Here is a 141,542-nt window from a genome sequence, read left to right on the forward strand (position 1 = left end):
GGCACTTGACCTTGGCAGTGGGGGGCACCTTCCTGGAGTACAGCACACCTGAACTGAGAGCTGTTCTTTTGCAACTTTTACAGATGTTTTTCTTATTATTGCTCCTATTCTGCATGGGGAATTTAGAAACACACAGATCTGACTGCAGTTTGAAGGACTGGTGGAAAGTCTTTCTGCCTGGTCTGTGACCATTCATTCTGGGACAGTTTCTTTTCCTCCCCAGACCTCAGTTCCTCTTGCATTCTTTGGAAACCCATGGCTCCCCCCCCCCCCATCCCAATGTTATCTCTCAGCGAAAGCCTTTTGACAATTCTGGTTGCAAAAGCGTCCTGCAAGTTCATCAGTGTCTGTGGTCTTCATTAGCTGCCATTTACAGATTCAAACTGTGAAGATGACACTTCTTGGACAAGACTGAATGAAACCGAGAAGGCCAAGGGTAACTGGCAGAGCACTCTTGCTGATACCAGGACTGCTCCAAGGGAGCTGGGAGACAGGTTTGGCTCCAATCCCCGAAGAGCATGTCGCCTTGGAGGCTGTCACGGCTCTTTCACGCCCCAGTTAAAGACCAGGGCTGGGATGAGAGTCGCTGGAGAAACGGGGTGTGAGGGCACCGGTTGCAGGAGGGAGCCATTATTATAAGGAACCCTCACCGGGGACTTGGGTAAATTTGCTTTCTGGTGCAAACAAGCCAACCCTGCGGGCTGCACTTCGGAACTGAGGACGGGAGTACATCACACATCCAGATCTTCCCAAGATTTGCCTTTTGCCCCTTACTGATAAGCCACTCTCGTGGAGTAGTGTGACAGGCAAGACGAGGCAAGAAGGAAGTCCCCAGGGAGAGACGAGAGAGTAGGAAGACAATTCCCTTCGAGGAGCTGGGGTGCGCGGGCAGAGCCATGATGGGGCTGTCGCTTTCGGCTCCGCCTCCGCAGCGAGGGCGCTGGGCCATATCCCGAGTCCTGCAGGGGACAGAAGGGCACTTGGGGCGCATCCCCCGCCGGGCCTCTCCTGCGAGTTTCCACCTTCATCCCGCATCCCACACGCGCGCATGCGGGGAAGCAGAGAGATGAGCCCATTCCTGGGCGCGGGAGCCCCGCTTGGGGGGAGGGGCAATTGGCGGGGTCCCCGGGAGAGCACGCTTGGGGAGGTCTGGGGGGGAGGTCTGGGAGCCCCCCCGGAACTCGGCTTCCCCTTGGCCCCAGGCCCCAGTCCCCAGTCCCGTCGTTGCCAGGCGCGCGTTGCCAGGTGACCCTGAGTTGTTTACTGTCGGGCGGGGAGCCCTGGGGCGCCGGGCTCGCAGCGCGCTCGCCGCACCCACCATGGCTTCCCGCAGCGCGGGCACGCTCCTGACCGAGTTCAATGCCGCCTACGTACCCCCCGGCCTCATGCCCGGGTAAGGCCGCCGTGCACCCAGGCCCCGCCTGACCTCCGGGGGTCGGAGTCCTCGTCTTCCCCCACCCCAACCCTCCTCTGGCTCTGGGGTTTGAAGGAACAGAGAGCGCCAGTCGTTCACCTGCTGGGTGGCCTACCCCGGGGCTGGTGCGCTCAGGGTGGCTCTCCGTGTCCCCCTTTGTAGAAAGTGGGTCCCTATCGAGTGGCCCGGGGAAGGGGGAGGAGCGTGAGGTTGGTGTTTGGAGACACCTGGGGGGAGCAAGAGCGTGGGGAGCCCAAGAAGGGAGCAGGCTTTTGGGGCCCCAGCCCGCGGTGGTGCACCAGGATTTGCGCAAGAGCCGGATTTGTCAGATGAAGGACTGCGGCAGACCGGGTGGGAGCCTGGGTGGGTTTCAGAGAATATGGCACGGCCGGCCGGTCGGGCCGTGCTAGTTGTCGCTGAGGGATGTGCACTGGCCTCCGGCTTTGTGGTCGGTTCTCCCACTGATCTCACTTAATCTTCCCAGGACTTCCCAGTCCCCAGATCGGCCTTGCCATTAGCATTTTCAGATGCAGGGTCAAACCTACCTTTCGTTTCTCTGGCTGCAGTCAAGCTCCAAACGTCTAAGATGCAAGTCTGACGGTCTCTTCCATTCTGTGGCCCCGTGTCCCACGGGTGTCTGAGATTTCCACTCCCAACCTTTTCTCCCAGAGTGTAAGAGTGTCTTCTCTCTCCCACCAGTTGCCCTGGGGCATGGAGGGCAGGGACAAGACCCTCCCGATGTCAAGCCAAGGGTGTTAGAAAAGGTGGCTTATGATTTTCCTACGATCTTTTCCTTCATTTAGGCATTCTTTGGACAAAGACCTGCCAAGCACTTGGGCTGTCCCAGGTGTTGCGGTAAGACAGACAAGCAGGGGGCCGCCCTCGATGGGTCCCGTTATAGTGTAATCCCATAAGGCTTAGTTCAAAGCCATCTTGACAGCCCTTGATAGTGGAGTTAATACCACATTCTTGGTGTTTACCACAGGATTTCATTCTATACATTAACATATTTTTTTTCCTTCAGCTCCCTGCCGCCCCCAAGTGGGATCTAACCCTCCCCAAGTGTCCCCCACTCTGTCGGAGGCCAGGGGAGGCTGCGTATTTCAGAAGCGATTCTGGGTTGGTCCATGCCACTGGTCTGCGGTTCCCTCAAGCACCCTGTTCTGTTATTGATCTAGAAATTGTGGTAACGGGTGAATCATAAAGAAGGCTAGCTCAGTCTGTACCTGAGGCTTTTGCCACGGATCTTTCTGGGAGGAATATGCTGTCCCTCAGATCCTCATCGGTGAGGAATGAATGAAGTTGGCTTTTGTTTCTAACTGCTCCCTCATTTTGTTAACTTAATGAAAGAATCCAAGGTTCCCCCACCACACTTGGATAATTATTATTTTTGTGCGTCTTTTCAAATATTAATCACAGGATTGTAAGCACAGCATCTCTTCTGATACTCAAATCAGCCCCCTTACCGGTTTTATTCTTAGAGGCAGAGAATATCCACAGGGGTAAGGACCTTGGAGATCATGTAGCCCAGCCCTGTGCTGCTCCAGATGTGGTCACTGAGGTCTGCCAGGGAGAGCAAGGGGACTTGCCTGAGTTGCAAGCTGGTGACTGAAGAGCCGGCATTGTGAGCCCCCAGGCGCGAGCACCTACTATGTGCCAGGCACTGTGCGGGGCTCCTTAAAAACTTTGTCTAAAAAACCTTTGCCGCAACCCAGATGAGAGACGAACCGCTTATCTAGGGTCAAGTTACCCTGCCTTGTCCATGTGACTTCAGCACCCAGGCTCTCCTCAATCCCTCCAGTTGTTATCGGCTACTATTAGTTAGATCCCTGCCGTGCTCAAGGCCTGATTCTGGGTACCAAGGGAGACAGGATGCTGCTGGGCTTCAGGCTCGTTGCCAGGGAGCTTCACCTGGTCCCTTGCTACTCTGGGCAGCACAGCCCGCCCTCCCGGCAGTAGCAAGGAATTCTTGGGTCTGAGTCCCGGGACTGTAAGGCTTCTCAAGGGATGACACTGACCTCAGTAGGGCTTTGTGCCTCCTGCTTGCACATCAGATCTAAGTGGTACCCAGCCCCTTGCTCTCAGCCTCCCGCCATGCCTCACCAGGCTCTTCGTCCAAACCCTTGACCCGCCACTGTGCCTTCATTCCTGGCTGGACTACTGCTGCCCCTGATGCCCCCAGCTCTGCCCAGGGGCTCTCACCAGGAGCAAGGGAGGGGACTTCAGTTCCCTCCCTCCCTTCCCTCTGTCTTCCTGGAGGGGCAGTTTGGTCTCACTCTGCCACTGAGCTGGGCCTGAGCCTTAGGGGCTGCAAAACCCTAAAGTCAATGTACTCCGCTCTCAAGAGGACATTCTCAGGACAGTAGTTGCACAAAGGTGTCTGTGTTCCCTTGCCCGGAATCCCTAGACAACCAGCTCTCTGGAGGGAAAAAGCCTTGATCTGTAGCGTTCATCCCCTCTCTGTAGCATAAACACTCCCACCACGGCTGATTTCAGGCTATCGTCACGGTGTCCGGGTGCAGAGCTGGGGAGAGACGCAGAGCAGCTCACGCACCCGATAAATCCACCCTACACACACAGGAGGCACGACTAAAGCTCCAGAACACGGACGGCGGCAAAACAGTGACATCATTAGGTAGTGATCAGTTTCGAGTGTTTATTACCTTTGTTTTCAATATAATTTCTTTAATTGTGACTTCATATACATAATTTTTTATAATTTAATTTTTTAAAGATTTATTTATTTATTTATTTGACAGACAGAAATCACAAGTAGGCAGAGAGGCAGGCAGAGAGAGAGGAGGAAGCAGGCTACCTGCTGAGCAGAGAGCCTGATGCGGGGCTCGATCCCAGGACCCTGAGATCATGACCCGAGCCGAAGGCAGAGGCTTAACCCACTGAGCCACCCAGGCGCCCCATATAATTTAATTTTTAATACTGGCTTGTTTAGCAGCAGCTTGGAAAAACCCTGGAACTTTAGTAATCAGCTTCCTTCAGCCGTAGGAGCCTGGACCAGCCTCCTCTCTCACACCCCTGCCTCCTGCCAGCTGCTGCAGACCTCTGGGCTGAGACAGGTGTGGGCCAGGCCAGGATAGGGGAGCCCCTTCCATTTCTGCCCAGGCCCTGGCCATGGAAGTGCAGCCCCAAAGACAGGCCACTGCGTCCTAGGCTACAAAACAAAGGACACATGCCAAAGGGATGTAGGAGAGTCCAAGTGCCCAGATAGGCAGCTGATGCCTCTCACGTAGCCCAGCAGAACTGGGGAGCCTTCCTAAGAAGGGGACCAGGGGCTCCTGGAGACCTAGGCTTTGTCTTTCTAGAAGAATCATCAGCCTTTTAAAAATGTGCCTCCACATGTCAGTTCATTTCAACAAATATGTACAGAGCCTCTCTGGAGGGCCAGGAGTGACAGGATGCAGACAGGAGGAGAACATCTCCTTCTCTCCCCACAGACTTTATACTTCAGAAAGAGACTAGACTAAAGGCGTAGGTAATTACAATACAGCCAGAATGTGACCTGAGACATAACAGAGTCACAAACGGAGACGCCTGGCTGGCTTAGTTGGAAGAGCCTAGCGACTCTTGATTTTGGGGTCAATGAGTTCAAGCCCCACATTGGGTGTAGAAATGACTTAAATACATAAAAACTTAAATTAAAAAAAAGAATCACAAAGGGCACAGACAGTTCAATGGAGAGGACAAGCATGGTCTGTGGGTGGCTCCATGGAAAAGTCTTGGAAATGGACCTTGAGGGATGGCTAAGATCCCAAGGCAGGGAGAGGAGGAGAGGAGTGTCTTTGGGAGAGGAGATGGCTCGAAGAAAGCTGGAGGTGCTGGCCAGATAGACTTCCAAAGCAGCAAAAGCCTTTTAGCTGGAGTAGAAAAGCTGTGACATGGAAGTGGCTGGGAAAGTTGAAAAGACGCTCCCAGAGGCCCACGTCAAGCTGGGCCTAGAGCGTCTGGCCCCTTTGTACTTAATTTCCTAGACAATGGGGAGCCCTTGAAAGTTTTTGCCCGGGGGAAGGATCTGATGGCCCTGTACTCAGCAGGAAGTGTCTTAAAGAAGGAGGCGGTAGAATGAGGACGTGCTGAACAGTCACAAGTTAATTAGTTAATAAGGCTGCTCATGGGATCTCTGAAGGCATGGTAATTAATTTTAATGTCAGGTATGGGGCCAACCAGGGCCGTCAAGAAGCAGGGAGGGACTGTTCTCTGTGCACACAGGGATGCACATAGGATCGTTGCCTGGGGACCTGGCTCGGCACCGTCTCCCAGCTCCTGTGCAGGGGGCCAAGGAGCCCAGAGGCAGAGAAGGGCATCCAGGAGGAGGTGTGGCTGCACCATAGGGCCTGTTGGATCCCCCGTTATGCAACCTGTCTGCCTTTCCGGCCGTTCCCTTCTGTTCTTTCCACCACGACAGGCCATGCAACCCGTAACGACAGGCCTTTGGAAAGCTCTGCTGTAGAACCACACGGGGTCCCGCTCAAGGCACAGAACTGCGAGTGCGTCCAGGGGACACAGACCTGGCTTGCCGAGGCGTGCCCTCTGAGTGCTACCGGAATGTGGACGTGTGCACCAACGTGTGCGCCCCTGCGCCCCTCCCGGAGCAGCAAGCCCTGAGCAGGATCCGGAATCCAACCCCTGGAGGACTTCGGATTGCAGATTGCAGAGGAGAGGGCTTCTGTTCTATTGGGATGCAAATATCTTGGCATTCAGGGAAGGTGGAAGATCGGGGAGCAGAGGAGGACTATGGCAGAGAGCCTGGGGGTGGTGAAGACAAGAATCACGGGAACACGTCACATTTCTATAGCTCCTTTCTTCCCAGGAACGCTAAGGCCCCCGTGGGTGGGACGCCCTGTGCCCACGTGCGCTCTGCAGATCAGAGCCAAGCTCCTTGCAGCAGTGTTCTGGGACGTGGTGCCCCCTGGGTTTCGGGACTTCGGTCTCCTCCAGCGGACGTTTATTGAGCACTAGTCCTACGCTAGGTGCTGCGTAGGTGCTGAGGCTGGAGGAGAACAGATTAGCAGAGGAGGTGGACGGATGTGACACACTCACACTCAGCAGAGGGGAGTGGTTAGGGAAGGCGACAGAGAGCCCTTGTTCTGTGAGTGAGTGGGGAACCCCCCGGGGGCGAGAGGGGACATGGCGTCCTGGGGCGAGTGGATGTGTGCGAAGGCTCAGAGGTGTGGACAGCCTGTGAGGTCCCAGAGACGTGACGCTTCCGGGGCCTTGGCCACCCGCGGGGAAGCGAGAAGGGAGAGGTGAGCCTTGGTGCTGTGATGCACGTTTGAGAAAGGTCGTTCTGGCTGAAGTGTGGACGGCAGGCCGGAGGGTGAGACTCTGTCTGGGAGACTCAAGATGGTCCCAGTGAGCGAAGAGCCAGGCTGGCAGCTGTAGGAGAGTCACAGGGCTTAGGGACAAAAGAGGGGGGATGGAGAAGGGTGGATGGCCTGAATCCCAGTTTCTGGCTGGTGAGGGGTGAATATGGGTATCATTAAGCCAGGCAGAGCTATCCAGGAGGAGGAAGAGCAGGCTGGTATCCATCCTTCTGCATCTGGCACTCGGGGGCAAGCCCTGTGTGGACAGCTAGGTGTGTGGATCCGTAGCTGGGAGAAGAAACACAGAGACACGGCTCTGGGCATCCTTGGTGAATGGGCAGTATTGGAAGTCTAGCATAAATGAGCTCTCCCAGAGGGAGTAGGTCTCTGAAAAGAGACGAGGACCCTGGGGCATCTGGAAGCATCTAGAAGATAAGCCGAGGAAGAGAACGAGCTTCCAGGCCATCCCCCTCCACACCGAGGTCCTCGTCAAAGTCTGACCCCAGTGGAAGGTCCTTCATGGGCCTCCACCAGTACCACCCCCTCACCCTGGGGAATGGGCCTCCCTCCCCGAATTTAAAGGCATTAGATCTCCTGCATGGACACCGTGTAACACTGTCAATTCAGAATGAGGGGGTAGGGGGGAGGAGAAAGGGCTGAGCTTTGCGGACTTCTGGATCCCCAACACCTGGTACACAGTAGGTTCACACTAAAGTAATTCTTAACACTATCTCACTGTCTTAAAAAAAAAAAAATACACGTACAAAGCAGGAAAAAAAAAAAAACACCCTAAATCCAAACACCTAGAGTTGACCCCTTTTAGTTCTTGGTGAATTTCCTTCTACTGTCCTCGTTGTGTGTCTGTTCAGCAAAAAAGACGACGGCTGGCTGGCTGGGTGGACAGAAAGATAGACAAAGCAATTCTACAAAAATACGATCTTGCTACATTTGCTATTTTAGAATGAAAATCACGAAATGTAAACTTACTAGGACTCCACCGAAGAGAAAGATGTTGGCATAAAATGGAAGAATACCCAGACTTTAGATAAATGCTAATTCAGTTCAAGAAATATTAATTCCTAAAAGATCTCTCTAAAGGAGAGGGAGGGAGGGAGGATAAAAACCATCCAGGGGTGAGAGTCACTCTGTCGTGTATTTTTCAACGACACGTTTTAAATTTAGTTGCCATGGGTTGACTCTGCTTAAAAATTCTTCGTGGGTGCGCGCCCATCGCCCCTCCGCCCACCTCCCCAATTTTTGTTGCCGAAATTATTTTTCCCTTTGACAGGTTTTATAACATTTCCACTCCGTGCTGCCACCAGCCTTCACCTAGCTGCTATTTCTAGTTCCAGGACTGAAATAGATTTGAAACTAACCACCCTACATTCCTGGGTATTTCTTTTGAATCATCTCTTCGCTGGCAGATTTCCGTCACTGAGTGCTACTTGCAAGGAGAGCCTATGGGTGGCTTTGGTTCCTGAGCTCTTTCTTGCTGGGAAAGGACTAGTGGCTGCCTTTTTAACAGGATGGTCGGCTGGCCAGTCTGATGTTCTTGGGTCACGCTCTTGTCCCTACAGAATGCTGCGGACAACCTTTCTTTCATTTTCATGCTATCGCCTTATCTTTTTGTTGGGGTTTGACAGCATCTGATGACCAGCATCTCTTTCATGCCTGCCTTCTGAGCCACTGGAGAAATACGATAAAAGAGTAAAAGCTCTTATGGGACAATAGGGCTGATACCGAACCCCAGAAGGAGGTGGCAGGGTTGACTCGGGACAGGCTCTCCTCCTGAAGGGCAGTGTGTCCACGCCAAACAGCACAGAGGAGCCCTGTGGGCTGGCATGCTTCCAAGGAAAAGAGTGAGGGGTGGGTGGGCTTCAACGAGCTTCAGTCCACCAGCCCGATGTTCTTCCACCTGAAGGTAGAAGAACAAGTGGGGGGCGGAGGCACATCAAGGGGGCCCTCCCCCCACGTGAAAGGAAGCTTATCCCTACTGCTGCTCTCTGACTACTTGACTGTCGAGCTTATATTTTTATTAGGTTTCATCTATAGCACAAAGAACCCTCAGGAACTCTGCTTCTACCACTCAGGTTATGTTTCTTGCAGATGAGTTTCTTCATCAGCTTGAGTGTTGCAGAGAGAGGCTGAACCGAGGATGTTGGATTTGGCAATTGGATGATCTTACATTACCTTAATGAAAAAATATAGGCTCGCATTTAAGCTGGGGTGGGGGTGGGGAGAAGTCGGACTGAGGGAGATCAAGGAAAGAATGGGAGAGGAAGAAGCAAAGGCAGAAGGTACAGAACATTCCGTGGAGAAATTCAGGAATACAGGGAGAGAAAGGGTGGGATGCGAGGCCCACGGAGCGGATTCTGCAGCCTGGGAAAAATGCACACAAATGTGCGTGTTTGTAGGCAGAGGGGAAGAAGCTAAGAGCGGGAGAGAGTATCGATGGCAAGGCGGGAGGACAGAGGCTGAGAGAAATAGAGACTGATGGGGGCAGGGGAAGGGCAGGAGGGGAGGCTCTGGATCCAGGAGGGGGGCGACCCACGGGAAAGAGGAGGACTCGGGCCCAGAAGTGGCCATGGTGACCTCACAAGCATCACCAGCCCTGCCCTCTTTCCGGGAGAGAAGGAGACTGAGCCATCGGCCAGGAGCTTGGGAGGAGCCAACAGATAGGCAAAGCAGGGGGGTGCAGGTTAGGATCCCGAGGGTCATGGTCTCAACGGCAGAGAGAAGTCACAGGCAGGAGAGGTAAGGCTGGATCAATGCCTGAGTGCAGTGGAAGTTGTCTCCCCTCACTCCCTGCTTGGGCCCAGGCAACCTCACGTGCTGTAAGATTCTAGAAAGGCACAGCTGCTGAGGGGAGGTTGAGGCAGGAAGCAGGGAGGGGCTCCTGTTCTGTTTTGCCTGCAGTGGAAGGCCTAGTAGTAATCTCCCGGCTTGGCTTTCCTGACTCCCACCTGAAGATGGGAGGAAGGAAGCCCCGCAATGCTCTCTCATTTTATCGGTGGTGCGGGGGGTCGAGGCCCAGAGCAGCTGCCGCAGGTAACCCTGGAGCTCGGACCTCAGACCGCAGTGCCTACGGCCTGGGGAGTCGGGGAAGCCCGCGATATCCCAGGGAGGCTTCCCGCACTCCCTGGCCTGGTAAGAGAACTCAGCTGAGCGTGGAGGAGGTGTCCAGCTTCCCAGCAGGGGAGGCCCTAGGGGAGGTGCTGGGGGTCCCTGCAGCACGGCGGTCCGTCGGGCATTTGTAGGAGTGGGTCTGACTGGAAACATCACTGATACTGTAGGCACGCAGCGACTCATTTTCTTTGTTCCCTAAACGTTTCCGTCCCAGACCACATGCCAGACCTGGTATGGCAAACTGGAGACCCAGAAGGAAGACGTGAGCCAGCTGTGCTCGAGACGCTCCCCGCCTCGTGGCAGAGACAGAGACAGAGACAAGAGCATTTGGAGGAGGTTTGGCTAGTGGTGGAAGGGGGGCAGAGAGCAGGACCCACCTAGACCTGGAAGAGGTGGCAAGGAAAGGATCATCAGAGAAGTGATAGGGCGGGTCTGTTTAAAAAAAAAAAAAAGATTTATTTATTTATTTGAGAGAGAAAGAGAGCATGAGCAGGGGGAGGAGCAGAGGGAGAGGGAAAGAGAATCCCAAACAGACTCTGTGCTGAGCATGGGGCCTGGCATGGGGCTTGATCTCACAATCCTGAGATCATGACCTCAGCTGAAATCAAGAGCCACCCAGGAGCCCCACAGAGCAGGCCTTAAAGGATCCTTTCGTACCGGGGGCAAGCCTCAGGAGCCAGGGGAGAGGGCAGGCATTCCTGATGGCTGGGGGCACAAGGCAAACCCCAAGGGAGAGACAAGCGGGGAGAGGGAGAAAGAGAAGTTACATGGTGAGGCTGGAGAGGGAGGGGAGGTCAGCTCCCAGACAGCCTTGAACGCCATGCTAAGGGCTTGACTTTAGAAAGGTCAGTCTGGCTGGAGTATGGGAATGGGGGGGAGGTAAGAACGTGGTTGGGAGGATAGGAGGCTGCTGTGGCCACAGTCCAGATAAGAGGCAGTGTGGCCCAAGCTTGGGATGGTGTGGAGCCCCGGGGCTTGGGGACTGATGGCATGAGATAGATGAGGCTGTGGAGGTGGATGCCAGGTTTCTGACTTGGCCATCTGGCGAGTGCTTTTCACTGAGATGGTAGCTGTTGGAGAGGTGCTGGTGAGAGAGAGTGCTTGGGCCAACTGAGGGAGAAGTCTCGTGTGCCACGGTGTACAGGAGTCTGAGGGAACTTCCAGGCAGGAGATGAAGACCAAGGGCCAGCCACCCAAGGGTGAAGGTTAAGGGCTCGGCATGAATACCATCTTCCCAGGGACTGTGTGGGCTCAGGACAGACCCCAGAGGAAAAGAGCAGAAAAGATGTATCACGAGCGGGGGGACCAAGAAGGAACAGTCAGAAAGTCAGGTGAAGACCAGCAGACAAGGAGGGAACAGTCTCCTAAAATCCAGGAGCGGCGTTTCAAGAAGGCAGAGGTCACCAGCCCTCAGTGCCGCAGACAACCCAGGATGGCCTTGTCAAGGGCCATTTCAAGGGCACTATGGGGTCCGGGCCAGGTTTTAGGGGGTGAGAAGCACTGACTGGGAAGCCACTGGTCTCTGTCTCTTGCACAAAGTCTGATGCTCCTGCTTCTTGGGGGTCGCCCGATCGCCCCTCACTTGGCCACAGCAAGCCTAGCTCTCTGTAAATCTCACCAGATTGGGGCTCCCTAGTGCATGGGTTGTCTGGCTCTCTGAGGGGCTCTGCTCGCCAGCCCCTGTCCCTCTCGCTGGTCTCCAGCCTCCAGGTTTGAAGAAGGTGACAGAGCTCCTGACAGCCCATGTGGGGGGCTCATCGCAAGGTCGCTAAGCTCGAGCCAGGCTGCAGCACGTGAACCCAGGCCTCGGCTGCAAGTGACAGCATGGTCCCACTGCTATGTTCCCACTGACTTCTGACATCCTCTACCCTTAATGAGCCAGTGGCAGGAGGCCTCCCCATCTTCTGAATGGAGAGTGACTTGCCTGCAGGCTTGCTCGGGGCTCAGGATGGGACCCCTAGGCTCTCACTCCTGCCTCAGCCTCTGGTCTGCAAGGATGACCATCCTCTAGGGGGAGGGAGAGGCCCAGAGTCTCTCTCCCTCATCCTTTCCCGGAGCCCCAAACCCGGGCAGCACCTCTGAGGGAAGCTTCTCAAGGCCCGGAAGTGACCCACAGGGCCCACTGGCCCCATCCCTGGGTTTTCGGGGCCTCTCTTGGAACTGGCCCTGGAACCTTGCACTGATCTCCCCTCCCATGTCGCTACCCCTCATTACAGGTACCAAGGCCATGTTCCCAGTGTGGCCTTCGCCTTTGGCTCCCCCTATGGCACCGCCACCCTCAAGTACTTCCAGGACCAACGCAACGCAGCCCTGGAGAAGAGCCACACTCCCTTCAGCACAGGCGGCCACTTTCCGACCTTCTTCTCCTCCAACCCCGACCTGGTGCTAAGCAAGCGCTCCCACACCCGGGACCGCTGGCTGCACACCCCCGTCTACACCCGCTTCAACCTGGACAGTGACCGCTCTACCCAGCTCTCGGGGTTCTACCAGGTGGGATGCCCTGGGCTGGGCGGCTGCCTCCTTTCCTTGGGGGAAGAGGGTTAGAGCGATGGTGGGGCCAGAGGAGACCTCTCACCCTCAAAGAGTGACTTTGTTTCCTTTTTCTGAGCCCCTGAGCTGGCAAGGACCCTTGCCCTTGCTCACCCCCACTGCTGGGAGAGCTGGAGCCTTTGGGGATGTGCCCGCCCTCCCCTCTGCCCCATAGCCCAGTGGACTGTTGCTTACTTCCTACTAGAGTAAAAGGCCAGAGATTCACCTTCAGGTTGAGCCCACCCAATACAGACAAACGGCCGACTAAGCCCCCTGCCCGGACTGTACTTGCCCACCTGGGTCCTAGTGCCCACCCAATGCCTCTCTGTCTCCCAGATTTCTGAGGATGTACCCCGGAGTCAACCCCAGCCCCAAACACTAGCTGCCTGGCCCCTGGTGTTCTGGTCCTGGCCCTGTGGCTCTTAAAGCCTCCTCTGAGTCTGGTTCAGACACATCCTTGTGGACACAGGCACTGACCACTGATGTGCTCGCCCAGCTCACAGGGGCCAGGGCTCATTCTCTGCTGTGTTCCTAGAAATCCCCCCCCACCCAGTCTCTTGCAAACAACCCTCCAGCCCGAGTTCAAGGACACGGGTACCTCCTGGTCCTCAGGACAGAGAACTGTGTGAGAAGGCACCCTCTCCAGGGAGAGGATTGGGTCAATGCTGTGAGACATCTGGGGGCTGGGGGACCATGTCAATGGACACGGAAAGACCTTTGGTCTCCATCATGGGGGGCGGGGGGAGGCAGAAACAAACTGTGTCACCTGCTCAGACAGGATTTACATACCTTCCTTCTGCTGGTCGCTTGTCTCGTTTACTCTCCCTAGCAAAGCTGGTGTGGTATGGGCCATTATCTCCATTAGACAGATGGGGAGCTGGTCTCAGAGAGGACACCTAGCTGGGAACTCCAACAGGGGCATTAGGGGAGGCAGCCCCCGCCCCTTGCCCAGGTATAGGCAGGCAGGAATGGCAGGAGGCCCCAGGTTGCTCCTCCAACACTAATAGCCTCTCGTCTCTTCCTTGGGTCGAGCTGTAGGTGGCACAACAGCATCGGAAGTTCTATCTAGACAAGATGGGCATGGTGCCCCGGGTCCCCTACTTCGTGCTGCCTGTGAAGGAGTGGGAACGGTACCCCCTCCCCACCGACCTGTGAGTGCCTGCCTTCCCTTCATTCACGCGTTCTACAAACACATGTCCGTAGGCACCTGCTTTCAGCCAGGCATGCAGCCACTCAGAGTGAGAAATGAGTTAAGAACTGGCCCTAAGGAGCCTATGGTGCAGAGGATGATAGTCACACAGCAAGGGGTCCAGGTATGGGCAGCCTTGCAGCTACACTAGTCCAAACGTGGGCACAGCTGCTCTGAGCAACAAGGAACTGCTGCCCTCTGGCGGACACAGAGGGCACTACACAGAGCCTGGAATTGGTACCACACCCTCCCCCCACCCCCCACCAACCCGGACCAGGCTCAGAAAATGTTCTCCTCTGGACTACAAAATAGCTTTCAAAGTCCAGCTGTCCATCTAAAGAAATCTGAAAGTTCCCCACTGCCTGAATCTCACTGCTTTTATCCGGGAGAGTTGCTCTTCCCAGGGAAGGCCCTCTCTGCTCTGTGAGATAATCCAGACACATGTTTGCCTTGCGCTCCCTCCTGACACCAAGGCATGGAAATCAAAAGTCTATGCTGCCAAGGTGTCATGTGGGAAGGAAGCATCAGGTGGTCATCTGGAAGATCTTGGGTTTCCAATTACATGCTGACCCTTTGCTTGCATCAAGAGCCCCAAGCCTCGTCACCATCATCATGGATAAGGCAGGAACACTTTCCATTGAGATTAATGGGTTTTAAAGATACAAATTTACCTATCTCTGTATGTTATCTCTGTAACATAGATGGGCCCATTTTATAGATAGGGAAACAGGCTTAGTGATGGCCTCAGAAACTTTGCCGCGTAGAAAGTCTGGTTGGAGGTAGAACCTGGAGAAACTGAGATCTCCTGACACCCACTCTAGGACTCTGAGTTGATCATCTTCACCCCTTGGGTGGCTCTGAGTCAGACCAAACTTGGAGGCAGGGTGGGGCCTCTCCTGGGCCATATTTTCTTTTGAGATCACTCTGGGCAGGACCTGCACCTCCTAAAGCTGTGGGGAGCCTAGGGTGTCCCAGCCCCCACTTCTCCAAATTATCTGGTGGCATATGCAGCTGATGGCTTCGCACAACACACAGGGCCAACCAGGTCAATGGGAGTAGGAGGGTCAGTGTCTGCGCTCAGACCTTTTCCTGATCACCACTGTGGCTTGGGGAAAATCCCTGCCCTTTACTGAGTTTCAACACCATCATCACCATCACGCCACCATCACCATTACCACCATCACCATTACCACCATCACCATCACCACCATTCCCACCATCCCCACCATTACCATCACCATCACCGTCATCACCATTACCACCATCACCATCACCACCATTCCCACCATCCCCACCATTACCATCACCATCACCGTCATCACCATTACCACCATCACCATCACCATTTCCACCATCACCACCATCATCACCATCATCACCATTTCTTATAATGTTTGTTGAGTGTTTCCTCCTTGTCCAGGGTTACTGAAGTGCTTTATAAGCATTATCTCATTTACTCCTCAAAACAAAGCTGAGACAGATGTACTCACATTAGTCCATTTTATATGGGTCCACTTCCAGCAGGAGCTAAGCCAGAATCTGACACCCATGTTCTGTCTGACGCCCACGTTCTCTCTCTGAACCACTATACCATCATGCAAATACCAATTATTCTGATCTCACCTGCAGGGTGGCTTATCAGATGTTGGGCTGATGAGCAGTCAGCATGGTCAGGATGGGCTAGAACACTGGGCACACAGGGCCGCGGTTGGGCATCCTTCCCCTTGCAGGCTCACTGCCTAATGCTGGCTCCATCCTTGCCCCCAGTCCTCCTCTGACCCCAGAGAAGAAGTGGCACCTTCTAAGAGCATCCCCTGAAAACATGAAGACCTACCAGACGTTCCCCTCGGGGAAGAGGGTCTCCCCACAGGAACGGCAGAAGAGAGATCTCTACTTTGAGTTTAGAGCTTGATGCCCGGGAGCCTGGCTCGGACGAGATTGGCTTTTTGGAATAAAATCTTTAGCCACGACCAAACCCGTGGTCTTCTCCTCTGAGCCCCAGGGACATTTGGCTACAGCAAGAACACGCCTGAGGGTCACACAGCACTGAGTCTTAAGGACTGTGGAAAGCTCAGCTCAGGGGTTCACGCCAGTGGAAAGCAGTGTCCCGTGACCTACTGGCCCCCACTACCCCTCCCCCGAGGTGGGGGCTGGTAGGACCAAGAACTGTAGGGCTCGCAAGCCTTGGTGGCAGGTCACTCCAGGACAGAGATACGTCCCATCTGCTTCCACCAGTGTAATTGAGGAAGCCCCAAGATTGCATGTCCGAGAATGAAGGTAAAATGACTGCAGAGCAATTGCACTGGGATCAGATACAAAGGAATTCCAGTTTGAGCCCTGACTTGGCATCATTCAGTCCACACACTCGCTTGTGAGGGAGGTGGCGTTATCCCCACTTTATTGATCAGGATGCAGAGTCTCGGAGGTTGAGAATATCGCCCAAGCTCCCACAGCTTAGAAGAGACCCAGTGTTTAGACCCAAGCCCTCGTTTGCCCACTACATAACCTGCCCCTGGTCCATGTGGAGACATGGGAAGTGGGGATGACGCAGCCTAGAAGCCCCCGTGGTGCCTGAGAGAAAAAGCTGCGTCCGGCAACCTCTCTCTGCATTCTTCCCAGACAGGCACGGACAGGCTGCTGGGGTGTCTCTCCTGGGGACTATTTCTAGAATAGGATGGGAGGGGGTGGCCCAGGACTGAGCCATTCTTCAAGGAAATGGGGAGAACAGGTTCCCCAGTCACATGCCTGCAGTGGGGAGTCTGGAGTGTCTGCTCTCACCAGGCTGCTCTTCCCACTTCTCCGTGGCAGGGGACAGGATGTGGGGGACAGCCCCTCCATACACAGGATGTGGGATGGGGACCTCAGGCCAGGTGTGTATCCACATGACAGGTTTTCTCTAACATTCCAGCATCTCTTAGATTTGATCAAGGGACTCCATCCATCAATGGGAAATTTATTACATCTTGAATGGGTGAGTCAGGACCTGAAGGCAAAGAGACCACTGCAGGTTCAAGTACATGTCGCAGCGAAACAGCCCCTCCCCTGGGATCCAGTGTTTAGACACCTTCCCGGAGGACGATGTAAACCAGAAAAACTGTGTGCCCATCAGAGGGGCATCTGTCAGCTCTCAGGGACCCTATAAGGGGCTTCTCCTGTGACCCAGACTCCTTGACTACCTGGGTCCCCAAGGGTCCCTGTGGTGGCCAAATTCATTCCAGGATTTGGCTGAAGAGCAAAGCAAATAACCCCCAATTGCTGGTCCACATGTTGCATTCTGGGGGCTGGGGGTACGAAGTGGATCCTCGATGTCTTCTCCCATGACAAGGACCGGGAAGCCAGGCACCAGCTGGAATGACCACTGCCCAACACGACTCTGTGCAGTCGGCAGGAGAGACGCTGGGAGGTAGCTCCAGGGGAAGAATAGAATGTTGTGGGTTTTCTGCGTAAACTTCATCCCATTTGGCCTTTTCCCTGCTGTGAGGCGGTTGGGATTTGGACCCTGTCCTCAAAAAGTCTGCTCATCCCAGCTAGCTTGGTGTCATTGGCAAACTTAAGCCCCGGAATGAGCAGTGCTTAATAAAAATTACCTCTATGTGATCCTGTATTCAAAAAATGAACTGGTGGGGCAAGGGAAAGGTTTTGTTTTGCTTTATTGAATAAACAATGGTCTATAAGTGAGGGAAGGATGGGGACCACGTCATACTTCTGACCAGAGTCTCCCAATGCCCGGAGGGGGTTAAATTCCAAGTTCCAGTGTCTCCTTGAAGCCGCCAGATCAGGTATGGCCACATCAAAATCCCCAGAAGTGAATCCGAAAGGAGCTGAGAGAAAGCATCCCATGAAGCCACCCTGAGCTACAGATCTAAAGTGCCCTCCAATTTCCAGGTTCATAGTGGTCCTGGTGGCACCCTCTCGTCCCTCTCTCTGTCATGGCCAGTTTGCAGCTATTGCAAACCCTCCCAAAGCCTTCTGCTCCTTTTAGCATCACCAGAAAGCAAAGGGTGTCAGAACCTCGTGGTGCCAAAAACCAATGGAAAGAAATTGGAGAGATGCAAAGAAAAAGACAAGGAGGACAGGATTCTGGTCTCTGTTATGTGCTGGGCTGTTCTGGAAGAAGAGGAATTACCCTTAGTTGGGGTGGTTCTAAGTGTGGACTGTCTGTCAGAGGGTATGCCCACACATGGGTCCCACAGCGGCCAGGACGGCCTGGAGAGCCCTCTCCTCCCGCCACACAATTAGAAGAGGGGTGAACACCTGACCCAATCTGGAGTCAGAGCTGAGAGATACTACTAGGAGTGACTGACATCTGCCGGGAGGCCATAACTGGCCTCCTGTCTGACAAGGGAGAGATTTCCTGTCTGCAGGCTGAGCTGAGTACAGAGGAGATGAGTAGAGAGGCAGAGGCTCTGGGTACGGAGAAGAGAGAGAATGAACCATCTTCCGTTCCTGACCAGGTACTCTCTGAGGTCTAGCGCTTTGTTCTTTTTCTGATTGGTTGGTTAAACCATCATGGCGGCCATGCTTTGTTATCAAATTCACCGAGACTATGAGACCAAGGGCAGAAGAGGGCCCAGGAGCAGCAGACACCGGCAAACAGAGGTCCACTGCACCCAAGAAGGGCCTTCTAACAGGGCTGTTGGATCATGAATGGGCTTCCTCTTGGGGTGGGGTGGGGTGGGGTGCTTTCCCCATAACTGGAAGGATCCAAACAAGACCATTAAACATGGCTGGGGCAATATGGAGATGGCCAGTCATCTCTAGGGTGTCTGTACGAAGATAGAAGACAATTTAATGCCCCTTCTGCATGAAACAATGTTTGGAAATACTCTGTAACCAGCATTTTCACACACCCATGCAAATCCCCAACTCCCGGGGACCTCTGGAGTTGTGGGTGCAGGGGAGCAAAGGCCACTCGCCGGTCAGTCCTGGAGCCCCCTGGGCCTAGGGGAAGACCCCTGTGTGCTACCTCTAGATAGCCAGCATCTGAAGTTTGGGCCACCCACGTCATTTGCAGAGCCTGGAATGTCATCTTGCCTTTGCTGGTTAAGCCCCACTCCCTCTTTCTAAAGGTTAGAAATATCGGTTACCTAATTTCTCCAAAGCTCCAGGTTTGCTGATTCTGAAAGCATCAGCAAAGTACCCTGGAGACTCATGACCTCCTTAGGAAGACTGGGGGGCTTTATTGGCTCTTCCTGCCCCTGCCCCCAACTGTGGTGGGCACTTGCTGTCCCCCCACCCCCAATCCAGAACACCTTACTTCATGAAGTCTGGAGACTTGGCCATCGCATGTTCAAACTCCGAGAAAGATAGCATGTTGTCGTTGTCCAGATCTGACTCACTCAGGACCTGGCCAGGGGTGCAGAAAAAGCCAGAGAGCAGAGAGGAGCCCGGTATGAGAAAATGACACGGGGTCGCAGGCAGAGGGGAGAACTTCTCATGCCGAGTGTTACTATAGGCCAGGCTCTTGCTAGGTGCTTCACTAGCATGTGAGTCCCCCAACCTCCTGAGTTGGGGGGGGAGTAAGGCAGATGTTCTCCCTACCCCCCTTGCTACTCCCCACCCCAGACAAAGACATGGAGATGCAGAGATAAGGTCATGTGCACTGAGGTCTGGAGCCTCGTGGGCTGGTCTCATCATGGGAAGAGTGTCCTTCATGCCTCCAGCACAAACTAGGCAGTGAAAATGGGTGCGGAGGTGAAAGGGGTGACACCCCCCACCCACACCTGTATCCAATCACAAGCAGGGGCTCATACTGCAGGGAGCCCGGTCAGTTCAAGGAGGCAGTGATGACCTCCCACAGTTTTATCTTTGCTTCTAGTGTCAATCCAGACCTCAAGCACTTGAAGTTTCCCATGGATAACATGGGTTAGGGGACATGGGATGTGTCCCTCTGAGGCTAAGCTGCTGTCAGGCCACCTGCCCTCAGTGACCGCCATGTGGGTGGGAGGGGCCCTTGGAGCAGATGGCTTGGACACCTGCTCTTGGGGACCCTGGAAGGATGGACCTTGGAGGAAAGACAGAAACTTGGAAGATAGTTGCCTCCAGCCATGTGCCCATCCGTCAGGGCACCCCACCCTGCCTGCCACCCGGGGGCTTTGTGGGATGGCCCGGCCCGACCCAGCCCGTGTGGCTCTGGGCACACACGTGGCTCGTGAGGTCAGCCAGCAGGTCCTCGGACACGTCGTCGCTGTTGAGCAGTCGGAGTACAATCCTCTGCAGGTCCTCCTCATCGATGAAGCCATTCTCGTTAAAGTCTGTGAAGAGGAGGCCGAGTGTGAGAGGAAGGGGGGCTTCCTCAGCCTCTGTCAGGCCAGGGAGCCATGCCCCACAGAACCCACCCCCCACCCCTGTCCCAGGCGGGCCTGGAGCCCACCTGGTTTCAGTCACTGAATCTTCACAACTGACCTTTTATGAGTCTCACTTTGCCAAAAGGACACTGAGGCCTGGAGGTGTGAGATGTTGGCCCACACTGCTGGTAAGCGGAAGGTGGGATTCGGACCCAGCTAGGCTGGTTCCCAAACCCGCATCACCCACTGCGCTAGGGAAATCTCCACCTCAGATCACATAAGCCACTAGGTGGGTTGGTGGCCTGGAGCGGGGGCACGGAGGAGCAGACGGACACCTGGACCTGAGCACAGATCCCTGCTCTTGGCCCTGCGCAGGGTGACCTGAGCACCTCCCCCACTTGCACTGAGGACAGTGCCCTGGTGTCCACTCCAGCGAGCGCCCTGACCCTTGTCAGACCTTGAAGGGTCCTCCTTTTTGAGTTAAAAAGTATGGTCATTCCTATGAAACTACTAGAACACTGTATGTCAACAACAACAAAATATGGGCATTACACAAGCCCCCTCCACACTGGACCCCCCTCCCCACCACCAGGTGTGTTTAACCCAGTTCCCTACAGAGGAGCCTTGGAAGGGGTGTCCTTGGGCCTGTCAGTGCCTGGGGCAAGTCTTTTCTACTGGCCTTGAGTGCCTTTGCAGAAGGCAGCCCCCTGCCCGGAGTGCCCTCCTCCTTTTCCTCCAAGCCCTGGGATGCTCTGACTTCACCCTGTGCTCACTCTCCCGTGCCTCCCTGTGAAGTCTCCCTGACACCCTCAGGCGCAGGATGGTTCCTTCCTCGCGCTCCAGCAGCTTCTAACACGGGACCTGTCCTCCTGGCATGAGCCTTGCTCTCCTCGGCACCAGGGGCCTAGGGCTGCCTTGTTTCCCTGTAACTGCATCTGCTTCTCGCCACCGCCTCACCATTCGCTCTCAGCAGACACGTGGGTGCCTGCTGGGTGCCCTTCCCTGAGCCAGACCTCAGGGCACAGATGGACCAGACTGGTACCAGTCTGCATGGAGCTCCCAGTCTGGAGGTGCCGGGGGACACTGCTGGGCACCTGAGTAGCTTGGCTCCAGGGAGAAAGGAACAGGCCTCCCAAGGGTTCCAAGGGTTTCCAGATGGGCAAGTTCATGTCTGATTGGAATTGGGGGTGTGAATGAGGAAGAGAAGGATTAAAGGGTTTGGGCCTCCAGAGATGGAAACCGGAGGAGGTGCCAGGGTCACTAGGGATAGTGGTGGAGAAGGAACAGCACGAGAGTGATCAGTATGGGGTGTGGGGAACAGTGGCTTGGAGGTCTGGGAGAGTGAGACCGAGGTTAAGTGTGGAAGGCGGGCTGAACTACATAGAGCCATGGATGCCGAGGGAGGCTCTCTGGGAGAACGCCCCTGCTGCCTCTGGGAACCTCAGCATGGCCCCTACCTCTTCTAGAACCCCCAGTGCAGTCCCTGCCTCTTCTAGAACCCCCAGTGCAACCCCTGCCTCTTCTAGAACCCCCAGCATGGCCCCTGCCTCTTCTAGAACCCCCAGCATGGTCCCTGCCTCTTCTAGAACCCCCAGTGCAGCCTCTGCCTCTTCTAGAACCCCCAGCATGGCCCTGCCTCTTCTAGAACCCCCAGTGCGGCCCCTGTCTCTTCTAGAACCCCCGGCACAGCCCCCACACTGCTCATCAGCCATGCAGTAAGTAAGGGCAGTAAGCTTAGGCAGGTACAACGCCCCCACGACAAACAGATGTGCCCAGCAATGATCTAAGTGCTTTCTCTTCTACTGCATTTAGTCCTCATAACACAGACGAAGACAGTGAGGCGCACCGAGATTGAATAACCGTCCCCACTTTCTCAGTCTCAGTTCAGCCTCTTGCCTTTAAATATCTGTGTCCAACCTGGGCTTCTCCTGAACTCCAGGAGCATATCCATCCACAGGCCTTCTTGTCCTCTCCACTTGGAGGTCTGATAGGTCCCTCGAGTTCAAGAGGTCGAAACCCAAACTCTTGCCGTACCCCGCTCCTCCCTGGCCCCAAACCTGTTGCACTCAGCTGTCCCCTTCTTGGCAAATGGGTAATGGCCAATAAGCTTGGAATCATCCTTGACCATGTCCTTGCCTTGCTCCCCATGGCTAAGATGTCAGCAGACCCTCCCTGCTCCCCTTGGAGAGACAGTGGACCCAGCCTGATGACCTCTGCATGATCCTGCCTCAGGGCCTTTGCACTGTGCTTCCCCTTCCTGGAACACCCACCCATTTAAATGCCAGCTTCTTACCAGAACATGCCTAAAATTGCACTTTCTATCCCATTCCCTGCTTTATTTTTCTCCTAGCGCCCCATACTACCTGACACACTGTATGTTTTACCCATTAGCAACTTTATTTCTCTCCACTAAAATGTAAATTCCTCAAGGGCAGAAAGTTTAGAGTTTTGGGTCACTATTGCATCCCCGGCTCCTAGAACAGTGCCTGGAACAGAGTAAGCGCTCACTGAATATTTGTTGAGTCAGTGAACGCGTGATCTATCCAAAGTCACATGTTGATAAATGATGGAGACAGTGGTAAACCCAGGTAGTCCAGCTCTGTGGGCAGTCTGTGCTCTGAATCACTCATAACTGCTCATATTATAATGAAGCAGCCAATTTTCAGCTGGGTTCATGACCATCTAAAATGAACACTACACTACATTTCCCAGCCTCCCTTGCTGCTCGATGTGACCCCATATTTGAGATCTCGCCAGTGAGATATAAGAGAAAGAGGCACCAGCAAACTTCCGGGAATGTCTTTAAAGAGAAGGCTATACCTTCTTCGTGACCTTGAGGCCACCTTGGGAATGGAAGATAAGGTGACATCAAGGAGGAACCTACATCCCGGCCACTGCAGAACCACTGAGGACAACTGCCTCTGGGATTCTACATGTTAGAGAAATAACACGTCACTGCTGGAGATCTTGGAAGCCATCTTGTGTAAACCCCTGGGGGTCCCCTGCCATTTGCCACCAAATTTAACCCAAACTAATACATGATCTGAGCCTCTGTTTCCTCATCCATAAAATAGATAATAGCACCTCCAGAGTGTTGCTGTGAAAATTAAATAAGGAAATGCATGGAAGTCGTCTGGCATGGGGCTTGGAACATAGAAGATGCTCGCTACAGAAGACGTTCATTAGGTAGAGTAGAAGCTCAATTCTGTGTCACTAGAGGATATTAAATACTGAAAATGCCAACCTTGGAAACTGTGTAATCTCTCGCTTTGAAGAATGGAATCCAGAGCTATGTTGGCCCTGGAATGGAGGAGCAGGTGTACTGAGGTCACTGAATCCTACAGGGGTAGAGCCCAGAACTTTGCCTCTGTTCCCCCAGATAGGATATGGAGGCAGAAAGTCTAACTCAGCACCCCAGTCCTTAAGCAGGTGGCTCTCCCCTGACCAACTGTTTATCAGCCCCAGGACCTGGAGGCTAAGGCCTGAGACGTTCCTCCAAGACTCTCCCTGCACAGCTTTGCTATCTCACATTGTGGGTGAGGGCTGGGAGCAGGTGGAGGGGCGGAGGGACCAGCACCGGGACTAGAGGGAGGGGCAGCCACAGTGACATTGCACTGCTGGTAAGAAGCTCCGCAGCCTCTCCCCGAGACCCCGCAGTGTCCCCAGGCATCCTGCTGGCCCAGCTCCCGTATGCGGAGACTGCAGCAAAGTGACATGGCTTTGGTCCCAGGCCATCTGAAGACAGAATAATTTGCTGGAGTAGAATGTAGTCCTGGACAGTTCCCCTCCTTTGGGGGTGCAAGGGCACAGCCGACTGGGAAAGGAGTGGGGGCTGGGAGCTCTGGGCGGCTGGCCAGCCCCTGCAGCCTCAGCAGTCTCAGACCTGCAGTCTTGGGGCCGTTCTGAGAGTGGGGGAGGGCCTACCTCTTGCTGTTTCCCCGACAACAGGAAGGTTAGAGAAAGCTTGGAGAATCGGGGCTCCAGAACACTCTTGCCATCATCATCCCAACCTCCCTGTCATGTGACTCCTTGCAATTTACGAAGTCATTTTACAGAAATCAGCCCATGTTGGCTGAGTGACGAAAGGCACGCTTCTCACCATCATTTCTAGGAGAACGGAGCCTGCCTCCCGTGCCTCTCCCAGCCCTCAGTCCCGGGTCGGGTCTTGGGGCGGTGTGGCAAGTTCTCCCCGGGGGCGCTCTGGCCCCTGCCTGAAGGTCATTCACATCTGGTGGCAGTTGGCTGATTGGAGCAGGAAGGCAGGGCCTGGGGTATCGGTCGGTCTCTGACAGGTGCAAGTCCCTCCAGAGAGGGGTGGGGATGAATCCGTTGGAGGCCGGGAACGTCCCTCAAAGCAGAAACTGGAACCTAGCAGGTACATCCCCAGTGCTGGATTCTTGACAGATAACCATCCCCTCCCCCCTCGCCTTCCTACTAACAGCAGTGCAATTCCTGTCCAGGGTGACACCCTATTCAACTTAAAACACCCAGCTTTCCAGTCTCCCTTGCAGCTATCGTGGCCACGTGACATAGTTCTGGACAAAGCAGTCCAAAGCTGCTGGGTAGGGCATCCAAGAAAGCTTGTTAACAAGATGAAGTTGAAGAGTCACCTTCATCGGTGCCTTCAAACGTTCATTTGGCTCCTATCCCTCCTCCCATCCTTTTTTCCTCCTGCCTGGAATGAAGATGAGAAGCCTATAGGCACAGAAACCGTCTTGTGATGATAAGAACCACAGTCCCATACTACAGGTGGCAGATCAGGGGGCTTGAAGGGGGCAGATCGTCGCCTACTTCTCCCTGGCTCTGCAGAGCCTAATTCCAGGCTTTTTTTCTCTCTTTTTTTAAACATGGGCACTTCCATACGACTGAATGGAAGCCGAACCGGCACAGTAGCTCCGAAACTCCGCTGCACTTGAGAATTCCCCGGGGAGCTTAGAAAAAGCCCACCAGCCGGGGCCCACCCAGCACCCCTACATCAGACCTGCACAGCGGGGGCCCAAGCATCCGTGGGTCTTGGGTCCCCAGATGACTGCAGTGTGCAGTCCCGTTTGAGGACCAGTGAGTTAGAGCAATGTCTCCCAAATGTTAGGATGTGGAGGACCCAGCTGGGGGTCTTGTTAACGTGAGGACCCTGAAGCGGCCTGTTGGGGGCGCTGGAGATTCCGCATTCCTGACCGGCTTCCTGGCAATGTCGCTGCTGGTGCATGGACCACGCGCGGAGGACCAAGGCATTCGAGCATCGAGTTAAGTCTCTGGACTTTGCCGAAGAAGGATCACCAGGGCCATCACCATTTTCTTTTCCTTTCTCTTCCTCCTCTTCTGCCCTCACGTCTACCGTTACCACCTCAATGTACTGAGCAGCTCCCACGCGCCAAGCGCCGCACTCAGAGAGTCACGCATCCCGTCCCTAATCCTGCTGACAGCTCTGTGAGGCAACAAATCTTCTGAACCCAAAGAGAATTCAGATTTGTCTGGGTGTATCTGAGGAAGCCTTGGAGTTTATGAGTCCCCGGGTGTCTATTTGCACAGCTGATTTGCATGAAGGCTTTGTGCTTTATGTTTGGGGGCTGGAGCTCAAGGAGGAAGGAAATCCGTCAAGGGGGCCTCAGAGAGGGGCTCGAGGAGGACACAAGGACAGCGTGGGGGGACAGGGGGTGTCTGGTCCCTTACCGGACCTCAGGCGCTCAGTCTGACCTCTTGGGAGTGAGGACATTCTTCCCACGTCTCAGCCGAACACAGTTTGGCTCCTGTGCCTTGAAGCCTGAAGAGAACCTGCTGTTCTTGTAGCTTCCCTGAAGGTTGGGGTGTTTTTGTTTGTTTAGCTCGGGAAACCATGGAAAGACAGCTGAGGCAGACATCTTTGGGAACATCTGCTCAGCCCACACTTTACCATCTCTGAGAAGTGTCCCCACCCCCAGCAGTGGGCCTCTGGAGCTGTGTCTGTTCCGTGACTCTGCATCTTTTGGGCTGTGGGTGGTTGGACAAGGCTGTTGACCCAGCCAGGGAGTAGTAAGATCATGGGTTTGGCTGAGCCATCAGCCTCTCCTGAGAAAATAGGGGACCAGGGTGTTCCTCTTTGGCTCATGGGCACAGAAACAGGAAAGTCTGCAGGAAGAGCAAATGCAGAGAGAGAAGCAGAGAGGATAGATCTGGCAGCCATAGAGAGAAAAGCAGACAGCAGTTGCCTCACTTCCTGACCACTTGTCCCCTGCATCCTTGCGAAGCTGCTTCGGTTTCCCCATGGTTCCATGCTGCTTGCGACGGACAAACTTTAGAGCCCTCCTCCCCCCCAGATCTGCCCCTCTTGGTGCTTATGCGTATATAATCTCCATGTCCCTTTTGTGTGGAAGGGAACTGTGACTTACATCTCACCAGCAGAATTTGACAACAGTGATGGGATGTTACTTCTGTGATTACAGTGTTATGAGACTCTATCTTACCAGCATACACACCCAAGAGACTCTCTCTCTGGCTGTCTTTGAAGAAGCAAGTGGCTGTGTCAGGGGAGGCCCATGTGGCAAGGAGCATATGTCAGCCTCTGGAAACCGAAGGCAGCCTCCAGCAGATAGCCAGCAGGAAGCCAGGGCTCTAAGCTCCACAGACACAAAGAAATGTACTTGTCAACAACCAGAGTGAGCTTGTAAGTGGATTTCTCCCCAGTTACAGGCAGCCCAGACAGAGCCTTGACTGCAGCCCTGTGGTATCCTGGGAGAGGAACATATAAGCTATGCCAGACTCCTAGACCACAGAGACTGTGAGATTATAAACATGTTGTCTACATCCACTAGATTTGTGGTAATTTATTACACAGCAATGGAAAATGAATACATTGCTGTTTTTCATCTGTTGCCTTTTACACAGGTAAGTCCCTGTTACTGGCCAACTGAAGACTCTTGGCTAAGATGAGATCCCTGAGCCTGGGCCAGCACTCTGCTTTAGGAAGAGCTGCCCATCCAGAAGGGCACTGACAGGAGACAGAAGTGGCTGGGGGCAAAATAGCAAGTGCTCTTCGGCACAAGTCCTAGACCTCCCTGGGGATCCCCAGAAGTACTTGGGGTAAGGAAGGAGGACGACTAATGAACAGGTGAGGACCACGAAGCCAATTAAATTTGGGTATGTGATTTCATTTATACTTAACTCTGCTTGAAGTTCATTATAAATGTGTGTCTTGTATCAAACGTAGGATGTGTGGGGCCATTCCTTCTTCAAATATCTTTTCTTCCCCATTAATTCTTTTCCTTCCATTCTTCAGATTAGATTATTTATACTGAACTATCTTCAGGTTTCTGACTCTTTTCTCTGTCATCTCAATTCTCCTGTTAAGCCCATCCAATGAATTTTTATTTTAGATATTTTATTTTTCACTTTCATATTTTCCATTTGATTCTTTCTTATAGTTTCTGTTTCTCTGTGGAGAATTCCTACTGTTCCCTTCATTATGAATTTCTTTTACTTCACTGGCCAAGGGTTAGTAGCTGTTTTAAGAGACTTGTCAGCTAATTCCAACATCTGGGTCATGTCAGAGTCAGGCTCCATTCTTGAGACCATATCAGTTTTATTTTTTAACTGTCTATTGAATAGTTTCAGACTGTAGATCAGACATTTCTGGTTTTCCAAAATTTTTGTATATTGAAATAATTTTGGATTGTACCTTAGATGTTATAAATGATTTATTGTAAAAACTCTGGATTCTGTTATGTTCCTCCAAAGAGTGCTGATTTTTTTTTTTAATTTTAATTCTATCAGGCAATTGACAGGACTTAAAGTGCAAACCCTGTCACAGAGGGAACTTGTTAAAATGCAGTGGCCACTCAAATCTCAGTTCTATTATCTACCTCAGCTGCTTTGAGTCTGCCCTTGTATATATGGTTTAGAGATCTGGGCATAGTTCATACAGAGATGTTGGGCTCCCTCCTCTGGCTTTCTTTCACGGTCTCTCCCTTATTTTCACTTTTCAGGAGGAAATTGTCCCAAACTCTCTGATTCTTTAAGTCAGAAAGAGTTCAAGGTTTCTATCAGTCCTGTGTGATGTCCCTCACTGAAAGCCACCTTTAGGCTAAAAAAGTTTGTAAAAAGGAGGAGGGGACCTTTCAGTACCATTTCTTTCTTCTAAGTTCAAAACTCTCTGCTTCTGGTACCATTAGTGCCATCAGGCTGCTGATAAATAAATATCATGTATATAAACCACATATGGTATATGTGATTTTATTTATTTATTGGAGAGAGAGAGAATGAACCAAGGAGGGGCAGAGGAAGAGGGAGAAGCAGACTCCCCACTGAGCAGGGAACCCAACTCAGGCCTCAATCCCAGGACCCTGGGATCATGATCAAAGCCAAAGGAAGAAACTTAACTGACAGAGCCACCCAGGGGCCCAAATATACATATATATTTGAGTTTGTAGTTGCTCTCTGTGGAAATGACAGTATGATAGACGCTTACTCAGCTATTACTGGATACTAAGCTTGAGGACATAGGGCTTACAAAAATATACCATTAAGTCCTTTTTACAGATGAGAAAACTGAGCCCTCACAGGTCCATCAGGCTTAAAACTCCCCCACTCCATTTTATCCCAGTCCATTTGGGCAAGGCAAGAATAAGATGGTGTCCACTGTGTAGGGACAGGGAGGACCTGGCTGGAAGGGAGAGCATATGAAATGCCAAACTATGCAAGCCTGAATGTACAAGTCCTTTGGGGCCAAAGAGTTGTCACAATGAGCTTAAAGCCTTGTACATGGTCTGTTTGAAGGCTTCCCAAGATTTCTTTGTTTCTTTCCTTATAATTTCTTTTGAGAACTCCAGGCATCTCAGCTAAGGGGACATGAACCCCCTGAAGAGCAGAACTTTTGCAGTATCTTATGGCTACCCCAGGCAAAACTAGAGACCAAAAACTGTCATAAGACCTCAGAGATGATCTCTCTCAAACACCTCATTTTAAAGATGATGAAACTGAGGCCCAGAAAGATGAAATGATTTGTCCAAGATTTCTCAGCCATTTTGTGGCTGAGCTAGTTCTGGTGTTCAAATTTCACAATTTCTGCAAAACAAGCATGGCTCCTTCATACCCATATGTAGTCTTCCATCTCTCTCTCTCTCTCTCACCTGTCTACACTGTTACCACAAAATACAACACCCGTGGCTCCATTTGCCTCTGATGGCATGGAGGGGAAGCCATCTATCCACTGAAGTAGTAGTTCACCACCATTTTTTTTTTTAATCTACAGAACTCAAGAAACATGCTAATACCCATAAACACCCAAGTGAATCCCAATGGACATCATCCCACCGGTGAATTGATGTTAATGGATTCCAGATTGGTATTTACTCTATGGCACTGACCCCCACCCACCACCACCACTTAGTCACCCACCATAGATGCGAAAGGCATACTCGATCTTCAGGCTGGGGCAGGCCTGCTCACTGAACACAGATGCCATGCCCAGCACATCCTCAAAGGAGAACATATCGTTGTGGGAGAACACTTTGCAGATTCGGTCTCTGAAAGGGTTGACCTGTGAAAGAGGAGGAGGAGGGGGTGGGGAGGCCTTTCAATGTCAGGTTCATTCCTCTCTGGCCCTCACCTGTCTATCAGACACACAGCAAATTCCTCTCTAGGACCCTCCTCTGCTTTCAGTATGCTAATTCATTCCCACCTACCAGGACTTCTTTCTCCCAGTTGCTCAGAGGCCTAGCCCTGCCTGTTTTAAACTTTTCCTTGCCTGTTGGCAGGCCTTATCAGGTCCCAACTTTGCTGCAGTATCCTAGAATGACCCCCATGCCTCCCCTCAAGCAACCTAAATTCTTTTTCTTAGATGCACCTCAGCTAAGAAAACTATTTGATCCCGTGAGTTCACAGAGCAGATCTGAATGACCAATCTGCCCAATTTTTAATTAGTTGAAACAAACTCTGGTTGATTTTTCTGGTTCCCCTTTCTCTGACTTTCACTGACAAGGTAACTTTCCAAGTCTCCAAGCTTCATGCAAAATGATTAGTTCCTCCGTTTCAAGCACCCGATGGGCCTATTACCTCCCTCAAGGGCATTTGAGCCCCAGCAGCCCCTCCCACCCCCCACTGCCTCTAGGGGCCTATATCCCTGTCTAACACTCCTTAGGGTTTTCCCAGCAACAGCCAATGCTTAGCCCTCTGGTTTTGATCTCTCCTTTTTGGCACATGAAAATTTCTTCATTTCTTTTGAACTAAGCTACATATTAACATCTATGGTTTAGTTTTATTTGGTGCTCCTATTGTATTTGAGGTGGGAGAGAGAACATTCTGTGTCACCTCAGGTGGCCATGTAGCTCTCAAGCTTTAGTGAGCAAACAAGGTACTTAAGGTCCTTATCAAAAACATGAAGTGCGAGCCACCCCCCCCCCCCCATAGATCCTATTTTAGAAGGTCTGCGGTGTAGCCCAGCTTCATGGCTGAATCTTGTCTTCCCCCAGATTTGTATGTTGAAGTCTTAACCCCTAGTACCTCAGAATGCCACCTCGTTTGAAACAGGGTCTTGTAGATACAATTGGTTAAGATGAGGGCTTATGAGGTAGGGTGGGCCCCTAATCCAGTATGACTTCTGTCCTTATTGAAAGGGGGAATTTGGGACACAGAGACACGCAGTGCAGGAGAACACTCTGTGCAGACGGAGGCAGACATTGGTGTGAGGCACCTACGAGCCGAGCAAGGACTGCTGGCATGCCACCGGAAGTTAGGAGAGAGGCATGGAGCAGATCCTTCCTCACAGCCCTCTGAGGAAACCAACCCCGCAGACACCTTGATCTCAGCTTGCAAGGCTCTAGAACTTGCAAGGGTCTAGAACTGTTCAAGGCTCTAGAACAGAACAATAAGCTTCTGTTGTTTAAGCCCCATAACTGTGGTACTTTGTCCCATCAGCCTTAGTGAACTAATACCCCTAAGAATTGACATCATAAATAAGGTCCCTAGGTGACAGGGTTAGTGTCCCAGGAGTGGCCAGGGGCTGGGAGAATCCGGGCCACCTTGCTAGAACCTCCAAACAAGCTCCTGCAGTGTCTGCCCCTCCACCCTCTCACCCCCGCCCCCCCCCCCCCCCCCCCCCCCCGGAAAGCTTACTGTGATGGCCTCAAACGAGTGCTGATAAGGGCCATCTACCCCACCATGTGTCCCAGGTCACGTAGCTAAGTGGCTTCACAAATTACTTGACCAAATTTTAACTCAATTAACTCTCACAAATGGCGGCTTAACAAGATTCCTGCAAAGAAACTACAATTGAAGATAATGCTTATAATGCAAGTGCCGGGGGTCGACCGGGAAACGTCAGGGCCAGAACTTCGGCTGCTTAAAATACAAGTTCTTCTCTCTTTGGTAGTAGAAACGGTGAGAATCTCGTCAGACATAACTGAAATCCAGGCTTCAGTTCTCATTTCCTGTGGTGAGACAGGCGACCAGCAAGCAGTGAGCCTAAGCGTATATCCAACCAGGGAATGGGATAGCAATCTTCCCTCCTCTGGGGGCCCAGCTCCACGCTTGGCTTTGCTGGGAGTAGTTGGGAGAAGGGATGGTTGCTAGGAAGCCAGTGCACTCTCTCTTAGGCCCATGTCACGTGACTCTGTTATCTATACACACACACACACACACACACACACAAACAGGGCCCTTGTCTTCCAGAGGCTGGGAAGAAGGCAGTTGGTGTGGAAGCCAGTGGTAGCAAGAACAGTGCACAGGACACAACGTAGTGACCACAGATCCTGTCGGAAAATGTGGGGGAAATATTGCTGAAGGTGTGGAGAAATAAGAGTTGAAAAATTCCACACCGTGGAAAGGTGGCTACATAGTTGAAGGAAAGTACCGACGTTTCTCACATGGTTTTCCTAGATTCCGTTTCGATCATAAAATACATGAAGGACCACATTTCTGTGAGAGACTAATGGAAAGCGGCCATATTGACTGAACAGTACATTACTTCTTCTTTTTTTTCTTTTTTTTTTTTTAGTACATTACTTCTTTAATGAAAACACCAGTTATGGGAGAAACTGGGTGTGATCGCTGAGGGAGTGGCTGCTCCATGATGAAAAGGATTCTGGGTAAGGGTGCAGGGATGGCCACACCTGTGAAACCGATGCCCCACAAAACTTCCCATAGGCCACCGGTCGAAAGGTTTAAGTCCAGAAGTACACAGAGTAGTACAGTACAGGATGCACTGGTGTGGGTAGTTAATAAAAAAAAAAAAGAATTTAAAGCACAGTAAAACATAGACAATGATTTGTAATCAGAAGGGAAGTGACTTTGAAAATCTTTTGAACACATAGAGGTTTGTGGGGTATCTCTTGACAGAGCTCTTAAAAGAGCCATCAAACTTTAAGAGGAATTATATGTGTTTCTTGCACCAAAAGGCAAACGTTCTAAATTTGCTGAGCATTTTATGATGACAAGTGACTGTTGGCAGATATCCACTGAAAAATGAACTGGGATTCTTCTGACTCTTCGAGGTAGAGGTGAATGATTTCAGCAATGAGAGAGAAAAGCGCTTGCTTTTCCAAAGAACTGCTTTGGAGAGAATATTTTCAACATCAGATTGTTGTTGCTGAAAACGTGCGGAGTCACCTACAATCATGCTTTCTATCTGCGTACTTGAAAATATTAGAAACAGATTTTTCTAATCTGTTTGAAAATCATCCAAATGGAGAGTGTCAGTGGATGCTGAGTCCATTTGTTAAAAATACAAAAATGCAGTGTTTTTCCAATTAGCTTGTAAGAGCCACTGACTGACATAAGGGAAGATGGACATCTTCGAGCTTCATTTCAATAAAAAGCCTTTAATTGGTGGATGGGATTGAAAACGAGGGCCATAATTTAATACGTGCAGCCAAAGATACATTTCTTCTCTTTGGACCAGCTAGGACAACCACTAAAAATAGACTCAACTAGAACCAGACCCCTGAATGTTCGGCTCAATCTCAAAGTGTTAAAGGAAGATTTTAAAAAATAATGAAGTACATCCAGCCAGACTGCTTTCCCTTACTCTAATCTTATTAGTCACAAACCAACAATACAATGGTGAGACGAGAAAATTTTGTTCTATAAATGAAAGGAAATCTATTTTTAAAGTATTTATGTATTTATGTATTTAAAGTATTTATGATATTTAGCTTTAAAATGTTTTATTTTGCATGTTCATATCATAACATACTGGTATTGTAGTAAAAGGACAGCTTGAATATACACATATTATGGGTACATGCTCCCCATTTTTTTTTTATTGCTGGGGAGGCATGATCAAAGATGGTTGATGATCTCTGGTCTAGACTAACCCCTTCATAAATCAGGGATGTGGAAAAGGGGCCTTGGAGTGGGGAGTGAGGGGAGTGACTTGCCCAAGGTCACTCAGCCTAGGACCCAGGTCTCCTGAGTCTGTCTGGCACCGTTTCTGCTATGGTCCCTTGTGGCAGATAAACATAAAAGAAAAGGAAGAACATGTGGCCATTAAAATGTAGAAACCTTAGAACTGGAACCTCTTAAAAGTCTCACTTCAACTGAAAAAAAAAAATTTTTTTTTTTTTACAAAAAGTGCCAAAATGGAGGCTAGCTTGAAGTCAAAACTGTGGCCCCTGCCTGTGGGAACTCCACGTCCAGCCTTCTTGTGGGTAGTGGCCGTCCTGACTGGGAGCAGCCCTGGAGGTGACAAGGCGAGCAAACACTGAGGGAGGGAGGAGCCCCGAGGAGAAAGTGGAGGCAGCAGGAAGGCTTGCAAATGGTGGAGGGGCTGGAGTGAGGAGTGGGGGACGCTGTTTCTGAGAAGATGGCAGGGCAGGGCCCGGGGTCACCAGAGCTGTTTCTGGGCCTTGGAGGCCAAGAGGCGGTTGGTATGGTTCTCTGTGAGGCCTAGTGGGCACCTGCCAGGAGGGTGTCCCTGTCCTGTCTCCATTCCAACAATGGCAGCCTCTCCCTCTCCCAGATTCGCTGCTTCATCCCTTCCTGGAGGGAGATCCCAGGGCACAGACTTCCCCTGTGACGATGTGTCCTTAGCACACACAGCAGCTCTGTGCAAAGGGACGCTGCCAGGGCCTGCAAGGATAGTTTCGAAGGATCCAGAAGAGGCTGCCTCTGTTCCTCTCCCTGCTCTCCACCCTGAGCTAAGTGGCAGCTTCGCCAGTGTCCCTGGGTCCCTGGGTCCAGCCACCTGCACACAGAACAGCTGGGGAGAGGCAGGAGAGGGAGCGAGGCTCGTGAGTGATCCCAGTTCCAGTCCAAACCACTAAATTTTGGGTCCCATCCAGACAGTGATAGCCTGCATTAAATTTCACACTCATTTAGAAGCCCTTCAGTCCTCCACAGGAGGAAGAAGATGACAACTGACGTAGCAAGGCTTCCATTTCAAGAATCACACGCACCCCAGTGTGAAAGCATTCCGAACAAGGGAGTATAAACATGTCAGTATAGAAATTTATACAGGTAACTCAGTAGTGCAATTTCCATCTATGTCTGACAAAACTAAAGAAGATGAAAATAAACCCCAAATGCTGAGGATTTTTTTTTTTTTTGAAACAGAAACTACAGTCTGTTGACAATAAAAAGATCATAGTCCCTGCCAAAAAACTAACATTTTTTTTAAAGATCCTCTCAAAGTTATTGAACAAGAGATTTGATTTGAAGATGAAAGTCAGAGGGAAAATATTTGGACTTAGCTTAAAAATATCTCCTCACCATTTCTCCAACTAGCACATAGTCCAAAGGAGCTTTTTACGGTTGCTGGAAAAAATTCACACAAAAATACACTAGTGACTCCACAGTGACGTCACCGAAGGAGTTTGATTTTTAAGATCTTGTTTATTAAAAAGGATCAAACAGCATTATTGCACTTAAAAGTTCTCATTGCTGATTAAACTGTCATAATTTTTAGTGTTTGTTGTTTTTGAATTATGCTTCATTTGTCCATTTTGTCTGCTACCAACTCTCGCCAAAAGGATATGATTAATGTTTGTATTTTTAAAATTTTAAACAGATGTAAAGCATTCGCCAAGGAAAGGAGTAGATGGAGGTGTTGGCTGGGAGGGGTACATAAGAAGCCAGTCCTTTCTGGGTCTTGAGTGAGAGCCTGAGGTTACCGCCGCAGACTCTCACTATGAAAAGTGCTACCCGAAAGACTTCTCATAGTCTGGCAAGGTTGGGTGAGCAGATCCTGGGAGAAGACTGTAACAAATCGTTTGTGTTTTAGTGCCTTTATAAACTTCCCCCAGATATACCATATTTATGGATTGGAAGGCTCAGTGTAATGAAGATGTTGTTTCTTTCCAAATTGAACTCCAGAGTTAATACAATTCTAGTTAAAGTCTTCCAGCTAGATGTTTTTGCTGAAATTAACAAGATGATTCTAAACTTCATATGGAAATTGGAAATACAAAGGGCCAAGAACAGTCGAAAGCAATTCTAAAGAAGAGGAACAAGGCAGAAGAACTTATACTACTGGTATCAAGATCTTGCTATAGTTTTAGTAATGGATACCAGTGCAAGGAGAGATAGTTCAATGGCCATAATAAAAATTTTGGAACTAGACCCACACATGTATGACTACTTGACTTATAATAAATAGCACACTGCAACAGAGTGAGGGAAAGGGAGGTCTTTCAATAAGTGGTGTTAGGTTGATCCCTACCTCATGCCATGCATAAAAATCAATTCCAGATTGATCATAGATGGACCGTGGAAAACCCATAGAAAAACTTGCCAACGAAAACATAGGAGAACATCTTCATGATCTTGAGGCCAAAATTCTTTAACAGTATACAAAAAGCACTGATCATTAAGGGGAAAGAATCTGTAAACTGGAGTATGTTAAAATTAAGAATTCATGTTGTTCAAAAGACATCATTAAGAAAGTGAAAAGGCAAACCACGGCAGTCAACATGTACTTCAACAGGTGAGGGGATAAACAAAGTCCGGAGTATATCCATAAACTGGAATACCTCTCAGCAATGAACAGGAACAAGGTATTGATTCATGCAACAGTGTAATTTTTAGATGTGTTTTGCTAAGTAAAAGAAGTCAGATCCGAAAGACTCCATATTATAGGAGCCTATTTGTATGACATTCCAGAAAATGCAAAACTGCAGGGATGGAGAACAGGTGGTTGTCAGTGGTTGGGGGAGGGGAAGAAAAGAAAAGAACTACAAAGGAGACTCACAAATAAATTTTTAGGGCGATGGAACTGTTCTGTATGGTGGTTCTGTGGTGGTGAGGCCACACTTTTGCGCATTTGTTTAAACCCATAGAACCATACCCCACAGAGAGTGAAGTTTACAGAATGCAAATAAAAAATTTAAGAAGTTTTTTTTAAAGATTTTATTTATTTATTTGACAGACAGAGATTACAAGTAGGCAGAGAGGCAGACAGAGAGAGATGGATAGAAGCAGGCTCCCCACTGAGCAGAGAGCCTGATGTACGGCTCAATCCCAGGACCCTGAGACCATGACCTGAGCCAGCAGAGGCTATAACACACCAAGCCACCCAGGCACCCCAAAAATTTTAAAAGTTTTAAAGGCCAAGGATGCTAGTAAACCTGAGATGAAATGGGGACCATGACAAATAAAAGTAACTGTATTTCAAATATATGACAAAACCTCACTGGAAGGAATTAGGAAAGAGGAGATGAGCAAATAACTTGGGGAAATGGTGGTTTGACTAAAGACAAAAAGAGCCATAAACCAACACTGTGCCCTACCTAGCAAAATTGTTTCTTACAGGCATGTGTGTGGGTTAGCAATTCTGAAACTACATGGATACTGGAGTTGAACGAATAGATCAATAATAAACAAAAAAACAGAATATAGGAATCAAGTTTCTCATGGTCACAAGAAGTTACAAGTAAGCAAGAAGGGAAGTCTAGATGTGATATATACAAAAATAAATACTGTGTGTAGTATATATGAGTCAATATACATTCATATATTTTCTAGCTCTATCTACTAAGTAGCTTTACAGTGGAGAAGTCCAGAAACACCACCTTAATTAAGTGATCAAGGTTAACATCACTAGTTATAGGTCATGTCAGTATCGTGTATTCCCTGATACGATACAATGAGAAGGGCACTTCACCCCTGTGGAATTTGTTGCACAAATCCATAACCCAAGTCTAATCAAGAGAACACATCTGATAGACCCAAATTGAGGGAGGTTCTACAAAAATACCTGGCCAGCAGTTTCCAAAAAATCATGAAGGACAAGACTGAGAAACTGTCACGATTAGAGGGGACTAAAGGTAACATGGGAGCCTGGAGTGGCTACTGGAACATATAAAGGACAAATGAGAAAACTGGTGAAATCCAAATGGTTTCTCATTTCATTTATAGTGTCCCAGCAACTTTAATTTATTACCAGTTTTGATAGGTGTACCATGGTTATGTAATAAAGATTTACAGTACTTGTCTTGAAAAATCTTAAAAGCAAACCTTGAAAGGATTGAACTCATTGCAATTAACAGCATTGCATCCAAGAACAAAACTCAGTAACATTTAAATGAATACAACAAAAATAAGCAACCTAACAATATAAAATTTACAATATTCAGCATCCAATTAAACGGTAGAAGTCCTGCAAAAAAGTAGGAAAATAAGACCCACAACCTGTAGAAAAAACAACTAATAAAAACAGATCCAGAAATGATACTGATAGAATAAGCAGGCACAAACATTAAGGTGATAATAAATATGCTAATACATTCTAGAAGGTAGAGGAAGTCATGATGAGGAAAACTGTATACCCATTAAAGCTCAACAAAGCTCAACAAAACCCAAGCAAAAGAAACTTGAAGAAAACCACGCCATGGCACAGCATAATCAGATCGATAAAAACCAGTAATAAAGGGGAAAATATTTTTTGGTGTGGGTGGGGTGGAACACATACATATAGAGGAACAGAGATAAAAATGGAACTAAGCAAGACAAAAGATATGGAGCAACATCTTTAACTCTGAGAGAAAGAAAAAAAAAAAAGCTCTCATCCTCTTATTCTATACCCAGCAAAAATATCCTTCAAACCCAAAGGCAAAAGACTTACTTTTTCAGACAAACAAAAGCTAAGAGAATTCATCTGCAGACCAAAGCTACAAAAAGATTAAAGGAAGTCCTTCAGGAAGAAGGAAAATACCAGAAGGAAACTTGGATCTACACAAAGGAATGAAGAATGCCAGAAATGATAAATATGTGAGTAAATATAAAAGAAATTTTTCTCATTTTAAATCATTTTCAATGAGACAAATCCATATAGATAGCTAGAAATTTCAATACCCTTCGGTCAACAATTGATAGAACAATAGACCAAAAAATCATTAAGGAAATAGAAGACTATCAACAACTTGACTTACTTGATATTTTAGAGAGCTCACCACCATACACAGTAGTATACATGTTTTTCTCAGGTGCACTTGGCACATTTACCAAGATAGATTGTATTTTAAGTTGTAAAGGAAGTCCAATACATTTTAAAAGATTTAAATCATACAAAATATATTCTCTGACCACAACAAAATTAAATTAGAAATCTGTAACAGGAAGGTATCTTGAAGACCCTCAAAGTCAAAAAAGTCACAAAAGAAATGAGAAAATAATTTGATTCAAATGGAAATAAAAACACAAGATATCAAAATTGGTGATATTCAGTGCAAACATTGTGTACAAGGTAATTAATAGCATTAAGTGTTTATATTAGAAAATAAAGGACTGAAAAGTTTAAGTGGGAAAAAAAGGCCCTTCACCCAAGGGTGGGAGTTGTTCACTAGAGGAAAAAGGTGTCAGGAATTCCAGGTCTATCAGATGGAGCCCGTTCTAACCCTGTGCTTCTAGGCTACTTAGCCCCAGGAAGAGGCCCCTGAGGACATGAAGGAATTTGTCACCAAGGGGCAGTGGTTGGAAGCCACAGGTGGGTGGAGCTTCTGGGCTGGGCTGAGAATGGATCAGTTGGATGTCCCTTCATGGAAGTTTTCTCTTCCTTTGAACCATTGCCCAGGAGGAATTCCTATTTCCAGGTCTGAACCCCTGCACCCTTCAGCACTAGAGTAATTGCCAGAAGGTGGCAGTGTTGAGTTGAAGTTGGTCAGTCAGAGCTCAAACCCAGCTTGGGTGAGCACCTACTATGTGCAAGCTATTGCTTTGGGCTGTGACTATCTTGCCGGCACGTGGTCGGGTGGATATCACCGCTCCATTTTATAGAGAGAAAACTAAAGTCCAGGAAAGGAGAATGCAAACTCCTAATTCAATGCTTCATCTGCACTGCTACTCTTGACTCCAAGAAAAATTTTCAAATTCACATTTCTGCATACACAAAGCAAGCAGAGTTTGAGGCATTACCCTGAGTTCCATGTCCCTGACACTTGGCAGTTGCTCAGAGAACAAACCAGTGGAACTGAAGGATATGAGTTCTCAGCTAGGGATGCAGGGCATAAAACTAATGAACCTGGGGGTGCCTGGGTGGCTCAGGGGGTTGAGCCTCTGCCTTTGGCTCGGGTCATGATCCCAGGGTCCTGGGATCGAGTCCCGCATCGGGATCTCTGCTTGGCGGGGAGCCTGCTTCCTCCTCTCTCTCTGTCTGACTTTCTGCCTACTTGTGATTTCTGTCTGCCAAATAAATAAATAATCTTTAAAAAAAAAAAAACAAAAAAACTAATGAACCTGAACTTCAAGTCCTTGTAGCAAATGCATAAGGGGAGTTACTGTTCACCAGGCACTGAACAAGTCTCTAGACAACCCCCACCAAGTAATGGAGATGCCACCTCTGTCCTTTATGGGACTCAACCAAGGCACTTAAATAATTATCTTCAGGAACAGGTGGGGTAGAAACAGGTGTCTGAATCAAGAACGAAGCAAAGTCAAATGACAAGTGCTTGGAGGGGTAGTGTTGCATGAGGAAGGACAGACAGAGGGCCCAGGAAGAAAAACCAGCCAGGAGACAGAGACAGGGCAGGAGCCAAGTCCAGATCGGACAGGGAACAAGATGTGGTTGGACTCCGGGGGGTGCTCTGGGGAGGGGAGGAGGAAACAAGGCCAGGCAGCATGGCTCCCCCTTCCTTCTTTCTCCACGTAGCCTCTAGACCCTTCCCCGCTTTCCAGACTGCCCAGGCTCTGGCAGGATAGATGAGAATGTTCTGTGGGAGAGAGCAACAGTGGGGCTTAACCTGGACCCTCAAACCTCTCAAAGCCAGATTGGTCTGCATGATCTTCAGCAGGTGGAGAGAAGCCTGACATTTCCATTTAAGGGGAGTTGGGGACAGGGAGCATGAGGGATGAAAAATTCACTTAGGTGAATGCACTCCTCAGTTGGCCAGGCCAGTTGTTTATAAAAAAGGGACAGTCTCTGTGTTTTAGATGTTCAACCTTCCTGAAGTCTAAAAACAGAGAGGCCCGTATGGGAGCTGTCTCCTAGTGACAGATGGGTTGGCAGGGACGGGCTGAGGATGTGTCCTGCCGGCAGCTGGAGGCATATCGCTAATGGAACAAATAGGGAGAAAGGCAGTAAAAATGTTAAATATTATTAAACATCCATGGGACCACGTGGCTTGAACCTGGCTCAGACCCACCAGTCCAGTCTCTCCCCAGATTTCAGGCCTGCAGGTACCTGCAACGGCCCTGAGGAAACTTCCAGAAGAGCTTCCTGCTAGTGCAGAGGAGTTCAAGGGACTGCATTGTTTAGGGGTGGGGGGGGGTGGCCCAGGGGTCTGGTCTTGTGTGCTGGGAGGTTCGAGATAGAGTGTGGAAGGAGCGGAGGCTCTGGAGTCAGACGGACTCTAAAAAGTGGGTAGAATCATTGTGTTTGACATCTCCAAGATTCTGGTATCTCAGCTTTTGAGGTTTACACAAGCTCAAGGGCAACTTGCCCAAGCAACAAAGGAAAAATAATAAGAAACTAAAAAAAGGGGGCGGGCCAAAAGACCAGTTGTCCCTCACTGGTTTACCAACACCTATTACAGGAGAGACGAACTCAGCTGGTGTATAAATTACTGTCTATTCCCATTTGTACAGCCCATTTTTTTTCAAAGATTTTATTTATTTGACAGACAGAGATGACAAGTAGGCAGAGAGGCAGGCAGAGGCAGAGAGAGAGAGGAGGAAGCAGGCTCCCCGAGAGAGCAGAGAGCCCAATGTGGGGCTCGATCCCAGGACTCCGAGATCATGACCTGAGCCGAAGGCAGCGGCCTAACCCACTGAGCCACCCAGGCGTCCCAGGGCTGTCCCTTTTGAGCTCCCATGCAAAGATGTCACCTGAGCTCACCTGGCTGCTGGGAGTGTACCCTGCCTGCTGATGGGGAGAGTGGAAATTTTCGTTCTGGCTCCAGGGGGTGCCTGAGACCCAGCATATCCTCAGGGTCACTGCTGACTGTGGCCAGAGGCATCATCTCCATGTGCAATCTCCAGGGGACTCAAGGGAGAACAGTCAGGGGAGAAGAGGGGTGTGAAGGGGGTTGACCCGTTGAGCGCCAGTGGATGCATAACCTCATTTGAGGGTTGAGGCTAGAGGCTCACCAAGACACTGACACCCCCACTGGCTCTGTGTCTGAAGCCCACAGGGACCTTTCACCAAAATGCATATCCGTTAGCCCCATCATGGGCTTTGTGAATCAGCTCCTGTAGGGTAGGACCCAAGAACCTGTATCTCATCACACTGCCCAGGTGGCTTTCATGTAGCCAATCCTTAGACTAAGGGACGGGTCAAAGTCACAGTGCTAATCAATGGCAGACACATGACATCAGATGCTGCCCCTCCCCCACCGCATCCCCGCCAGCACACAGCATCCCACCCGGAACAAGGACGTGCATGGGGAGAGGACTTGTATGGAGACATGGTGGGCAGCACGGGCAGCCTCCAGCCTCAGCACAGGGCAAACGCCCAACTGGCAAACACTTGCTTTGCCCAGATACCTCACAACGCTTCTTTTTCTTCCCTCTCCCTTCCCTCCGCTCCCCCTCCATCCCTCAGGCTGTGGCCAGGCTCCCGCAGAGGCAGGCAAGTCCCATCCCCCACGACCCATTGTAGTCCTCCCTTGTCTGAGCTCACTACACACGGTCAATTCCACCTGTGACACGCTGTCTTTCCTGCAAATGTGTCCTTCAACTGCTCCCCTGCCCCTCTTCCAATTTCTGCCAGATTTATTTCGGAAATGTTTCCATTTACCGCCTTAGACCTTCTGATGAAAACCACTTCTTCCAGAGCACCAAATAAAGCACGGGTGTCAAACGAATGACTCTCTAGTTCAATCCCGTAGCTTTGCTGTTTTCTTGAGTTACGAAGATAACGAGGAGACACAATGCTACGGATCCTAGAGTCTCTCCCATCCAGAGGCGGGTCCTGTGAGCGGGAAGACCCCTGTGTTCAGGGAGGTCTGGATGGAGAAAGGAGGAGGGAGATGTGGGCACCCCAAGAGGCCCTCTAGGCTGTGGACAGTGAAGGGGACAGATGGAAGAGAGAGAGGAAGAGGCAGCAAATAGGAAAGATCAAAGATATGACCCTCCTAGCTACCCTTTCTGCTGTGCCATCCCAAATCCATACAGTGCCTGGCCGAAGTGGAGTTTTTATGGAAATCGGTGAAGAGGTCAAGGTTTTTGTTGGGTAAATAGGAAGTAAAGCAGATGTGCAGGAGACGGGGGAAGAAGGGACAAAGGGAGACATCAGAGCCCTTCCTCCTTGTCCTTTGCAAGCCTCCCCGTCCCCCCAGAAAGAACAGAAGAATGGGGGAGAGGGGCCGTGTTCTTTCAGGGAGCAACAAACTGGAGAATGGTGGCCGGCAGCCAGGGGTTTTCCCCGGGGCAGGAAGGCCCCCCCCCAGGTCCTTAGGAGCTTCTTCTCTACTTTGACGCCATTGCACCCGGAGTGGCGTCAGCTTGTGGCTCAGGCTAGGGACCTAACAACAATGTATACGTTTTTCTGTGGAAAATGCAAACAAAGTTCCAAAGAGCCAATACAAAAATCTCTTAAAACCCGGTCTGTACCTGCCCTTGAAGGGCCGCAGGTGCGAAGCAGGGAAGCCTGACTGACGCGATGAGGTCCCCCGGGGCAGACCAGCCACGGGACAGCTTCGGGAGCTGCCCAGAGCTGAGCCCCCCCCCTTGTCACGGCCCCGCAGCCCCCCTGGCCCTGGCAGCTGTTCAAGTGCAGCCCTCCTGCCTGTGAGCCGGAGGGGCTCCCCGAGTGTCGGGGCTGCTGTGCAGCTGTTCGGGGTCACCCCAGGGCACCCTGGGAACGTGTTTCCCCTGTGAACTCGGTAGGATGTGTATCTTTGCCTCAAGACAACAGTTTCTCTTTTGTCAACACATCTGAGCAACAGCAGTTGCTGTATTCTGTCCCTCCCTCTGCTTCCACCGATGGGAACTGAAAGGGGCTCGCCCCCCAGCCCAGGAGCGGCGACGCTCCCTCTGCGACGTTCAGTGAGTCTTTAAACACCACCGAGTCCAAACCAAAGCCTCTAGAAGGTCCTGCGTCCTTTCAGTTCCTGATATTTTGGGTTATTGGTCTCTCGAAGGCCCCAGCTTCCTTTCCTGCACTTTCCCTCCATCAGGGGAACATTGTCACTGCCTAGGGCCCAGCCTGCAGCCACTCGTCATGACTTACACATTCATTAAACACCTACTAGGGACTCAGACCTCTAGGCCCATGGGCTCATCCCCACGTTCCCTTGGACCCAAGGCGGGGAACTGTGCTCGTTAAATAACTACAGCATGTCACGTGCTATGCCATTCTTGTTGACGCGTGTGACCCCTCTATTCCTTACAAAAACCCCCACCGCAGGTATCAGTCAGTTCATTATACAGACAAACAGAACCCAGGCGCTAAGAGGTTAAAGAACTTAACCAAATAAAGAGGAAGAGTGGCAGCTTGATCCCAGGTCTGTCTGATCCTCAAACCTGAGCTCTCGCCGCGGAGCGTGGCCCAGGAAGATGGTTCATCCATGTGGGAAAAAACGTGCACGGACGTGTCGGGCTCCTGGGCCAGCAGATGGGTCCAGGCTGAGCTCTGAGAAACATGCTATGACAGGTGCTGATGGTGGCTCAGGAAGGAGCAAGGGGAGGAGTGGAAAATGTCCTAGGGATCCTGGCACTGGGGGCCGGGGCTGGGGGGCAGTGGCAATGGCAGGCGTGTGGAGCTCTGTGTCTGGGTCCGTGACAGCTCATGACCTCAGGATGGCAGCAGCTGGACAGCAGGAGGAGACCCCAGAGCTAGAGCTGCCATGCCTCAGCAGGAAATGCCAAGGGAGGGCTCACACTGCAGTACCCTCCTCGAGGATGGAGAAAATGGATAGGACCCCAACACGTGCCTATGGAGAAACCTCATGCAAAGTGACCTTTATGTCAACCTGGAGAGAGGTCTCGAGGGCTCCATCTTTTATCATTGGCTTGGCTTAGGGATATTTAAGAGCTCAGGTTTTACATTTATTTTGTGCTTTTTGCCGCCTTGAGGCATAAATGTTTTTCCATGTTGCTACATACTCAGTATAATTATCATCTTAACGGCTGCATAGTTCAAATTCCCAAAGTGGATGGCTCTATCTCTCTCATGCCGCCAAGGGGAACCTGGAAATCTAAACTAAGAAAATAATTTCCTAAAATGAATAAAATAATACATGAGGATGTTTATTGCAAAATTATTTATAGTAGCAAAAAAAAAAAAAATCCCAAACTGGGAACAATGGTTATGTCCTGCCATGAGAGGGTGGTTTAGTACATCGGAACTCAATGCAATTATGCAACCATTAAAATGATAATTACACGGACTATGTCACAACACCGAAAAAGCACATTTGCACCTAATGGGAGAAAAAACACAATAAAATTGTATCCGTGTGTGTCTACAATGATGTAAGACCAAGTGTGCCCGGGTGGGGGAGAAGGTTACAACGGACATGACAACTTCTATTAGGGTGGCTGGATGTCTAGGGATTCGTTTTTAGAAAATGTATTTGAATGCTGACATACCATCTTAACAATAAATAAAAGGTGAGTTAAAAAAGAAAAGTGCGCTATCGAGACATATCGCTAAGAGTGCACGCAAACTCTCCTTCCCAGAGGGTTGGAAAGTGGGGACTTGTGCTTCTCTCTTCGGGCTCCTTCTCTGCAGGGGGAGGGCTGGGCCCCAGTCAGAGCCGGACTCAGCTGTCAGACTTCGTGAATGTTCTCCGGCCCAGCCAGAGAACAGGCGCCAATGGGAAGGGGTTCAAGGGAAGAAGGCTGCAGGTCATCTCATGGCATCTGTCTCCTTCTCTCCAGATGTGTTCCAAAGTATAAAGCCACAGGCTGATCACCAGCAGGTAGTGAGCATGTCTCCTGGTAACTGGACCGGATTGTAACAGTGTTGTCGGCTTCCTTGAGCTACTGCCCCACTATCTTGGCGGGCAAGATAGGCAGAGCACCACAGTGGTCCCAACCTCCCTTGCCCCTTAGGGTTCCTGCTGGCTCAGAGGCCTCTCGGAGGAGGGGGGCGCATGCAGACAGAGGTGGGGCCACCTCAAAGGCCTGACCTTGTTGGGCAGCCTGCCCTCCCCGTGGGGATTCTCCCTATTCCTGGAGGCCTTCCGCCCAGAATGGAGAGCAGCAGCCGGCCAGGCAGGGCTCTGTTCATGCAAATGAGGGACCGAAAGGTCCCGGATCCAGAATTGCCCACTAGCTGTTCTCCTCGACTGCCCTCCTGAAAATGGGGGCATTTCTAGGGTGCTGGACAAAGGAGGGGCTCTGGGTCTACAGGGGCCAAGGAACAGGTGCCTCCAGCCATCTTCAGTCTTTGCCACCTGAGAACTGGTGTCGGGGTCTATTCATTCTCTTCAGTTCCCCTCGACCCTGGGTTGCCCGCTGGCCGCACTTTGCTCTGACATCTGGCTTCATGCAGAAAGAGGAGGGTGACCCCTCTCCTAGCTGGAGCTCTGGATGCAGGGACATTCAGGGTTGGAAGGACATCAACCATCTCTGTTTTGACGCCTCGGGCAGGTGGGCCACCGCCACCTGAAGCCTGATGCCTCCTGCATGGCACCAGCCAGCTCGCTCTGGGATGCCTCCAGGGGCGAGCAGCTTGCTCTCTGAATGAGCGTGCTCTGGCTTCCAAAAGTGGTGTCTGTTTAGGGATTTTAACCTGTTCCCATTGCTACAATTCCTCCTCCTCCTGCCAGCAAATACATACAAAGGGCTATGTTCTCTTGAGTCCTTCTTCGGGGGAACACACCCACTTCTTAGCTGACTTCCCGAAGGTAGGGTTTGGGGTCCCTCCTGCAGCCTGGTGGCTATCCAGGGACGCTGCCCCACCCCTAAGCCCCCACGGTGAGGGCAGAGGGGCAAAGCCACCACCTCTATCCAGAAGCTCTTCCTTGATGAAGGCTGCCTGAGATCCTCTACAGACCATTCTAGCATCTTCACGTCCCCTCCTTCTCATCCGGTCGTCATAAAAACCCTCCAAGGTAGCCATGGCTGCTCCCATTAGATCCACTGATCAGATGGGGAAAACCGAAGTCTTCCACAAACAGCAAACCCTGGTTCAGGACTTTGAACAATAAGCATGTCTGCCTGGAGATTTGCGGGCGGAGTCCGGAGGTTCTGGTCCAGATCCTGGCAGTCAAAGGGGCCTGCGGCTTCCTTAGGGGCTGTGGCTGGGCCCGGGCTGGGCCTGGCCCGGCCCTCTGTGCCTGGGTGAGTGTGCCCGGACCCCAGCTGTGTGGAGTCGCGGGGGCCTCCAGGTCCGGGCCGGCTGCTTGACACCGGCCGCCACGCTGTGGCGTATGGCGCTGGGAAGCCCTCCCGAGCCACGGGGCGTCTTGTCCCTGTGGAGGTGGCAGCAGGCCCAAGGCCTGCGGAGGGTCGAAAATCCTGGGAACAGAGCCCCGGCCAGCCTAGCCAGCACCTCGTTACGAGGCCCAAAGTTGGGGGGGCACTTCAGGAACAATGTTGTTTATTTTTCTATTTTTAAACACGCTGGAGGTCTCTGGGGGCACAAATGGAGTTATCAGAAAAGACATGAGTGAAATAAAGCCTCCAGCCAGCGGGCTGAGAAGGGCCCTTGGGAGCAGGACTCTTGAAAAGCTGAGATGGGGTTTGTTTATCTTAGACTCTATGACTGGGACCCGGGTGCCAGACAAACATGTCCCCAAGCCCGCCACAGCCTGTTCCCTTGGGTGCCGCCAGGGAACTCGGGCGCAAGCCACACTTTGAAAATGGGCCCATCGGTGTCCTCTGCGGCAGGGTGGAAGGACGTTCCACCTCTGGAAGGAAATCTGGATTCGCTTCTCATCTCGGTGTGGTGAACAGTGTTCTCAGGGGCAGAGAGCCCAGTGGGGCGAGTGCCCACATGGCACCCAGTCCCAGCCTTCACCCTGCCACCGGCTGGGCCTGCTGCCAGATGGCCCCACCACCTCCCCGAGTTTCCGTCCCTCACCGGCAGCGGGGCTGGCCACTCCTGCTTCGACTCCCAGGTGCCAGTCACAGGGACAGGCAGTGAGATAATGTGTCTGTTACCTAGGGAGGGCTGGAGCGCGCATCTCACTGGATCCCGAGATGGCCCTGAGAAGGGGACTTGTCGTTCCCATCTGAAAGGTTAGGAAGGTTAGGAAGCCAAGCCTCTGAGGGTTTGGGCGACTTGCTGAAGCCTTCAGACCCAGGCCTGCCTGCTCCGCGATGCCAAGCCTCTCAATTCTCTCAAGGGTTACACATCTGCTCTTGGGAGGTCAGGGAGAAATCATGAATCATGGCCAGAGCCAATTAAAGGCCCAAGTGGCTTTGCTGCATGAGAAATACCTTGGAGAAGTGAAAAGCGTGGCTAGAGGCAAGAGGAGCAGGACTTGGGGACAACAGGCCTGGATGTGTGTCTGACCTGGGGACCAAGCAGGAGCTTCTTCCCAGGGTCAGTGAGATGTGACACATGACGGGGCAGGGGGCCGCTTGCGATCTGCACAGGAAACAAAACACCTCCCCCGGGCTGCCCCCGGAGGATGAGGGGTTGAACAAAACTCACCCGGATGAGCGGTGGGGCGTGCTAGCCCTGACCCCCTTCCAGGGGCAGAGAATGGAGGGCCCCTCTGCAGCACCTCCCGTCAGGACACACTGGGGGCTGGGCTCCCCGTGGCCACACCCCCGCAGCGCCCGCACCCAGGCCCCAGTTTAGCGCCGCATCATCCACGCCTTGCCCTGGGGTCCACATAGAAAGTTGAGGCCAAAGCTGACCCAAGGCCAGTCAGTCAGCAGAGGGAAAAGCCCCAAGGGAGCCCAGCACCATTCCCCACCTTCCAGGCTTTCCTAACCACTTGTGTGCGAGGCCTGATCACATCCATCTGGAAGATAAAGGACACTGAGGCCCCAAGGTGAGCAAGGACATGTGCTCAAGGCCACCGGTGTCAGCCCCACGACCCACGCTGGGGGCCAGAGCAGGCTTTCTCTTGCTGACTGCTCACCCGCCGCAGAGCTGGCTTCCCACATCATGGAGCTTTTTCTGAAACCAGCCACTTCTTAATTCTTTGGCTGAATGTCTAAATACGGATTTTTGCCAATTCTGAGCCCTGCTAACTGATGAAGTTGTCAGAAAAAGATCTAATGATGCTTGAAAATGCAGGGAGAGAGCCAGCTGCCAAATTGCCCTCCCAGCTCTGACTCTGCCTCCGGGAGTCGGGACCCTCCCCGGGAGAGGAGGGGGGAGTCATCGATGGGATGGGTGGGGGAGACTGCGGCCCTTCATCAGCTGTGTGACTGGGGTTGCTTAAACCCTTTGCTCCTCTGCCTCCCAGCTCTAAGTGAGGGTAAGAACTCCCTCCTCACCAGTTACCCTGAGGATTCCATGAGAGGATGTGTGCATGGCTTCCCGGCACAGTGCCTGGCACAGCACGGAGTCCAGGCAGGCGGGGAGGGCGGGGCAGGGGGCCCAGCTGGCCTGAGCTCTCCCTTGTGGACCCCAGGAGCGGACCATGGTGGCCGAGCCTGCAGCCCTGGGTCTTCTCTGGGGAGGCGCTGGGTCTCTGATCAGCACCCAGTATTTATTTTGGGAGGGGGGGCTTGGGATCCAGCTTCCTTCTCTCCTATGAGATGAAAGGCTCAGAGTGACCTCATGGTCTGGACGGTGGGGCTTCTGGGTCGGAGCCTGGGAGGCTGGGCTGGGGTGCTCGCAGACCAGGGCTGCCCCTTTGTTCTCTCTTCTTGCTCAGTGGAGTATTTGTCCCACTCTGGAGTCTGGGCAATGGGGGTGGGGCAGGGCTTGAGGACTTGGGATTCGGGCAATTCCCAGGCCTGCCACGGGAGCCCGAGATGCTGGGTTCTGGGAGGGGCCCTGAAGAAATGAGCTGGGACTCAGTATGGGGCTCCCCAGTATACGAAACACACAGTGTGATCTGTCTCCAAGGAGGGCTGGGGAGGGCATCGTAGCTAATGATGGGAAAAGCCATTCCTCCCTTGGTCACCCACGGTTCAGGCCACCAGCTCCTTCCCATGCTGCTTCCTCCTCCGGCCGTGCACGCACCCAGACACGTGCATGATGAGCTGCTCGGGGACCCTGACTTCATCTGCCCCCAGAAGATGGAGAAGAAGGAACAGACGTATTTTTGTGATTGTGTGGTCTTGGGTGGAGCTTTGAACGTCCCACAGACTCAGTTCCCTCATCTGTAGAATGGGACTGTACCTCTGTGCTTTACGGACCCACTGTGAGAATCATATGCAGGAGAACATGCAAAGGGGCTCATGACCATGAAGCACATCATTCTGGGCAGTAGACGTTTGGGGCTGGAAAGCAGAATTGCTATAACCATCCAATCTGCTTCCTTTGTTAGCAAGCCAGGGAGAACAGCGGAGCAGGAGGGAGGGCCCAGGGCAGTGGCCTAAATACAGCCTGGGGATTACCCCTGGGTCCAGCTGTCCTGGCCCCTGCGGTGGGTGATCAGACACCCCCTCTGGCATGCAGCCTGCCCCTCTGTGCTCCTGGCTCTGCCCTCTGGCTGAGTACCTGTGCTCAGAGGACTACCCTGAGGTCAAGGTTAGGAGCAGGCAGGTGGTTCCCCCACCAGGGAGCCAACCTCAGCAGGAGCTTCCTTGGGAGGAGCTCAGACCGAGAGGCATGGCACAGAAATGGTCTAGTCTGAAGCAGGAGACCTGAGTTCCAGCCTTGGCTCCACCTCCCCTGCGACCTCACATGTGCTGTCTGTGGGCCTCAGTTTCTTCAGCTGTAAGGTCTGTCCATCTTCGGGAGGGGTCCTGAGCTGGTAGCCACGCAAAGGGCTGACAAAATTGATCCAAAAAATGTACCAGGAAGACTCCCAGCGTCCAGGCACTGCCTTCCCACCATCCCCATCTCTTCTTGGCTGGACGGGCAGAGGCCAAGTCTCTCCAGGCATGCCATCTGCCATGGAAAAGGGGCTCGGGAACCCCCAGGCCTCTGGGCCCCCTTCCAGCCTTCTGAAAGAGGAAGCAAGAGGGTCATTTATAGCAGCAGAGATTTCACTGGACGAATTGCCTCCCCCTCCTTGACCCTCTGCTCTCCCAGCTGTCAATTCAGATAAAAACTCAGCTGGCCAAGGCTGCTGGGAGAGTTGACCTGCAGGCATTTCTGGGCCGATCCCCGGCCCTGGACCAGCCGCAGGACAGCTCTAGGGAGGTCCTTCCAGGGAGGGGTGCCTAGACGTGCCTGGCTACCCCAGTGGTCATTCAACAGCCTGAGAAGAGGGGAGGAGACTCTGACAGAGATGGCCAAGTGTCTTGGGCTGGGTCTCTCCAGGTAGCACTACACGTCTCCCTCCACCCCAGTAGCCTGGATGTACCCATCTGGGACGGAGCTCTTGGCATGGGGGTCAAGGATCTGAGCTCCGCCAAGCCCCCATGGTTTGTGATTCTCCTGTTTGTTCCTAACGCAGAATTCCATTAGCAAGGAAGCCCCCGAGACCTCACTCAGTGCACAACGCACGGGAAATAATAACTACTTCTAGGATAAACAGCTGAGGACCGGATGTGAGAACCCTGCTCATCAGGCTGAGTCCGCAAACGTGTCTCAGCTGTGGGAATGTCGCCTTGGTAATGAAATCAACTGGACAAGCAGTGTCGTTTGCCAGGGGTCCTGGGGAGGGTGGGGCTCCCAGAGTCTCCTGGCTCAGCTGGAGGGTGAGGTGGGGACAGGAAGGAGAATCAGCCACCCAGGAGCTCTGAGGACACCAGCCCAGAGGAGCATTCGCGAGGCGGGGAGCGGGGAGCAGGACGGCTCTGGGGGCAGCTGCTGCGGCGCGTGGCATGTTCTGAGACAGCTACCGGGAGGGGAGGCTGTTTTCGTAATGCTTTACTGATCGTCAGGAATGCAGGTGTTATTCCTGGGTAAAGATGACGGGTTGAACACTTGCGTCTATTTTCACTCTCTCTGACACCCACTACAACTCCAGTGAAAGGGAGTTTTTTAGAGGCATCACCCACAGGAAAACAGAGAGAACGCAGAGAACAGCAGTGCTCTGACACACACAGGAAGGCGTAACTGACCGGGCAGGCAGGAGAGGGCCCCACCCTGAGCGCCCAGTGAGAGAAGCTGGTTAGCAGCCTTTCCTACATCCCAGGGTCCTTGAAAGGCTCTGGAACTGGAAGCACCTGGAAACACTGGAAATACACAGAGGTCGGAAAAGGACTCATTAAAAGTGTGTTGAAAGCTTTGCAGTTCTAGTCCCCTCCGCTGGATGCTGGGTGGCTGGTCCTCCCCAGCTCCTGTACCAGACTGGAAGGTTGTACACTGGAGAGTCTAAGAGGGACTTTCTGCGTGGCGGGGGGGTGGGGAGGGATCAGTCATGTTGAAAACTGGGGATTAAATAAATAGATAAGCAGAAGTCTGACACCCCAGCAGCCCTCCTTTCAGAACTTTCCTGCCCTCCTCTCTCAGGAGACCTCAAGAAATGGTCATCACGCACTGCTCTGTCTCCGGGGGCGCTCCCAGTCGAAAGCTTACCCAGGGACTCCAGCTTTGACATAGCCCGCTAGCAACCAACCCCTACTCTCCACTACAAGCCCACGGTTACCAGATAGCCAGGGAAGGCCTCTGACACAGATGATGGAGACCCAAGCAAGCTGGGGGTGTGGAGGGGTGGTGAGGCACCAAGGAGAAAAAATCGGATAAGACGTTGCATCCAGGAAAAAGAAAATACTATTTTTAAATGGGGTAGGGAGGGGGGAAGGAGACTTTGGAAATTAAAAGCATAAGGGCAGAAGTGAAAAACTAAATTAAGGTTGTAGATAAAGTTGAGAAACTCTCCCAGAAAGAGGAGCAAAGAGATGAAGATGAAAAATGAGAGAGGAGATAAAAAGTAAAGGGCGATCCCTGATGTACAACAGCAGGATATTAGAGTTCCAGAAGGAGAGAACAAAGAAGACACAAGGGGGAGAGTTATCAAAGAAAACAATCCATGCAAACATCCTAGTCCTGAATGACAGTTTCCAGACCAAGCGGGTCCTCTGTGTGCCCGGTGCATGGGGAGAAGGACCCACACCACCTCGCATCGGTGGGAATTTCAGAATCCCAAGGCCAAAGAGAAGAGCCCACAAGTTCCCAGAAAGAAAAAAAATCGAGTTACAAAACAAGGTCAGGAAACAGAAAGGCTTTGGACTTCTCAGTAACAACAGCGAACACTAAAATGCACCTAAGTGCTGCTTTCCCAACGCCAGGGAAAATGACAACCAGCTGAGAGGTCAGTTCCACATAAACTCTCCATCAAGTGCAAGGGGAGAGTAAAGACATCATCAGCCACGTAAGGCGTATGGAAGGTGGCAAGACATTTACCTCTGCGAGCCCTTTATCAGGAGGCTACTAAAGGATGCGCCACCAAAACAAGGGGCTATGCAGAGAGAGGAAGACAGGGAAGGAAGATCCAAGGGAGACGTGACCAGAGTCTAGGACAACAAGGACCAGGCTTAGGGGGCCACCTGGCCCTGTCTAGAGCAGCTCTGAAGGCTCCAAGAGAAATTTCTTCGAGAAAGTGGAAGGTACAGAAAGCGTCTCTGTTCTGAAAGCCTTTAACTAGAGGAGATTTTTAGGTGAACGGTAGATAGGTTTGGTGTCGGCTTAATGATAAGTACACAGAAACTTAAGCAAAAACAACGATTACATCCAGGAAAGGCGACAACAGAAAACGTGCAGACAGAGAAAAGTAACCGTAGTCTATTTCCTGGCTCAGCTCCGAGTAGCATATGTAATTATTATCACGTAAACATCAAATACTGATCTAATCAAAATACTTATATAGCTACATTGGGGGTGATGTGGGGGATGGGAGTCATGTGGGGGATGGGAGTGACTTGTGGGATGGGAGTCATGTGGGGAGTCATGTAGGGGAGGGAAGAGCTGAACCTCTTCTCTAGGGGGAGGTCAAAGGTTGAGATATTAAGAAGGGGCCATAAAGAGTACTCTCCAGAGATATGAAGGCAAGAACCAAGAACCAGCTAAGAGCCTCAAATGGTTTCTTTCCAGAGAAGGGAATTGAGGGTGATCCCCAGAGGGCAACTTGACTCTTGGCATGCATAAATAATTTTGATTTAAAAACTAAAAAAAAAGGAAAAAATCTTAAATTTAAAAAAAAAAAAACACGTTCCCCTCCCTGCCTCTGCTACGCTGGTCATTTCTCGAAAGCCTGAATAAGCATGAGGACTCCTGATTTGCGGAAAACCTTGGGAAGGGGTTCTTGGCCAGCTAGTCTAAGGAGCCAGGCCCAGCCTATCAGCAGGCATCAGAAAGGTTCAGAAAACCTGGGGACAGCTAGAAACCAAGGATGTTGGAACCTTGGAACCACACCCACAGAGCCTCCTGACACCTCAGGCAGTTTCCTAAACCTCTCTGTGCTTACAGAGTTGATGCTGGGGGGAATGGTAGTGGAGGCCAGACTGGGCACCAGACCACCTGCCCTCGGGAGCCCTGGAGTGGGAACTGGGGAGAGGCCAGAGCATCGCTGTTCCAGCCTCCATCCCAAAGCCTGAGACCTTGGGATCTGCCCAGATTCTACCACCCGCCGTCCTGGGCCCGGAAACCAGAAACCCAGGTCACACTGCGCCACTTCTCATCCAAGTTTACAGAAAGCAAGATCATTATTTACAAGAACAGAAACATTGTTTTTAAATACACCAAAGAAAGCCGCAAAGAGAAAACAGAAATTTCTGAGTGAGAAGGGACCACTGTGTCCCCGTCATCTGGTTTTTCCCACTGTCCTTGGCCGCCCAGGCCATTCTCCTTCCTTGCTCTCTGCTGACCAACAGACCCTTCCCAACATTAACCAACCCATTTTTCCACCAGTGAATCCAAGTTAAGAAAACAGGACTCTCTTCCCAGACCACTCAACCCCCTGAGCCAACTTATAGCTGTACCGGGAGCTCCCTGGGGCCCAATTCTCACAGCTTTTTCCAGAGATGTGTTCTGGGCAGTGTGAGTCATGCAGCTCCCATCATTGGGCCGGTAGAGGACACAACAGGGACGCTCAGGCCCCCATCCCCCATCAAGCCTCTCCTCGCTCATTTTGGGAAGCAATCTTCCCCCTTTGACCAAGATTGGAAAGACATGGAGGGAAATTTAGTCCTAGATCTAAATCCTCCAAAGCTGGTCTCAGGACCAGGGACGACCCGTGACAACGTGCTTGATAGACTGGTGGCGAGAGTAGAAACATGACAAGAGATGTATATGGAAAGAGCCGTTCTCGCGCCTGGGATTAGCTCCTTCTTGTATTTTTGCTCTAAAATGAACGTTTTTAAAAAATGAAATGGTGGTGATTGTGGATCACATCGTTTTTAAATGTCCTTACTTGGCAAAATTAGGAAAGTTGGCATCTCTAGCTAGTTCTTCCTCAAAAAAAGAAAAAAAATTTATTTTGGAAATGATATTGGACTATGAAAAGTCCGAAGTCTGAGACGTACCGTGGTCACCAACACAAAAGAGAGTAAGAACGTGTCACAGGGCCAGAACCACTGGCTCAGGTAGTGAAGAGGGCACCAAGCACAGGGTCAGTTTCTTGTTCATACCTAGGCGTGCACTAGAATATCCCAGCTAAATGCTTGTCGGCCCGTTTCGCGCCCGGCGTGATAGGGAGCTTGTGCTCGCTGCACTCTTCCTCGTAATGTTGAGAAACTTGCATCCTTGGACCCAGGGCCACACCTGGGAGCACCTAGAACTAGGCCTCACACCTGCAGGGAAACAGGCCCCGTGAGGCTCCCCTCCCACCCCTTCCTCTCTGCCTGGTGTCTATTTGCTTCCTTCCACTCTGATTCATGATTCATTCCTCTTGTGATGTGGCTTGCCTTAGATCGTATGGCTAGCAAGGGGAGTTTGAACCCAGCCCTTCTGCTCCTGGCCGCAGGTCCTGTCCCCTCGTTCTCTAGATGTGGCAGTAGCTTAGTGTCCTAAATTCATGAGATGGTTCTGGCTATTCAGAACCAGTTAGAAAAGGAACAAAGAAACCAAAATGGAATGGGGTGGGGGAGGGGGGTGGGGGGAGGAGGAAGCAACATACAAAAAAGTCAACGTGATCCCAAGAAACTCTTAATAAACACTTATGTATCTGCTTAGAGAAAATTAAGGAGGGAAATAAGGCAAACTGATCGTGATGATCGTCCCTTGAGGTGGGCTTCCTGACAGTTTTTAATTGTATCTTTGCTTTTCTGTGTTTTCCTACAATGATCTGGTTTCTAGTCACGCAACAGAATAAAATAAAGGCCACTTAGATGGGTGAAATACGTAATATTAAAAGTAGGCTTGTCCCAAGACCCTGTCTCCATTCTCAGCCGCTGTCCAGCTTGGGGGTCCAGGCTGCAGAGGTGGCCCAGGCAGGTGCTCCCTGCCCGCACCCCTGCCCACCACCCTCCCTCCACCCCAGGTGCAGAGGACCACAGTTTAGCCCTGCGCATGCTGATACACAGCACAGGACAAACACGCTGTCTTACCGACAGGGATTCAGGCTTAGAGGGAGAGGTCCTAGGTGGAGTGATGGAGCTGGGCCCTGACCCAGCCCTCTGGGTCCAGGCCTTGCTCCTTGGGAGCTCAGAACAGAGACCCCAGGCCGGACCAGGTTGTTCTGGGGCTATGCAGGGTGCTGGCCCACGCGTCCCCCAGCACTCTCCACGTCAGCCCTCCAGGGCGGGTCTTTGCCAGGCGCTCCCCTTGAGCCCCGAGGGTACCTTGCCACCCCAGGCACACCGTCAGCACCGAGCCAAGCCCTGATCAGAGGTGGAGGCCCTGGTTAGAAGTGGGTCAGAGCCGGTCCAGGCTCTGCAGTCACCCGGCCTGAGCAAGGTGCTTCCCTCTCCGGGTTTCAGTTCTCTGATGGGTAAAACCAGGGCAGAGAGCATTTGGCAGTGATAAGGCTGGGTGGCCTCCGGGTCTCTTTCCAGGCTTCGCATTCGGATACTCAGGGACTGCCCAGTGACACTGTCCCCAACCTGGAGAACAGAGGGCAGAAGCTTCCCATTCAGGCTGCCCCTCAGCCCAGCCCTGCGTGGACAGTCTAGTTCTGAGTGACCTCCCCACCCGCCCCCACTGAGGCAGCACGTGTGTGGGGGGTGGGGAGATGGAGGTGTGCCTGTGTGGGTGAGTGTGTGTATGAGAACAGGGGGTACCAGGAGGACAAGCTCCCCATTTTGTGTCTGGCACAGGCAGATTCTCCAATTATCTCACCTTTTTGAGTATTGGGCTCCTTCCCTCTCGGAGACCCCAGCTCTCAGCTGCCCCGACCCCCTTCCCCTCAACACCCTTTCCTATACCTTTGTCTTCTCTGTTCTTGCCTCCATCTCAAGTACCTAGCTCTGTGCTCTTTCTCTGTCTCTGCCCAGAACAAGGTCTGTCACTTCGGAGAGGCCACAGAACCCGCATTGAATGCATGCTCCTTCCACCTGTGAGGTCTCTCCCACCACCCGCCCCACCCGAGCCCCTAGCCCTCTTCCAAGAGGTGCCCACAGCTCTCAGGCCCATCTTGTTCCAGACAGAAGTGAGGATGGCCTCTCATTGCACAATGACAAATTCAAACCATTATTCCTCTGAGATCAGAATGAAACATCAGGAAGCCTGACACCACCGTGATTAGTTAACCTGACGTCGTCCTTCTGAGTGCTGGACACATTTTAATTACAAATCTTAGATGTGATTAAGGAGCCCTTTTATGGTGCACCTTCGGGCTCTTCTAGGTGCTTCAGGGGAAGGGCAGGGCCTTTTCACATCAGGAACCAAAAATTTAAGATGGTACTTAAAGTTGGGAATGAGGAGCATTAACAGCTTGTGTCAGCACAGCCTTTAGAGTTCGGGGACCTTGGGGAGCCTTGGGGAGCAGAGGGAAACAACTCCCAGCCACCCCCACCATTCCACCCATTTCACAGGTGGGTAGACTGAGATGTGGGTTTGGACAAGGACTCTGCTCTGACAAGGGCAGGGCGGGTGTATGTAAACTGGGTATAAGGGTTATGAGATTTGGCCCAGGAAAGTGGGGAAATCCAGGAGAAGATAGGAACATTTGGCCCACTTCTCTCAGGTCAGGGAGGATTGGCTCCACTGGGGGGAGAGGAAGAGAGGGACAAGGACAGAAATGCACATGTCCTTCTTTCCTGTAGTCACACCTGGAGATGGAAGGAGGCAGCTTGGGACAACAGTCACTGGGCTCCAAGTCCTTTTCCTGGCTTCTCAGGGAAGAAACTGAGAAGGTTCTCAGTCCTTCTAGAAAAACCCTAGTTCACTGAAGCAGCCTGAGCAGAAAAGGGCTGAGGAGGTGGATGGGCGGATAGACTGGCGTGACACCCTAGCTTCCCCAAGGCCCAAATTGTTCTGCAGGGGATCCCGACCTTCCCACTTATCCGGCTTGCGGCATAAAGGACAGCAGAGAGAGCTGGCCGGTGCAGGTCCTCTGGGTGGGAGGGGTCGAGTAAAGGGTCAGCAGGAAGCTGATGGAGGGGGGCCCTAAGATAAGGCTCAAGAGGGAATCACAGACAGGCCCTGGAGCCTCAGCAAGACTCACCCCCTTCCCCAATGAGAGCAAGTGGCATTGTCTTCATGCACTTCAGTCCCTCACCTGAGAAATAGTGACAGTTGTCACACCTGTCCTGCCTCCAGGACTGATGTAAGGATAGAGTGAGGCCAGACGCATGTGAGAAGTGCTGGGAAACCATGCCCTGCGTGGTGGTTCACCAGCCCCTCTGGAGAGCCTGCCACCAGATGCCCCCAGGGCCACAATGCCCACCCCTCCCCCAGGATCCTCCACCCCTCCATGGACCCCAGTGGCACGCCCAGCCCCTCCCCTATGCTGCACTCACCCTCAGGGCTGGCAGGGAGCTGACCTGCTCTGTGGTCAGTGTTGCCTCCTTGTAGTACTTCCCAGGGGGACAGAGCTTCAGGAAGGTGTCATGGATGCTAAGAAGAGAGGCGGAGTGAGCTGGGGACAGAGGACCACATGCCCCTCTCCTGCAGGCCTATCTGGAGGAAGGGGACTTACGATTGAGTGACATAGTAAAGGCAGTTGGACATCAGTCCACGCTTCTAGAAACATCCTTGAGGATCCATTGTGCCCGGCCCACGTTGGGGTGGCGGGGGGGCGGGGAGGGGGAGAGGTGTGCAAAGATGAGCCGAGTGTGAGGAAAGGTACGTGAGTGTGCTCTATAGCACAGAATACACATGTGTTAGTCCTAGAATGTCAGAGCTGGAAGGGACATCTCTGGTCACGCAGTCCAGTCCCTCACTTACAGATGGAGAAGCCAGCAGGGACTTCGGGAAGCCAGCGTGCCACCCAGGCCAGCTGCCCAGCCCCGCCCTTGTCTGGGAGAAAAGACATCACACGGTGGGTGTGGCTGAGCCCAGATTAGAGCCCAGCCGGCAGGCAGAGCAGCCGAAGCCGGGGACCACACAGCCGCCCTAGCCCGCAGGTAGTCTCCAGAGACCACAGGACTAAGCCTCCGGCCTCATCTCCCCGCGATCAGTTGCCCTGCTGTAGGCCCACACCGGCCTGGAGGCTTTGCTTGTGAGGGACAGGCAGAGGGCGAGGTGGCTACGTGGCCCTATGGGAGGAGAGTGCAGGACCCCCAGGCCAAGAGAGCACGAGCCGATCCTCCTGCCCTCCTGCCCCATCCTGTCGCGGCTCCTGGGTCATTTACGACTAGCGACCAAGACAGCCAGTGGAGAGGAGACATGGTGGCCGGAACCCCAGACCCTGTGGTGCCGCAGCAGAGCTGTGCGATCTTCATTCCTGAGCCTGAATTTCATCATCCAGAAAATGGGCAATAACGAGGGCTGTGGTGGGGATTTGATGCGACGGGGCTGTAGGGCCTTCCTGTGACTGTGTGTGTGTGTGTGTGTGACTGTGCATGTGTGTGAGTGTGCATGCCGGTGGGGGTAAACACAGACTGGTGAAAAACAGTCTCTAGGGCCAGACAGACCTAGTTCAAGTCCTGAGTCTGCCACCTGGTAGCTCTGAGACCTTGAGCAGGGTTCTGATCCCCCCGCCCTGGGCCTCTAATCTCCCTTCACAAACACGAGACGAGGCGTAGAAACGTCAGCATGGTGCCTGCCTCTCCCGATCCCTGAGACTCTCTATGTCCCTGTCTGTGTTCCTGTCCTGCTGCTCAGGCACCCCGTGCCCAGACTCTCGGAGCTCAGACCTAGACCTTGATGGGGATGGGGGGGGGGTGCCCTCTAACCGGACCTGGGTCCCTGGGCCCACCCTCTCTTCTTCCCCTCATGTCCTTCACACTCCAAGTTCACCTCCTCCCCTCTCCTCCTTTCCTGCTCTTCTCCCCACCATCCAACCTCTCACCTCAGCTCAGTGCCAGGAGGCAAGCCCCCGGCCAAGCTAATTCATACTTGGGGATGAATGACTAACAGCACCTCACTGTCGCTGGCATCGTGGTGTCTGAACCCAGACGAATCTGATCGGTGGAAGTTAGGGACAGGCAACTCAAAGAAGAATTCAGAGGGTGATTTTACAAGTGGAGATTTGGAGTTAGAGAGGGAGACCCTGGCCAGGGCCCTGATCATGGTACATGGAGGCCCAACTCCAGGAGAGCTCAGAGCCATGATCTGTTCCCATTCTAGCCTCTCATGCTTTCACAGCTCACTGACTGGGAAAATGCCCTTTAGATCCCGGCCATGGGAAAGTGGCAAGCACTTCAGCTGTGTCCGTGCTCCTGTTCTGTTTTCCCACCTCCTGGCCAGGCCCCACTCCCATCTCTATGGTGCATCCCACCTCTCTTGCCCTGTGGTGTCCAGACGCTTCCCGTAGGCTTTGGTCCAAGGGAGATACCCACCGGAGACTGGAGGTCGTGACAGAGCCAGGTGGGGATTCGTCCCTCCCAACCCCTTCCAGCCATGGCAGGTGTTGGCCGTGTCTGCACGAGCCCTCCACCTTCCACAGCTCCAGCTCCCACTGGGCTCCTCAGGCCTTCCAGGCAGCAATGGCCAGTCGCTTAACTCCATGAGCTCAAGACCCCCAGCTGAGTATGCTGCCTGTTCCCCGATTCCTGCTGGAATGCTGCCAGATCAGTCAGGGGCACCCGTATGGACCATGATCCTTGTCCCACCAGCTGTGTGATCTGAGGCAAGTTGCTTGACCTCTCTGAGCAGAGAGACCTTGACTCCAATCCTAACTCTGCCCAACAGGGAGCTAATCCCCATCACTGACTCTGTGCTGACCCATGAGAAGGGCTGAAAACAGGAGCCAGAAAGGCGCATGGCTCTTCATGAAGGACAGGCTCTGTCAGCCTTGTCAGGGGCCCTGGACCTTCATCACCAGGGATGGCTCTGGCGAGTTCGGGAGGCAGCCGAAAAGCAGGGTATAGAATAGGTGAGGGGAAGCGTTCTCCAGGCAAGTGTGGGGGGCACTGCAGAGCACAGAGCAGGAAAGGAAGGCCAGCATCACTGGAGGGTCCAGTGGCCCAAGAGGGGAGGGGACAGTAAGATGGGGTGGCCAAAGCAGCCAGCCCTAGCCAAAAGGAGTGTTTCATCACTGTCATCATTAGAATTGCTGGCCTGAGGAGAGAAAAAGCAGACTGACTTTCAGTAAGCTGTACTAATTTTTAAGACTTCTCTGAGCCCCTGCACCGTTGTGGCCAGCGCCCAGAACAGATGGCTCCCTTGACCCCACCGGAGGTTCCCCACTGGGAGTGGCCTGCCATGAGCCGTCAGCGCTCGTGGGCATTTTTCATGGAACTTGCATGAGTCTTGCAAGGAAGGAGCCACTCTCTCTCCTTCACTGATGAAACGGAGGCTCAAGGAGGAGAAATAACTTGCTTCGGGTTACACTGTGGCACGTGTTAAATCCAGAGCTGCAGACCGAAGCTCCGTTCCTCGAAGCCCAGAAAAGAGGGGTGTTAGAGGCTCTGCTGGGGGAAAAGGGTGATGGCCACGGCCACCCCCTCTTCTTATTTACCAGGTCTCTGTGCTGGGTGCACTCACGCACATTTTCTCAATTTTTCCAACATTCCTGAGGGACAGGTGCAGAGGTGATCATGTCTAAAGAAGGGTAAACTGAGGCTCAGGGGGCGTAAGGGGTGTGCCCAAGGTCATACAGCTTGAGAGAGCATGGGGGCCAAACCCCACACCGAGTTCTTCAGCTTGTGCTGCTGCACCCGAAAGGATCCGCCCCACAGCCAGGTGCGAGTCTCCTGGCCCCGCCCCCTCAAAGCTTTCTGGGGAGGGGTGCTGTGGGGAGGGCCTGGCCTGGATTTCATGCCCTCCCAGGCCGCCGAGTGGGTGGGCTGCCCGCAGATGAATCGTGGCTGCATCTCGGCTGCCACAAAATGTTCTCCTCCTCCAAATATGGATCAGCAGGCTCTAAATGGAACTCTGAATTAATCACTAATGGACTCAAGAGTCAAAGCCGTTTGAAAAACTCACACATTCAGCCTGCCAGAAATCAAGGAGCCCGGGCTGTGGCTCTCTCCCAGACACAGGGAGGGGCTGTCTGCAGACTCCGAGGCCCAAGACAGGGGAGACCAGCCCCATAGCTCACACTCTGCCACATTCCCTCTTGTGCCTCAGTTTCCCCTCTGTAAAATGAGAGACTTGGTGACTCCCATTGCTCCCTCTGGTTCAGGCCTCCCATGGCTATTTCTATACCCTTCTCTGCCCCCTTGCCTCTGAGGCTCTACTTAGTGATATTCAACTGGGTCCCATGTTAGAAACACCCGTACCCACCCCGAGAGACGCTCATTCAAGGCCAGGATGGGGGCAGGACCTCTACATTCTATGAGCTTCCCCATCCCTCTCTTGCAGGCAGGACTGAGAACACAGCTCCAGTGCCAGGCTCCATCTCTCCTCCTCTCTTTTGGGCTCCTCTCTGGGGGGCCATGGGGTCAGTGGTCCTTTGCCCTACAGGACAGACTGCAGGCATTTCATAAATAGCCCTATCTTTAGCCTGAAAAGGTGGCTTTTATGATCTGCTCCTTTCAAGCTGTGTGGCTTGAACAAACCGCTTCATTTCTCTGAGCCAATTTCCTCATTTGCAGAAAAAGAGAGATAATAAAAGCATGAAAATAACAGCCAGCCCCTAGTAAGCACGGACCCCTGTGCCCGGGGCTGCTCTGACCTTTGACATGCATTTGATCATTTAATCATCCTAATAACAACCATGGGAGCTTAGCTTCCAGTACTTTCATGTCACGCTTTTTATAAGTGTGGGAACAGGCTCAGCAAAGAAATGCACCCATAGTCACACAGCTAGAAGGGGCAGAGCTGAGCCTCCAACCCAGCCCTTCGGCTTCCGGGAAGCCAGCTTGTAACCACGCTGCCTGCTGACCTTGACCCAGTGATGGGTGCTCCCGGAGGGCCAGACGCTAATGGCCAGGACAGGGCCTAGAGGCTGGGAAGTGTTGGGACCTCTAGGGTGCCAGAGGAAAGAGCGGTCCTTATGGCCACTTCAGCCTATGCGGGGGCTAGGGACAAAGCTTCAGGCTCCCCAAGCAGACCCACACACCGCCCACGATCATGACAGGAGCAGTCCCTGAGCAACACCGAGAAGTCCAAATGGCTCAGACTGAGTCAGGCCGACCTGGGCTCCAACCCCGGAGGTCTAAAGGAAGCCACAAGTGCCCTCCTGGGGTCAGGCCTCAGACGTGGAGTCTGTGGCCACGGCTGAAGATAAGGACCCGAATGGCCTGTGCGCTGAGCCCAAAGAGACATCTGGAAGTCAGGGCCTTCTCGGAGAGCAATCCGATCACACGTCAGGGAGGGCTGACTTGGAACTGCTGTGACAGGGAGAAGCTGTGACAGAATATCCCCACCGGCTAGACATTGAGGGTGGACAGACCCCTTCTTGGAAAACCCGGCCAAGGCAGCCCCGGACTGCGAAGGGGCTGGCCCCGAGACCAGAGTGTCACATGTGGTCTGACCTCCCGCTATGCGTCATCGGCAGATCTGGTGACTAGGCCTTCAGGCCTTTGTGTCCTCTGCACGGCACAGATAAGAAGGTGGGAAAGTAAAAAAAATAAAATAAAATGTGGGAAAGTATTGGAAGAGGGCAGAGGCACCCTTGTCCGGAGGCTACTCGTGTCTGTCAGTCTCTTGGATGCTTTCTTCAGCTGGACCGACCTCTCCAATGGCACCGTCATCCAGGCTGTATGTCTTTGTCACACTAATAGGAAAATCCCCATGTGTCTTTGGAGGCCACATAGGACAATTGTCCAAAAGTGACTGGGGTTTAGTCTCAGCTCCCCTGGGCCACTGTCTCCCTCGAGCACCACGTGCCATTGGCTCCCTCAGCCCCTGAGGTTGTCCCCGGGTGTGCGTCAAAGCCACCCCTCACCTTGCCAACAACACAGCCACGCTAAAGCTGACGCGGGCAGAACCCCAGGCCCCTGCAGGAAGCTAACCAGTGATCGGCGTGCGTGTGTGTCCTTCCACACATACTCTCTTCGTGTAGTGCATGTGTGTGTGTGTGTGTGTGTGTGCGTACATGTAGAACCTTTTGTTTTACAAAAACAGAAGCATCCTAGATACACCAGTATCTCTTTCCAAAATAACACCATTTACCTACTCATGCTAATGGAGCATGCCCTCCAGAAGTTTCCTCAGACAAGATGCCTAAGAGGTCATTTTTAAAAATAATTTGCATGTCAAAAAAAAATCGTTACTTCACATTCGCTCTTGATTACTCGTTTAACTAGGACTTCACTCTGGATTGGAGTTTTTCCCTGTGTGTGTCTTTTGTTTCGTTTTTGTTTTCTCTATGGAAGCTCTTCGCCTCTCCTCATGATCTCGGGTGTTCTGAAGCGTTATGATGACATGATCTAATGCAGAGTTTTAAATGCTCTCTTCAAACAGCCAGTGTCCCTCAGCTTCCAGTTCATACCCGACAAGTGAAGCTCGCCGAAGCCGGCCGGGGGCTCATCCCTGCCTGTCATGGGGCCTAGTGGTCCTGAGGAGAGAGCCTGTCCACTCAGCTCCACCCAGCGGAGTGCCTGTCTTGTGCCGGGCCAGGGAAGGGGTGCCGAGCGGCTGCAGGGCTAGAGAAGAAATCCCGTAAGACTTTTTTTAGTCCCCCGCCCTGGACCTGGACGGAGCACCCACACACCGTGCCGTTCACACCTCTGTGGCCCGGTTGAGGAGGGCATCGGCCGCCCTCACTCTGCCTGATGCTTGTCTTCTGTCTGGAGCCTTCCCTGCTGGACGGTCACCTGCATGACGACGGGCACCGCGGGCTGCTCCCTGTTACGCTCCCGCGGCCCTCACCGTGTCTGACACATGGCAGGCTCTGAAGAGAGGCTTGGAGCAGGAGCCAGGGCTTAGAGCCCATCCCTGTTTACCTGTTTCCTAAGTCCTTTCTCCTTCCCCGCCAAAAGGCCTCGTTCACTTCTGCGATTCTGTGAAGAAATCCTGCCTTGAAGCGCCTAGTGGCTTAACACCTGAGGCTTCCCTCAGCCCCACTGGGGCCCTGGCATCCTGGCGTTGGGGTCTCCGGGCTGGGGTCTGTCTCTGCCTGCCGGTCTCGTCTCCAGGGCCCCACAGCGCCTGGAGGGGCCACACTCAGGGACCAGTATGTGACCCTACCAGGACAAGCGCTCAGCTCAAGGTGGGGGAAAGGGGGCCCCTCGACTCACCACAGGATCTCATTTCTGGTCAGGAAGGTCAGGGCCTACAACAAACCACAGAGAGAGGTGACCTGCCTCCTCCCTCCGTTCTGGCCCTGGCCCCCTGGGGAGGGGGTAATTTCAGGGACCTGGGGAGGAGAAGCCCCTGCTCTTAGCCTAGATCCGGCAAAACAGAAGTACCCCAACCCTCAGGCCTCCAGCGGTGGCAGAGCAGCAAACCCCAGGCTCTGACCGCCTTGGGAAGGAGCATGCCAGCACAGACCTGGAGAGAGGGGTGAAGTTGAGACTACAACCCTGGGCTTTGGAGCAGCGGGAGACAAACGCAGGAGGAGGTCTTGGAGGATGGGTCAGCCTCAGGTGGATGTGGGTTTAGCAAAGGCGATAGCGCCTGCTATGCTGCCTGGGAAACACTCCAGCCTCAGGCAAGCATTTCCCACTCATCCCACCTGTCTCTGGGGGCTCCCCTCACCTTTGCCCAGAACATTCCACCTTATCTACCCACCTGGTATTCTTCCAAGTCCTCCCAGTGCATCTGATGCCTCAAACATTGCCCCATGCCAACCCCACGCTTCTCTCTGCCCAAGGGCTCAGCAGGGGAGGTGACCAGTGACCCAGTTGCCATGGTAGCCCACATTCCACCTTCTGCCCATCTACTTGAGCCTCTGAGTGGGCAAAGGGACAGATTCTCTGGGTTCTCAAGGCAATAGATGCCACTCTCCTACACAAAAAGGACAACCAGAAAGACAACCCAATAGTGGGATTGCGAGTCATAATATTGGCTGAAGAGTCACACTGGCTGAGTTCAAATCCCAGATCGGCCGCATGCTGACATGTGACCTTGGGCAAGTTACTCGACCTCCCTGCATCTTCATTTCCTCATCTGTGAAATGAAGGTGAGAATCGTGAGTTTGCCGTGAGGATTATTTGAATAATACAAGCAGCAGTGTTGGCACATTATAGGTGCTCGGTAATGTTAGCTCCTAGAACCACATTCCAAACACTGGGCCAGGTGTGGGGACACAGTGATGAATAAGCCTAGACTCCGACCTCAAGAGGTGACCAAAAGAGCACAGAAAAGGGCGTTCCACCCCGCCGGCCAGGGTTCCTTCAGGAACAAAGGAAAACTCCAGGACCCTGGAATCATGACCTGAGCTGAAGGCAGAGGCTTTAACCCACTGAGCCACCCAGGTGCCCCCTTTTTCTTTTTAATTATTTTTATTAACATATAATGTATTATTTGCCCCAGGGGTACAGGTCTGTGAATCATCAGGCTTACACATTTCACAGCACTCATTTATTAAAACAGCAACTCCGGGTCTAACCTTGATTTAGATTTCTCTTAAAATCCAAAAGGGGCTGGAAATGAACCTGTATTCAGAATGTATAAAGAACTCTTACAACTCAACTTAACAACAAAAAGACAAATACCCAACTGAAAAAATGGGCAAAGGATCCGAATAGCTCTTTCTCCAAAGAAGGTATGCAAATGGCCAGTGAATGCATGAAAAGATGCTTGCTGTCCTTAGCCATCAGGGAGATGGAAATCAGAACCACTGTGAGACACCACAGCCCGCCCACCAAGATGGCCGAAACCGGAAGCCATGAAGTGTCGGGGAGGATGTGGAGAAACTGGAACCCTCACATACTGCTGGTGGGAGCGGTAAATGGTGATGGCACAGCCACTGTGGGAAAGAATTTGACACACTCTCAAACTGTTAGGCAGAGTTACCACGTGACCCAGCTCCGGGCTATGTACCCAAGAGAAATAAAAACATTTGTCCGCATAAAGACTTGTACAAGAACGTTCATACTCGCTTTCTTCATAACAGCCAAAAAGGGGAGACAGCCCAAATGTTCGTCCGCTGATGAATGTATAGATAAAACGCAGCATATCCCTATAGCAGAGCATTAACTGACAATAAAAATAAATGAAGTATTGATACAATATGGAAGCTTAACAACATTCTCCTAAATGAGGGAAGCCAGTCACCAGAGGCACACATTGTATGATTCCATTTACATGAAATGTCCAGAATAGACGAATCCATAGATAGAGAAAGTAGATTAGTGATTTCCAGGAGCCGGCGGAGGGGAGACTGGAGGCAGGAGACGGTTTACTGCTAATGAGTTCGGTATTTCTTTTTGGGGTGATAGAAACATTCTAGAATTGGGGGGTGGTGATGTTTGTACAACTCTGTGACTATAGTAAGAAATATTGAGCTGTTCCCTTTTAAGACAAAACTGTAGGGCATGTCAGTGTTACCTTAATAAAGCAGTTATTAAAAGCAATTTCTAAGGAGTGTTTATGTCCTAACCTAGTGACCGGCACGTAGCAGGCCCACCGTAAATATTATTCGGGGTGCATGTAAATGAGATTATATTTTGAAATAGTTTCAGGTCTATTTCCTCAGCCTATGAGCCTTCTACTCCAGGGATTCACCCTGGGGCAAGGGGAGATCTTGCTGGAGCAAGTCACTGCCCGGCTTTGAACATCAACTAGATTTTTGTTTGAGTTCCCGGCAACTAAGCAGACTGGAAAGCCACCCTTTGTCTGGAGGAAAGATTTTCTAAATTCCTTTGCTGTGGCAGGAGGCAGGTCTGGAAGGGTAGATCGTACACTCTGTAGAGGCATCCTCAGCAGGCAGAGGAAAAGGATGGGTTTGCCCCTACGGTCTTGAGGACAAAGAGGATGACGAAGGTAGGGAGGAAGTTAGACCGTTGTGAGCTCACTGCTCCAGAATGAGGGTGTAGGGGTGTTTAGAAATGTCCCTGGGAGCTGAGAGTCTCAGGCACTTAAGTCATGGTTCCCTGAGCTCATTGATCGTGGCAGCTGGGGCTGGTCAGGGGCGGGTTGGGGGGAGGGAACCTGATACATCTAGAAGTCTGCCTGATGCTCAGCCCGTGCAGAGAGCAGGACAAAGGTGGCCGGGGAGGCATGACCAAGGCAAGACTCCTGGCGCCCCGGGCATGCAGGGGACCCAGAAACTCTCATGTGTCCCAGGAAGAGGACTGGAGAGGTGGAAATCTCCGGCAAAGTCCTGACCAGGATGAAGAGCCCACTAAGGGGCTTTTCCAGGGACAAGTGGGATGACTCAGCTCCCATAGTACATGTCAGCACATTGCCCAGAAGGCCAGGTCATGCCTTGTGGGACTCCAGCAAAAATGCATGGAACACGCATGGATCCAAGGACGCTCTCCTTGGCACACATCACCTTCCCTAGGGCTGTGCCCGTCCTACCCAGACCCAACTCCAGGGCACTTCTCCCGCCTCTGTGTCTGCTTTCTGGGGTGAAGGTGGAAATGAGCGTCTATTTGGAGGAGACTGAGCCTCCTGACTGATGAGTACGGATCCCCAGGCGGTGGTAAGGAAGGAAGCAGGTAGATAGATACACCTAAGGGCAACACAGGTCAGATCGTCTGGAATTAGTGCAGACTTCACTGGCTAAAGACACCATCAGCCACAAGTCTCCCCTCACTTCAGAGCCAGCCATAAGTTCTGGGGTTCCCAGGCCCCCTGTACTTCTTTTTTTTTTTTAATAAATTTTTTTCTGTCATGTCTTTTTTTTTTTTTAATTATTTATTTGACAGAGAGAGAGATCACAAGTAGGCAGAGAAGCAGACAGAGAGATGGGGGAAGCAGGCTCCCTGCTGAGCAGAGAGTCCAATGCGGGGCTCAAACCCAGGACCCTGGGATCATGACCTGAGCTGAAGGCAGAGGCTCAACCCACTGAGCCACCCAGGTGCGCCCCCCGCCCCGTACTTCTGAACAAATAGCCACTATCCCCTCAAATTTTGTAATTCACTAGAATAACTCACAGAACTCAGGGAAGCACTGTCCTGATGACCGCAGTTTTATTAGAAAGGGCACAAATCAGGACCAGCCAAATGAAGAGACATGTCTTAGTGTGTCTGAAAGAGTCTCAAATGTGAAGTTTCTGTGTTCTTAGGATACACCCTCCCCACCCTCCGCCGCCCGGACCAATGATGTGTCACATAAGCTAGGAAGAGCTCACCTGAGCCTCTGTCCAGAGTTATTCCTAGGCTTTCACGATGTAAACATTATTGATGGAATCACTGGTCATGTGATTCAACTTAATCTCCAGCCTTTCTACCCTTCCCGGGGGTCAGGCTGACATCACCAGTCTCAAAACCCCAACCCTTTAATCACACGGTTGGGTCTTCTGGCCTGGCCTGCCCCCGTCCTGAGTCATCTGATTAGCATGAACTCAGTCACAGTCTGAACAACCCACCGTGAATGAAGAAGACACTCCTATTACTTGGGAAATTCCCCAAATTTAGAGGTTACCTCCCATGAGCCAGGGACATAAGTCACCCAAATTCTTTGTTATATACAGCACCAGGAAACCCGGGGTTGGGGATGGGTTAGAGAAATGAAAATCTTTTAGATTAGTTAGAGAAATGAAAATCCTTTCCTCTCCATAAGGAGGGTGACATTTATTTGGGGGTTAAAAAGGTTCATCCAGAGGAAAAATTCAGATAATATCTTAGAGCTTAAATCTTTGTGTTCTTTTCCACCTTCTCATAAAAGACATTTTTTTCCCCTTTATTCTCCCATTCACATTGCCTGGGGACAAAGTAGAATTGTGGTAGCAGAGGAAAAAGGCTAGAAACAGCCACTGTTCCTTTTTTTATTAACAAATGAGACTTTTGGGGAATCCAAAGTTAAGGCTGAGGGAAGCCAGGTCCAGAGTTTACAACGGAAGGGCAGATGGAGGCATCATGGCACCAGGGAGGCAGCACAAGGGTCTCCTGACTAGGAGCACTGCCATTAGCAGGCCTGGGGAGCCCCAAGCCTGTAGGCAGACCCTTTGTTAGCCTTTGGGGGAGCATCACTCATGACCAGGGGAGAAGAGGCATGAGTGAACCATTCCTCACCATGGGGTAGGGCGCTGCATCATAGACCCAGCCACCTGGAGGGCCCCCATCCAAAGATCTGCTGAGCCCCGTGTGAATCGCCCAGGTGTGCAGACAATCCCCCACCCTGAATCCCCACTTTCAATGGCTCCGGACACGAAGAACTCCACAGATAAGAGGGTGGGGCCCAACACTCAGAGGGCAGAGGATGGGTGGGGGTAGGGGACAAGAGCCCCAGTACCACATCGCATGAATATGAATGGTGGGTGGCGCTCCTGTCCCTCTGTGACTTATATCAGATGTCCCGGTGCCCCAGGTCCCACCTTGACTTCAGGTGCTGTTGCGGTGACAGGTGTCCCTGAGCTGGACCTGTCTCCCCACTCTTGCCTCAAGGATTCTTGTCTTATCTGCCCCAGAAGTTCTCTACCAAGAAGCCTCCTCAGTCTGGGTAGGCACAGCCCTGTATGTAGTATAGGGGACAGTCCTGCTGGTGAAAGCCCACCAGCGGGGGTGGGAGCTGGTGGAGAAAGCTCACTGGGCCTGTACTTCTGGCTGACAGCTCTGGGAGGGGTTCTGCGGCTTCTCAGCAAGTCCCAGTGACGTCATGTCCCTTCGAGACAGAGGTGATCTGGACACACTGACCTAGCTGGGTTTTTCCTCTCCCCGGTCCCTCACTCCTACTTCCTGGGGCCAGCTCTCACTTAACCACCTACACAAATGTCCTGGTTTCTGTCCCGCTTCCAGCTTTCTGTGACCCTTCCCTGGGGCGCCCCTGGTATTGTCTGGAGCCTGGGAGGGGGGTGGAGGGAGGGGGAGCTGCCCGGCTACCATGATCCTTTGCCTTCTGACTGGAGTCCTTCTGAATTTTTAGTTCTAAATTTCCAGAGGCAAGCCTTAGAGATCATCTCTTTGGATTCCTTCATTTTATAGACAAGCAGGCTCAGGGCTGGAGATGAAAGCTGTCTGCGATCCTGCGGGGGGAAGATGGGCTTGGAAACCCACTCCTCCCCGCCCCATCTCCACCCTGACAACAGGCCTCTAAGCGCTGCTTGCTGGAGGTCGCTGAATTGATTCAATGAGATGCTATCTGTGAAAATGCCTTGTACGCTGTGAAGCATTATATGAATGCTATCTGTCATCATTTGTGCCAGGCCTGGGACTAGAACCCGGATCTGCTGGCTCCCCAGCCAGGGTGCTAAGTCTGACAATAAGAAGACTGCATCAGACTGTTTAGAATTCCTCGTTTTTTTTGTTTTTTGTTTTTTTTTTAATTTTATTTTTTATAAACATATATTTTTATCCCCAGGGGTACAGGTCTGTGAATCGCCAGGTTTACACACTTCACAGCACTCACCATAGCACATACCCTCCCCAGTGTCCATAATCCCACCCCCCTCCCAACCCCCCTCCCCCCATCAACCCTCAGTTTGTTTTGTGAGAGTAAGAGTCACTTATGGTTTGTCTCCCTCCCAATCCCATCTTGTTTCATTTACTCTTCTCCTACCCGCTTAACCCCCCATGTTGCATCTCCTCTCCCTCATATCAGGGAGATCATATGATAGTAGAAATGAAATCTTGCCATTTGCGATGATGTGGATGGAACTAGAGGGCATCATGCTTAGTGGAATTCCTCGTTTTTATGATCACACTCTCAGACTCTTGCTAACTAGAAACCCCATATCCCAGCCACCCTCGTTCCGCTCTGCACTCGCCATGTTGCTTTCTGCTGTGGAGGTGGGGGTCAGGGGTGACCGGGTGTCCTTGTTGGTCTTTTACCCACTTATTCAAAACGTTATTGATGAACCTGCTAAGATGTTCCAGGCTCCTTGCTGGCTCTGGGGTTAGAGTGGTGACCAAGACAAAGAGCCTCCAGGAGCTAGAGCCCAGTAGGGGAGAAACCTCAACGATCCACTGATTTCAAAGTTTATTCCGATGTGCTGAGTTCTATGATAGAGTGACAGGTGGGGTGGGGGGCCGGGAAGCTCCTACAAGGAGGAGACATTGAGCTGAGACCTGAAAGATGAATGGGAGAGAAGCAGACAGGAAAAGGAGAAACTATTTTCTGGCAGCTGAAGAGCCTGCGTGAGCCCCCCACCCCCACCCCAGGGCAAGAGGAAGTCAAGGCGCTCCAGAACCGAGAAGGTCCTCAGGATGGAATGTGTCAAGGGCAACAGTCAGGTAGGCTGAGCCTGGGAGGGGGTGTGGGGTAGAACAGCAGGATGGTGGCCCCTCGAGGGTTTATCTTCAAAGCTTTCTTAAAAGCAGCGGGATGTCATTGAACTCTGTTATGCAGAGAAATGACATAATCAGATTTTTGTTTTCAAGAGATCACTCTATCTGGTGGCTAGTGAACAGGCTGGAAGGAGACCAGCATGGCTTTGGGGAGGAATGTGAGGGGACTACAGAGTACCCGCGGGGAGGGGAGGGGAACGGTCCTGGGACGGGGCTGTGGTGGCAGGGAGAGGACTAGATGATGTCATGTGACATTTTAAGGTGGAGTCAGCAACAGGGGGGACTGGAGGTGGGAGGAGAGCCAGTGACAATTTGTCAGTGTCACCTTCTGGTCTCAGACAAAAGCAGGTAGATGGAGGGAGCCTGGGACAGGGACAGATTTAGGGGAAAGAACCAAGTTTTTTTTTTTCTTTTAAGCTTTTATTTATTTATTTGACAGAGAGAGATCACAAGTAGACGGAGAGGCAGGCAGAGAGAGAGAGAGGGAAGCAGGCTTCTTGCCGAGCAGAGAGCCCGATGCGGGACTCCATCCCAAGACCCTGAGATCATGACCTGAGCCTTAGCAGCGGCTTAACCCACTGAGCCACCCAGGCGCCCAAGAACCAAGTTTTTAACGCGTGGAGTTTCTGAGCAATGGCCCCACAGTGATGACAATGGCAGATACGTGGGGCCGCAAGCGCAGAACAGAGCTCTGGGCTGGAGACAGCATCTGAAAATGTCCAGACTTAGGTGGTATTTAAAGCCGTGTTCTGCGATCAGCCAGGGATCACAGCGGTGGTGGAGACAAGGGCCCTGCCCTCACGCAGCTTACATTTCGAAGGGGATAGATAGAAGAATCCAGTTCCTGGAATGTCAGAGTAGCCCATCAAAGGCCAGTCCTCCCACTAGGAATGATCTGAACAAAATCCAAAAGCCACTTGTTTGCAGATAGCCAGGGCTTGAAAGGTCAGGACCCCAGAGAGAAGGGGAGTTAATGGAGGTGACACTCGGCGCTACCCTTCCCCTCCCAGCATCACTGGTTTGTGAGTGGCATGGACCCGGGAGGCTCAGAACCAAGCAAAAAATGGTAGATAAGAACCCGGAACTCCAGCTAGAGGTTTTGGCAATCTCGTGGGGCGGGGAGACAAATTTGGAGTTTGAAATGCCCAGGCAAGAAAGACCTGAGGGCCAAGGCATCTGGGGGAAGAGAAGCAGCTTAGATTAGATTAGTTCAAAATGCCAGGCCCTCCCCCCGCCAAGGCGTCTGCAGATTCATAAGCAGTAGGGGCCCCGGTAGTGAAGGGCTGATGAGCCCAAAATCACCCACCGGCTGAGACACGTGGAAGTGGAGCAGAGTTCTTGAAAGTCAGATGCGGGCAGGGGAAACAAACTGGAAATCAGAGCCCCGATGAAGGGGAAGGGAACCCTGAAGGGTGAGGCCCCAGGAGAAAAGGCAAGTGGGGGATAGGGCAGCCTTCACAATTCCGACAGGCAGGCTCAAATCAGCTCAACCTGGACTGGACTAGGATGGCCTTCTGGAAAGCCAAGATAAATCCCGCGATGAAAAATAACATCAGGCAGAGCCAAAAAAGTATCTCCGTACTAGAAACAGACCCATAGGTGATCCAGAAATCAGAGCGATGTGATACAGACTTTCCAACAGCTGGGATTAATATGGTCAAGAAAGTAAGTGACAAGATAGAGGATTTCTTCAGAGAACTGGAATATCTATGCAAAAGCGTCACATGGGAATTATAGTGGAATGGATAGAATTTGGAAATTGACATCCTTGAAGAAGGACTGACGTTTTTCATCAGCCAGGAAGAAGCCTGGGGAGTGCACCTGACACCGGGCGGGGAGTCTGCAAAGAGGACCGAGAACAGGGTGGGCTGGTGAGGCCGGTGTGCTGGGGAGGAAATTCATGGAAGGCCATTTGGAACCACGTTATGTTGGAATTTGAATGCTGGAGGAAGAAATTCAACTTCTGTTCTGCAGAATGGACAGTAGTAGTTAAGTTTGCATCTCAGTTTGGGTTCAGTTTGCCGAAGGGTCAATTTAGAAAAAGTAAAAAATGACATCGTTTACATTTTACAAAAATTAGCCTTCTTTTCAAATGTCAGGAAAATACAATATCTGCACCCGTACTTAGAGCATTTTTAATTTCTCCTCCGTCCTGAAAGAGTCTTATCTTTGGGGCTATTTTTATAAAACTACATAATAAGCCTATATTACTGTTTCTGACTGTAACATTGAACTTTTAAAAAAATTTTGGTATTGAGCAAGACTTTTCTTCAGCTGGTTTATTTTGTCCTTCCTTCGCTGACCTTGTAAACTACTTAATTGCGAAATGTGGTTTGTCTCAGAGTGCCTCTTAACATTGTATTCTTTAAAATAGAGATTTTTCCATTGCATGGGAGACCAACAGCAGCATCTCTAACACAGGCGCACACAAAGCAGGGCTCCTCATTCCACTTACTTAGAGACATATGGTTTTCATCAGCACTTCTCTCCTCTTGGCAGAAACCATGCTAAGGGTTTAAATCTTATTTAACAAATAGCCCACCCCTCTCACACCAAGCCCCTCTTTGCTCTTCTCGCTCTTCTTCTGTCCCCGCAATCTCTCCCTCCTTCTCTGTTCCCAAAGAGTGCCCCCAATCTCCCGCCAGGCAAACCCAGTTGATGGAATCACCCTGCCTTCCAGACATGACCAGTAGAGCCCTGCCTCAGGAAAGCAGCCCAAAGGCCTCTGGGAGTTGAAGCGGACCAAGCTGAGCGTGAACCATCTCTCAGAAAAGATGGTTCCTGAAATTAGATCGGCTGGCTGGCCAGCTGGGAGCCATTCTTTGCTGCCACAGACAATGAGCAGCTAATGAAGATGGTTCAGGGATGGGAGACCCCTGAGATTTGGGGTGTCCTGCCCCCAGGCTGATCTGGGGGGGACCAAGTGCCATTCCCTTGCCACAGGCTCCCCCCTTCTGTTCCCACCAGTTCTATCCTTTCTGGCGCCGCTGAGGGAGGCAGGAAGGTCCTAACTCAGTCACCATCTCAGCTGGCAGCAAAGCCCCCTGATCACCCTTTCTCTGGAGGCTGGCTTAGCCCCCCTGAAGTCTAAGCAGCCAGAAAGGAGCAGCTGAGTGCTAGTGAGCGGGGCCCTAAACAAAGTGTGAGAGACCCAGGCATCAGCATCTTCACCACCATATTAACTGTGACGCAGACCATTTCTGCCTCAAGCCTGCACTGAACCCATGTGTGCACACCTCTCCCTGGTCTCCTCTCTCACCAGGACCACTGCACTAGCCTCCCTGGGCATCCCCTTGATTCTGCTCAGGGGTCCCCTCAGTCCATTCTTTGCACAGATGCAGAGAGCTCCCCATTGGAAACCTCCTCAATGGCTCTCTGTTGCACCTTGAGTAAAATACCAACTCCTCAGCATGGCCCAAGAGGCCCTGCCCATCTCTCCAGCCTCACCCTGCGTGACTCCCCCCACCCCATGACCCCCAATTGCCCTAGCTTCTCTTCAGTTTCTCAGAACTCCAGCATCTTCTACCTCCAAGGTCAGGAGCCAGCACAGCCTCCACCTCCATCCAAAGCTCCGGGCTACACAGCTGCTGCCCACACAGGTGAGTCTGATGGAGGGCACGGTCATGAGCTCCAGCCTGGGGGTAAGATGGTCCCTTCCTAGGACTGGGCTCTAGGCCTCTGGACCTCACCTAGTCCAACCTCTTCTTTTCCAGCTGAGGAGACAGAGGCCCAAGCAGGCGCAGGGGTGCCCAGCTGCTGAAATGAATTTATAGAAGAACAAGCCCAGAAGCCTTGTGTCTTCACTCCAGCCCAGTGCTCCTTGCCCGCCCCAGGCCACCGGGTCACAGACCATGGGTGGCAGTGCAGGAACAGAGAGGAGCAGGGACTATAGTTTGTGCTACATTCGGGAGACCAAATTCCAGTCTGACAGCTTCCCTCCGGGACCCGGGTGCAAGGGAGCTCTGATTTAGACAGAGAAACATTTCTTGATGCTTCTCATAGGCTGGATGCTCCAGCAAATCCTGGGGACTTGTTGGGACTTACCATTCATTGACCATGTAGGGTTCTAGGGGCCTTGGGTTTGAATCACACACTAGGAGACCCTCAGACACAGAGTGGCCCCAGGCAAGCCTTAGGGCTCCTGAGATCTGGCTGGTGGAAGGAGAGGAGGGCCTTCCTATGGTTCAGGGCACCCTGGGGGGCAGAAAGAACTGGGAAATAAGGGTATGGGCTGTTTCCAGAAGGCTCCTGGATGGGGGAGGTAGGGTGGGGCTAAGAGGTGCTGACAAGGGAGGGGTGGTGCCTGGGTGGGGGGGAATATATCGGACTAAGCAGGGGGTACTCACAGAAACATCTCTGAGCTGTAGTCAGGCTCAAGCTGCAAGAAAGACAACGCTGCAGTTTGAACAGCCAACAAAACTGTTCTAGCCACTTCTGCCTTCCAAGGGGGTAGCGTACTTTCATATCAAGGGATGATGGATCTTCACGTGCTTGTGGAGACCGGTAGGGGAAGGAGTTAAGATGAATAATTTGATTGTGTTAAAGGAAAAAGTAATTTCAAAACTGGTCCTTAATGTTTTCTGGGCAGGCAGAGACTGGCCCAGAGGCAGTCTGGGGCAGTGGGTGGGGAAGAGCTGCTTCAGAAGAGGCCTTGCCATGAAGGGAGGGAGGGAAGGAGAAAGGGAGGGGGAAGAGAGAGCCCTGGAAACAGGTGGAGGCTGGGCCTCAAGGAGGTCGGATGTTGGGGGCGGTGGTAGGATGTGGCCAAGAGAATATCTGATATTTAACTTTAAGGTGTTTTCTGTGCTAAGACACAGTGCTGCTCTACCGGTTACATGCAGGGAACTTGTGTTACACGCGCCCCTGTGCTAGGGCTACTGTTGGGAAATCAAGGAAATCAAGGAAAAAGATCTGTATTTTGCATTTGTCTTGACACCAGTCAGAGAGAAAAAAACAGCCTTGGAAAGGAGGGGGACAGTGGGGAAGAGGAGGGAGAGAAAGGAAGGGAGGAGGGTGGGATGGAGGGAGGGTAGGAAAGAAGGGAAAAAGGAAGGGAATTCGATAGAAACAGTAAAAGGGGATTGGGAACAAATCCCCAGAAGTATAGCAAAAAACCTGCATTTCCTTCTATGGTGTGTTGAGAGTTTGATCCATTTTCTCTAGGACATTAAAAGGCAAGGTGACACCATATGGCCAAGGACTTGGGAACATCCAAAATGGTGTTTTAATCTTGGGATTAATCTTGTGTGTAACTTACTAAGTGATTAGGAAAAAAGAAAACAAGACACAGTAAGGTTCAGAGCAGTTTGCAAGGGACACCTGAAGGAATTCATCGCCTGGGAGTCTAAGCCCAGAACTGTTCTGTTGAAGGCGGGTCCTCAGCTCACCTTAACCAGGCGCATTATAGACCCCTGTGCAATCAGGAAGGAAGTGGGTTCACTATTCCCTTCTATACACACACAAACATAGTCAGATTATGATAAGGACGGATCTGGCCTGAGTGTCTTCCCGCCCCCTTCCTTTTACAATTCCTTAAAACCACTTCTAAATTATGAATTGGCTCATTAACAGCCAGTTAAGATGACTGAATGGTTTCATTTATATTTCAGGACAGCCTGGGATCTTATTGGCCATAAACGAGGACACATTCTTTTCTACTTTCCCTCCCACTTACAATCTGCTAGAGGTACTGGCCTCTGAGAACTCCCTGAGATAGAGCCACTGTACTTCATTCTTTATAGAAATGTAGACACCTCAAGTCATATATTGCTGTGACCAAGATCCTCCCAAAAGCCCTCCCAGCACCCAATCCACAGGTATCAACCTTATATCTTGATTTCTTCAGAGAAGAGTTCATCATGTACTTTATTAGAATACAACTCTTACAGAGAAGGTCTCCCGGGGACTCTAGTGTGGAATCTCCCTCCAGAGGATGATGACCACGGTGGGAGTGACCTAGGAACCATCTCAAATTGTGAAACTAATTAGGAATATTGAGTCTAGGGAAGAGCAAATCAGCAGAACACACAACTGTTAGAAAGAACTCTCACTTCTAAGTGAGAGAAATACAACAAATTAGATTAAGCAGGATAAAAGTTATTGGCTTCTGTAAAAGAAAGGATTGGCTGGGATCCAGTAGCTCAACAATGTCCTTGGGGTTTCCTCTGTCTCTCTCTCTCTCTTCCCTAACTGCCTATTTCTACTTGGCATTGCCTGTGGCTGGATCCTGTGGCTCAAACTACAGCCTGAGGGCTTGGTCTCACACCATCTCTGAGAACTTGGTCTTACACCATCTCTGAGGACTTGGTCTCACACTATCTCTCAGTTATTTTCTGTCCAGGTGGCAGAAAACCTCTTGGCCACCAGGAGACCAGATTCATATTCTATCAGTTTAGAGACCCCACCAGAAAGAGATGGTCTTTTCTGACTTTTCTGTTAGAAAAGTCTTGGCATGACAAAAGTCCTAACACAAAATTAAGTCACAGAACCCTCCCTGAACCCGTATCTGTGGAGGTCAGTTGCTCCTGTTGGGCCTGGCCTGGGTCACCGGCACATTCCCTGTTTTTGAGAAGATCAAAGTCAACGCTACTCAAATCCCATGGCATAGGTGCACCACAGGAAAAAGGGGTTCTGTTACCACAGGAAGATTTAAGAGGTGTTGTCCAGACAAAAGCAGAAGATGTCCACTACAATGGTCTGCAAATTTATAAGATACTCTGAAGTTTTTTCCTTTCTATATATTATAAGTTTGTTCCCATCACCATCTTGCTTGATATCCTTTAATGGCTCCACAGGGCCTTCAAGACAAAGTCCCGTTCCTTGGAATGGCTTACAAAGCCCTTTGTGCTCTGGTCCTGGCTTCCTGCTCAGCTTCACTGCCTACCACTCTCTGCCTCGCTCTCTCCCCATGTACCCCTGCACCTAGATCCAAACAGGTCTTGGTTCCTCAACCAAAGCATGGGCCAGGATCTCTCCTAATTCTCCACACCACAGCCAAAGATAAGTTAACAATGCTGAGGCAGAAGGGGAAGGGAAGTACATACTAGAAACTACCCTTTAACTATTCTTAGAAGTGGCTCTGCTGAGAGCCCACAGCACCTAGCTAACTTCAGAGTCCTTTAGAAGCCCACTTCCCACCTCACCTGCTAACTGCCTCCATATGGCCAATGATAAATCTCTCACCACCAGGCATATCCCAATTATTCCCCTTCCTCAGAGTCCAGATCTAAGAGATACCCCCACCCCAGCTCCTGGAAGTAGTTGTTGTTGTTTTATTTCTCCCTCTCACTCAAACCTAATATCTGCCTTCGAAATCTTCTTGTCCTGCTCCAGAGTTTGCCTTTTCCATGCATTACTGACAGCAGAGGTATCAAAACAAAATACCTGTCAGGACATCACCCCAACATTGGCATGGTCAGGTTAAAATAGAAGACGAGTGGGACAACCAACTCCCAGGTCCAGACTAGACTGTGCTAGGCCCAGGGTGGGTCATTTGCACGGTTGTTTTCTCCAGTCTAAGCTGAAGAAAGAGCACTTCTCTCCCACATTCTTCACCATCCAACCCCTTATCTTGTGTAAACAACTAATCCCCGAGTAACACACATCACTTTGCAAGAGCACACCAATTTCAGGGACAGGGTAGTCTGATTCCAAATTAGGAAATGGTGGTGCTCTAAATAAAATAATGCTCAGAGGCAGAATTTCACAAATTCATTCAATGTATATTATTAAAGGGTATTAATATTTCAAACTAGAAATGTCCTTTAAGGCCCCAACGGTGTTCTTCCATACCCACCAAGAATGATAGGCAGGGCCTTGCTTTATCATAAATAGCATAGCTAAAAGGGCCAACTCAAGCAGTATAGGCTAAAACAGAAGAACATCTTCCATAAAGCAAATTTTAGTCTTTATCTTAAAAAGTACACAGCTTATAATCCTAAAATGGCATTTTCCCCAGTTAAACAATATCCCACTTATTATAAATTCATTAAAAAGTAATTTTATAATTCCAGGACAAAGGAAAATTAGGGAAGAAATTGGCTGAAGGCTAATTTCAAAGTTTTATCATGGAAAACCTTTTGACACATTCTATCAAAACCAAAAACTAATCTGGCATGAGAATTTCCCACACAGCAATATTTTATATAATTGTTTAAAATTTCATTTAAAACATAACTAAGCTGAAAAAAAATAAAGAGAAGAGAGAAAATTTCTAAGTATGCAATAATGAAATCATCTCATAAGAGACCTTAATAACTCAAAACACTTATAGGACTCTTATGAAAAATAGCCTCTGTTGAAGATGAGCTCATAGACAAAAATTATAAAATATATGAAGAAGTCCAATGCCAAGTTGGCCAACAAATGGAATAATTCACATCAGAGAAATTAGAGACTAAAACGTTATCTGAAAATGGCCTTAAGTTTAATTGAGTTTAAAAAGATAAAGGAAGGGCAGAGTAGAAATTGTGAAATAAGGACAAGCGGATATGCAATCTCTGACTATAATTTTGAGTTTGTCTATTTCTCTTTGCAATTCTATGTGTTTTGTGTCATTATTTTGAAACTTCTTCTTAACGTGAACATACCTTTTGAATTGCTATGTCCTCTTGATAAATTGATCCCTTTATCATTATGAAATGACCTTCTTTATCCTTGGAAATATTCTTTGCTCTGAAATCTGCTTTGTATGATATCAATATAGCTTTCCTTTTTAAAAAGATTTATTTATTTATTTTAGAAGAGAGAGAGACCCTGCAGGAGTGTGGGGGGCAGAGGGAGAAGGAGAGAGAGAATCTCAAGCAGACTTCCTGCTGAGGGCAGAGCCTGATGCAGAAATCAATCTTACCACCTTGAGATCATGACCTGAGCCAAAATCAAGGGTCATATGCTTAACTGACTGAGCCACCCAAGCACTCTATATAGCTTTCTTTTGATTAGTATTAGCGTGGTATATCTGTATCCAACCTTTCACTTTTAACCTACTTATAACTATATTTAAAATGGATTTATTATAAGCAGTATATAGTTGGATCATGCCTTTAAAAAAATCCAATCTCAGAATCTATGCCTTTTAATTGTGATGTTTAGAACATTTATATTTAATGACATTATGGATATGGCTGAGTTTAAATCTACCATTTTGTTATTTGTGTTCTATTTATCTCATCTATTCTTCTCTATTTCCTCTCTTTTGAGTTACTTAATATGTTTTAAGATTCCATTTTATCTATTCATAGGATATCACGTGAACCTTATTTTTATCATTGGTAAATGATAAAATATCCTTTTTAACCTCAGTATAGTGTTCCATAGTGTGGATGTACCATAACTTATTTACCTATGGATAGAAATTTAATTTTTTTTAATTTTTAAATAATACCAAAAAATACTGCAATTAATATCTATATGTATACCTCTTCATACCTCTACATTTCTGTAGGATCAAGTCTCAGAAGTGAAACTTCTAGGTCAAAAGATATGTACTTTATATGTTAATGGAACCTGTCAAATTGTCCTCAACAAAAGTTGTATCAATTTGTTCCATCAACAAACAACAGTTTCCCACATCCTTGCCAACCTTAGATAGAATCAGCCTTCTTTTATTACTTTTTTGCCATTCTACTAGGGGAGATGGTTGGTTATTATTGTTTTTAATTTGTATGTCTCTGGTTTTGGGTGTTATTACACATATTGACATATATTTATTGGCCATTTGTACTTCTTCTGTGAATTTTCCACCGTTATGGGATGAATTGTGTCTCTACCTCCAAAAAATTCATATGTTGAAGTCCTAACTCCCAGTGGTTCAGATGTGACTGTATTTGGAGACTGGGCCTTTAAAGAAGTGATTAAGGTAAAATAAGGTCATGTGATGGGGCCTAATTCAATGTGACTATGTCCTTATAAGAAGAGGAGATTAGCACACAGACTTATGCACGAACAGTGGAAAGACGCTGTGAGGACACGGTGAGAAAGCAGCCATCTGCAAGCCAAGGACTTGGAGGTCTCAGAAGAGACCAAACCTTCTATGTCCTTGTTCTTGGACTGCTAGCCTCTAGAACTGTAAGAAAATTAATATCTGTTGTTTAAACCACCCCATCTATGATATTTTATTATGGCAACCCTAGCAAACTAATACGCCTATTCATATATATTGCCTATTATTCTCTTGGATTGTTTATCTTTTTCTTATTGCTTTACAGTGTTCTTTATATTATTACCAATAATAACTTTTTGTCTAGGGTCACCGTATAATTTATCATTTAAACCAAGACACTTAGAGAATGACAAATACAAAACCAGCTAAGACACCAGGACAACTGGTATAAACCAGAACTGTCCTGAGAATACTAGAGTATATGTCTGTTATATTTGCTGCCAGTTTTCTCTCCAAGTATATTAATTACTTGTAAAACTTTTTATAGACTTTATTTTTACAACAGTTTTAGGTTTATGGAAAAACTGAGCAAAAAGTATGGAGTTCCCATATACCTCCTTCCCCCATCACAATATTCCCTTCCTCCCTCCCCACCTGTTCATGCACAATTTTTCCTATTATTAACAGCTTACATTAGTGTGGCACATTTGTTACAACTGATGAACCAAAACTGCTGTATTATTATTAACTAAAGTCCAGAGTTTACATGATGGTTTACTCTCTGTGCCGTACATTCTATGGATTTTGACAAATGCATAATATCATGTATTTACCATTATAACATCATTCATTATTGCCACCCTAAAAATGTCCTATGCTCTATCTCTTCATCCCTCCCTGCCTCCCTCAGAAACCCTGATATTTTTACTGGCTCTATTGTTTTGCCCTTTCCAGAACGTTGTACAGTTGGAATCATACAATATGTAGTCCTTCAGATTGCCTTCTTTAACTTATCAATATATATTTCAGATTCTTTCATTCTTTTCATGGTTTGATGAAAAGCTCCATTTTTATTGCTGAGTAATATTCTATTGTATGGATGTACCATTGATTGTTTATCCATTCATCTATTGAGAATATGATGGTTGCTTCCAACTATTGGCAATTATGAACAAAGCTGCTATAAATACTTGTGTGCAAGGTTTTCTGTAGCAAAGTTTTCAACTTTTTACGTATTTGGATAAATACGTAAGAGCCCAATTGCTGGGTTGTGTGGTAAGTTTATGTTTAGCTTTGCAAGAAACCACCAAACTGTCTTCCAAAGTGGCTGTACCATTTGCATTCCCACCAGCAATAAATGAGTGTTCCTGTTTCCCCACATCCTCATCAGCATTTGGTGTTGTCAGTGTTTTGGATTTTAGCCATTCTAATATATGTGTAGTAGTATCTCATTGTTGTTTTAATTTGCAGTTCCCTAATGACATATGATGTTGAACATCTTTTCATATGCTTATTTGCCATCTGTTTGTTTTCTTTGTTGAGATATCTGTTCAGATCTTTTGCTAGTTTTTTTAATTGGGTTGGTTTTCTTCTTATTGATGAATTTGAAGAGTTTGTCATATATTTTGGATACAAATCCTTTATGACATATGTCTTTTGCAAAGATTTCTCCCAGCCTATGTCATATTTTTATTCTTTTAATGGTGTCCTTCATAGAGCAGAATTTTTTAATTTTAACAAAGTCTAATGTAGCAATTTTCTCACTCACAGATTGATTCTGAGTCTAAAAAATCATGGCCAAATCCAAGGTCACCTAGATTTTCACCTTTGCTATCTTCTAGAACTTTTAAATTTTGTGACTTACATTTGGGTCTATGATCTATTTTGAGTTATTTTTTGTGAAGACTGTGAAGACTGTCTAGGTTAATTGTTTTTGCATATGTATGCACAATTGTTCTAGCACCATTTGTTGAAAAGACTGTCATTCCTCCATTGTATTGCCTTTGCTCCTTTGTTGAAGATTATTTGACTATATTTGTATGGGCCTATTTGTCGGCTTTTTATTCTAGTTCATTGACTGGTTTGTTCTTTCACCAATGTCTCGATCACTATAACTTTACATTAAGTCCTGAAATCGGGTAATATCAGTCCTTCAACTTTGTTCTTCTTCAATATTGTGGTAGCTATTCTGGGTCTTTTGCCTTTCCACGTGAACTTTAGAATCTGTTTTTTTATCTGTTTTTTTTTTTTTTTAATTTTTATCCACAAAATAATGTGCTGGGGGTTTTGGTTGAGATTGCATCAAATCTTTGGGTCAAATTGGGTAGAACTGACACTTTAACAATTATTGAGTCTTCCTATCCATGAACATGTACTTTTTCATTTATTTATATCTTCTTTGATTTCTTTCATCAGAGTTTTGTAGTTTTTTTCACATATATTTTGTACATATTTTGTTAGATTTATATGTAAGATTTTCTTCTTTTTTTCTTTCTTTCCTGCTAATGTAAGTGGTGTTGTATTTTTGATGTCAAATTCTAATTATTCATTGCTGGTGTATAGGAAAGCAATTGCCTTTAGTATATTACCCTTGTATCCTGCAACCTTGCTATAATCACTTATTAGTTCCAGGAGTTTTTTTGTTGATTCTTCAACATAGGCTACCATGTTATCTGCAAATAAAGACCATTTTATTTCTTCCTTCCCATTTTTTATGTCTTTTATTTCCTTTTTTGTTGTTGTCATTCTTTTGCATTAGCTAGGTCTTTAGGAACAAGTTAAATAGGACTGGGAAGAAGGGACATTCTTGTTCTCAGTCTTAGAGGAAAAACATCTAGTGTCTCACCATTAAGGATGTTAGGGTTGATTACTTTTTTAAAACATAAAAATAAATAAAAATTAATTTAAAATGTGCCTCTACATAATTTCAATTTTGCATTTTGCTTAAAAGGCAAATTTAAAATAACAAAATAATAACATTTTCTGTAGTGTTCTAGATTGCAGGCAGAAAATCAACAGTAAAATACATGTCAATAACCTGTTCCTGATAGATTACACAGCATCCCAGGATCAAGAAGATGCTTGAGATTCTTTTTTTTTTTTTTAATTCATTTGACAAAGAGAGAGAGAAAGAATAAGCAGGGAGAGCAGCAGGGAGGGGGAGAAGCAGACTCCATGCTGAGCAAGGAGCCCGAAGCGGGACTCACTCCCAGGACCCTGGGACTGTGACTTGAGCTGAAGGCAGATTTAACTGACTGAGCCACCCTGGCACCCCAATTCCTGAGATTCTTAAAAAGGCCTTCCCTATTCCAAAGTTATAGAAATATATTCCTATATTTTCTTGTAATACAATTGTATTTCTTGTAACACAGCATAATTTTGTTCTTTCCCCACACCTCTTTAATTCATCTAAAATTTATTTTGCATATGGTATGAGATAGAGGTCTATGGTAGATCAATACATTGGCTGGATCAAAATTCATATCAACCCTTTTCTGATTGTCTTACTGTATTATAGGGACTCCCTTGAAGTTAGAATTCCAGATGTAATGGATATTCTCCCAGTAAAATGCTTTTGGGATCTGCTAGAGCTCTTAGTCAATGACTGAGCATAGAGAAGAAATAGGGCATAGCCATTTCTTCCCCACATAGAGGGACTCCTCTATGGGCAATCCTTCTGGTGACCAAGACTTTCTCAAGGCTACATCACAGTCTGAGCCTTTTTCTACCCAGTCTTCCTTCCTCTCCCTCTCCTTTCACAGATGTCAGGACTATACCAGAGTCTGAAGGCTTTGCTTGCTATTCCTGCTCCCTCTCCCCTTTATCTTTCACAGGCATTATCCCAACAAATCTCCTGCCCCCTAACTCCGTCTTGGTGTCTGCTTCCTAGAAGACCTAGGCAGACAGAACTCACATGACGCTTTGAGTTATACGAGAAAAAGACAACACAGCTTCCATTCTACTAGCACAGATCCTGGCAATGGTGGTGTGGTTTTGGAACAGTATCCACGGCAAAAACTTCCTGCTATCTGGCAGCTTCCAGATTGTAACAGTGACAGCATCTCTTTCAGTGGCTCAGTTCTGTGCCATGGCTTTGAAGTTATTCTGGTAAATTCAACCTGAAAATTTTTTTTTCTCCATCCCTGCAATTCTGGCAGCTCTACATACCTTCCATGAGTTTCTTTCTGATTAAAATAAGTAGAATGAATTATCCTTTTAGGAAGTAAAATCATCACCAATATAATATACAAATGTTTTACCAAGTGGATAATCTATTGTTTGAAAACCATCCTTGGACAGTTAATCCTTTCCCAGAGATTTAAAATGTTCTGTTAGCATAAGATAGATTTCCATGGATCTCTTTCTTTGCTCTGTTCCATTGTTTATGTTATCTGTTTTTACACCAATATCACTCCATATTGACTACTTTATAGTAAATGTTTATATGTGAAAGAGCAATTTCCTCCCCATTGTTCTGACTGTATAAAAATATGCCTGGCTATTCTTGTGCATGTTTTCCCTTGGTGACTTATAAAATTAGCTTGTAAAGCTCCATTTTAAAAACTCTTATTAAGTTTTTATTGGTATTTCACTGAATTTATAGATTAATTTGGGGGAAAACTTACATCTCTACAATATTGGATCTTTACCAGTACCCATTTATATTAGGTGCTGGCTACATGGCTTGGGAGTGGGCCTGAAGCTGGAAGGCACAGGGCTATTCCAGGCTAATGAACTTGGCCAAGAGAAGGTTATTGGTGTCAGAGAGAGTGAGAGAAGTTTTGCAAAATGGTGGGAATGCAAGCCAGACCACCTAGAGTTAAGAAGTGGTTTGATGACAATATATTGAAGTATAAATAACCATCTTACATATAAAAGGAGGAATTTTAGGCCATACACCATGGCTGAGGAAGGGACTCTTGAGTCACGAACTCTTTCATGAGAACCATCTCTTTGATGTAACCAAAAAAGTTTCTCAAATTCTAGGTATCATCAAGATGGGATTGAAGAGGAAACAACACTGAAGTCCCGAGAGAACTTGGAGCTGGAGCAGAATAGAGGAAAAGATCAGGCCATAGTTCCCTGAGGACCAAGATAACTGAGAGAGAGCTTGGCAGATGCTATGGGAGAATGAAATGGGACTGGGAAGGAAGGACAGACTTTTGGAGAGTCAGGAAAAGAGGGACCAGCTTTGGAAGAGACTGGACGTGAGCTGGAACAAGGTTTACAGAGTCATAGCATCCCTATACAAGATTCACCTGCAACAGTGACCACAGACTAGTCCCAGGCCCGTTATTTGGGCAAAGATGACCATTGACAAGATTTCCTTCCTCAAGCCTCCTTCTGCAGAAAGAAGCTTCAGTTCTCAATACCACTAGCTTGGGTATGTATGGTTATTGGTGACTCACTGCAAGTGGGGAATGAGGGTCCATGACAGGTATATCTCCTTCCCAGGACCAGAACTTCAAGCTCTGGCTGGTGACAGAGAAAGTGTCAGAAAAGATAGGGAGCTACCTTGACACCTGCTTAGTGCTCTCATACTGGAATGCTCTCTAAATGTCTTCTGAACTGAGCCAAGATCTCTGGAGACTTTTGGGCCCGCACAGCCACTGTTGACCTTCAGATTGGATCCTTTTTTCCCATACCTTTTTTATAATAAAACATCTGGATAGCATTTCAGAGTTTATATTCATTGTCTCATTTAACCGCCTAAAACCACTAGGATTTAGGAGAAGTTATAATTACTGAAGGGGAAATTGAGGCTCAAAGAGTTTTGTTTTGCTTTGTTTTGTTTTTTGACTTGCCAAAGGGCACAAAGCTACTCAGTGATCAAACTATTTCACTTGGTAAATGTCTCCTGAGGGCCTACTGTGTGCCCAACACTCTGGAGACCCAGACCTGAAAGACCTGTCCACACTAGTCAAGGAGCTCCCAGGTTAATGCACAGACAGTCATGAACAGGTAATTCTAAAGAAATATTGTTGCCCCAGGGGAGCTTGGTACCCATCCAGAGGTTACACAGGAGGAAGCCCCCAGGATGGCCTGGAACAGTCTTCAAAGACATAGAGGCAGCATTTGAGCTAAGACTTGAAGAATGACTAAGAATTTTCCAGAGAGTGGTATTCCAGGAAGGGAACAACGTGGGCAGAGGTGCCCAACATGAGAGGACGCAGAGTGTTCACAGAAATTCTAAGTTGTTCTGGATCACTGAGTCACACAGTCGTGGCGGAAGGGGGGTGGCACAGAGACTGGGACTGACTAGGCTGAAGGGGTGTTCATTTGTTGGCCAACATGCTTGCAAAGCACAATCCTAAGCTTGTACTAACTCATGGAATCTTTCTTTTGTCTTGAGGCTGGGACCCTCCCGAGCATAACTTACCCTCCAGAGGCCCTACAGGATCAGCCTGGATGCCCTCTGTGGGACTTCATCAGTGCCCTAGCCTGGGCTCCTGTGTCCTTCCCTGGGTCTCTCTCCCCTACCACTTTCCCTAGGAGCACTTCCCTAGCAAATGCTCATCACAGGGACTGTTCCTGGGGAACCCACCCCAAACACTCGCTTTATTATTTCCAACCCACTTATGGCTGCTTGTTGCCATGTTAGATTTTATTTGTTCCCTGTCTGTCCCCTTCCACTAGAATATAAGCTCCAGGAGGACAGAGACCTGGTACATAGTAGGGCTCATGTGTCTGGCACATAGTAGGTATTCTGCACCCAAAGATATTTTGCTGAATAAATGATCTCAATGAATTCTCACAAGGACCCTGTGAGGTAAAAATTATCAACCCATCTTACAAACGAGGAGACAGTCTCAAAGAAGTTGAATAACTTGGCTAAGTTGGGATGCATGGCTGGCTCAAGAGCCAGTGGAGTGTGCAGCTCTCAGTCTCAGGGTCATGAGGTGAAGCCCTACATTGGGCACGGAGCCTACTTTAAAAAACTAAATAAATAAATAACTTGGCTAAGTTGACACACATAGTGGCCAGCTCAGCCAGGGTTCCAAACTCTGCCTATGTGACTCCAAACCAAAGCTTAGGCTTTTAAACCCAAGCCCAGGTTTGCAATTTCCAGAACATTCCACTAAGAAAGAGTCTATTGAAGCTGCTTCTAAAGCTGCTTCTTTTGTAGAGAAATATCCTTCTTATTCCTTACCTCACCTCCAATTGACTACAGTTGTGCTCTGTGAGCCCCTCTGGTCCCTGGTCAGAATCTGGCTCTTTCTCACGCCTGTTTCCTCTTTCTCTTCCATGAGATCCTTTAGGATAAGACTTTATCTTACTCATCACTTCCCTCGCACCATGCTGGAGCCTGACAGAAGACTGCGAATGTTTGTTAAATGGAAGAAAGGAAGGACTTGTCAGGTGTGCTCGTTTCTGTGGTGTAAATACTTCTTCCATGGCCCATAGCAAGCTAACTCCCCCTCTGTTACTGAAATGCAGAATTGGAAAGAAATATGCCTGGTTGGCTTTTGGGAGCCAGAATGGCTCCAGTATCTCACTGACTACATCCACTTTATTTAGGAGAAAACTGAGATTCAGAAACTTGCCCAAATTCACAACATCTGTCCTAACAGGGGGTAAGATTGAAGCCCAGGCTTCAATCCCTGCTGAGGCTGAGGGGGGACTGTTCGTGTTCATGGAAGGAGTCAGAACTTAAAATCAGAAGATGTAGGTTTGGAGCTTGGCTCTACCACTTTCTAACTGGGAGACCCAGTGGCACCACTCAGCTTCTCTTAACCTATGGCCTCAGTCTCCTCATCTGTTAAATGGGAGTGAGTGAACGACATACATGGTTTCTCTGTGGTTTCAGTGAAGATGGCCGGCTGAACTTTGTGGCAGAAAAGCTCAGTCTTGAAGCAAAAGCAACACCCCACAGTGGGATGAGGGGTAGGAACTGGTCCCCAGGGAGCCCGTCTGCTCCAAGGATGCTGCTTCCCGAGGCCCTTGGGACTCCCATCCTGCCTCTTTTCTCCTCAGTGTCTGTCACCCAAGGCAGGCGGAAGCATCCTGGGGTCCCTGCTTCAGTCCTTCCACAGGTTCTGCCCTTCAACCTCCTAACTCCTAACATTCCAGTGCAGGCCCCTCCCTTTCACCTCTCCCCAGAAGCTCGAGCCCTGCAAAACCAGAACCCTTCCCAGAGCTGCTGGAATCCTGTGCCCCATAAATCAGGATGCATCCTGAGCTGCAGGACCAAAGGAGTATTCTGGAAAAGTGAGTGATGACGATTGTTTCCAAACGCCATCCCACACCCCACTGAGCTCATACCCCAACCCCCAGATTAAGGCACCTTCTGCCACCCCCTATAAGGATTTCTGGGCTCAAACCTCTCTCCCTTGACATCCAAGTACCATGTTGTGGAAAGGGCCCCATGGCAGGGCTCAGGGCTCCTGGAAACCATTCCCTGCTCTGTGGCATGACGGGGAAGGAGTCTAGCAGCCCCTCAGAACCCGCACTCACCAGCCCCGCTGAAATGCAAGGAGGGAGGCAGGTCTTTGAGGACCTTTGGAAGTGGGAAACATTGTGTTCTCTGAGGACCAAGCCTATCTTCAAATCATGCAAATTCACAAACACACACACACGAATGTGCACGAGCGTGCACACTCCCATCTATACCATCCTGAGCCTCCCCGGATTCCAGACATGCACACTGTGTTGTTGACTCCAGGCCTCAGAAGAAGGAAAAGATATTTCCGGGTGAGCTGAACCCCTGCGGAGCATGTAGGGGAGCAGAGAAGGAAAAGCATGGGCTGGAAACCAAGAAAACAAGAAACAGGAGGAGGGATTTCCTGAGCGGAGCAGCTCCTGGAAGTGGCCTCGGGGGGACAACAGCCCTGGAGTTCACGCGCAGCTGGCACCAGCAGCCGGGGCCTTCCGGAAGGCAGGCTCGGCCAGGCGCCGAGGGGCTGGTGTGGGTCTGAGAAATGGACAGCTCTCTCCGAGGGACTGGGAGCTCAGAGAAAGAGCTTGAGGATGGAGGAAGGCTAGTCTCTGACAAGGACTGGACACTCCTCCCCTGTGGGCTGGTCCCAGCAGCCACCCAGAGTGAAATCGCAGGGACCAGGGTTGTCCTTGTCCTGGCTTGTATGCAGTGCCATTCCAGCACTTTCTTTTAAGTATGTGCCTGAGGGGTGGTGTGAGCAGAAGAGGCTGGGGACAGCAGAGTTCAGAAGCAGTGGTGGCCTGGGGTCGAGATTTGTCCCATCTCCGGGGCATCAAAAGGACAGGTAAGGGCACCTGGGTGGCTCAGTGGGTTAAGCCTCTGCCTTCAGCCCAGGTCATGATCTCAGGGTCCTGGGATCAAGCCCCACATCGGGCTTTCTGCTCAGCGGGGAGCCTGCTTCCCCCTCTCTCTCTGCCTGCCTCTCTGCCTACTTGTGATCTCTCTCTCAAATAAATAAATAAAGTCTTAAAAAAAAAGGGGGGGGACAGATAAAAGGCACTGAGAGACATTCTGTGGAAAGCTGTGCCAAGGAGGGGAGATTAGCAAGGGGGGGGGGAATCCAGTAGGCCAGGCAGCACTAATCGTGGGACCTCTCATGTGGCATCCCCCTGGCAAATTGCCCATTCTCCCAGACCAGACCTTGTCAGGGTTTCAGGACAGATCCAGCCCCTGGGGCTAACTTGCCAATCACACTTCCCAGAGCTGGGAATCTGCAGAGCTGGAAATCTGCAGACCTTGGCCAATGGGTTCAACCCTAATGAGGGCTCTGAATCCCCATAGCCCCCACCAAGCCTGCCCCAGCCTGCCCCTGGAGCCCCTGGGTGGCTGAGGTTGTGAGTGTGGGATCTGGGCAAAGTCTGAGGGCCACTCCATCCTGGCTGGTGAAGCCCATCACGCTCTTAGCCCACATCAGAGCATAAGGCTTGGCCCCCAGAGCATTCTAGATTCAGGGACTTTCCCCTGCATGGCGTTAGACAGACATTGCTCCCTGCGGCTCAGCGCTCCTCTTTGGCTCTCCCAGGTCCATCACGCCCACCTCTCTGCCCCCAGACTTGGAGTGGAGGGAGTCTATTTCAACGTACTCACCCCAAGCCTGCCCCTCAGTGATCACCCTCAGATCTCGGTGGACACTGAGAGCTGGCCAAGTCATCGTCCTATAGCTGCGGACCAGCCTTGGCCGCCTTCTTCAGAGGCTGAGCCTGTCTCCAAGGGCAGCTTCCAAGAGTTGCCCCAGGGTCTGCTGATGAAAGGGGCCTTGGCCTCTCCAAGGCGGATGTGGAAACCCTGAGAATGTTGGCCTCCGCACATGGGATGTTAAGGCTGGTGAGGACTTGCTAGACTTCCCCCCTCATGACCCAGACGAGGACCCTTAGAGCCGCAGCAGCAATGCTGCTACTCCCCAGTCCCAGACATGGGTTCCCGTCTGCCCTGGGGACTGAACCTGAGCCTCATCTCTCTCCTGCAGCCCACCTTCCCGCTCCTGAGTACCCGCTCGGTCATGGAAACCCAGGAAGCTCTCCTGAGCCTGGGCGAGGACCCCGCTTCTCTACCCACTTTCCCAGGATGGGCGTTGGGAAGGGCGAACTCTGGCCAGGGCAGGAAAGTGCTGTCTAAACATGCTGTGGGGCCCGCGTGTCTGGCTCGCCTGGCTGTCACCCGGGCCAGGTGGGCCTCTGACACACAGCAGGAATTTTCCATTCGCGCATCCTCTGGCTGGTTGGGATCCAAGGCATTTTTTAGCCTTTTTTTTTTCCCCCAGTTGTCTCCCCTGTCCTCTAAAATTTCACCCTGGGGTCCAGAGAACAGGTTCCTAAATTCTCAGGGAGGCTTCAGGGAGTCCTACCTTCTACCACCTGGGAGGCACCCATTAATACTAAAATATAGAATTCTAGAATGTAGGAGCCAGAAAAATGCTTTTTTAAAAAAATCTACACAATGCAATTGAAGTTCAGAGAAAAAGGTGGCCCTCCCGAGTCCACGCCTCCAGTGAGTGGCACAACCGAGATCAAACACAGGTCTGTCTGCCCCCCCATGCTGTATATTTCCACTGTGCCAGTCGCCCAAGGTTAAGAGCCAAGGTCACTGAGAGACATCATAAGCCATGTGCGGCAGTTCCAAAGATGAAGATACAAGCTGGAACTGAGCCCCCCCCATATGGGGAACACTCCGTTCCAGGCCTAGCAACGGCTCCAATGGCTCCTCTCAAAGGCAAGGGCAGTGGGTGGTGGTTGCACCCTTCAGGGGTCTACGACCCCCTCATCCTGCATCACAGTTGCGGTGGGGGATATTTTCTTGGTGGGGTTGAACTTGACCCTGTGTCCCAGGCATTCACTGGGCAGTAATAAGTGTCCTGGCCCGGTAAACATGTGTGAGATACAGACAAAGCCCACGGAGCTTGAATCGTGTGGGATCGTTGTCCAACTGTGCAGGGGGCTACAGAAGGTTGTCAGAGGCAGGACGTTTGTCCCCAACGCAGGATCCCTGGTGGTTAGAGCAATACCTCTGCCTGCGGGCCAGGTTCATAGCCAAGGGGAAAAGACTGACTTCCAAGTTGAATGGTGTTCTGTAGGCTCCTCCCTTGGGCCCTGGGAATGTTCTCCAGAGTCATGACCAGCACCCCAGAGTAGGGGTCTTCACAGGGCAGGAGCTCCAGAGCCCCCAGCCTTGTTCAGGGAGGTGGAGGAGGGGGAGGTGATGGCAGGGAGACCTCTTTGCACATTAGGCCATTCAGCCTAGGCAACCCCAACCTCCATGATATTTCTAGAATGAGGTCCCCAGTGACCAGCCCAGCATTTCTCAGAGTAAGTTCTGCGAAATAAGAGAAAAGGGTGCTAGAGAAAAAAAATTTTCCATGGTCAATAAGGTTAAATCAATCATGGTTCCTCAAATGTATCACAGATTTCCCACGGATCTCCTGGAGCAGTGGTTCTCAGCCCCAGGAAAAGCTACCCCCTAGGGGATATTTGGCAATGAATTCAGACATTTTTAGTTGTCACAACTGGAGGAGTGCTACTGGCATCTGACGAGTAGGGCCCCAGCTGCTGTGAACCATCCTGCTGTGTCCGGGACAGCCCCGCCACACGGGGTCCTCTGGTCCAAAATGTCAACAGTGCCGAGCTGGAGAAACTCAGGGCTGAAGCACTGGGACACCCGAGGGAAGTGCCCAGGGTCCACAGTGAAGAGAACAGTTGTCATTCTTTGGGTCTGCTCCCACTTCCCGTGTGTGAGGATTTCCTCTCTGCTGGGAGGCAGCAGCTGGAGGTGAAAGTGGCCATTTCGCCTTGTCCCACTGTCCCAAGGAAGGGCGCAGGCACGTGGCCTCACTGCACCAACAAGAGGCATCTCCCCAGGCTTTGAACCCCAAGCTAGTGAGGCAAAGCAGCAAGAACGCTGCAGAACCCACTGCGGAGAGGATGGCGGTTCCGTAGCGGTGACTGCCCACTATTTCCAGAGGCTTCCCTGATGGCGGTTCTAAGGGTGGGTCGAGCCGGCGGCACAAGCCAGCATGTTTGTGCCCGTGGTGGCAGCAGTGGGATCTTCCTGGGGCCATTCCTACACTATGCTTTTGGGCATGATCCTGGCTACTTTGCCTCTGACCTTGATTTTCTGGCCCTCCAGGAAATTCTGTGAATTACCCAAGATCCTCAGAATAAACCCCTTTTAAGCTTCTGTTAGCAGAATTGGCTTCTGCTAGAACTGACTAGAACTAGAACTAGAACTAGAACTGACTCTGAGTGATGCCCCATTCCCCAATATATTTGAGCACAAGATTCTTTCTCTTGTAGAACATCTTAAGGAACCTTTGTTCCATGAGCCTACCTTGAACAATACCAACCAAAAACGACAAAGAGGGGTTCCTCTAACCTCTGCTCCAGCCAGAACCAGACCACGGCCCACATCTACCCAAGACCTTTGGAGACACTCGGCACCTTCTTCCGGACCTCACGGAGCCGGGGCTAGCCCCCCGCAGCGCTCCTCCCCGGCACCCAGAATAACCGCTGTTGGCTGCAGCTCCAACAGCAGAACAGAATCAAGGTGTGAAAACGATCAGGCTTGTCAGAAGGTGGAAGGAACTGAAACGTGGATGTGAAGTCTGCTGCTTGATCAGGCTGATGATGTTGGCAGGTCAGAGAGAAGTTTAAAAAGAAACTTGAGGGAAAAGGAGGAAGCTGTAGGGACGGACAGCTACTTACCCAGAGAAGAGTGAAGCTATCTTAAGGAATTCTATGCTCCGATTTCATGGAAGGTGCCGAGCCCCATTTCAGGTGTGTTTAAAGACAGCAATTTTAGATGCCACTCTCATGTACTCAGGAGTACGTAGTGAGTGCCAGACGCTGGGCAGGTGCTGGGGAGACAGTGTTGATTCAAACAGACACAGTGGCCTGTCCCTTCCCTCCTGGAGCTTATGGTCCAGTGGGGGAAGGAGGAAGACATCCAAGGCTGGGGGCACAACTTGTCTTCTTGCTGGGATGGACCTTCATTATCAGGGAGGAAAGGGGAGCCAGAGGACCAGAGCAGGAGGACCTAATGTGTCAGGAGTCAAGGAGGACTTCCCTGGGGAAGGGACAGTCAGAGGGGCTTCTAGGTGTGTGCCAGCTGGAGACAGGGGAGGGCCTGGGCAGAGGTAGGGTTCACGGGGGCAGACACAGAGGAACATGGTAGGTTTGGGGACCTGAAAGAAGGTTCCCAGAGCCCAGAGGGTGAGGGCAAGTGGACCTCACTCAAAGCCAGGCTGGAGAGGTCGTGGGGTGGGGGGCGGTGGTGGGGAGAGGATCCACAAGAGTTCTCAGGCCGCAGTGACGTCCAGGTCTTCATCCAGAGAGCCCTGAGAACCCCTGGGGGATTCAGCTCAGGTCCACATGACACGGGCTGTGGAGAATCTGAAACTAGAAAAAAATGATGTGGCTTCTTCACTGGGGGAGACAGATAAAGGGCACTTGGCCCCAGATGGGGCTGGGCATCCAGGAGAACTAAAACGAGGGATGATCAGAAGGGGGGAAAGGGGCTTTGGGAAGCATCGGCCGCAGGCTGGGTGTTTTCCCATGTGACTTCGCATTTGCGGCAGAACTGAAAGAACCATGAAAGCCGTCCCAGCCCCTTACAGATCCGGAAGGCACGCCTCCCCGTCCCCTCCCTTCGGTGCTTGCTGTCCAGGCTGTCAGAGAAGTTCTGGAAGACACCAGCAGGGCCCTTGAGAAGTGGGGGTAGGACAGGGAGAAGGAAATAAGGGAGGGGGGCCAGCCCACAGCTCCGGAGCAAGCAGCTCCCGAGAGTGGGCTGGGAAGAAATCTTAGAAAACTGGCTGGTCCTACCACCCCATTTGGGGTGGGGAATGGGGAAAAGGAAACAGAGGCTCAGGGTTGGGGGCCAGAGCTGAAAATAAGGCTCAGGTGTTTGGCTCTTCCTCCAATGTTCTTTCTCCTGCCCCAGGTGTGAGGGGTGTGTGTGTGTGTGTGTGTGTATGTGTGTGTGTGTGTCTGGGCGGGTGGGTGGCCAGGACAAGGCTGTCCTACTCTCCATCCTTCCATAGTCCAGGCTGGCCATGATGTTGGCATGAATTAAGATGTTTACAGAAATGAAAAAAAAAAATGCTTAAGAAACAAGTTAATCTCTATATGGGGGTGTCCAGCTTCAGAAGGTTAATATCTTGATTTTTTTCTAAATCCCCTTTCTGTTTTTTCAAAGAGGATTTGGTGTTCTCAGTCCCAGCTGGGAGCTTAAGAAAGCAAAACAGTGTTTCTCTGCCTGCTCTCTTTCCTGCAGCTCTAGGTCTCTCTTGTCTCCTGGACCTGGGGACAGGGACTTTGGATCCTGGTTTTGGTGAAAGCCGATCTGTGTCTCAGTTTCCCTCTGTGTACAGAGGCATGGAGCCTTCCCTTTCTGCATCCCTCTCTTAATCCTGGGGGAGACAGTTGGTCCAGCCAGAAAGCAAAAAGGCTCACGTACAAGAGCTAAGACTTGACATTCACAGTTAATGGAGCTCAGGAGATCTGGCCTGGCAGCTGAAGGGAGACACGGGCCCCAAGGAAGGTTCTGGAAGTGTGCGCAGAGAGAGGAGGAAGATGCAGAGACCACAGTGTGTTGTAGAGAATAACCCAGGGTCCCACCTCCACCATTTACTGTCTGGGTGGACCATGGAGCCATCCTTCCTCCTTGGAAAAATGGAGATGACAGTGGGACCACATGGGCACTGCCTATGAGCCTTTTTTTTTTTTTAAAGATTTTATTTATTTATTTATTTGACAGAGAGAGAGGTCACAAGTAGGCAGAGAGGCAGGCAGAGCGGGGAGTGGGGGGGAGCAGGCTCCCCGCTGAGCAGAGAGCCCGATGCGGCTCGTCCCAGGACCCTGGGATCATGACCTGAGCCGAAGGCAGTGGCTTAACCCACTGAGCCACCCAGGAGCCCTGCCTATGAGCTTTTAAAACTGAGGTTTGGGGGAAACCGGAGAGAGCTATTTCTGGGGTCACCACTGGCAAATAGAAGCCTCAGTGTGGCCATTTGTATCCCCCTGGTCAAGCCCTTGGAGGTCAACCACCTTTCGGAGTCCCAGCCCACCAGACCCCAAAGCTTCCCAGCCCAAAATTCCCAGGAGGAGACCCTCTTCTGAAGCACACTGGGCCCCACAGGGCAGGGGGAGGTGAGCTGGAGCCCCAGCTGGGGCTCACTGGGTTCTCAACAATTTTGACCACAATAAGAAAACACGTTCTAATTTCTCCAGATTCCCAAGGTCAACACAACCACTTCTGCTCAAGTCTGGTGGGCACACTGGCCACCGCCTGGAGCCCCATCACCTCTGAGCTAGGCAGAGATTTTTTTGATTAGGAAAATCAGCAACGGGATTCCAACTCAATCAAGGCCAAGCGCTGTCACCAGGTTGCATGACCTTGACCCTTCCCCTCTCTGGGCCCATTGCCTCATCTCTTAAGGAACAGTTTAGACCAGATGACCTCCCCACACCCACCACTCCACATACACACACATAAGTTCCCTTTGGTGCTTCTTTCAAGATTCTCCATTTCCACTGAGTTTCTGCTGAGTGTCTGGCTGCTTCTAACCAGCTCCATCTTTCCATGGTCCCACCGCCACCCCATGCCCGGCCAGTCAGACCCAGCAAGCCCCTTTCCTCTGCCAGATTGCCTAAGCACCCCCAGCCAGCTGGCTTCCTCCCTGGGCTTTGCATTAAGGTTGGTTTTCCCCAGCCCTTACCCAGGAACGAGGGAACAGAGGGAGGGGAAGGAAGTACTTCTGTCATGCCAGTCCCAGCTTCAGGACTGCTGATCCTGTATCTCACCTAATCCTTGTAACCCATCTTCAAAAGGGAGGTTCCCAGCTGGGCAGGGGTGAGACCCACCCAGGGATGCCAACCCTGTGCTTTTTCCTCGGCCTCACAGCGGCCTCCTTAGATCTACTCTGTTGAAACGGGGCAGAGTTCTCTGTTCTCTGTCCCGACTCAATTCATCAAGCTTTTATTAATAGACCAGAAGCTTTGCTTGGCAAGGTATTAGGGGACAGAAAAGGTCCACGGAGCCTATAGGGTAATTCTCTTCTGGCCTCCAGGCTGGGGCTCAATCCCTCCCCCAGGGCAGTGTCAGGCCATCATCAGACACCCCTGGGCCTCTGGCAGCCGTTTTCCCATTTGTTCTTTTGGATCCAGCAAGTTACAGCTCATTCCTTCGGCCACATTGTTCCTTAACGACATCACTTTTTCCATCTCCCTGACGGCTCCTGCCCTTCTGCCGGAGCGCTGCCTCCTAGTTGATCTCCATCTCCCGGAGGTGCTGCAGATTCCACGGATCACTGGACTGCGCCATCCCTGGGCCACCTGAGATCTGCACGGGCAGAGACCAGGTCCTCAGCCCTGTCTCCTCAGGAGGACGCAGCACAAAGACCAACCTCAACCAGGTGGTTGAATGGTCCCTTCCCCTTCGTATCGCTTGGTACGCTGAACACACTGCCCCTCTCCTAGGCACCTAGCTCGAAGCCTCAAAGGCATCCTTCAATGTGCACACAGCTTAGAGATACTTCTGAGTTCTTGCTTGGGTGAGATGCCTAGGGACTGTGCTTGGGCTGGGCCACAGGCAGCATGGCCTCCTCCCTCACCTCTACCTTGGGTGGGTCACCGAGCCCAGCTTGTTCATGACAGCCCTGTCTCTCAAGCCAGAGTCACTTGGCCTCCCCCACACGTCTGCCCTGTGTCCTACTGGGAGTCAAGAACCTGTCCCTCCTGGGGCAAACCAAGGTCCTGGGTCCTGGACCTTTCTAAGGCTGTCCTCTCTGACCTGTGTATTCATTCACACAGCTAGTATTTTTTAAGCTCTAACTATGGGCCAGGCCACTGTTGATAATGCCTTCTGTTCTTTTCCCCTATTGCTGCCCAGCTCTGCCCTCAATCACTTTCTCAAGATGGAATGTGGCAGAAAACTGAGAGCACAGACTCTGGAGTCAAACTGATCCGGGTTTGAATGCTGTATCTCTCGTCCATTTACCTATCAGAGCTTAGACAAATTGCTTCTCTGTGATCCTCAGTTTCCTCATCCGTAAAATGGAATGCTGCCATTCCAAGGGCTTTGGGGAGCACGAAAATGCAATCATAGACGTCCCTAGGAAAGTGTATATTTCTAGCAGAAAGGCAAGAAAGAGCCAGGAGCATTTGGAGAAATTGTGAATAATACGGGACGGCTGGTAGCAAGAGTTCTAAGTGAAGCAAAGGGGATGAGGCCAGAGAGGTCCAATGGGCAGACCGTGGAGGCCGCTCCAAGGAATGCAGGCTTGGCTCAGAGGGCCATGACCTTGGGATGGAAGAGCCCCGCCCTCACACTTTACGTGTCCCTAAGCTGTTTCCACGTAGCTGTGCAGATTCTCAGTCTGGCACTACAGGCTCTCCAACAAGCTCTGGGTCCAGCCTTCCCTCCCACCACTCCTGGAATAACATGGGGAAGAAAGTAGCTTCTTCCTTTTGGCCTCTCTCCTGGAAAAGGATTTGTGTGGGGTGCTGAGGAGCAGGGCGATCCAAGCTTTCTTGGTGCCCCCGCCCCCCTCCTTAGCCTACCCCCGTCCTCTTCCCTGCCAGCCTAATGCAGAGGAATCAGCTCTCCTCAACCCAGCATCTGAATCAAGGTGAATTCTCCTCCCAACAGATGCCCGAAGGCTGCACATGGCCAAGCCGGGCCACCGCTTGCCAATCAGCACCAGGGGCTCCTCTTTGAGGACAGACCAAGGCTTTTGGTCTAATGACATGGGCACTGACTATCAGAGATCACCAAGGCCGGGAAAAGCGGGCAAGGCTGTCCTGCTCTCAGAGCTGCAATCATGAAACTCAAGCCAGAGAAAAGGGCTGGAGAGGGAGATCTGGGTCCCTGCTATTTGTAATAATATTCTCAGCTTTTTTCTTCTTTTATTGAGATGTAATTGATATATAACATCGTACTAGTTTAGGTGCACAACATAATGATTTAACATCTGTATACATGACGAAATGATGACCCTGATAAGTTTAGTTGACCTCCATCCCGACACACAGACACAGATGTTTTTCCTGTTATGAGAATTTCAAAGATCTACTCTCTTGGCAACTTTCAAATATACAGTTAGCTTTGTCAACTGTAGTCACCATGCGGTACAGGACATCCAAGACTCGCGTATCTTATAAATGGAAGTTGGTGCATTTGACCACTCTTCAGCATTTCACCCACACGTGACCCTCTGGCAAACATCTGTCTGTTCTCTGTACCTATGAGTTCTCTTTTTTTCAGATTTCACATGTAAGTGAAATCACAGAGTATTTATCTTTCTCTGACTCATTTCACTCAGCACAATGCCCTCAAGTTCCATCCTTGCTGTCACCAATGGCAGGATTTCTTTCTTCTTTATGTCTGAATAGTATTTCTTTATATATATATACATATATATATGTATATATATATACACACATATACACACACATATACATATATTAAATTTTTTTTAATTTAAAAAAATTCTGAAAAAAGAAAAAACCCATCTCATATATATATATATATATATATATATATATATATATATATATATATATTTTTTTTTTTTTTTTTAAATTCTGAAAAAAGAAAAAATCCATCATATATATATATGGATCATACGGTAGTTCTGTTTTTAATGTTTTGGGGGAAACTCCATACAGGGCTTCCCTATGGATGCCGGATTTGCTTTCCCACCACCAGGGCACAAGGGCTCTTTTTCCTCCTCCTCCTCACCAACACTTGTTATCTCTTGTCTTTCTGAGCATAACCATTCTTACAAGTGGGAGGCGCAATCTCATTGCGGTCTTGATTTGCATTCCCCAGGTGATGAGTGGAGTTGAGCGTCTTTTCGTGTGCCCACTGGCCATTTATGTCTTCTTTGGGAAAACGCCTATTCAGCTACCTGCCCATTTTTTAATTGGATCATGTTTTTTTTTTTCCTATCAAGTCGCAGGAGTTATTTACATATCTGATAACCCCTTATCAGATACATGATTTGCAAATGTTTTCTCCCATTCCGCAGGCTGCCTTTCGTTTTGTAGATGGTTTCCTTTGCCTTGCAGAAGCTTTTTTAGTTTATGTTCTCGCCTTTTTAATTGAATTAATTAGTCTTAGTTTCGCATTCATCATCTCACTTGGAGTCCCCCAACCACCGTGTGAGAGAGGCTATGGGGAGACTGCTGTCCTCATTTTCCTGTGGTTTAGGAAGGAAGCTGAGACTCACAGAGAGGCCATGGCTGGCCCAGGCGCCACAGCTCGTCACTGCTGTAGTCTCCTGCCTTTCATTCCCTTCACAAGACTGACCCACTGATGCTTTTGGGTCCTACCAGTAGCTTGGTCCCAATCGAGAATCCCAGAATTTCAGCGCTGGAAGGGACTGATGTTTCAAATCTATGCTCTGCATCTTGTCAGCATCCAGAAATCTTCAACAGACTTCTTCCTCTGGGAAGGGAGCCAACACAGATAGAAGGGGCACAGCCATAGCCTGGGGTCTCACCTGTCTCCATCGTGCTCTTCTCCCCCATCTCTGGGGAACTCCTCTCCCATTTTCTCCCTCTCTAGCATGATCCAGCTTCCTCCAAGAATCTGAGACTAAGAAGCCAATAAATCATGGTCAAAATAATAATAATATTATAATAATCATCATCATGGCTGGTTTTTTGGAAACACATTTCATTACATTTTTAGAGGAGAGAAGACTATCAAGAGGGCATCCATCATTTTAAAAAACATATTATTTCAGCTATTTTTAAAAGCATAGTCTGAGTAATTAGGCCCTGCACCATATAGTTCCTTCCCGGACTAGGATCCAAACCACATGGGCTAGACAGACTGCATTTCCGTTTTGTGTTGTCTTTTTTCATTAAACCACTTTATTGAGGGATGATTGACATACAAAAACCTGTATCTATTTAATGAATGCAACTTGACGAGTTCAGAGATAAGTACCGGTCTGTGACGCCATCATCACCATCTACACCATAAAGACACCCATCACCTCTAAAAACCCCAGTCTGCTCTATTTATTAGGATTATTGTTATTTCTTATAAGAACCCTTAACATAAGATCTTGGGGCGCCTGGGTGGCTCAGTGGGTTAAAGACTCTGCCTTCGGCTTGGGCCATGATCTCAGGGTCCTGGGATGGAGCCCAGCATGGGCGGGCGGGGGGGGGGGGTCTCTGCTCAGCAGGGAGCCTGCTTCCCCCTCTATCTGCCTGCCTCTCTGCCTACTTGTGATCTCTGTCTGTCAAATAAATAAATAAAGTCTTTAAAAAAAAAAAAAGAACACGGGGCGCCTGGGTGGCTCAGTGTGTTAAAGCCTCTGCCTTTGGCTCAGGTCATGATCTCAGTGTCCTGGGATCAAGCCCTGCATCGGGCTCTCTGCTCAGCAGGGAGCCTGCTTCCCCTCTCTGTCTCTGCCTGCCTCTCTGCCTACTTGTGATCTCTGTCAAATAAATAAATAAAATAAAATAAAATAAAGTTTAAAAAAAAAAGAATGCTTAACATAAGATCTTCCCTCTTAAGCAATTTTTGAGTACACAACACTGTACTGAGATGAACCACCATTTTAAACTCAGAATGAATCCTCTCTAGCTTATCCTACTCACTTGACAGACAGGGAAACTGAGGCTTGGGTAGGAGAGGCACTCTCCCCAGTGAAATCCGGCTCCTTAGTAGCAAAGCCAAGTCTCCATCTAGGTCTTTGAGTCCCAGTTCTGGGCCACCTCCACAGTGCCACAGCCCCACTGTGGCCTAAGATCTGGTCGCCTGGGGAAGGGGCCAGAGGACCAGTTTCTGAGCAGCCCCTGGTCTCAGACCAGCCTGCCAAGGCCTGAGCCCCAGGCTGCTTTGATGTTCCTCTTCACGCATGTGTCTGGCTCAAATGGCTGTCCCTTTGGACGGCTGCAAGGGGCTGATTAGATGTAATTGCTTTGCCTAGAGCGAGCTATCTGCTTAATAGAATCAGCTCCCAGTAATTAGCCTGCCAAAGGCCCATTTCCCTTCCTGGAGTCCTAGGGCTTCTGGGCCTCACTTCAACCTGTGAGTGTTGGGTCTCTGCGGGCAGATATGAGATGTAAGTCTGTGGGGTTTGGGTCGGGTTGGGGCGGCTGGGAGAAAGCAGGGCTCTGGTGGTTTAGCAAGGACTCCAGGAGCAGGCCTCCCAGGAGCCAGGGAACGGAGCATTTCAAGGTTGGAGGCTCAGAGGGACTGTTCCTGACATGTGGAATGGGGTCCAACTGAACTTCAAAAGGTGCCTAGTCCAGCCCCAGACTCAGTAGATTCAGCAACCAAGTCAAAAGGCATTTCTTGCAGACCTATGATGTAGCAGGCACTGTACTAGCCCCTTGGATCCTTCTCAAGCAGCCTCAACCCGAAGGACCATTCAAGTTGTGCTTGCATACTTCTATTGACCAGGAGCTTATTACCTCCTGGACAACCCATTCCTTCTTCAGAGGTGTAGAGAAAGTTCCACCTATTTTGAGCTGAAAGCTCTTCTGCTGGCGTATCTCCCCACAGATCCCTGGCCCCTGCTAGACCACCCAGACCAAAGCTAATCCTTCCTCCCTGAGAACAGCTCCCATGCTCCGTGCATCTTTTCTCCAAGCTGAGCCTCCCAAATTCCTTGGGCTGGGCCAGGTCCATCGTGTTGGTGAGGCCCCTCGGTAATCTCAGGAATCATGGATAGGCCTGAAATGCTTCTGCTTGTCAGTTCCTCCCTCCCAGCAGGGTCAGGAACCTGGCAACTGGGACCCCAGAGGCCAGGACTCCTCTCCCAGCAAGGAGAACAGCAGCCCGAGCCAGAACAGGACGGGAGCCAGAAAAGGATGCAGTCCAAGGAATGCCTTGGTGGTGGCAGCGACCCCGCCCCTCCCTGGTGGAAAGACACCTAAAAACCTGCTCAGTGGGAGTGAAGTCGCCTCTCTTGCCCCCTCCCCCACCTGGACATGCAAGGGCTCACGGGCTCACGGGCTCACAGGCACCACTCGATACTCACCAACTGATTCATCATCCATGTGCCGTTATAATTATTGCGTTTGGTCCTGAGAACAGGCTGCCTCTGCTCCTTCCTCAGAAGCTATAAACCTGCAAAGAAGAGTTTCAAGATTTGTGAGGATGTTGACTAGATCTCCAGACTCACTTTTCTTCCTCAGCAGCATGGTGTTTGTCGGGAAAGCTGGACCATGGCTGCTCCTGAGTCTGGATTCTTGCTATGATTTGAGGGACTTGATTCTCGCTATGGGAAGGAAGCAAGTTTAGGGAACTTCTCTTGCAGCTAAAGGCTCGAAGTTAGGAGAGCCGGGCTTGAGTCCCAGCTCTGGCCCAGCAATTTGTATGGCCTGGGGGTGCTGGCTCCAGGCGCCAGGCCTGCTTCCTCATCGGACTGCGTGCTCTAGGCTTTCCTCTAGCTTGAACTATTCTGGAGCCTTGGTAAAACACAGAGGAGAATGTGAGTGCAGGGAAAAGAAGGGCCCGGAGAGGGAAGGGAAAGACCAAGACCGCAGCTAAAAATCTTGGACTCACAGCTTTCCCTCCCCCATAGATGGACAGACATACACACAGAGACACAGACACATAGACACACATGGACATACAGACACACATAGAGATACACACACACAGAGACACAGAGACACACACACAGGCACGCGCACGTGCACGCACGTACACACACACACACACACACACATGCCCCAGGCTGAAGAACCGTGGCTGGTTTTCTCCCAGATCTCTCTCATCGCCTGCTGGCCTGCCTGAGACCCCAGTCATGGGGGCTCTGCTCACTGCCCCTGCCCCAAGCATGGGGGGAGGGAGGTATTAAAGGGAGAAGGGAAAGGGAGAGAAGGGGGAATTAGTAGAAAATTGGGAGGCATAAAAATGGCAAAAACAGAAACATGAATTGCACCAGAGTCAGTGAGGGCCAGGCAGGCAACCCTGTGCTCCGCTGGGGAGAGTGCAAACCAAGACAGCGCGACCGAGAACAGCCCAGCAGTGCTGAGGGACCCTTCTGGGTGTGCGCCCCAGTGAAAATTCCTGGCAGGTTCTCAAGGACACACATGCAAAGATGCTCATCTCAGTGTGATACTCAGTCCCAGAGATGGAGGCCACCAAGGAAGCCCTCTCTAGGGGAAGGGATTCGTCAAATGCGGAGGACACCAGCTTTCTCCAGACGCAGGAAGCCAGCCTGATCCCCACAGCCACTCCGGGAAGACCACTCGGTTCTCGCTCCCACTTGTAGGAGACCCAAGTTGGTATCCAGAGCTGCTCCCCCAGCTCCTCTGCCGCAGGACTAAGAACAGAGCCAGGTGTCCACCCCCTAGCAGGACACTGTCTCCCCAACGGCTCCCAGAGGCTCTCCTTTGTGAACAGCTGCCTTTTGTGTTTGGTTTGGGCTTGAGATGTTAAACAAATAGTGTCTCTTGACAAATGCAAGCCGGCTGCTCTGGGACTGGTTATGCTTTGTAAATCCAGGCTAATCCTCCATGTCTTTCCCTCAGGAATACACCAAGAAACACCTCAGTCATCCCCGAAGCACCCCGAATCCGCTCAACCAGCCATCGGCCACAATCGGAGGCCACGATCCCCGGTGCCGCTCTCCACCAACGAGAGCCGGCTGCAGCTCCTGGACCCACCAGGCCCCCCATTCTCAGGCCTCCTCCTCGCTGGATATTGAGATCGTTCAGGGTACTCCTTCTTACAGAAAACCACAGACCCTATTCCGAGACGAGTAGATGAGTAGATGAGTAAGGCCTTACCCCTGCCTTGCGGGAGCTTATGATCTGGTAAAACAAGATGAACCAGAATGTCATGTGAAGCTGCAGTCCAACTAGTAGTGAATAGGGTTAGAATTTGAACCTGAGCTTGTCTGACTCAGGGTCAACTCTTTTACTCCCCACCTTGCCCCCTGCCCCCATCCTCCAGCCAGTGGGGACCCGGGGGTGCCAAGGACATAGGGTGGCCAAGGACATGGGATGCTGGAAAACAATGGACGAAGAGGACTCTGGGCCTCTCATCCCTCAGACCACATTCTTGGCCATTGTAGGACAAGCATCGCTAATCATGGGGCCAGATCTATCATTAACCTCGCAAAATGTCAGACAGAGGGGAATCTTTGCGGTAGGCAACCCTTTCATCCCGTAGAAAGGAAGCTGAGGTCCAGAGAGGCGATGGGACACTCCCGCAAGTCCACCAACTGTTTGCTAGTTGGCCCCAACTGGGACCAAATTCCAGGTGTCTAGACTCCCACTTCAGTGCTCTCTCCACATGCACCCTTGGACCTTAGGACACTCCCATGGGTCTTTACCTCTTTCCCTCAGCCAGGCAGGGCTTGCTTCCGTTTTAGAAGTGTCTGTTGACAGAGTCACAGAAGAAAACTGCCTTGTTTTTCTCCCTACAGACTCTGCTGTCTGTGCTCCTATCCCCGCTGACACTGCTGCTCTCTAACCCAGCAGGTGTAGGAGGCTTTAAGGACTTGGCTGGGTACTGAATGCACAACAGACATGTAGAATAACTCTGATGTGCAAAGCACTGGGTTCCCCACTGTGGGGAGGCGTAGCATAAGGAGGGTCTCCACCCTGGAGGAGATAATGAGCCAGTGGGGAAGACAGATATTCAAGAACTGACCAGTCTACCAGGTAGGAGGAATGTCTACTGAATTAGACCAGGTGCGATGGAACCAGAAGAGAGCTATTGGTTCTGATTGGAGGTAATGGGGAATGGTTCATGGAGGGAGTGGGCTTTGAGTTGGGTCTTGAAGCCTGAACACAAGTTCCATAGATAAACAATGGAAGAGTCAAGGAAGTACCAGCATCCCAGCTGATGGGAGTCTCATGAGTCAGAAGTAATGCATGAAATTCATTAGATGTGTCTAGAGCTTAGAGAGGAATGACATGGAAGACAAAGTGGAAAATAATACGTGTATAATGTTTAGTACATAATAATATGCAGCAACTAATGGTACATTTTGTACATTTATCCTAACTCTGATTGTGTCCTCTTCCTCGCAAACTAAAGTCTTAAAAGTAGTGACTAAATCCTTTTTGCACCTGATTCTTGGAAGAACTAAGGAAGCAGTCCAGGAAGGTCATGGGATGTTATAAATGAAGGGAGCATAGACACGTCCCGTCCAAACCACTCCATTTATGGATGTACAAACCAAAGCCCAGGGAGAAGGAGTGACTGGCCCGAGTACCACAGGAAGCAGGTGGAAGAGACAGGACCCCAGTGCAGGCCCCCCAACTCTCCACCCCATGTTCTCTATACTGGATCAGATTTCAGAAACTGGTCACACAGGAGGCCAGCCAGTATCGTGATTGGAGGCGTGTAAATCAGCTCTTTCTAACCAGCCCAAGGCATCCTCCACTGGAGTCACCGAGGGATTGAAAATAATAGAACATGGAAAAGTCATAGCTGAGCAGATTTTATCATTTATAAATACATGATTCATAGAGGTGCTTTCTGACATATGACTCTGGGCAGAGGGTGAGGCAACCCCATGAGGGGACGTACATGCAGGTCCCAGGAGTCCTGGACAGAAGGGGGTGAGATAGGCTTCTAGATCTTTGGCACTATCCCACACAGGTCAGGGATGAGCTGATGGGACTCTTGCCTGCAGGACCCAGGGCCTATCAGAAACCTAGACTGGCACTGGCCTGGTTCCCCCTGCCCTAGCCAGTCCCCCTTCCTGAAGAGAAGAAAGGTAGAAGGGACAGGAGAGTAGACCTAAGCTGACTTCCTGGGCTCCATGGACACTGGGGACCTCCTATGCTCCCCTGCCAGCAGGTGTCTTGATCCCATACATATGGGGGCTACAGGAGAGACCGAGCCATGGGACATAAGTCTTGGCCCCCCTTCACTCCCTGTGTGGCTATGAGCAACCCCCTTCCTCCCCTCTGGGCCTCAGTTTCCTCATCTGTAACATGAAAGGATCAGGTTAGCTGGTCTTTAAAGGTCCTTCTAGTTCTGAATGCTGTGAGAACAAGCTTCACCATAATCAATAATAAATGCCCTGCCCCTAAAGAGAGCTTTTTCCTTTTCCCAAAGCTCTTTCACTCATAATATCACCTTTCATCTGCACAGCAGTCTGGCCTGACAGCCAGAAGTGAGCAGACCCTGGACACACAGCCCTTCACACCAAAAACCAGACCAGTTGAGCCTTGCTCATTTAGATGGGCTTGGGGGAAACTGGCTTGGGGGGCAATTGTGGCCAGGAGGACAGAACCTAACTTGCGCCCTCACCTCTGGGAAGCCAGGAAAGGCAGCGCTTGTCTTCCAGGAAGCCAGGCAATGCCAGAGGGGGGAGGGCCTGCTGTAGGCTGAGTTCATGGCCAAGGGTGCAGAAAGTTTGTATCAGATCAAAGACTCTAGTATAATTAGCTACTCCATTTACAGGTGAAACAAACAAACAAACAAACGAAAAGCAAACAAAGAAAAAACTAAGTCTCCAGGAGTCATTATGGAGAAGAGAATGGGTTTATTTGGAAGGCAGACTGAAGGTTCTTCCAGCTGAACGATCTTGGACAGTTCTCTGCACTGCCTTTCGCCTCAGTTTCTCTGTCTCTAAAATGGACAGGCCTATGCATACCCTTCAGGGTTATGGTAAGACTGGAAATAATAAATGTAACCTGCCTAGCCTGGCACACAGCAGATGACTGGTACATTCTCTCCGAACGAACGGCTGAAAGAGGCAGTGGGGTTGGTAGTTTTTCTTGAGAGGCACTGAAATGCCTGGCCGTGCGGGGTCGGGCGAGGCCAAGGGCCAACGATTCTCCTGCTTCTGGATGGGCTGCGTCCTCCACCTACCCTCCGCCAGGGGCCCTGGGGCCTCTTCCCTGTCTTTCCTCCTGGCCCATGCCAGGGTCCCGTGAACCACTTTCTGACCCTCTTTGGCAGTGGGATTTGCATTCCGATCATTCTGCTTACTCAGCCCGTCCCTGTCTGGAGCTAAACAAGGCCTGTGGGATCCTCTGTGATGGCACCTCATCGAGGAGATAAGGAAGCGAGACGCAGAGAGGGGCAGCGAGGCCTCATCTGAGGTCCCACGGCCCGCCCCTCCTCACTACCACTGCCACCATGTTGACAAAAGAAGAAACTGAGGCACAGAGAGGCTTCCTGCTTCCCCCCAGGCTAAAAGACTGGTCTGGGCCTCCTGGTCTGGGCCACACCTGCCTTTTTTCAGCTGGATCCCTGTCCTGTTGGGATGCTCCCCTGTTGGGATCCTGCATTATCTCTGGCAGCCCAGCCTGGACCACTGGTGCAGGACTGGGGCTGCGGAAGTCAAGAGAGCGCCACAGCCTAGAAGGAAGAGAGGAGGCGAGCCTGGGATTCAGCACTACTGGCTTCGGCTGCCAGCCTGGGCTTTCTCAGCCAGTTCCAGGAGCCGTGCTGACCTGGGAAGGGTCACATTTCATGAAAGCAGGGCTTTCCCTTGGGTGTCGGCCCTGGCCTGCCCAGATCCACGGCTGTGCCCTGCTGTTTCTAAGACTGGTGCTGGGAGGGGGGTGTGGCCTGGGCGGAGGGAAGCATGGCTGAGTCCCGGTGCTGGCACTAGTTCACCGTGTGTCCTTGCATGTCACTTGACCTCTCTGCACCTCAGTTTCCCCATGGACATAATAAAGGGCAGGACAGCAGGACCCAAGGTCCCTTCCAGCGAAAGCATGCTGTGATTTCGGTGGAGATGGGGCGGGGGGAGGGGGGCGCGGGCGGCGGGCGCGGGGAGGGGGGACGGCTCTCTCTGCCTGTTCCTTTTTCCCTTCCTTGCTTTTCTTTTTTCCGTCGTCGGTTTATCTCTAGCAACCCAGGTCTCCCTGTCTCTGTCGCTCTTTCTGTTTCCATCTTTCGCTCTCTGCCTCTGTCGCTCTGTATTTTTCTGCCTGCCGCTTCTTTTTCTGTGCCTGTGAATCTACCTCTGGCTTTATCTCCTTATCTGTCACACCCCCCTGCGCCTCTTTTTCTCTCTTTCTCTGTAGTTACAGGCGATTCTCTGTCTAGTTATCTCTTTCCCTGGGTCTCTCTCCTTCGGTCCTGCCCCGTCTCTCCGCCGCTCTCCCTCTAGCTCCCCCTCCTCCCCCTCCGCCAGCCCCCCTCCTCCCTCCCTCGGCGCGTCTCCCCAGTCCTTATTTGGCTGGGCGGGAGGGCCGGCGGGAGGAGGCGGCCTGCGGGCGGGGGGCGGGGGGCGGGAGCGGGGCTGGGCGGAGGAGGGCGGTGGGTGGTGCTGAAGGGACAGCTCCGCGGCGGCGGCAGCGGCGGCGTTGGCGGCGGCGGCCCCGGGGCGCGGAGCGGGTGCCCGGCTTGGGGAGCGGCGAGCGCAGCCATGCCCCAGGCCGCCTCCGGGGCAGCAGCAGCGGCGGCCGGGGCCGGGGCGCGGGCCGGGGGCGCCGGGGGGCCGGCGGCGGCTCGGGCGGGACGATGAAGCGGCAGAACGTGCGCACGTTGGCGCTCATCGTGTGCACCTTCACCTACCTGCTGGTGGGCGCCGCGGTCTTCGACGCGCTCGAGTCGGAGCCCGAGATGATCGAGCGGCAGCGGCTGGAGCTGCGGCAGCAGGAGCTGCGGGCGCGCTACAACCTCAGCCAGGGCGGTTACGAGGAGCTGGAGCGCGTCGTGCTGCGCCTCAAGCCGCACAAGGCCGGCGTGCAGTGGCGCTTCGCCGGCTCCTTCTACTTCGCCATCACCGTCATCACCACCATTGGTAACTACTCGCCGGCGGGGGGCGGGGACCCGGGGGCTGGGCGCCGCGTCCCGGGGTAGTCCCGAGCCGGCCGGGGCTGAAGGGATCCCCTCCCGAGAGGGTCTAGGCGCCGAACCCCGCGCTGCCAGAAACCCGAGTTCAGCCTGGTTTGTCTGCTCTGCGGGGACAGGACTCGGGGGAGGCGTCGATTCCTGGCTCCGGACCTGACTCTCCGGCCGGGCCAGCCCTAACTTGTCCCTGCCAGGCTGCGCGAGGGCCTCAGGGGACTCTGAAGTGTGTGAGAGGGGCAGGAAGCACCGGCGGAGGCCGGGGAGGAGGGGTGTGGCCGGGCCAGGCCCTGGAGCAGAGAGCTGAGTGTAGAGCGGCGGGGAGCTCGCGACTCCGTGTCCCTGGCAGATGGGCTTCCGCACCTTGGCGTGTCTACACCGGCTGGGGCTCCAGGGAGACGTGTGGATGCAGTACTCTATGGTACTTCTGTTTACTCTGGGTGCTTAAAACACCCTCTAACTGCCTCTGTAAGTGCTGCTTGGAGTGTGTGTGTGTGTGTGTGTGTGTGTGCGGTGCGTGCGTGTGTGTGTGTGTGTGTGTGTGTCCAGCTCCCAGAGTTTGGGCACAGCCAGCCAGTGCCTTTAATTTTCTTAGGACAGCAGATTTGGTGCTGGAAGCCAGATCCAGCTCTGTCTGCCTTCTCTGCTGTCCCGGGAAAAACAGTCACCCCGCAGGAATGGCCTCAGTTCCCTTCTCCAAACAGCGGTGCGGCAGGCCACACACACACACCCAGACTCTCTCACAAGATAGGCACAGGAACATGTACACACAAGTACACACACACAAGCACACACAGGGCAGACACAGACACACACACACACAGCACACAGCACACAAATGGATGTTCCGGAATCTCCAGTCTATTCGGAAGTGTCCAGATAGGAGTAAACTCCTCCCGGCTCCCAAGACTCTGATTCCAGCCCAGCTCCATCATTTTTCCCGCTATATGACCTTGGGCGAGTCCCTTCTCCTGTCTGGGTCTCAGGCTCACCTCCAGACCATGAAAGGTTGGCTAAAATGATCTCAAGCCTTCTGCCCAGGGCTGGAACGCTCCCAGCCCACCTTCCCCCAAAGCCCATTGGGATGCCTCCAGGCCTCCATCTTTCCCATTTCTTCTCTCTCTGGTCCCTCTCTTTGCCTTGGCTGAGCTCCCGGGGGCTCGTCGCCACTTGGCATAGCCCATGACAAGATGGCAGTGTTTTCCTGGGAGTCCACAGAGGTTGAGGGGGTAAAAGGCAGGACTGGGCACTGTTCCTGCAGTCTATGCACTGCAGGACTTCGGCCCAAGGCTCCACTCCTCTCTGGGGTTCAGGGGGAACTCTGTTATGTAGTCTCTGGATTCCCCTCTTAGAAGAAGAGTAAAGGGCCCCAGGAGTGGATGTGGCCCCAATGGGGGCACCTCTGGGTCCTGTTGACTCTGGTGTTTAGGGCAGAATAGTCAGACTCAGACCTGCCCAGAAAGCAGCCTCTCTCTCCCACTTCCCTGCCACCTGCCAGGGTTTCAGGAGCACTGAACAGTGAGTTAGGTCTTCCCCCTCCCTCTTTCCACAAGTGGTGCCTCTGGTTATGTGTCCCTTTTCTCAGTCCCATGGTCCCTAGCTCCACTGTAACTTCCCAAACGACCTTGCCTCCAGCCTTATTCCCCATGGAACAAGCTCCCTGCAGACAACCCTGCCAGAAAGAATCTCCCCAGTGTGCAGCTCTGGCCATACCAATACCCTCTCAATGGCTTCCAGCTTCCCGTGGAATCTGGTCCGTGCTCTTTATCTCAAATTTTAATGACCCTCATCGCTGGCTCTAACTTTATCTCTGACTTCATTTCTCACTTCTTACTGACATGATGCCTCCACTGCAGCTGTACTATCTCCTGAGAACACCTTAAGTGTGCCCATCGGGCACACCTTTTTCTCTGTCTTCTCTTTGTCTTGTCCAAGCTAACCTTCCAGGTCCAGCTCAAATCCCACTTCCTCCTTGAAGTCTCCCAGACCATCCAAGGCCACCGCTCTAGACAAGTGCAGGATGCACTGTCGGTACTGCCAGGGTGACACGGTGTAGGCTTTCTTACATGGTTATTTACATTTTAGGGGATGTATTTTGTCTCTTTAACCACACTGCAATTAACCTCTGTATGGGCAGGGCCCTGTGGTTCCCATCTCTGTCCTCCCAGCGCTGGCACAGGACCCGGCGGCCCACATGAGCACTCAGAGAATGCTACTGAGGGGGCTGAAAAAGCATCATCCTGGCCCAAAGTGCATATAGTCCTTACCCAGACAGATGCTAACAGCTGGGGATAGAAGCAGACAGAATGCTGTTCTGGTGATATTTATTGCTATAGCGCTGGGCAAGAGGAAAGACCACATCGAAGCACCACCTGAGTTCTGTGGGGGCCCCAGAAAGGCACTGCCCACTTCCTGCCCCACCTAACCAGCCCTGGCTTTTTGTCACCTCTCTCTCTGGCTACACCATCTGGCTGGAAATGTCCACAGGGCTCTGCTCTAAGACAAGCTTGCCTGTGTTGTGATCAGATGGCCAGAAGGGGCCTTGTATGAAACTGATGGCGACCCAAAACCCAGAGGCAACAGCCTCTGTCCACCTGGCCCCTCTGGGAACCCCAACGGGTCTCCTGAGGCACCGGGACTCACATCGGGATAGAAAAATGATAGCACCTGCCACTTAGTGATCCCAGTACACACTCATCTCATCTCCTGATTCTCAGCCTTCACTGCTCAGAAAGTTGCTAGGGCGGGTATTATTAGCTCTGTTGCACAGATGAAGGCATGGAGGGAAAGGAGGGAAGGGGACTCCCCCAAAGTCATGCAGCTGGTGAGCAGCAAAGTTAGAGCCTCAAGCTAGGTCTTCTGACTCCAAGCCCCGTGCTCTTTCCCTGCCGGTCTCTTGGCTGCGTCTTCTGCCTCCATATGCTGTGAAGCCCAGAGCCAGCTAAAATTGGCATGGCCAGGACGTGCTCAGTGATGCCAGCTCGCAGGGTGCTCTAGGGCAGCCCTGATTGGTTGAGGGTCAGCAGGGTCTGAGTTAGTCATTCACCTGGTTAGTCACAGTCTCCATGGGCTGCAAGGATTCCTCCAGCTCCCTCATCCCTGGCCTCCCAGCCAGGAAACCCTTCCTTTGTTGTGCCCTAAGTTCATCAAACGCAAATGGAAACTCTTTTCTGGGAAAGCTTAACCTCTCTGGCTGTTGAGTCATTAAACTCCTCCGGGGCCCCAGCCCCATCTATTCATAGCCCAGAGGCTGTCAGAGCTGGGAGGGGACTCAAGATCAGCCAGGGCCGCCCCCTCCTCTTACAGATAAGGAACCAGAGAGGTGACAGGAGTCACACAGCTAAGGCTTAGCCAAACCTGATTCCCAGGCCTCCGCTCCTTCCACTTGTTCAGGATGTCTCTTATTATTATGAACAGCAGGGACAGCAACAGTAACACTAGCAGCCACCATTCGTGGGCTACTTTTTGTCAGGCTCTATACGCTCTCATTGGATTCTCTCGCCAACCCCTCAAGAGGGGACTTATTACCCCCATTTTTCTGCAGAGGAACCTAAGGATCTACGTGCAGATGACTCACCCCTGACCTTGTGACTTGAATGCATAGCACTGCCCAGATTCAACGGAGCCTCTTTGACTCCCATGCCCTAGCTTTCCTGCCCGTTCTTTCTCTTCTTCAAGAACTCAGCCCAGACCCTTGACCGAGGAGCCAAGGCTTGTCTTGTCACCCAGGCAAAGCCCTTCCCAGGAGAGAGCCTCTCCCTCCAGCATGCTTTCGCCAGCTTGCGACTCCCCTCCCCCACACCCTGGCCCCTGACCAACCCAGACCACGTGGCAGAGCTGAGCCCAGCACCAGGCCCTACCTGAGACAGCCACAGACTCACAGGTGCTGTTCTCCCATGAGGGCCCCTGTAATCCTTGGGGCTCTAAGGCAACAAGAGGCTGGGTGATTGATTAGCTGATGGAGCTGGGCAGAAAACCTTCTGTTCTGCTCTCTCCTCAGCTCCCGGCCTGTTCTCTGCGGAGCACAGTCTCCCATCACCCACCATGTGGCCTGGGAGTCCTTAGATTGTGAAATCAAGAAGGCAGTTCAGGAAGGAACCTGCACTTTTTACATCTTTCCAAGAAGGAGGAAAGTACAGGAGTGACTGGTCACCCAATACATCCCAGTATCCTCAAATAGAAGAGTGAAGGGAGACATCAGCAACCATTCAAACACCTAGAGAGGGGAGTGACTTGCCAAAGTCACACAGCAAGTGGCGAGCATAATCCTGATTAGAACTGAGGCCTTTGGGTGACCCCACTGGAGTTCTCTCCATCTCCCTAGCCTGTTCCCCTCACCACCCACCATCTCTCTTAGCACCAAGACCTCTGGTTGCTTTTTACTCTACTATTCCCTGTCCTCTGTTGACTTGCTGGGGTGGGGTGGAGGGACAACCAGCCTGGAACAGTTCTACTGCCCACTCTCAGTCAGCATTTCCTTCCTCCGTGCCCACAGGCCACCCCTCTGCTTTGACTACAAAAGCCTTCTCTGTGGTGTCTAGGGAGGGAGGCTCTGGCTTAGAAGCCAGAGTGTCTGGGTTCATCTCTCAACCCACCTCTCCACTCACCTCCCCAGACCCCACCACTAGTTATTTGATCTTGGACAAGTTGCTTAGTGTCTCTGAGCTTTGTTGTGTCATTTGCAAAATGGGGAGAATAATATCTGCTTCCCAGGATGAAATGGACAATAGAAAGGAAGTGCCTGGTACAGAGTCCGTATTTCATAAGCAATATCAGCAATGATCAGTGTAATTAACATTATTGTTCATGCATTATTACTATTACTCCCCCACAGAAGGGAACTTCTCCATTTCCCAAGGATTACCGAGACCATGGATATCTCTGGTCCCTCTTAACAGGTGGGGGACGGTGGGGTTGGGGACCAGAGGCTGCCACACCCTTGTCTGTGTTCTCCTAATGCCATTCCCCTAACCCAGGCTTTCCAGATCCTACCCATGCCTGGAGTCTGCCTGAGATCCAGGCTGAGGGGCGATGCTCCCTCTCCCTGCAGAAAACTGGTCAAGAACAGTGAGGTTCACATTGGTAGGAGAACCCACACTGGATTGGAGCAAGGAGGCAAGAGTTCCAGCTCCACTTAGCTCAGTTGCTGGTCCTCTGTGACCCTTAGTTTCCTCATCTACAAAGAGTCTGTATTTGATGAGAGGTCCTTCTGACTGTCATGCCTCCTACCTACATGTCCAGTTCCCATGCATCACGGTTAGGGGGTGGAGACATGGAGGGAGTGGGGGCGAGAAGAGGACCAGAAATAGAAGACACACGCCTGGTCAGAGCAGGGACAGAACAAACACAATAAGTATTTTCGAAGAAAACATAAACAAGCACAGACGAGTGTAGTGCAAATCACCACTATAAACAGCTTTCAGCTGGTAACACAAACGGTGAATCTGTGAGTTGATTTTGTAATAAAAAAAAATGTAGAAGTGATTTCCCTGCGTCAGTCAGCAGCAAGGGAAGAGACCCAGCTCTGACAGAGAGCATTATCAGAGACCCAGATAGACGCCCTCTCACGCCCCACCCCTGCCTTGGACGCAGGGAACTGACGTGTTGTCTATTACACATTGCTGGGTGTCAGGGGCGCTCCTCACAGCCTGCAGTCTCACTGCTGCCCTGGGAGGGCTGGCCTTCTCATTCTGTCACCATCAAGGGAAGGGAAGCTCGGAGGAGTTCGAAAATTGGCCCAGGACCTTACAAATATAGAACGATTGTGCCAGAGTTTCCACCCAGGGCTGTAGGGAGTATCTTTTCACAGAGCCATGCCCCTCCTCCCCTACCCCCCACCCTCATGGAGTCCCTGCCATCCCTTCCATATGAATGTCACAAATGATGCTGGATGGCGTAACCAGGGTCCATGCAGGACACTCAGCTGTGGCCTCAGCGTCAGGATCTCTCACCTTCAAGAGTCTTTTGCCCAAAGAGAAATCAGAATTTTAGCTCCGACCCTCTGATTTTAGAGAGTGGAAAGGAAAATTCAAATGAGAGAAAGGGCATGGTCAGGCTATACTTAACGGTTCTTCTTGGAGCTGGCCTTGAAGCCCTGTTTAATGACAACTCCCTTGGTGTTCTTGGGCCCCCCCCCCCACCGCCCTCGCAGGCTCTTAAGGAAGAGATGGCTTGCTCTGCTAGGCCTGGGTCTCCTCCTGAACCCCCCGTTAGCCTCTGGTCGGCAGAGAGCTACCTGACAAATGCCTTTCGAGACCCTTGTCGCTATGGAGAGAGCAGTCAAGGGTCCCAATGATGCCACCGCCTCCCAGTTTGTCCACACTTCCTCGTTGTCCACAAACTGCCCCTGGCTAAGGCAGTTCCCAGGCAGCTCCTGGGGACCCACCCCTCACCCCATCCCAAGCTACAGCCACAAGTCACACCTTCACCTGCCCATTTTCCAGAGCCGACCTCAGCGGCCGGCTACCTAGAGCAATCCACTCCAGTCCTCCTGGTCCTGTGGCCTCCTGGGATCCCTGCCAGGCTGGGACCTAGCTCCCACCCTCCCCCTCCGCAAAAGCAGACTCCTCGCTGCTCCTGTTTCCCCTCCTTCCTTCAGTGACACACAGGACCCCTTTGTGAGGGGGCACGTGGCTGCTGGGAATTCAAAGCAGGAGCCTGGCCTGGAAGCTAGAAACAGGGTTCTTTCTCTCCTCTTTTTTTTTTTTTTTTTTTTTTAAAGATTTTATATATTTATTTGACAGAGATCACAAGTAGACGGAAAGGAAGGCAGAGAGAGAGAGAGAGAAGCAGGCTTCTTGCCGAGCAGAGAGCCCGCTGTGGGACTCGATCCCAGGACCCGGAGATCATGACCTGAGCCGAAGGCAGCGGCTTAACCCACTGAGCCACCCAGGCGCCCCTCTTTCTCTCCTCTTAAATAAATCCTTCCGGCTCGCTCTCTCTCTCTCTTCTGCTGCCCCTGAACTTGTGAGAGGAGCAGACGCTTCCGTGGCATGCCTCAGTCTTCCACCTGCACAGAGATGTTGCTCAGGTGAAGGGAACAAGTCCCGCTCAGCAATGTGGGGACATTAATGCTTTGCAAACACTGCTGTGCAGGCAAGGATGGGGTTAATCTGGTTTAAATGCAGATTCTGAATCAGGAGGTCTGGGGTGAGGCCGGAGATTCTGCATTTCTAACAAGCCCCCAGGGGCACTGATGCTGTTGATTCATAGTCCACACTTGGAATATCGAGGAGACCTGACTTTGGAGAATCAACTTGAGAAGTGGACTGTGGTTTTAGGAATGAGAATGTGTAGAGGTGGGAAAGTCCCTAGGAATCTGGTTGTGGACTATGAGAGCCAGAAGACTCAGAGCTGGTGAATCCTGACTCTGAGGCTAGAGAGGGGCTATGGCTGGCCCCACAGGAAGTGGGAAGTGGAGGCTAGGTGAGGCACAGGCTGTGTGATCACGTGGGTGGGGGGAGGGAGGAGAGCAGTGAGAAAGGGCTTGCCCCATGGAGAAGCCCACAAACGGGTCTCTGCTGTCCTCAAATGTCCTCCATTCCTCTCCATCTGCCAGGGAAGCTCCTCGGGTCCATGGAGAAGGGGTGCCCCAGAGATGAAAGGTCCAAGAGGAAAACTGGCTTCCACCCCCAAGTCCCAAGGGGGCAGTGCAACCTCTAGTCACCATTAGAAGAGGCTCACTTCTTCCTTCAAGAGGAGCCCCCAGCTTCCCATGGGCTGGGATCCAGACACCAAAGGCCCAGGGGGTCTCCAAACCGGTGGTCCTTTGACCACTAGATGCATCCACTCAGTTGCCAGCAGTGGTGTGAAATGCAGGTGGCAGAAGGAACGCCAGACTTTAAGAGGGTCATCAACAAACGGGGAACAGTCAGAGGAGGGGAACAGTGTGTCACATGAACGACACTTGGCAGGGACAGGTGTGGAGAGCAGGCATGGTGCCTTCAAATATCTGTTGGGTTATTGCAAGATAGAAGAACCAACCTTGGGCTGGTTGGGCCCAAGGGGTTGAACCAGCAGCAGTGGGTCAAGTCCACAGAAAGACTTAATCAAGTTGAAAATAAGGAGAACTTTATTTAGGGGTGAAGCTGACCAAAGATGGACTGTGCTGCCTTGAGAGGTGGAAAGCTCCCCATCACACGAAGCATACAAGAAGACACTGGGTGGGCAAGCTGCAGAGGATACCTGTATCCATTGGGGTTCAATCAGAGAAGCAAAATCTATAGGAGAGCTGTATTAAGAGACGTATTACAAAGCTTGGCTTATGTGATAGTAGTGGCTGGTAGGCAATTCTGAGATCCAAAGAGTAGACCATCAGGAAGCTGGAAGTCTTTCTAGCATGGGCTGAAGTTGCCGTCCACAAGCGGAATTTCCTCTTCAGGGAACCTTCAGCTTGGCTCTTAAGACCTTTCAAATGATTAAATCAGGCCCACTCAGATTATCTAAGATAATATAAAATAATCTCCTTTACTCAAAGTCAGCTGATTATGGACTTTCATTACATCTACAAAATGCTACACACCAACCCCTAAATTAGTGTTTGATTAATAACTAAGGGCTTTAACCTAGCCAAGCTGACATGTCAGAAAGATCATCACACTACCCATATATCAGACTGGGGGCTACAATAAATGGCTTTTAAGATTCTTTCCAACCCTGAGATGTTTTGATTTCTTGCTCTTCAAGGGGGCAGCCTGGTGAGTCCAAGGACCCAAAGAGGGACCCCCTGCCAGCGCCTCAAAAATCATTGAGGTCTCCTGAGTACGAGGCACTATACTTGGCATGGAAAGAATAGAAAACGAAGACCCAACTCCTTCCCCACGGAGACTCTGGTCCAGTGGAATCCAGAAACCACAGTTGAATGTTATTTATAGTAAATCCCAGTAGACGCTCCAAGTAGGGGTCTGAGAAGTCTTCCTGGGGCAGGTAGCCCCCGAGAGAGCTCGAATGAGGAGTGGGGACTCTAGTAGGTGATGATGGGCAGTGAGAACTTTCTCGATGAGGGAACAGCATGGGGCAGGCTGAGGGGCATGAGTGTGTCCAAGGAAAGTGGCAGGGGCCAAGGTGGACCCGTAGAGGGGCAGACTTCTGGACTCTGGTGGGTGGACCTGATTGCCCAGGTGCTGGAAGAGGGAAGTGCGCCCCCACCCTGTGCCCTCCTGCCTGGATCCCGTGACCCACAGGTGCCCCCATAACCATGGTTGAACCAGTGGATCACTTCAGTCAAATAGCAGGTGCCTCCATGACCTTGGTTGAACACTTGGAGGTGTCCTCATCACCCCAGCTGAACCAGTGGGTGCCCCCTGGGATTCCAGTTGAACCAGAGGAGGATGAACCTGAATCCTGACTGTCTCCCTTCACCCTTGCCTTGGTCACCCAGAAGACCTCAGCCCCCAGGGGAAGCTTTTCCTCCCACACTTCCTGTTCTCGGTCACAAGGCCACTCTGGAGACCAGAGCGAACCCAGGTTTGTGGATGGTAGGCAGGAGCCCCGGCGGCAGCACTGAGCTGAACCAGGCAACACTGTCGCAAGACACGGTGTAGATATTTCCTGCATGGACAACCCCAGACCCCAGCTCTCAGACCCCTTCATCTCTGTTCGAGGCTTCGCAGCTTGGCACGGACTCAGTGTCCCTGTTCAGGAATGTGTAGGGCCTCCTGACCACAGCCCCAACACAGAAATAACCATCTCAGAAACATCCGGAAAGGCACATTCCAGCCCGCCAGCCGCAGGACTGTCTGGGGGCTCTCTCCAGGGACCCAGACTGTCAGGCCCCAGTAGAGCAGCCCAGAGAGAACTACGCCAGGCGCTTAGGCAGGAAGTGGCCCTCTCCTCCGGGACAGCCCTAGGCCTCCTGCTAGTGCAGAGGAGCTCCCCGTGACCTTGGGGACTGGCAGCTGCAGGCAGGAAGGAGCCTGAGATTGCTGCACCAGAGGGCCCTGTCCGGGGCTGGCTGTTCATCCAGATCTTAGACCTGACATGGAGCAGCCTCTCCCCAGAGAGCCGGCCTCAGTTTCCCTGGTTGGGAGCCCAAGGAGGTTTCTCTGGGCAGAGCTTATTCCATGCCTCACCTCATTCAGTCCTCATGGCCACGGCCACAGTGGCACTACTGCAATGCCCATCTTACAGACAAGGACCCTGAGGCTCAGAGGGCTTAGGGAACACACCCAAAGGCCGATTGCTGGCAAAAGGCAGAACGGGGAGTGTAAAGCTCGCACAGTCCTTGGCTTATAAAGCATTTGGTCATACAGTGTCTCTTCCAAGGCTTCTGGTGACCCCGAGGCATAGGTATCATTCCTCCTACTTTGCCAATGAAGAAACCAGAGAGCGAACGAAATCAGGTCACTTCCAGCGATCCCAAGGTGGTGATGTGGGAGGAGGAGTCAACCCAGGACCCTCCAAACCTAAGTCACGCCCTCCCCATGGAACCTGGGGGCCCTCGCCTCCTAGACCGTGGCCAAAGTGGGTTATTCCCATGGCACGGGTGTAGGGGCATTGCAGAAGTGCACGTCAGCCTAGGAGGCACACTGTATGGGGACACTGTATGTCACAGGGTGGTCTTAGTATCCCGCAGTCGTCAATGCCATCTTTCTGAACAGGATGGGAACCCAAGCCTAAAAATGAGAACACAGCGATGGTTCTTAGGAGTGGCCAGTGAGGGATGCCTGGGTGGCTCAGTTGGTTAAGCGGCTGCCTTCGGCTCGGGTCATGATCCCAGCGTCCTGGGATCGAGTCCCACATCGGGCTCCTTGCTCATCGGGGAGCCTGCTTCTCCCTTTGCGTCTGCCTGCCATTCTGTCTGCCTGTGCTTGCTCTCTCTCCCTCTCTCTCTGACAAATAAATAAATAAAATCTTAAAAAAAAAAAAAAGGAGTGGCCAGTGAGTAAGAGAGGGGGCTTTGTCAGGGACAACTCGGGCAAGTCATCTGCTCCTCCGTGTGCAGAGGGACAGGAAAGATGGCCCCTGAGCTCCCGAGTAGGACGCTTTTCCCAGTACCAGCCACTGCTTGGAGCCAGAGCTATGGGTGTCAGGGCCTGGCCCTAGGACTCCATTCACTGGGCCTTAGAGGCCCAGAGGCCTGTAAGTTTTAAACATTCCCCAGGGGAAGGGAACCTGCAGCAGGCTTGGGAAGCACGGAGGAGGAGAGCGCTTGTTAGAATCCGCATTCTGGGCTTGCCAGCCAGGGGCTAGCGTTTTCTTTCTGGGTTTCCTTGGTACTTAGGAGACATTCGAGGGGCAGCTAAGGAAAAAAATCTTTGGAGTTCATAAGCCAAAGCTGCTGGGGTGAGCCAGGTGGCAGACACAGCAGGAGTCAGCGGATGCCCCTGGGAGAAGGGGCTGTGCCCCCCACCCCCCCAGGTAAAGGGGACTGAGAGTCTCAGTGGGACCCTAGAGACAGGTTCCATCTTCAGAGCTTTAGGTCTCAGACTGCTCTTGACCCCAGGGAAGGGGGTCAGCCTCAGCGAGACCCCTCGGCCATGTGAACATCCTGGGAACAAATTAGGGACCTTTTGGTCTGGCTGAGCCAGGTGACTCCCTCTTCAATATGACCCTGCATCACGGGTTTTCCACGGGGAAGGTGCGACGGGGTAAGACCCTCTGGGGCAGCTTTTGGTTTTTGGTCCCCCTCTAGGCAGGGCCAGAGAGAGAGAAGCCTGGACCCAAATTCAGTTGCAGCCCTCCCCTTGGGTGTCATGCCCAGCTCAGAGCCCCAGACTTGGAAGCACTCATCTTCCCTAACACCATAAAGGCCCCGAGGTCCCCTGCCTGTCCCTCAGGGTCAGCCACCAGATTCACAGAGGTGGGCTGTGTGTCCTTTCCCAGAGCCATGACTAATGACTTAGCTTATTGCAGCTGAGCTAAGGAAAGTGGGACACATGATCCCCTCCACCGTTTCTCAGCTCTTACCTTCGTGGGAGACCCATAGTAGGTCTCATCCCCCACCTGCCCTGCGAGAGATTGGGCGGGTGTGTCTAAGTCCCTTACAGCTCTGATGGTCTCTGTTGGACCTCCTCGTGGCCTCTGCTTCCAGCCCCTCCTAAGAAGCACACTACCCAGGATTATAGTCTTGTCCCCGCTTCACCCCATTCTGGCTGAGCCCTGGAGGGACTTCCTCTGTGTCCAGTCCCAAGAATAGAGCTCTGTACAGGACCTCCAAGTCACCCCTTTCGGAAAGAGAGCGTTTCTGACCATGGCCAAGGTCCCGCTTATCAGCAAGAGCAAGTCCACTGCCCCAGCCCCTGGGACAGCTGGAATGCCGGAGCCTCCCACCGGAAAGGGCAGCACCCCCGGCTGGCAGCTCCCATGGTAGTCGTGGGTGGGGTGTGGGAGGCAACCAGGGTCTGAGAGCAGGTTGACCCCAGCCAGCGCTGTCTTACGGGGGATGGGTGCCCTGGAGAGAGGCTGCAGGCACCCTTCTGCCCGGGACGCCTCTGGACCTGAGCTGGCCCAGGGTGAGTCCATGGGAGGCCAGTCCTGCCATCCTGGCCCGAGGCTAGCTCGGAGGCCCCTGGGGCCCTGATGCCCTGGAGAAAGGCTTCAGACACCCTTCTGCCCAGGACGCCTCTGGACCTGAGCTGGCCCAGGGTGAGTCCACGGGAGGCCAGTCCTGCCATCCTGGCCCGAGGCTAGCTCGGAGGCCCCTGGGGCCCTGGAGCTGAAGTCCTGCTCATGGACAGACTTTCGAAATCCCGCCTAGACCAGTGCCCTGCTCAATCACTGAGGGGCTGCGGTTAGCCCCTGGGTCCCCACCATGGTTTAATATCTCAAAATGTGTATGGGACATCACCTGTTGCAGAGCACATGCAGACCAGCTGAAGGTCATGGCGCGCATCTTCCTCAGCCTTGGCCAGAAAGGGGTGAGGTCAGGTTGTTGACACCGGCAGGCTCATGCAGAACTGGGGCTCGGCTTGGCACTGGGTGGCATCACAGCCATCCCTGGGATCCTTTGGATTCTTTGAGAATCGCTGATTCGGGGCAACACTTCCCTTTTCCAGATGAGAAGACTGAGACCCAGGGTCAGGGACAGGGGGAGATGGAGTGTGACCTGCCCCAGTCACCAGCAATTCATTAACAGAACCCGTCCTCAGACCCAGCCTCCCGGCCCTTCCACTCCCTCGATAACCACACAGTCATCCCTCCACTCCCTTCATTTTTCCGACCATCCTCCATGAGTCAGGCACCATTCTAGGTCCCAAAGCCTCAGCTCTGTCCTTACGGTGTCTACATTTCAGAGGAAGTAGGTAGTCAGTAAAATGACTCATATGATCACATATAAACATCATCTCACACTGATAGGGAGTGCCAGGAGACCATCAGACAGGAGGATATGGTGGAGCTCCTGGGTGGCTCAGTCGAGTAAGCATCCGACTTTTGATTTCAGCTCAGGTCATGATCTCAGGGTGGTGCCTTGAGTGTGCTTGACATTCTCTGTCTCCCTCTCCCCCACTCCCCCGGCTGCCTACTCTCTGTCTCCCTCTAAAAATAAATAAATCTTTTTCAAACCAAACCCCCAAGAGAATGTGGTAGAGAGACAGGTGGGCAATCCTCCCGGGAGGGGCGGGGTTTGCCCTATGAGGTAAAAACCACGGAAGAGCCCGGGAAGGGGGAGGGACAGCAAATGCAAAGCCCCAGGTGGGCCAGAGTTTGGCCTGTTTGAGGAACTGGAGCAGGAAGGGCTGTGGGCTGTGGGTGTCCCAAGCCTAGAGGCAGAAGCTTGGAAGGGCCGGGGCTTACAGGGCCATGGAGACCATGGTCAAAAGCTTGGGTTTTGCTCAAAGTGTAACGGAAGTCACTGGAAGGTTGTAAGCAGAGTCGTTATGTGATACGACTTAAGTTTTTACCAGATGGGTTGCTCAGTGGAGGTCACATGAAAGCTGGGAAGACCTATGAAGCTTCCAGTGTCTTGAGAGATAGGGTGGGTTGGCCCCGGGTGGAGACAATGGATGTGGCGAGTGGGCCTGGGATGAGGACGTGCATCCGGGCCCAGGGGCCAGACCTGATGTTGGACAGGATGGATGTGTTGGAGTAGAAGAGGGAGGGAGAGGGCTGTGGGCATCAGGGCAAGAGGATTGTCAAGGATGGTCATCGATCTGAGCCACTGGGTGAAGGGTTAGCATTGTCTGAGACAGAGAAGAAAACATGCAAAGAGCACGGTAGAGAGATGAGATCCGAGACTTCTGGTTTAGAGACACAGTGCATTTTGAGACGCTTGGTACAAGTCCCTTTGGGCCAGTTAGACGAGTCTGGAGCTCCAGGGAGAGGCCAGAGCTGAGAAACGCATTTGGGAGTTATCAGATGGAAATAATATTTAAAGTCTTGTGGCTAGATGAGATCAGCTGGGAAGAGGGGAGAACAGGGGAGAGAAGCCCGGGGCCAGCACGAAGCTTGCTCCCTTCCCCCACCACCTACAACACGGGGAGGGAGGCAGCAGGAAAGGGGGCCTGCCAGAGCCTGGAGAGCAACCTGGAGAGTAGCGTTTCAGGAGATAGGGAGCGTTATCTGCCAGCTGCTGCTGGGAAATCAAGTCAGATGACCACAGGGAAACAACCAGTGCATTTGGCAGCCTGGCAGTGGGAGACACAAGGTGTGGAAACCCAGGGCCACGGTCCTCGGCTTGTTCCAGGAGCCAGAGAAGGTGGTAGGGGAGACTTTTCTCTCTGTGGAGCCAGAGGTGGAACAGAGGGACCAGAATCCGAGAAAGGCGGGGGAGAGAACACACAACGTCGCAGCTCCCCGTTTCCACAGGCTTCTTCATAAATGCTTCACAAGCCCTCCTGCGGAGGCCCCTGAGTGGTTATCATTATGTCTATTATGCAAATGAGGTCCAAGTTCCAGCTTTGGCTCAGGGCGCCCAGCCAGGCCGTGGGACCCCAAAGCCCCTCCTCGTCATGCAGTAGCCCCCCAACCAACTCCCAGCTCTGCCTCTCTCTCTCCTTGCTGCGGCTTCCCACCTCCCCGTCCCTCCCTGTCCTTTGATCATTTCTGTCAGCTTCCAGCACTCTTGGCCTCTGCCTCCCCGCTTGGGGTAAACTCTGCTTTTTCTCTTTGATTCTGCAAATCTGTCCTCAGCTGCATCCTCAGCTGGGCCCTGTGTCCCATTCCCCACCCCACCCCCCATCACACCCTCTGTCAAAGGTGGGGGATCAGCAAGAATTTCTGAGGGCCTTGGGGGAGCCTCGGTCTGTGAGATGGGAGTGTGGTTCCTGCCTGCTTTCTCGCCTGCTGATGGGGGCGGAGGTTGGGAGAAGAGCCTGCAGGGTCTCAGGCCTGGCCAGACTGCCATCCCACCTGACTCTGGCCCTGAGGGTCCAGAGACAGGAGCTCATAGGCTGGAGATGCTCTTGGGGGCAACCAGGAGTGGGCAGCCCGAAGAGCCAGGCATCCTTCTCCCACTGGGTCAAGGTGGGCCTCAAAGTTCTTGAGAGAATGGTCCTCGTGAGAAGTGGTGGTCAGGAGTTCTAAATAAGGAGATGTAACCAGCAAATCCAGCTACCAGGCACTTCGGAGAAGAGCAGGGCTCGGGACCCCCAAGTCCCTTTTGGAACCGGATGATTTCCAGGGGAAAGTCTTGAGGCAAGGCCCAGAGCTGAGCAGGGTCAAGAGAAGCTCTACCAGGACCTACGGCCTGTGGTTGTCTCTGGCCAGCCTGGGGGCTCTCCTCCTCCCCCTGCCTCTGCCTCCTGATGGAGATGGAGGAGGCCCTTGTGGATGCGCAGAGCTGCCTCCAGCTCGTACTGTCAGATTCGGGGACGCTGCCTGCCCCTGGCTGTGCTGTGACCTGACGCCCCACAGGAAGAGACGAGCAGAGGGGACCCCACACGCGGGCAGCAGGGGCCCACACTCCCTGAAGGTCCGACAGGGGGCTGCAGTAGCAATTAGCTCCTCACACAGCCCCGGGGTTATTTTTAAGCCTCGTTCTTCCCTGGTTTATTTTTAAAGTAATCCTGGCACGTGGCTGGCCAGCTGCCCTTCCCAGGTGCCCGTGCCAATTTGGGCCAGGAAAGGAGTAAAGCAAGATACACCCCTCCTGGGGGGTGGGGGTGGGGGGCGGGTGCCCACCGGGTGCCAGAGTTAACCAGCCCCTCACCGGAGGGCCAGGAAGTTCCTGCTGCTCTGAAAGCCTGGGTCCAGCCTGGGATGGGCAGGTGGGCTGGCAGTGGGACAACCTGCCAGGAACTCCCACATCTCCATCTCGCCTCCAATGCACACTCTGCGTGACCTTGACCAAGTGGCCTCACCTGCCTGCCCAGCCTCAGTGTCCTCAGGAGGGAGAAGGATAGCCATACCTTCCTCCCTAACATCAAACATTCAAAAGAGAGGGAGATACACTGCAGGCCGACCGCACAAGCAGGAGGGAATCCTGGGCTTAACTTCCCACTCAAACAAGTCCCCCCCGCCATCCACTGTTCCACCAAATTCCCTGGAAGACCTGCCTTTCTCCCTGGGCGAGGAACTCCGGTCTGTGAGAGGCTCCTCAGCACCCTTCATCTATTACCACCTGCCCTGAGAGCAGCCTTCCACATTTTCAGCCTGGCCGAGCTCTAATCCAGGCTGCCCCGGGTGCAGGACAGCTGTCAGAATGCTGGTGGCCATTAAGAGGCTTCTGCTAGGCATGGCGGTGGCGAGGGCAGAGCCACCTCTCCCCTAATACCTCCCCTCCCACCCCCCACCTGCCCACCTCCTCCCTGGCAGCCTTCCAGAGAGCTCAGCTATGGAAAAGCATTGCCAAGGGTTAGCTCCAAAAGGCTTCCCTCAGCTACAGAGCAATAGTTAAGCCCAGAGAGGTATGACATATGGTAGAGGACACTGAATGGCAGGCTGAAAGTTTGGGCTTCTTTCCCTATAGGCAATGGGGAGTCACAGAAGGTTTTTGAGCAGGGGAGTGACATTTTGAGCAGAGAGCAGAGTGGAGTGTAACCTGGAAGTTGGTGTGGGGAAAGTTAGGGGAAGCTCCGGGAAGATTAGGAATCACTGCCCAAGCCCAGACTAGAAAGGCTGAGGACCTGGACCACAACAGAACAGAGGGAAAGGACAAGACTAGGAAGGAGGAGTAGCTGGGGCCGGTGCGGGGTGGGGGGAAGAGAAAGAGAAGCCAAGGTGTTCAGTCTGGCTGACTGAGGCTTGAGGACATTGCCAGGAGTCGGGTAGTACGGAGCGCGCCAACACGGGGAATACGGGGGAGAATGGTGCCTTCAGGCTGCCACACCAGACCTGGTGTCTTGGTTCAGCCAGGTGGAGTGTGGGGTGGAGCTGGAGGCAAGTTCTTGGTGGCCTTCCCTGAGGGCCAGTATCAGAGCAGCACAGGCAAATTTGGCCCACTCTTACAACCGGGGTGCATCAGGCGAAAATGCAATGGACAGGGGGGGCAGGTGTGGGGAGTATCCTGAAAGAAGTCAGAGGAAGACTGGCCATCAGGGCGGAGTATGGCCAGAATATGAAGGGCAGTAAGGATGCCAACATCCAAGACAACCATGTGTGGTTTTCCAGGTTGTGCACTGTCCCAACGAATCCTGCTGATGGGTTGGGAAGCTGAAATTCAGCCTGTTCACCAAGCTACTATGCCTTCCCAGAGTCTGCATCCACCCAAAGGGGCCCATTTTTTTCTAATCTGTCCTAGGGTGCCATGGGGCCAGCACAGGCCTGCCCCCATTGGGTCTGGTACTCAGGAAATTCTTGAGGTTTTCAGAGCAGAGGACAGTTTGAAAATACTGCTAAATGGGGGCGTGGCGGGGGAGAGAGGAGGGAAGGTGAGCCTCCAGAAGCAAGGCCAGGAAGAAGAGTCGAGGGCTGGGGCAGAGTATAGTTAGGGGGTCAGCCTTGGGAAGAGGAGGGGTCTCTCCTCCTCTGAATTGGAGAAGAGGGAAGGGAGCAAAAAGAACCGAAGAAGCAGTATGGGGAGGGCCTCGCCTGGCCATGTTCTAGCTGTGTGACCATTAGCAAGTCACTTAACCTCGCTGTGGCTCAGGTCCTGCATCTTTAAATGGGGATAATAATAGTACCTACCAAACAGGGTTGTTCAAGGATTAAAAGAGAAACATGTAGTTGCTCGTTTAGAGCCATGTGGCACGTAGTAAGCACTATATAAAAATCAGTTGTATTGTTTTGAATTGGGAAGGAGGGAACAGTGACAGACATTTAATCATTTGAATAAAGTCAAGTGCAGAGAAAGCTAGCCTACCCAGACTCCACGTTGGGGTGGGATGGGGTGGGGAGGGAGGCAGAGCAGAACCGTAAGCAGCAGCTGGGGAGACCGCCCGGGTCCTGGGGACTGCTCAGCTTGGAGCTCCTGGCACCATAGAGAGCACACTCAGGACACCAGTGCATAAACAGGCCACCTCTATAGGCCACAGGAGCCATGGAGTTATTCTCCTATTATACCCGACGCTGCGCTGTGAACAGTGGTGAGGATGGAAGGTTCGGAAGGTGGCAGAGTGGCAGAGATAATTGAAAAGGCTGGAAATCAGAGGTCAGAAGAGAGGTGGCAAGCCCAGGGTGAGTCAGGCAGTGGGAGGCAGGCCGGGGGCTGAGCGTCTGCCTCCGTGTCTCTGTGTGAAGGGCAGTGTCCCCAAGGATGGGGACAGCTGTTCGCTGTCTCCGATGAGGACAACAGGTTGAAAGGGAAGGGCCTGAGCCTTGGTCATTTCATTCCGCCTAAGGAGTATTTCCGACAGGGCGTAGGGTTCGGTGAAATGTGTTTCCATGGAGAGTGCTGGAATCTCAGCCCTCTGAGAAGAGTCTGTCTGTGTGGGGGAGGCGCTGGTCTGGGGGACTTCGTTAAATCCTTAATGACTTCACGGAACAGCAGGGCTCAGGGGCCGGGTCCTGTGAGGGGTTCCCTCTTCCCCTACTGAGGTGCAGACGCTCCTGCTTCCTTGTCTGCCCTGGAGCACATCTGGTTCTTGCATTCTCTGCCCCGGACGGCAGAGGGAATGGGGCCAAGAGGCTACTATGGGGACCTGTGGGGTGCTGGAGCGAGCGTTGTGTGCCATGTGTTTGCGGGTGCACACACGCACACGCTCATGTGACTAGGGGTGGCAGGGACACCACATCTGCAGGCAGGCTCAGAGGAAGAGGAGGTCCCAGCAGCTGGCTCCAGGCTGAAGTCCGTGTTGCCTGGAGTCCCTCTGCTCCTGGGCACGGTGCCAACCTGCACCATCTGAGCTCCCAAGCCCTGGGGAGAATGCTGAGCCTAAGAAAAGCCTCCTTCACATCTCCTGGCATCTGTTCCCAAATTCCCTGCCAGCCCAGAGCTGTCTGGGCCACTAGCCATGACCAGAGAGGAGAGCATGCAAGCAGGTGGTGGAGACAGGGCCTACAGGGGCCACGCTCACTCCAAGGCCTCCCCACCAAACCCGACCCGGCCAACAAGCCTGGCTTCCTGCCTCTGCTGGGATTCCACTAGAGACACTGGGCAAGGTGGGCCGGCAGAGAGAGACCCACGTCCACACAAAAGCTACCACCTGGCAGAGAGTGGCGAGGGCAGAAAAAAGTACCATTCTTCCAGCAGGGGGACTGGGGAAGGTGGCCCCAAGGAGGCGGAGCTGTCCATGGGGGGCGGGGGGAGTGGCGCAGGAGAGACGAAGGAGGGAATTCCAGGCAGCCATAGCATGAAGAAGGGTTCAGAGGTGGGGTGCGGGAAGGATGTGGGGAACCCTGGCCCGAGAAGGGACTAGAAGTGTTGGGGGAGGGAGAAGAGAGCAGGCCAGGCAGGGGGTGAGGTTGGCCAGTCTGTGTGCTGGACCAGGACACCCCAGACTGTGTTGTGTACATTTGGGGAACTAAGGAAGGCTTCTGAGTGGTGGGTGGCAGCTCAGAGCTGTGCTTAAAAAAGTAAAAACATTAATAACAGCTCCTACTTCCTGAGACTCTCCGTGCACCAGGCCTTGTACGAGGCACTTTCCACACTGTATCTCTCAATCCCAGGCCACCCAGCTACCGACCAAGAGAGGGGAGCAGTGTGAGTGGTGGGAGAGGCAGCAGGCCTGGAATCAGGACACCTGGCTCTCGGGGCCAGCTCGGGGGCTCTAAGCTTGGGAGAGACCCCCACTTTCCCAGGCTTCACTGTCCCCAGCTGTTGAGTGCAGACCACCCCTGCCCAGTGGGCCACACAGGAATGTTCCTCAACACTAGAGAGTGCTGTGCCAAGTGGGTTTCTTGAAACCCACCTTGAAGAGCACACACCCTGTTCAGGGATTGGGAGCTGAGCCCTTCCGTGAGTAGCAGCTGGAGCTTAGCAAAGGCCCAGGGCCCCTTTGGGCCAGTGCGAGTAAAAGGGAACAGGGGTGCTTAGCCAGTGTGAAGGCCAGGAATCAGAAGCCCAGGTCTCTCCCTCCCACTCTCTCGGGCGACACCACCCCTGTCTCTGCTGTGCCCAGTCACTCTGGCTTCTCTTCCCCTGCAACTCTGACTCGTGTGTGACTTTGACTCACAGTGGTCCCACCTAGGACCCAACTCTTTATAACCCTGTGGCTCAGCCCCCGCAAAACTGCCCAAACCCTCAGCCTGGCACCCCAGTCCCTAAGAGAGGTGACTGATTGGCTCAGCCCAGCTGAGAGCTTCGGTTGTGATGGATCAGGGGCGACCACGAGTCCAACCCACTGCGGTCTAGGCCAAGGTCACGTGGTAGAAAGGGGGTGCCTAGGTTCTTGACTAAGGTTGTTACGGGAAAGGGGCAGGCACTCCGGCCACATCCACCAAAGACAGCCTCCCTCGGGGCCCTGTCCCCTTGCCCTCCAGCTGCCCCATCCTCACATCCTGCCCTGTCTAGCTCAGGGCCATCCTGAAGCATCCTAACAGTCTACAAAGAGAACTCCAGAAGGCTGCTCCCTGGGACAGAAAAGACCAGCCTTTGGAGGGACACCACTTCCCTCCTCACATGGTTTGAACAACCACTGTCCTGAAGAGCTTACAGTGACCTGTAACCTTAACATGATGGCCCACTGGACACCTTTTCCACGCTCTCCCAACAGAGCACACGGTCCCAGGGACATCTGCCAGGGCCTGGACTCTGAAGACCAAAAGATCTATGCTGAAGCCCAGCTTTGCCGACTCTGGGCATGTCCTCTTTAGCCTCCCTGAGGCTCGGTTTCCTCACCCAAATGGAGCTAATAATACCTACCATGAAGGTCATGCGTGACGAGACTGGAGATAGTTAATGCAAGGGCACTGGGGTTTGGACACTGTTGCCCTTAGCAGTAGGGGCACTAAGGGCAGACAAAGCAAGGGCTCCCTTGCTCTGCCCCCTCATCCTTTCCCTGCTCCCACCTGCCACCCCACAGCCAGTGGCACAGAGCAGGGGGCCAGGAGGCAAGTCTCCCCCCAGGGGCCCTGACAGCCTCATAGAAACCCGGTCCAGGGTCCAGCAACCCTCAGGCCAGCCAGCCCCCTCCCGGCTTTCTGTTGCAAACAGCCTTGACTAACCGAAGCTCTGCTCACAGAGGCGTCACTCTGCGTTAAGAGGTGGGTAAACACGCCAGGCGGCATCTGCCCGGAGAGGCAAGTGAGTGGCAGAGACGGATGCCACGCACAGAACTGATAGAAGGGATGCTCTTGGGCCAGAGCCGGAGGAATTCTCCTCAGAAGGCTCCAGGGAGGGAGAAGGCGGGGGGTGGGGGGTGGACACAGAAGCCAGCTTCACATCGGCATAGGGGAGGCGGTGAATGCTGAAGAAGGAAGGTCTTCACAATAATTCTGTAAATCTAGAATTGTTCTAAAATTAAAAGTTTACTTAAATAAAATAGTAAATGGTAGAAGCAGGAGGAGGAGGAGGAGGAGAAGGGAAAGAAGACAGAAGTAGAGGAGGAGGAGGAGGGGGAAGGGGACTGAAAAGAGAGTATGGCCTCTGACAGAAAACTTGGCCCTGTTTCTAGGGACAAGGAGGGCCAAGTGGTCCAGGCACCAGCCAGGTGTCCACACCATCCCACCCCACCTCCCCACGAACAATACTCCCAGGTATCCGGAAACATCTCTGGAGGCCTTAGGGAACAGAACGTGCCACACTCCCAGCCACAGAAGCGTTGGCAAGACTGCTATGCCTTCCAACTCCCTTCTGGTTTCTGGGAGCCCACGGTCCCCCTGTCACAGAATGGTGCCTCTGGCGTATCCTGGGGAAAGTCCTTACTTAAGGGATGGTCTTCTCCCAGCTGCCCCTGGCTTGCTTCTCTTCCCAAAGGGTAAGACCAAGCCATCATCATCCCCACGTCCTCTCCTGGCATGTAGCAGATTGCCTGGTGCAAGGAGGAGGTGCATAAGAAGTATTTGCTCTATTGATTAATTCAGACGAGCTAAGAGGGAATGAAGCCATCTTCACCTCGCTGATTTTCCAGCTGATATTATGGAGACCAGCCCGCTGCTGCAGCCTTCCTGGGTCCCCTGCTGCCCACTCAGCCTCCTCAGAGGCTGTGGCCCCTCTTCCAGGGCTGGCTCGGAACACCCCACTACCTCCTGCCCTCTGGCTCCAGCCTGGTGGGTGCCTTCTGGGGCACGCTGAGCTCAGGCTTCTTGGGAGAAGGGTCCGGATGGGAAGGAGGAGGAATGGGAACTGGAGAAGGCACTGGCTTGGACCCCAGTCCAGAAGGCCTGGAGGCACCGAGACATGGAAGGAAGAGAGCAGGAAGGCCTGGCTCTGCCATATAGTAGTGTGGCCTTGTCCCAGTCACCCAGCCACCCGGCTAGGTCTCCTCAGCTGGAAAACCCAGGCACCTGCCTTCCAGAATGCAGCACCGAATCAACTAACATTGGTTAGGCTGTGCAAGGCCATAGGCCTGAACAGGTACCCAGACTTGGCCACTCACCAGCTGTATGGTCTTAAATGAAGTTTTGCGAACTTTCTGTGCCTCCGTTTTCTCACCTGTAAAATGGAGGCGATACCGCTCTCAGTATGTTTTTGTGAAGATTAAATTAAATGATAAGCAGGAAGCCCTCGGTACGGTGTCTGGCACACGAATGCTCAATAAATGTGGGCTTTGTTCTTTGTTATTTGCTACTGTGACTGCCACCACTAGCCATCACTACCGGCCCCACCGCCTGTATCCCTCCCGTATCCCACCGGCCGCTGAGCTCCCAAGAAGGACAAGACACCACCGCTGTCTTCAGGGTCCAGAGGGAGGCTGAGAGGACAACATGAGGAAAGGAGGAAGGGGAGGAGAGAAAAAGGAAAAGACAAGGAAGAAAAAAACAGGCAGCCAACACAGCAAATGAAGCAAAGACACGAGGCCTTGGGGACTCATCTCCAGGGCTAGATGAGGGTACAGTTAGGGGTCCCCCAGGGCTCGGCAATCAGTAAGGGGAACCTGCGGACCAAAAAGTCTCCCTGAACGCCCTGGCCCATCTTGGCCCTGGGGACACCCAGACAGAACACATGGCTGTCTCCTCCCTGACTCCATGTGGCCTCCTGCACCAGGAGGCTGGGTGTGGGTGGGTGGGGGGCACAACTTGGTACCCAAACAGATGACCCCGGCTGTCCCACTGCCTCAACTGGGTGGGGGGCATTATTCAGAGCACTGCTGAGTTCCACCCCCTCCCAGGACCAGTGCAAGGGTCCTCACGCAATCCCCAGCATCTGCCCGGGGCCAGCTGAGACAGCTCTACAGACATGTGGGGTCCCAGCAGCTGTGCATCTGCTGTGTGCCCAAAGGCTCAGGGCCATCGTTCTGGGGACCCAGCAGCGCTTTCTCCACTGTTCATGGGGCAGGGTACATGGCCCCTCCAGAGGTCCAGAATCCTAGAATATCACAGGGCCTCAAGAGTATCTCCAGCCTCCTTCGTTTCCCATAGAAGGGCCTCCAGGCCCAGAAAAAGGCAGTGACACAGCTAGAACCAGAGCCCAGGTCTTCTGACTCTCATTCTCATAGAATGGTCTAGGGACAGACAGCCTGGGGCAGTGGAAAGAAAACCACCTTTGAACAGAAAATATTCTTACTCTAGAATTTAGAGCATTACACGTATTAAGGACTCAAAAAGTCTGCTGGTTGAATGGATGAATGTTTGAGGCATGGTGAATGATGCATGAAGGGCTCCAGGAGGACTGATGAGTTCAGGTGGGTAGGATCAGGGAAGGCTTTACTGAGGGGGTGACTTTTGAGATGGGCTTTGATGGAAGAGTAGAAGCCCATCAGGAAGGAGAAGAGCATGAGTAGTGTCTACCAATGCAGAAATGCAGCTGTGACCTCCAAAAGACTGTGGACACCAATTCTGCATGCAAGTTTGGGCCCAGACCCTGCTCAAAACTCACCTCTCTCCTCCAGGCCTCTGCATGATGCATGGGACAAGGGGAGCTAGCAATTTAATAAATCCTAAAATTCAACTAGGTCAGAGAAGAAATAACCTCCTAATCGAACATTCCATTTGCTAGGTATGAAAACTGAGGCTCAGAATGCTGGCACGCCTTCACGAAGGCCCTACAGCAGACTCAGGAAAACTAGGGCCTGTAATCTAAAATTTGGCCCACCACCTGTTTTTATAGATAAAGTTTTATTGGAACACAGCCACACCCATTCATTTACATATTGTCTTTGGCTGCTGCCTCAATATCATGGCAAAGCTGAGTCGTTGCAAGAGGCCATATGGATGGACTAGGAAATCTAAAATATTTACTATCTATAAATATTTACAGAAAAAGTTTGCCAACTCCTGTCCTATAGCAAGGTAGTGGCAAGAGCTGGGATGGGAGCCAGGCCTCTGACTCCTGGTTCGGTGCTCTTTAATTCTGGGCACGCTTGCCCCTCGGGGCCCATGCTGTCCCCCTGTCTCGCTGCCTGCAGGCTGAGATTTCAGGCACCCAGGCTCTGGACAGGCTCAACTCCAGGACACATGGTATGGCCAACAGGGAACACCTGGGCTGGCCACAGTTACTCCCATGACACAGAAGGGTTTCTTGTTGGAAGCAGTTCAGCCCCTCTGGGGGGAGTCCGACAAGGAGATGCCAGCATGGACCTGCTTCTCCTCCATGGGCAAAACAGAAAGAGCCAGAGAGTGTGAAGTGTAGGACTCGCGCCAGCCAGATGCCCGAGTTAGAGACACAGCCTTTCAAGAAGCACACAGAGGAGGACTGGCGTGTCCAGCCATCTGTTGAGATGGCCAAGTCCACTGTAAATTGCACCATAGAATTACTTTCTCTGTGCCAGACTGTCCCTGGTGGATTCGTTTAATTAAAACCCCCCAGATCCAATCTGTTAGAAGTTCTGAGTTCACACATGTCCTGGCCAATTGGTCAGAAGGATGCAGACAGGCCACAGGCCTGGGCCACGGCCACCTGGTACAGCAACTGGCCTATGATAGAGCCCAGAAGCCCCAGGTCAGCGCACTTCCGAGGACAAGCGGGGTTGCTGTCCTGCTGTGTGACCCTGCCCCTTGAGGGTCTCAGGCTCTCCTCCTCCTCCCTGTCTCCACACCCTTCTCCTCTCCGGCTCATTGGCTCATTGGCAATGCCTCCCTTCCTGAACTGACTCATTCAACAGGGAGTCATTAAAGGCCAGAAATGCCAGCCACGTCCCAAGCACTCTGTGGGGTGTGGGGAAAAGGGTAGTAACAAAAGAGACAAAAATCCCTACCCTCAAGGAGCTCCCAGTTGAAGTCCACAAACAAGAACATCCCACACACTGTGTATCTACTCTTTCCTCCCTCCCCTCTTCCTTCCTTTCCCTCCCATCTCCCCTCCTTAACTCAGTGGAGGCCTGAGCATTTGACAATAGGACAGACCCTTCTTTGGCATGTCCCTCCCCTACTCAGGAGCTCTCAAGTTAGGATTTGAACTCTAGCACCTACTGCTCAAAGCCCCTCGCAACTTAGCCCTTGCTCTCCTTACCGACCTACACTGCTCAAGTGAACTTCTCTGTTCCAAGAAATTCAGGGGTTTAGCCAAATTCATCACTCTACTTATAAAAGTGATAGATTTTTGTAGAAATTATACAATATATAAGCACAAATTAAAATGAATCACGATCCCATGATTCAAAGATAAACTCTCTGAGCCTTTTAGTATGTTTCTCTCCAGCTTCTCTTCCTCCGTGTGTGTAGATGCATTTGCTACATTTATCTGTTTAGCAGGACATTCCGTTATATGTACAGTGTTGGATCCTGCCATTCTTCCTGAACATTCTATGGTGGTTTTCTGTGTAATTACGACACTCCTGAAGAGTATATTTAGTGGCTGTACAATATTCCGCCACATAAATATACCTTAATATGTTTAGCCAAACCTTATTGGTGAACATTCGGACTGTTTACAATTTGTCACAATGACAATGCTGCTATAAACATCCTTGTTCAGAAATCTTTGTTCTCATCTCTGGTTCTTTTCCCAGCCGAGATTCCTCGAAGTGGCACTGCAGGGTCACGGGGCAGACACATTGCTAAGGTTCTTGATGCGTATCATCTCAGGAAGCTGCCTTCCCTGAGAATCTATACCCGCACTCCCCCACCCCACCCCCCCCCCGCTTTGTGCAAATGGCCACTAGCCTGAGATGGGTGTATTTTCTCCACCCCTACTGGGTCACATGTCTTCTCACATTGTGTCTTTGCTTCAGCAGCTCCCCTCTGTCAAAACCCTGCATTTCCCATCCCTCTTTCAGAGCTCAGGGCAAAGGCCACCTCCTCCAGAAAGCCCCTCCAGATAGCCCAGCCCAAGTTTTCCACCTCTAGCCCTCCTTCAGCCCCTGTCTTAAATTCTTCCTAAGAGAATTCCCACTGAGGCCATGCATTTGAACAATGTGTGTGATGCTAATAGCCTCTTCTCTGGACAGGACATTGACGTTTCCAAGGTGCTTCCACTGAGATGTTTCATCTGATTCACTTCACATACAAAGGTCAAGGATCAGGGTTTGATCACCTGGGTCTGCTTACCCTGACCCCATAGCCCACCTCATGTCTAGGCCAACCTCAAGCTAGCCCCTGATTTCATGGTGTTTGACAACAGCCTTCATTATTCCTTGGTCCACCAGAACAGATTTAGGATGTTCCCCTCTGCAGTGAGGACTGACTGGGACGGAAGGCCCTGGATGCCAGTCCTGGCTCTGTTAGTGATGCGATGTCCTGGTCCCTGTCCCTCTCGGGGCCTCAGTCTACTCATCCATAAAATGAGTGGGTTGAACTACGCAGTCTTGCGCCCTCCAGGGCTGATCGGCCCTGCAGCCCCAAGCACCCAGAGCAGCTCTGGGGTGCCTCCGAGGGCCCCCATGCAAAGCCAGCCTCTGGGATAGGCCAGAGGGAGCTGGCCGGGGAGGCAGGCCTGGCTCCAGGCCAGGCTGTGTCTGCAAACACTGACCTTGGCTGCCGCAGGGATTTTCCATGACACCAGCACCCTCCCCCTTAGCTCCCCCTAATCCCACGTGGGCCTGGGGAGGGTGGGGGATGGGAGTGGTAGGGGCTATTGTACTCCAGGGGACCCTGAATCATAGCAGTGAGGTCCATGTGGATGGGGTAGAGCTAAAAGGGAGAGAGGAGAGAGCAGTGGGCCTCCACGTGCCAAACGTGGTTGGGAAAGCAGGGGTAGGGAGAGCACCTGCCAGTGGGGAATGGGGAGAAGAGCCGAAAGAGGAGCTGGGAAGATGGGAAAGAGGCCTTGGAAAGGGGGCAGGATGGAGGGAGGGAGGGTTCTGGGCTGCCAAGCTGTCCTTCCTGGGAGCGCTAGCATGGAGGGGACAAACTCCAGACCCAGTTGTGCACACTGGTCCCTCCCCCCAACCCAGGTCTGTGAGGCCCTGGTGGTTTCTCAGGCCTTACTCAGGCCTTGGCCAGGTCTAGGGCAGGGGGATTCCTTCTGGTGCCCTGAAGGTGACCTCACTTTGCAGGGGCCTGAGGCCACAAGAAGGACAGGAGGTGTGAGTCACTAAAGGCCTTCCTGCCAAGGCCACCTCTCCCCGCACTGCCCCGCTGGGTGTCTAAGGGGAGGCTCCTCTCCCGAACTCTGTACCCCAGACTTCAAAGCCTTCTGAACGGCATTTTCCGGCAGCGGATCCCATGAGGCCTTGCACTGGACGCTGAGGGGACTTGCCGGCCCCCTGGGAGCTCAGAGCCCTGCAGACTTTCTCTTAGACCTGAGAACAAAAAGGCGGGTGCTGAGGCCAGGTGGGGGTAGCAGAGTCTCCAGCACTAGGAAAGACCCCCGAGGGGCCTGCTTCTCCTCCCCTTCTCCCCCAAGCCTGGCAGCCTCCTCCCTTCTTCCAAGGGCCTGGGCGATCCTGCCAGCTTCCTTCCGCCTCATCTCCTTTAACACACCAATTAGACTCCCCTGGAGCCTCCTGTCCCACTTCCTGGCTCCACACTGAAGCCATCTCCAGACCAAGGGGGCGGCTCCCTGTCTGCCTCAGGCCCCTGAGGAGGCGGGGTGCTCAGTGGGCCTTTCTGAGGGAACCCAAGGGCTCAGTCCTGAATGCCTTCTGCAGGCCCCGCAGGAGAGCCCAGCTACCCTCTGGGGCACCTGTGTCTTGCAGCTGGTCCCCTGGAGCTGCCTGTGTCTTCCTCAAACCAACCCCCCCACTTCTCTCTGGCTGCCCCAACAGGCCCAGGCAGCTCCAAGGGCAGACCCCCTCCCCGTGTCCACCTTTGCACAAGCCCGGCTTGGCCCCGAGTTCACAGCCTTTGGGTGCCTCGGGCCACAGGTCTGATCCATCTACCCTCAGGGCAAACATTAGCCTGGCTGGTGCCCGTATTTACATTAGATAACTAGGTCTACGGGGAACCAGGAAACGGGATGCAGCCAAGCATTGCCAAGGACTGTGTGTTTCTAATCTACAGAAGGGGTGGGCCGGTCAGAGATGGGACATCTGAGACTCTCAAAGTCAGAGACCTAGAGAGAAGACCTTAGAGATCTTGATGCTACAGACAAGCAGTTCCCAAACCATGTTCTAGGAACACGTGTCCAGCTACATGCACTGTAAAGAAAGCGCTCAAAGGTCAAATAAGTGGGAAACTTTAGCCCATTCCCCCAACTCTGACCCGCCTCGTGCCTTAGCCCGAGTGTGGCTCTGACAGAGTCAACACTTAAATCCAATGAAGACAAATCTCTTAAATTCAGCGTTCCTCCCATTTAATTGAACCCAGCAACCCTCCTCTCATCCAACAGTTAGGAGCAGTCCATGGAACTGGTGTTCCAGGAAATCAACTTTGGGAAACACAAATCAGACTGCGGGTGCCGAAAGGAACTTTAAAGACCATCTCATCTTGATGTTCCCCCAAAATATTCATACTCATAATTAATATTCATGGATGCTAATGCCCTAAGCATCCTAAGTCTGCCAACACCTCAAATGCCCACAGTAACTCTGTGAGGTCTGTGGGTCATGGTTCCCAGCTTACAAAGAGGAGACCAAGGCCCTAGAAGATGAGCTACTCGCCTGCTGTGTGGTCACGTGCATCCCTAAACTGCCGAGATCCCCTGAAGAAAATAGAAATAATCTATTTTCAGTACTTTAAAAGCATAAGGGTAACTTAATTCAGTCTCCAGATTCAGTTAGCCCATGCTAATCAGAAGTTCTGATTGGCAGGGCTGCTCTTAATTCATTTTCATGGGAAAAGAATGAATTCTTGCTTTCACAATTATCTATCCAGTGCCTCTTCTGTTCTATGCAGCAGCTACGTGGCACTGATCAACACCTCGTTCTTCATAAATAACGTCTCTCAAAATGTAGATTCTACAAATGGGTGGGTTAATAGAAAGAAATCACAGAAGGGCATCCACAGCAGAGAAAATGATGGGAACCTTTTATCTTTGCCCTATCCTGCATGTCACAGAGGAGGGAGATTGAGGCCCAGGGAGGGTAAAGGACTTGCTCAAGACACAAAACTGGTTATGGCCAGGGTCAGGTCAGACGCCCAGATCTCCTGCCTCCGTAGCCCTGTGCTTTTTTTCTCTGCCCAAGGCTGTGGCCAGAGTTCTAGCTTTGTAGCCGACTAGGCCAGGGGTAAGAAGTCAGGCACTCAGACTAGGGGGCACAGGAAGTCAGTGGGGAATGGCCAGCTGAACCCAGTCCAGCAAAGGCCATCACCAAGGATTCAGGCTAGCTATTTGTGCTTTGACTAGAAGGAAATTGGCCACCGAGAGAGAAAAATCCATTAAGGGGCAGGGGCTGGGCCCCTAACCCTCTGCATCTCCCCAGAAGACAGCTTTGGCCAGTTTCTGAGCTCCTTGGTGATATCAGGAGGAAAACAGAGAAACTATGGCCCAGAGCTTCCTGCCCACCTCTCATTTTCCTGTTACCCCAAATATCCATAATTCATATTTATGTCTGACCACATAATTAATTAATACGACTAACCACCTGTCTTCCCCAGGTGAATTCTATGCCTCCGGCCAGGTTCCAGAACCATCTCTTAGCTGAGTTGCTTGCAAGTGGGTGCTGCTCGGCCCTTGTTGAATGAACAAGTCAACCTTGGTCACACTGAGCCACAGGGCAGAGGACAGAGCTTTGGGTTTGGAACTGAGGACCCTTGGGTATAGTCTCACTCTGCCATTCACTGGGTGTGTGACCTGGAGCAACTCACTTTCCCTCTCTGGGCCTCTATGTCCTCATCTATACAACAGAAGGAGTGGGTCATAGGATCACGAAGCACTTTCCT

The 141,542-nt window shown here is 51.5% G+C and overlaps 3 protein-coding genes and 1 long non-coding RNA gene across 4 annotated transcripts in view; 2 read left to right on the forward strand and 2 right to left on the reverse strand.

Moving 5' to 3' along the window:
* The first annotated feature begins 1,273 nt into the window (after positions 1-1,273).
* FAM166C (family with sequence similarity 166 member C) lies at positions 1,274-15,545 on the forward strand. Its single transcript, XM_047746395.1, has 4 exons — positions 1,274-1,393; positions 12,075-12,348; positions 13,426-13,538; positions 15,344-15,545. Exons 1-4 carry the CDS (start codon positions 1,320-1,322, stop codon positions 15,486-15,488), a joined length of 606 nt encoding a protein of 201 aa, XP_047602351.1. The 5' UTR covers positions 1,274-1,319; the 3' UTR covers positions 15,489-15,545.
* A 1,683-nt stretch (positions 15,546-17,228) lies between these two features.
* Positions 17,229-65,429, reverse strand: CIB4 (calcium and integrin binding family member 4). The gene is made up of 7 exons (XM_047745794.1): positions 65,333-65,429; positions 64,840-64,874; positions 58,069-58,165; positions 29,233-29,374; positions 19,721-19,830; positions 18,834-18,922; positions 17,229-17,397 (listed from the first exon to the last, which is right to left on the reverse strand). The coding sequence occupies exons 1-7, from the start codon at positions 65,384-65,386 to the stop codon at positions 17,367-17,369; spliced, it is 558 nt and encodes a 185-aa protein (XP_047601750.1). The 5' UTR covers positions 65,387-65,429; the 3' UTR covers positions 17,229-17,366.
* Positions 65,430-101,346: 35,917 nt separating this feature from the next.
* LOC125109633 (uncharacterized) lies at positions 101,347-110,799 on the reverse strand. Its single transcript, XR_007130313.1, has 2 exons — positions 110,712-110,799; positions 101,347-101,843 (listed from the first exon to the last, which is right to left on the reverse strand). It is a non-coding gene; the product is annotated as an uncharacterized LOC125109633 (long non-coding RNA).
* Positions 110,047-141,542, forward strand: part of KCNK3 (potassium two pore domain channel subfamily K member 3) — a 38,681-nt gene continuing 7,185 nt past the window's right edge. The window contains exon 1 of the mRNA XM_047746747.1: positions 110,047-110,940. Coding sequence (XP_047602703.1) covers positions 110,658-110,940 — 283 coding nt within the window. The 5' untranslated portion in view covers positions 110,047-110,657. The remainder of the gene's footprint in view (positions 110,941-141,542) is intronic.

The sequence above is a fragment of the Lutra lutra genome, chromosome 9 (assembly GCF_902655055.1).
Source record: "Lutra lutra chromosome 9, mLutLut1.2, whole genome shotgun sequence".
Taxonomy (NCBI): Eukaryota; Metazoa; Chordata; class Mammalia; order Carnivora; family Mustelidae; genus Lutra; species Lutra lutra.

Excerpts from the sequence above, each read along its gene's own strand:
- FAM166C (XM_047746395.1), top strand. The coding sequence starts at position 1,320 with ATGGCTTCCCGCAGCGCGGGCACGCTCCTGACCGAGTTCAATGCCGCC. Across the intron at positions 1,394-12,074 it reads CCCCCCGGCCTCATGCCCGG|GTACCAAGGCCATGTTCCCA; the intron begins GTAAGGCCGCCG and ends CCCTCATTACAG. Across the intron at positions 13,539-15,343 it reads TACCCCCTCCCCACCGACCT|TCCTCCTCTGACCCCAGAGA; the intron begins GTGAGTGCCTGC and ends CCTTGCCCCCAG.
- CIB4 (XM_047745794.1), bottom strand. The coding sequence starts at position 65,386 with ATGGGGCAATGTTTGAGGCATCAGATGCACTGGGAGGACTTGGAAGAA. Across the intron at positions 58,166-64,839 it reads ACCAGAAATGAGATCCTGTG|CATCCATGACACCTTCCTGA; the intron begins GTGAGTCGAGGG and ends CTCTCTTCTTAG. Across the intron at positions 29,375-58,068 it reads GCTCCCTGCCAGCCCTGAGG|GTCAACCCTTTCAGAGACCG; the intron begins GTGAGTGCAGCA and ends CCTCTTTCACAG.